The sequence below is a fragment of the Oncorhynchus masou genome, chromosome 32 (assembly GCF_036934945.1).
Source record: "Oncorhynchus masou masou isolate Uvic2021 chromosome 32, UVic_Omas_1.1, whole genome shotgun sequence".
NCBI lineage: Eukaryota > Metazoa > Chordata > Actinopteri > Salmoniformes > Salmonidae > Oncorhynchus > Oncorhynchus masou.
Genome location: NC_088243.1, coordinates 78,328,655 through 78,472,833, shown reverse-complemented (window position 1 = coordinate 78,472,833; position 144,179 = coordinate 78,328,655).

Here is a 144,179-nt window from a genome sequence, read left to right as displayed (position 1 = left end):
ATTATGAGGGAGATAGAGAGGAGACTCAATATTATGAGGGAGATAGAGAGGAGACTGAATATTATGAGCGAGATAGTGAAGACTGATCAGTTTGCCATAACATGTTTTACATAACATGTTAACATAACATAACATGTATTTGTGGAGTACTAAAGGTACTCCACAAATACATGCCCCAACCCTTCATCACCAGATCAATCATTCTCAACATCAACAAAAATCTATACAACTTCCAAGAATCTGGGCCTGTGTCCACAAAGAGTATCAGAACAGAGGAGCTGATTGAGGCAGTCTTCTCATGCTTCACCGCTTTCAAAAACATTTCTTCATTTTATATATTTGACTAGGCAAGTCAGTTAAGAACAAATTATTATTTACAATGACAGCCTACCGGGGAACAGTGGGTCAACTGCCTTGTTCAGGGGAAGAATGGTAGATTTTTACTTTGTAAGCTCGGGATTCAATTCAGCAACCTTTTGGTTACTGGCCCAATGCTCTAACCACTAGGCTACCTGCCACCCCTCATCAAGCTACACACAACACACCATAATGACAAGGCAAAAACAGGTTTTTAGAAATGCTTGCTAAATATCACATTAACGTAAGTCTTCAGACCCTTTACTCAATACTTTGGTGAAGCACCTTTGGCAGCAATTACAGCCATGAGTCGTCTTGGGTATGATGCTGCAACCCTGGAACACCTGTATTTGGGCTGTTTCTCCCATTCTTCTGTGCAGATCAACTCAAGCTCTATCAGGTTGGATGGGGAGCACCACCGCACAGCTATTTTCATGTCTCTCCAGAGATGCTCAATTTAGTTCAAGTCCAGGCTATGGCTGTGCCACTCAAGGACATTAAGAGACTTGTCCTGAAGCCACTCATGTGTTTTCTTGGCTGTATTCTTAGGGACGTTGTCTTGTTGGAAGGTGAACCTTCACCCCAGTCTGAGGTCCTGAGAGCTTTGGAGCAGGTTTTCATCAAATACCTCTCTGTACTTTTCTGCATTCATCTTTCCCTCGATCCTGACTAGTCTCCCAGTACCTGCCGCTGGAAAAGTCCTGACAGTATGATGCTGCCACCACCATGCTTCACTGTAGGGATGGTAACAGGTTTCCTCCAGACATGACGCTTGGCATTCAGGCCAAGAATCTTGCTTCTCATGGGAGTCCTTTAGGTGCCTGTTGGCAAACTCCTAGTGTGCTGTCATGTGCCTTTTACTGAGGAGTGGCTTCCGTCTGTTCACTCTACCATAAAGGCCTGATTGGTGGAGTGATGCAGAGATGGTTGTCCCTCTGGAAGGTTCTCCCATCTCCACTGAGGAACTCTGGAGCTCTGTCAGAGTCACCATCATGTTCTGGTCAGCTCCCTGACCCAAGCACTCCTCCCGAATTATTCAGTTTGGCTAGGCGGTCCACTCTCAGAAGAGTATTGGTGGTTCCAAACTTCTTCCATTTAAGAATAATATTGACCACTGTGTTCTTGGGGACCTTCAACGCTGCAGAATTGTTTTGATACCCTTTGCCAGATCTGTACCTTGACACAATCCTGTCTTGGAGTTCTGCATACAATTCCTTCGACCTCATGGCTTGGTTTCTGCTCTGACAAGCACTGTCAACTGTGGGACATTATATAGACAGGTGTGTCCCTTTCCAAATCATCTCCAATCAATTGAATTTACAAAAGTGGACTCCAATCAAGCTGTAGAAACATCTCAAGGATGATCAATGGAAACAGGGGGCGCCTGAGCTCAATTTTGAGTCTCATCGCAAAGGGTCTGAGTACTTATGTAAATAAGCTATTTATGTTGGAATTTTTTTATACATCTGCAAAAATCTCGAAAAAACAACTGTTTTCATTTAAATAAAAAAAATCTGTCATTATGTGTTATTGTGTATAGATGGAAGAGGAATAAACTTTCCGAAGGTAAATCAATGAATTTGAATGGGCACGAGAACAACCTACTAGAATCTGAAGTCAAATGCCTACTGTTTGCTGATGATCTGGTGTTTCTGTCCCATCCAAGGAGGGCCTACAGCAACACCTAGATAATCTGCAGAGATTCTGTCAGACCTGGGCGCTGACAGTGAATCTCAATAAGACAAAAATTATGGTGTTCTACATAGGTCCATTTGCCAGGACCACAAATACAAATTTCATCTCGACACCGTTGTCCTAGATCACACAAAAAGCTAAACACACCGCAGCCTAAACATCAGCGCCACAGTAAACTTCCACAAAGCTGTGAACGATCTGAGAGAAAAGGCAAGAAGAGCCTTCTATGTCATCAAAAAAAAACATCAAATTGGACATACCAATTAGGGTCTGGCTAAAAATACTAAAATCAGTTATAGAACCCATTGTTCTTTATGGTTTTGAGGTTTGGCATCAGCTCACCAACCAAGATTCACAAAATGGAACAAACATGAAATTGAGAATCTGCATGCAGAATTCTGAAAACATATCCTCAGTGTACAATGTAACACACCAAATAATGCATGCAGAGCATCATTATGCCGATACCCCAGTTAAATTCTACAACCACCTAAAAGGAATCAATTCTCAAGACTTCTATGACAAAGCAAACACCTACAGAGATATTAACCTGGAAAAGAGTCCCATAAGCAAGCTGGTCCTGGGGGATCTGTTCACAAACACAAACAGTGGGGTCAAACAGAGCCCCAGGACAGAAACAAAATGAGACCCAACCAAATCATGAGAAAACAAAAATATAATTACATGACACATTGGAAGTAATTAAGAAAAAAACTGAATCAAGAATGCTTTTCAGCACTAAACAGTGAGTACACAGTGGCAGAATACCTGACTACTGTGACTGACCCAAAATGACTATGTACAGACTTAGTGAGCATAGCCTTGCTATTGAGAAAGGCCACCGTAGGCAGATCTGGCTCTCAAGAGAAGACAGGCTTTGTGCTCACTGCCCACAAAATGAGATGGAAACTGAGATACACTTCCTAACCTCCTGCTAAATGTGTGACCATATTAGAGACACATACTTCCCTCAGATTAAACAGACCCACAAAGAATTTGAAAAACCAGTGGATGAAAAACCAGTGTGCAATCACAGCAACAAGATGTGTGACCTGTTGCCACAAGAAAAGGGGAACCAGTGAAGAACAAACACCACTGTAAATAAAACCAATATTTAAGTTAATTTATTTTCCCTTTTGTACTATATTCACCTCGTTACAACACTGTATATAGAAATAATATGACAATTGAAATGTATAAATTATTTTTTAACTTTTGTGAGTGTAATGTTTACTGTTCATTTTTTTATTGTTTATCATCTATTTCACTTGCTTTGGCAATTTCCCAAGCCACTAAAGCCCCTTAAATTTCAAAACTGAATTGAGAGTGAGAGAGAGAGAGAAAGAGCACATTATACTTACCAATAATTGGTCTTTCATTACTTTTAGGGTCCTTATGTACTTTGTAGGAATACATATAGAAAGATAAGTGCCAGAGAGAGAGAAGGAGAGAGAGAATGTGAGTTCAGAGAGAAAATGCACATTATTATCTCTCTATCCCTCGCTTTGCTCCTCAAACGTGCAGAAAACACAAACTGCTCCCCTTCTGAACGGCTAATTTACACTACAGATCAAAGACATGGCAAAAGAGGAAGAGCGAGAGGGATAGATGAAGGGAGATAAAATGAGAGAGAAAGAAAAGAGAGAAAAAGCACATTATACATTATGCCTTTGGAAAGTATTCAGACCCCTGGACTTTTACCACATTTTGTTAAAATCAACTAAATGCAGCAATACTACAAAAATGGAAGAAGAAAGTGGAAAGGGGAAAGTAAGGAACTTGTCTGTCAAAATCAAATCACATTTTATTGGTCAAATTAACATATTTAGCAGATGTTATTGCGGGTGTGCAAAATGCTTGTGTTCCTAGCTCCAACATTGCAGTAGTATCTAACGGTGCAGTAGTATCTAAAAACGATTCCCAAAAATATACACAAATCTAAAGGTAAAAGAACGGAATAGAGAAATATATAAATGTTAGAGTGAGCAATGTTGGAGTGGCATTGACTAAAATACAATAGAATACACCATATACATATGAGATGAGTAAAGCAGTATGTAAACATTATTTACACATTATTAAAGTGACAAGTGTTCCATTATTAAAGTGACCAGTGATTCCAAGTCTATGTACAGCATATAGGGCAGCAGCCTCTAAGGTGCAGGGTTGCATAACCGTGTGGAATCTGGCTAGTGATGGCTATTTAACGGTCTGATGGCGTTATGAAGATAGAAGCTGTTTTTCAGTCTCTCTGTTACGCAGAGTGGAACAGAGAAACGCAAGAGCAAACTCAGACAAGGAGACTGGGATAAAGTAACCAAGGTATGTATTGAAACACGGGGAAGATGGATCCAAGATGGGATAGCAGTCAGATGTGTGTTTGTTTTATCCCATCTTGTTCCATGTAAATAGTCAGTTTCATCGTTTTCAACTAACTAACCTAACTAAACACAGGTGTAACTAATAAACAGGTAAGCAGGGGGAGAAAAAGATCAGTGGCAGCTAGTAGGCCGGTGACGGCGACCACCGAGCGCCACCCAAACAGGAACGGAAGCCACCTTCAGTGGGAGTCGTGACAGTGCAATCCCCCCCCCGACACCGGCCTCTCTGGCGAACCGGAGGGCGAGGCACAGGGTGATCCGGATGGAGGCGAGGGAAATCCCTCAACATTGACGGATCCAAAATGTCCCCCACCGGTACCCAGCACCTCTCCTCCAGACCGTACCCCTCCCAGTCCACGAGGTACTGCAGGGCCCACACCCTGCGTCTCGAGTCCAGAATGGCCCATATTGTGTACGCCGGGGACCCCTCGATGTCCAGAGGCGGAGGAGGGACCTCCGGTACCTCACCGTCCTGCTACCACCGGCCTGAGGAGAGACAAATGAAATGAGGGGTTAATACGATAATAGGAAGGGAGTTGTAATCGATAACACACTTTGTTTATTCTCCTCAGGACTTTGAAGGGCCCTACACACTGCGGCCCCAGTTTCCGGCAGGGCAAGCGGAGGGGTAGGTTTTGGGTCGAGAACCAGACCCTGTCACCCGGTACAAACATGGGGTCTCACTGCGGTGGCGGTCAGCACTCCTCTTCTGCAGTCAACTGGCTTGTTTGAGGGATTCATCATTGTCAAACGCTCCCTGAAACACTTCAACAAGCAGGCCTTTCTAATCGACCTGGCCCGGGTATCCTAGAAGGATACTGACATCATCCCGTCAGTAGAGGATGCCTGGTTGCTTTTTAAAAGTGCTTTCCAACTTTCCTCTTAATAAATAAGCATGCCCCATTCAAAAAATGTAGAACAAGGAACAGATATGGCCCTTGGTTCACTCCAGACTTGACTGCCCTTGGCCAGCACAAAAACATCCTGTGGCGTATTGTATTACCATCGAATAGCCCATGCCATGTGCAACTTTTCTTGGAAGTCAGGAACCAATATACTCAGTCAGTTAGGAAAGCTAAGGCTAGCTTTTTCAAGAAGAAAATAGCATCTTGGAACCTACCCTGGCCAACAGCTCTGCACCCCCCCTCAGCAACTTGCCCAAGCCCCCCCTCCCCACGCTTCTCCTCCACCCAAATCCAGATAGCTGATGTTCTGAAAAAGCTGCACAATCTGGATCCCTACAGATCAGCTGGGCTAGATAATCTGGACCCACTTTTTCTAAGATTATCAGCAGAAATTGTTGCAACCCCTATTACTAGCCTATTTAACCTCTCTTTCTTATCTAAAGATTGGAAAGCTGCCACGGTCATCCCCCTCTTCAAAGGGGGAAACACTCTAGACCCATACTGTTACAGACCTATATAAATCCTGCCCTGCTTTTCAAATGTCTTCAAAAGCCAAGTTAACAAACAGATCACAGAACATTTAGACTCCATACCTTCTCCACTAAGCAATCTGGTTACCGAGCTGGTCATGGGTGCAACTCAGCCACGCTCAAGGTCCTAAATGATATTATAACCACCATAGATAAAAGACAGTACTGGGCAGCTGTTTTCATCGGCCTGGCCACCACATTCTTATCGGCAGACTCAATTGCCTTTGTTTCTCAAATGACTGCCTCCCCTGGTTCACCAACTACTTCTCAGATACAGTTCCGTGTGTCTAATCGGAGGGCCTATTGTCTGGACCTCTGGCAGTCTCTATGGGGGTGCCATAGGGTTCAATTCTCGGGCTGACTCTTTCCTCTATATATCAATGATGTCGCTCTTGCTGCTGGTGATTCTCTGATCCACCTCTACGCAGACAACACCATTCTGTATACATATGACTCTTCCTTGGACACTGTTAACAAACCTCCAAACCACCTTCAATGCCATACAACACTCCTTCCGTGTCCTCCAACTGCTCTTAAATGCTAGTAAAACTAAATGCATGCTCTTCAACCGATCGCTGCACACACCTGCCCGCCCGTCTATCATCACCACTCTGGACGGTTCTGACTTAGAATATGTGGACAGCTACAAATACCTAGGTGTCTGGTTAGACTGTAAACTCTTCATCCAGACTCATTTTAAGCATCTCCAATCCAAAATTAAATCTAGAATTGGCTTCCTATTTCACAGCAATGCATCCTTCACTCATGCTGCCAAACATACCCTCGTAAAACTGACTATCCTACCAATCCTTTACTTCGTCGATGTCATTTGCAAAATAGTTTCCATAACTCTACTCAGCAAATTGGATGTAGTCTATCACAGTGCCATCCGTTTTGTCATCAAAGCCCCATATACTACCCAGCACTGCGACCTGTATGCTCTCATTGGCTGGCCCTCGCTACATATTCGTCGCCAAACCCACTGGCTCCAGGTCATCTAGAAGTCTTTGCTAGGTAAAGCTCCACCTTATCTCAGCTCACTGGTCAACATAGCAACACCCACCGGTAGCACGCGCTCCAGCAGGTATATTTCACTGGTCATCCCCAAAGCCAACACCTCCTTTGGCCACCTTTCCTTCCAGTTCTCTGCTGCCAATGACTGGAACAAATTAGAAATTTCTTTCCTTCTTAATGCGTTTGAGAAAATCAGTTTTGTTGTGATAAGGTCAGCGTGGTATACAGAAGATAGCCTTATTTGGTAAAATACCAAGTCCATATTATGGCAAGAACAGTTCAAATAAGCAACACATTTTTTCAAGTGCAGTCACAAAAACCATCAAGCTCTATGATGAAACTGGCTCTCATGAGGACCGCCACAGGAAAGGGAAACCCAGAGTTACCTCTTCTGCAGAGGAGAAGTTCATTAGATTATCTGTACCTCAGATTGCAGCTCAAATAAATCAGATGCATGAGATGACCTGGCCTCCACAATCACACGACCTCAACACAACTGAAATGGTTTGGGGAGAGTTGGACTGCAGAGTGAAGGAAAAGCAGCCAACAAGTGCTCAGCATATGTGGGGACTCCTTTAAGAGTTTTGGAAACGCATTCCAGTTGATTATTGTGTTGTTTAAAATGAATATGAACTTGTTTTCTTTGCATAACTCGAGGTCTGAGGTTTTTGTTATTTTGACCAGTTGTCATTTTCTGCAAATAAATGCTCTAAATGACAATATTTTTCTTTGGAATTTGGGAGAAATGTTGTCAGTAGTTTATAGAATAAAACAAACATTTTCATTTTACCAAAACATAAATAGTAAAACCAGAGTAACTGATAATTTTGCAGTGGTCTCTTAGTTTTCTCCAGTGCTGTACATATATTTATGGGGGATTGGAAGTGAAGCAGGCAATTAAATTGATGGAAGCAACAGTCTATTACAATGTTGAAGCTGATCTACCCCCTAAAAAAATGAAAAATAAACTTTTCTAAAAACCTGTTTTTGTCATTATGGGGTATTGTGTGTAGATTGATGAGGGGAAAAAAAACAATATATTTTAAAATAAGGCTGCAATGTATCAAAATGTGGAAAAAAGTCAAGGGGTTGGAATACTTTCCAAAAGCACTGTACACCAATAGTTGGTCTTTGATAGCTTTTAGAGTCCTTACGTGCAAATATAAATACTTGTATGTATGGACTAAAGAGGGAAGTGTGGACTAAAGAGGGAAGCAGAAAGGGTGAGAGACATTTTTCAGACAATCTGATCCAGAGCAACATACGGTTTAAGTTCCTTGCTCAAGGGAACATTGAGACATTTTTCACATAGTCAGCTCATTGATTTGAACCAGTGACCGGCCTTATGCACTTAAGCACTAGGCTACCTGCAAGACTATAGAGAAGGAGAGAAAGATAAAGCCCTTAAATGTAACTTTAAATTGAGAGAGAGAGTAAGTTTTAGAGAGTGAGAGAGTGAGAGAGAGAGAGAGAGAGTGAGAGAGAGAAAGAGAGAGAGACTTAAGTAAGGGTGTAACAGAACAGAACAGCAGTAGAGGGACACTAAATTGCAGAAGCTTAAATGGAGGTACTCCATCTTAAAAGTCCTCCTTTACCCCACCATCTTGCCCTCATCCCTCCATACTCTCTCCTTTCATCACTCCATTCCGCTCTCAAATGACTCCACTTAGACCTCCCTGCTCACCTCCCTCCTTCCATCAATATCCCGCTCCCGCTCACACCTCCTACCTTCACCCCTTCTTCCTTCCATTATCCATCTTCTTTCTCAGCACTGCAAGTCTCTCCGTTTTTCTATATTCCCTCAACTACTTACCGCCCATTCCACCCCGTCCCCCACACTCGTACCCCTCGGCCGCTCACTCCCTCACCCTCTCTCCTCCCACCCCCTGCCCATGTGCTGCCTCCATAAATCAGGTCCTAGAGATAGTTTTAATGGGTTTTTAATGAGCCTAATGTTTTGTGTTTTAATGAACTTATTACATCAGCTTGAATCATTTTAGAGGAATGAAAAATTATGGAGAAATGGCCCACATTAATTTAATTTACTGCTCAATCTGCCTGCCCAGCTAGCCAGGGGTAGGGCAGAGGAGAGAGAGGAGAGAAAGGAGGAGAGAGAGAGGATAGAGATAGGAGGGAAGAAGAGAAAGGGTGGAGAAGAGAGGGGAAGGGAGATACGAATGAGGTGCAGGAGTAGAAGAAGGAGGCTGAAGAGAAGGATGAGAGATAAGAATAGATGGAAGAGGAGAAGAGAAGGAAACAAGTGAAGAGGGAGGAGGTGTGGAGGAGAAAAGAAAGAGAAGAGTAAACAAAGACGTCTCACAACCTGTTAGGAGGAGATGTCATTCTCTCTCTCCTGACTGGTAGGAGGAGACGTCATTCTCTCTCTCCTGACTGGTAGGAGGAGACGTCATTCTCTCTCTCCTGACTGGTAGGAGGAGACGTCATTCTCTCTCCTGACTGGTAGGAGGAGACGTCATTCTCTCTCTCCTGACTGGTAGGAGGAGACGTCATTCTCTCTCTCCTGACTGGTAGGAGGAGACGTCATTCTCTCTCTCCACACTGGTAGGAGGAGACGTCATTCTCTCTCTCCACACTGGTAGGTGGAGACGTCATTCTCTCTCTCCTGACTGGTAGGAGGAGACGTCATTCTCTCTCTCCACACTGGTAGGAGGAGACGTCATTCTCTCTCTCCACACTGGTAGGAGGAGACGTCATTCTCTCTCTCCTGACTGGTAGGAGGAGCCGTCATTCTCTCTCTCCTGACTGGTAGGAGGAGACGTCATTCTCTCTCTCCTGACTGGTAGGAGGAGACGTCATTCTCTCTCTCCTGACTGGTAGGAGGAGACGTCATTCTCTCTCTCCTGACTGGTAGGAGGAGACGTCATTCTCTCTCTCCTGACTGGTAGGAGGAGACGTCATTCTCTCTCTCCACACTGGTAGGAGGAGACGTCATTCTCTCTCTCCTGACTGGTAGGAGGAGACGTCATTCTCTCTCTCCTGACTGGTAGGAGGAGATGTCATTCTCTCTTACCTGACTGGTAGGAGGAGACGTCATTCTCTCTCTCCTGACTGGTAGGAGGAGACGTCATTCTCTCTCTCCTGACTGGTAGGAGGAGACGTCATTCTCTCTCTCCTGACTGGTAGGAGGAGACGTCATTCTCTCTCTCCTGACTGGTAGGAGGAGACGTCATTCTCTCTCTCCTGACTGGTAGGAGGAGACGTCATTCTCTCTCTCCTGACTGGTAGGAGGAGACGTCATTCTCTCTCTCCTGACTGGTAGGAGGAGACGTCATTCTCTATGTCCTGACTGGTAGGAGGAGACGTCATTCTCTCTCTCCTGACTGGTAGGAGGAGACGTCATTCTCTCTCTCCTGACTGGTAGGAGCTAAATGGTTGTAATTTACGAGGCTACGCTGCAGGGTTGTTGGTTAGTCTTGTCTCCAATTAGAGCTCTTTGTAAGGATCTCATGATGCTCTCACAAAGACACAGAGAAAGGTACACACACACACACAGAAAGGTACACACACACACGCTCACACACACTCACTTGGAGAAAGGTACACACACACAGAGAATGGTACACACACTCACACAGAGAAAGGTACACACAAACACACTCACACACACTCACACACACTCACACAGAGAAAGGTACACACACACACTCACACAGAGAAAGGTACACACACACACTCACACAGAGAAAGGTACACACACACACACACACACATGGAGAAAGGTGTACGCACACACACAGTCACAAGCAGAACTGTACACACACACGAACACAGAGAAAGGTACACACACATACATAGGCACATGCGTCAAATCAAATCAAATGTATTTTATATAGCCCTTCGTACATCAGCTGATATCTCAAAGTGCTGTACAGAAACCCAGCCTAAAACCCCAAACTGCAAGCAATGCAGGTGTAGAAGCACGGTGGATAGGAAAAACTCCCTAGAAAGGCCAAAACCTAGGAAGAAACCTAGAGAGGAACCAGGCTATGTGGGGCGGCCAGTCCTGTTCTGGCTGTGCCGGGTGGAGATTATAACAGAACATGGCCAAGATGTTCAAATGTTCATAAATGACCAGCATGGTCGAATAATAATAAGGCAGAACAGTTGAAACTGAAGCAGCAGTACAGCCAGGTGGACTGGGGACAGCAAGGTGTCATCATGTCAGGTAGTCCTGGGGCATGGTCCTAGGGCTCAGGTCCTCCGAGAGAGAGAAAGAAAGAGAGAAAGAGAGAATTAGAGAAAGCACACTTAAATTCACACAGGACACCAAATAGGACAGGAGAAGTACTCCAGATATAACAAACTAACCCTAGCTACCCGACACATAAACTACTGCAGCATAAATACTGGAGGCTGAGACAGGAGGGGTCAGGAAACACTGTGGCCCCATCCGAGGACACCCCCGGACAGGGCCAAACAGGAAGGATATAACCCCACACACTTTGCCAAGGCACAGCCCCCACACCACTAGAGGGATATCTTCAACCACCAACCTACCATCCTGAGACAAGGCCGAGTATAGCCCACAAAGATCTCAGCCATGGCACAACCCAAGGGGGGGCACCAACCCAGACAGGATGACCACATCAGTGAATAAACCCACTCAGGTGATGCACCCCTTCCAGGGACGGCATGAGAGAGCCCCAGTAAGCCAGTGACTCAGCCCCTGTAATAGGGTTAGAGGCAGAGAATCCCAGTGGAAAGAGGGGAACCGGCCATGCAGAGACAGCAAGGGAGGCGAATGCAGGCGAATGCACGCACACACATACACTGCCAAAGCAAGGGAAGTAGATAATAAACAAAAGTGAAATAAAAAATAAAAATTAAGAGTAAACATTACACTCATAAAAGTTCCAAAAGAATAAACACATTTCAAATGTCTTGTTATGTGCAAATAGTTAAGTACAAAAGTGAAAATATGGTTAAGTTTAGGCATCAACTCCGAATTCGAAAAGTTAGGCATTTACACTGAATGATTAAGGTAAGTGCTTAAAACCAAAATATGTTGCCCCTTGTGGCGGGTTTCCATGTCATCTCCCGACATCCTCTGACATGGATTGATGTCGAATATACTTGTTTTCTATTACTGTGTGTGTGTGTGTGTGTGTGTGTGTGTGTGTGTGTGTGTGTGTGTGTGTGTGTGTGTGTGTGTGTGTGTGTTTGTGTGTGTGTGTGTGTCACATTGGTTGCTGTATCTTCATTCACCTCAATCGACCATTCACCTTAAAAACGATCATTTAGTACGTACAGAGGGATCTGTCAGCAGAACAATATTTTTTTTAATCAAAAGGTAAACAAATGCATTAGCTTTAGATTACTTTCTGTGCAGTTTCACAGAAAGTGTCCTGCAATTCTACATATTTTGCCAATGGAGACATTTTTGTTGTTAATATGATTTTGAGTGTCTCTTGATGTGACGGATGCCCGTGTCCCTGGCGGAGATCTCAGCTGACCCGTGTCCGCCTTAACGCTAACTGGAAGAGGGAATTATGGGTAGGGGTGGGACGGCCACGCCCCTTACGGCTGACACGGCAGACAGTGACCGATCTGTCTCACGGACATTTACACCATTATACCACACACATACAAACACGCAGACACACACACACTTTCTCCATCTTCCTTCTTTCACGCTCTACTTTTCATTTTTTCCTCCTTTTCTTTCTCTGTCTTCCTCCTTTCCTTAATCTATTTTGTTTCTTTCACTCCCTCTTGTCTGCTTGTTTCTCTCTCATGTTCCCTTTCCCTCTTTTCCTTCCTTATTTGTTTCTCATTTGATATATCCTTTCATCCTGTCGTGCTATTTTTACAAATAATTGCATTTCCATCCTTCTCTCTTTCTCACTCTCTCTACCCATCTTCCACTCAACCTCTCTCTTTCTGTCGTGACTTGTCACAAACTCCAAACTTCGGGTGAGTCATCATATAACCCCAGACAAGACAGATCCACACTTCCATCACCATCTAACAACGACAGGTACAGTAAGTCTACATTTAGTTTGTTATATAATGACAGGATCAGTGAAGGTCTTGAGATATTTTCTGACATGTCACATCAGAGAGAGCGAAAGAGAGAGCGAGAGAGACGGAGAGATTGAAAGAGAGCTGGAGAGAGAGTGAGAGAGCAAAAGAGAGAGAGTGAGAGAGCAACAGAGAGAACAAAAGAGAGAGAGACGAAAGAGAGCGAGAGAGCGAGAGAGATGGTGAAATAGGTAGAGAGAGAGGAGGGCGACCAAAGCCACATAGCATACAGGTAATTATGGAAACCCTCTGCTACCTCCCTCCAGACCCTCCACTCTCCCAGTCAGCGGTCAGGTCCAGCCCAGGAGAGTGAGTCTGAGACAGGCCTGATTCCTAGACACCTCCCTCGAGGGTCTGGTAGTGTAATTGACCAGCTTTGGGGAGTGACAGCTTTGACAGGTTCCTAAATAAGACCAGGCAGTTCTCCCCAGCCTGCTCTCACAGGGCAAAGGTTGCTTAAAGGGGCAATCTGCAGTTCAAACAACAACAAAATGACTACCCCGCCACTGTTTTGGAAAAACAGTTGAGGGATGGAGAATTTAAACCACACTTAAATGCAAAGACGAGGCAATGGAAGCCTGAGTGACCATCAAACTGATAGTTTATGTTTTTGAGTCAATAGGGTCAAACAAGCTTATATTTAGCTTATATAGCTTATATCCAATTTGTAAGTCGCTCTGGATAAGAGCGTCTGCCAAATGACTTAAATGTAAATGTAAATATTTTGTGTTGACCAAAGCTCAATAAGCATTTATTAATTATATTTTTAAATAATCATTTGGTGTATCATTAATTTAAAAGTCCACAAATGGATCTACCAATTGCAGATCGCCCCTTTAACTTCACTCCCAGGGGAGAATGACATATACAGCACCCGACACACCTACTCATTTTTACTATTTTCTACATTGTAGAATAATAGTGAAGACATCAAACCTATGAAATAACACATATGGAATCATGTTGTAACCACAAAAGAATTAAACAAATCTAAATATATTTTATTTTTGAGAATCTTCATAGTAGCCAACCTTTGCCTTGATGACAGCTTTGCACACTCTTGGCATTCTCTCAACCAGCTTCACCTGGAATACTTTTCCAACAGTCTAGAAGGAGTTCGTACATATGCTGAGCCCTTGTTGGCTGCTTTTCCTTCACTCTGCGGTCCAACTCATCCCAAACCAATTAGGTTGAGGTTGGGTGATTGTGGAGTCCAGGTCATCTGATGCAGCACTCCATCACTCTCCTTGGTCAAATAGCCCTTACACAGCCTGGAGATGTGTTGGGTAATTGTCCTGTTGAAAACAAATGATAGTCCTGCTAAGCACAACCAGATAGGATGGAGTATCACTGCAGAATGCTGTGGTAGCCAAGCTGGTTAAGTGTGCCTTGAATTCTAATTAAATCACCAACATTGTCACCAGCAAAGCACCCCCACACCATCACACCTCCTCCATGCTTCACGGTGGGAACCACACATACAGAGATCCATTCACCTGCTCTGTGTCTCAAAAGACATGGCGGCTGGAACCAAAAATCTCACATTTGGACTCAAAGACAGATTTCCACCGGTCTAATGTCCATTGCTCATGTTTCTTGGCCCAAGCAAGTCTCTTCTTAATATTAGTGTCCTTTTGCAGTGGTTTCTTTGCAGCAATTTGACCATGAAGGCCTGATTCACGCAGTATGATCTGAACAGTTTATGTTGAAATGTGTCTGTTACTTGAACTCTGTGAATCATTTATTTGGGCTGCAATTTCTGAGGCTCGTAACTCTAATGAACTCTAGGTAACTATGGGTCTTCATTTCCTGTGGCGCTTCTCATGAGAGCCAGTTTCATCATAGCGCTTGATGGTTTTTGCGACTGCACTTGAAAAAAAACTCACCTCATCTTCTAAAGATTGATATATGCCAATTACGAATGAGGGGGATGATTAGGTGGCCATGATGGAATGGTACCCGGTTGGGAATTTGACGCGGGAATTTGACCCGGAATTTAACCCGATGACACCGGAGTTAACACCCCTACTCTTCCGATAAGTGCCATGATATTTTTAGTGACCACAGAGAGTGTGGACAGCCCTTTAACAACCCATTCTGAAGGACGGCACCCTGCAAAGGGCAATGTCCCCTTCACTGCCCTGGGATCTCCTTAGACCAGAGGGAATAGTGCACCCTACTGGCATTCCAACACCACTTCCATCAGCTTCTAGTCTCCCATCCAGGACCAACCCTGCATCCGGTAAAGCTTCAGAGGCAAGCAAGCAGTGGGATGCTGCTGGCAAATGTATTGCTGGAAATGATTGTAAATCAAGATTGTAAAGGTTCTGAATTAACCTGCAACAGCCTTAAATGCTTGCAAAAATGCCTCCCTCTCCTCTCTCCTCTCCCACACCCTCTCCCTCTGCTTCTCCCACACCCTCTCCCTCTCCTTCTCCCACACCCTCTCCCTCTCCTTCTCCCATTCTCTCGTCTTCCCCGCTACACAGACACTAGTAGATAGACGGGTCACAGTCAGTTTCACACCATTTATCTCCTCAAGGCTGCTGAAACCAAGGTGTGTGAGGGGGGTGAGAAAGAGAGAAAATAAGAAGAAGAAAGTGAAAAGCAAAAGGGAAGAAAATGAAGTAAAACCAGGCCTGTGCCTGCAGGTGTATGTGTATGTGTATGTGTATGTGTGTGTGTAGGTGTGTGTATGTGTATGTGTATGTGTATGTGTAGGTGTGTGTATGTGTATGTGTAGGTGTGTGTGTGTATGTGTATGTGTAGGTGTGTGTGTGTGTGTGTGTGTGTGTGTGTGTGTGTGTGTGTGTGTGTGTGTGTGTGTGTGTGTGTGTGTGTGTGTGTGTGTGTGTGAGGCTAAGTAAGGTAGCCAGTAAATGAAGGATTGTCTGCTGGACACGACTGACTGGTCAAATCTGATGCTACCTTGAGCCTCTCGCTCTGTAGCGTAACATTCTGGCTCTCTCTCTCTAATGGTGACTGAATACTGTCCTCTCCACAGCCAGGGCCCAGTCTAGTGTGTGTATGTGTGTGTGCGTCTGTGTGTGTGTGTCTGTCTGCGTGTGTGTGTTTGCACATGTGTGTGTGTGCGTATTTGCGTGTGTTTGCGTCTGTGTGTGTCTGTGTGTATATTCATGCTTGGCAAGATACTGCAGTATGCTACAGGGTGATACTGTGGCGTCCTTATCCCCAGTGTCTACATATGCTATCATATGCCAAATATGCATCATACGCCACCCACGATTCAGACTTACACACACGTGCTGCTCTCATACACACACATGCTGCTCTCATACACACACATGCACGCACACTCGCTCACACAGACCAATCTTTATTGAACAAGAATCCAATTACTTAACCCAGCTTCAGGTTCTCTCCCCTCCACCTTGACAAGCTGCTTTAATATCTGCTGACAGATTGGACCCAACACACATTCACATGTACACACACACACACACACACACTGCTGACCATAATAAGGGTCTGATTAAATACAAACTGTGATGCCCATCTCTTCTTCCCTGAGCCAATGAATACCAATGAGAGACACGATGCACAACTCACACTGTGTCTGCTATTGTGTGTGCAGCATTCTGTTTGTGTGTGTGTTTTAGAGTTGTATTTAAGTCACTCTACAATTACAGATGTATTTATTTTGATCACATTGTGGAACTCAAACAGAGTTTTGAGACAAGAAACTAAAAACAACCATGATCAAACATGGTACAGGCATCATCTATAATGTATCAAACATGGTACAGGGATCATATATAATGTATCAAACATGGTCCAGGCATCATATATAATGTATCAAACATGGTCCAGGCATCATCTATAATGTATCAAACATGGTACAGGCATCATATATAATGTATCAAACATGGTACAGGCATCATCTATAATGTATCAAACATGGTCCAGGCATCATCTATAATGTATCAAACATGGTCCAGGCATCATATATAATGTATCAAACATGGTCCAGGCATCATCTATAATGTATCAAACATGGTCCAGGCATCATATATAATGTATCAAACATGGTACAGGGATCATATATAATGTATCAAACATGGTCCAGGCATCATCTATAATGTATCAAACATGGTCCAGGCATCATCTATAATGTATCAAACATGGTCCAGGCATCATCTATAATGTATCAAACATGGTCCAGGCATCATCTATAATGTATCAAACATGGTACAGGCATCATCTATAATGTATCAAACATGGTACAGGCATCATATATAATGTATCAAACATGGTCCAGGCATCATCTATAATGTATCAAACATGGTACAGGGATCATATATAATGTATCAAACATGGTCCAGGCATCATCTATAATGTATCAAACATGGTCCAGGCATCATCTATAATGTATCAAACATGGTCCAGGCATCATCTATAATGTATCAAACACGGTACAGGGATCATATATAATGTATCAAACACGGTACAGGCATCATCTATAATGTATCAAACACGGTCCAGGCATCATCTATAATGTATCAAACACGGTCCAGGCATCATCTATAATGTATCAAACATGGTCCAGGCATCATCAAACATGGTCCAGGCATCATCTATAATGTATCAAACATGGTACAGGCATCATCTATAATGTATCAAACATGGTCCAGGCATCATCAAACATGGTCCAGGCATCATCTATAATGTATCAAACATGGTCCAGGCATCATCTATAATGTATCAAACATGGTCCAGGCATCATCTATAACGTATCAAACATGGTCCAGGCATCATCTATAATGTATCAAACATGGTCCAGGCATCATCTATAATGTATCAAACATGGTCCAGGCATCATCTATAATGTATCAAACATGGTCCAGGCATCATCTATAATGTATCAAACACGGTCCAGGCATCATCTATAATGTATCAAACACGGTCCAGGCATCATCTATAATGTATCAAACACGGTCCAGGCATCATCTATAATGTATCAAACACGGTCCAGGCATCATCTATAATGTATCAAACACGGTACAGGGATCATATATAATGTATCAAACACGGTACAGGCATCATCTATAATGTATCAAACACGGTCCAGGCATCATCTATAATGTATCAAACACGGTCCAGGCATCATCTATAATGTATCAAACACGGTCCAGGCATCATCTATAATGTATCAAACACGGTCCAGGCATCATCTATAATGTATCAAACATGGTCCAGGCATCATCAAACATGGTCCAGGCATCATCTATAATGTATCAAACATGGTACAGGCATCATCTATAATGTATCAAACATGGTACAGGCATCATCTATAATGTATCAAACATGGTCCAGGCATCATCAAACATGGTCCAGGCATCATCTATAATGTATCAAACATGGTCCAGGCATCATCTATAATGTATCAAACATGGTCCAGGCATCATCTATAATGTATCAAACATGGTCCAGGCATCATCTATAATGTATCAAACATGGTCCAGGCATCATCTATAATGTATCAAACATGGTCCAGGCATCATCTATAATGTATCAAACATGGTCCAGGCATCATCTATAATGTATCAAACATGGTCCAGGCATCATCTATAATGTATCAAACATGGTCCAGGCATCATCTATAATGTATCAAACATGGTCCAGGCATCATCTATAATGTATCAAACATGGTCCAGGCATCATATATAATGTATCAAACATGGTACAGGGATCATCTATAATGTATCAAACATGGTCCAGGCATCATCTATAATGTATCAAACATGGTCCAGGCATCATCTATAATGTATCAAACATGGTCCAGGCATCATCTATAATGTATCAAACATGGTCCAGGCATCATCTATAATGTATCAAACATGGTCCAGGCATCATCTATAATGTATCAAACATGGTCCAGGCATCATCTATAATGTATCAAACATGGTCCAGGCATCATCTATAATGTATCAAACATGGTCCAGGCATCATCTATAATGTATCAAACATGGTACAGGGATCATATATAATGTATCAAACATGGTCCAGGCATCATCTATAATGTATCAAACATGGTCCAGGCATCATCTATAATGTATCAAACATGGTCCAGGCATCATCTATAATGTATCAAACATGGTCCAGGCATCATCTATAATGCATCAAACATGGTCCAGGCATCATCTATAATGCATCAAACATGGTACAGGCATCATCTATAATGCATCAAACATGGTCCAGGCATCATCTATAATGCATCAAACATGGTCCAGGCATCATCTATAATGCATCAAACATGGTCCAGGCATCATCTATAATGTATCAAACATGGTCCAGGCATCATCTATAATGTATCAAACATGGTCCAGGCATCATATATAATGTATCAAACATGGTCCAGGCATCATCTATAATGTATCAAACATGGTCCAGGCATCATCTATAATGTATCAAACATGGTACAGGCATCATCTATAATGTATCAAACATGGTCCAGGCATCATCTATAATGTATCAAACATGGTCCAGGCATCATATATAATGTATCAAACATGGTCCAGGCATCATATATAATGTATCAAACATGATACAGGGATCATATATAATGTATCAAACATGGTCCAGGCATCATCTATAATGTATCAAACATGGTCCAGGCATCATCTATAATGTATCAAACATGGTCCAGGCATCATATATAATGTATCAAACATGATACAGGGATCATATATAATGTATCAAACATGGTCCAGGCATCATCTATAATGTATCAAACATGGTCCAGGCATCATCTATAATGTATCAAACATGGTCCAGGCATCATATATAATGTATCAAACATGGTACAGGGATCATATATAATGTATCAAACATGGTCCAGGCATCATATATAATGCATCACATCGTCTATACAAGAGCACAGTGCATTCGGAATGTATTCAGACCCCTTGACTTTTCCATTTTTTTTTTACATTACACCCATGTTCTGAAATTGATTAAATAAAACATTTTCCTCGTCAGTCTACACACAATACCCCATAATGACAAAGCGAAAACAAGATTTTAGAAATATTGAATACTTTCTGAATGACTGTATGTATAAAAAAAAGTACAATGGATAAAAGGACAATCAGGCACTTCTAAATAAAGGTCTCCATTGGAGGATAAGGTGGCAAGCTTTGGAACAGGCATTTACATTATTGTTACCTTATAAAATTGGACACAATTTATTCTGTTCATCAAGGCCTTAGGCCTTTAACATTTTCATTTTGTCTGGACAGCTGACAGCGAAGATCATCCCTGATGTCGTTGTATAACCCACAATAAAGCAAAGCAAGTGCATACAAGTTTATTTAACGGAGTGTTTGTGTACCGACCAGTCTCAATAGTGAGAGGGGCCACTCCTAGGGTTGTTGCGGTGACCGTATTACCGCCACACCATCGGTCACGAGTCATGAAGGCAGTCAAATTCCACATGACCGTTTACAACGCATCGCCGGGGGCAAACTACCTGCCCTCCAGGACACCTACACCACCCGATGTTACAGGAAGGCCATAAAGATCATCAAGGACATCAACCACCCGAGCTACTGCCTGTTCACCCCGCTATCATCCAGAAGGCGAGGTCAGTACAGGTGCATCAAAGCTGGGACCGAGAGACTGAAAAACAGCTTCTATCTCAAGGCCATCAGACTGTTAAACAGCCACCACTAACATTGAGTGGCTGCTGCCAACACACTGACACTGACTCAACTCCAGCGACTTTAATAATGGGAATTGATGGGAAATGATGTAAATATATCACTAGCCACTTTAAACAATGCTACCTTATATAATGTTACTTACCCTACATTATTCATCTCATATGCATACGTATATACTGTACTCTATATCATCGACTGCCTCCTTATGTAATACATGTATCACTAGCCACTTTAACTACACCACTTTGTTTACATACTCATCTCATATGTATATACTGTACTCGATACCATCTACTGTATCTTGCCTATGCTGCTCTGTACCATCACTCATCCATATATCCTTATGTACATATTTTTTATCCCCTTACACTGTGTATAAGACAGTAGTTTAGGAATTGTTAGTTAGATTACTTGTTGGTTATTACTGCATTGTCGGAACTAGAAGCACAAGCATTTCGCTACACTCGCATTAACATCTGCTAACCATGTGTATGTGACAAATAAAATTTGATTTGATTTGATTTAGTCACAGTAATTAGTCTTCTCTAAGCTCTGATGCTGCTGCTGGTCATTAGTAGCCTACCAACGTTGCTAACTGCCTGGTACTCAGCCCCCTATTTTCCCTCTAATCACTCTGACATCAATGCAAATGTATTCGAAAATATAATCTAATATAGGCTATGCAATTTCGCAAAGAAACAGAGCAGTGGCCGCTATCAAAAAGAGGAGGATCCCATCAGCCTTCTGAAGGCTAGGCCTACTATATTTCTCAACACTCCTCATATTAAGCACATTGCTTATATTTACAACAGGAGTATATCCTTCCTGGCTGGCATTAAAATAAACCACGGGAAAAGCATCCTCCATTCGCTTTTTAAGTAGATGATATTTTTCATATTTTTCCTGCTGACCCTGTTTCGATACAGGTGCATGATAATGATCAATTCTAAATCAAAACTAATGTCACATATATTTTTTTTGTATATGTAAAGACTAGATTAAATCAACAATAGTCTGATGGGTGACAATATTAGCTTATCACTTGTGAATGATGGCCAGTTTAAGGAAAGGAACAATGCCTTGTGACTTTTTCAAATCATAGTCCAACAGTCATTTCTTCAACACCTCATGTAGCCCAGCACATAGACCTATATGTTTTGATAAGGCTTGGATCACAACTAAAGTGGCCCATAAAAATCTTAAAAGGAAGCAGATTAGTCTGCTTTACAAGGGCTGTAGAGCATACCTGGGATACATAAGCAGTGCGAGTTTCAAGTTTGGGGAAAATACTTCCACCATAAAAATGTACCTTCATAGTAAAAGCATTACATGCATAATTGCATTTGCTGTCACTTTAGATAATGGTGTTTTCCGCGAATGGAACATTTCCTGCGCTTATATTGTGAAGAAATAGCTTCATAGTTTTTCAACATTTTAAGCTTAACGTTCTGATCTGTTGCCTCAGCCTCAATGCGTAAAAAATATTTTTTGATGCTCGTGGTTGTAATCATTTGGGATCTATCGCATCCCACAACTGTCCCAGACTATGTTTGGAGAATTTATTCCTCGCACAGAATAGGTCGACTTTTGTACTATGGGGGATAGTAGATTGACATAGTACGAACAGCAAAAATAACTAGCCTAAGTAAAAATAGTGTAAAGTACAACTTAAGTAGTTTTTAATTTACTATTTATATTTTTGACTACTTTTACTTTTACTCAATTACAATCCTAAAGAAAATAATATACCTTTTACTTCTTACATGTTCCCTGACATCCAAAAGTACTCGTTACATGCTTAGCAGGACAGGAAAATGGTTCAATTCATGCACTTATCAAGATAACTTCCCTGCTCATCACTACAAACTCTGATCTGGACTCACTAAACACAAATTCTTCATTTGTAAATTATGTCTGAGTGTTGAACTGTGCCCCTGGCTATCCATAAATGGGGGGAAAACAAGACTAATTGTGTCGTCTGGTTTGCTTAATATTAGACATTTTAAATTATTTATACTTTTACTTTTGGTTCTTAAGTACATTTAAAACCATACACCTTTAGACTTTTACTCAGGTAGAATTTTACTGTGTGACTTTCACTTTTACTTGAGTGATTTTCTTTTAAAACCTCTTGGAGATCGGGCTACTTTTTTCAACATTCTGTTAAAAATCGCGCAACATTTCAACGTCCTGCTACTCATGCCAGGAATATAGTATATGCATATGACTAGTATGTGTGCAAAGAAAACACTCTGAAGTTTCTAGAACTGGTTCAATGGTGTCTGTGACTATAACAGAACTAGTTCTGTGGTCAAAATCGCAAGAAACCTGATCACAAAATAGACTAAGAAAAAATCCATCCGCCAGTCTTTGTATTGTCTATGGCTTGCCATAAATGATGGAACTGTGCTTGCAATTCCTACAGCTTCCACACGATGTCGCCAGTGTTGTGATTTCCAGTTCCCTTTATCCTTGGTCATATCACTGAATAGCACATCCTGTCTTCAGGTGCGCACCCGGAAATAATGTCGGTGAAAAAAAATGGACTTCGTTTTGAAAACTTCTAGTTATTGAATACAGATCTCTCCGTGATCAATTTGATCGTTTATTAACGTTTACTAATACCTAAACTTGGATTACAGAAGTAGGTTGAAGTGTTTTGTCAAAGTTTATAGGCAACTTTATGAATTTTATAAAATGATGTTGCGGTCGGAAACGTGACTTTTTCCATGGATTTCTCGGTGTTCATAAATGGACATTTTGGGTATATATGGAACGATTTAATCGAAAAAAAGACCCAATTGTGATGTTCATGGGACATATAGGAGTGCCAACAAAGAAGCTCATCAAAGGTAATGTATGTTTTATATTTTAATTCTGCGTTTTGGGTAGCGCCGGCTACGCTAATTTCTTTGTTTTCGTCCCCTTTGTGTGTTTCTGGGGGCTGCATGCTATCAGATAATAGCTTCTCATGCTTTCGCCGAAAAGCATTTTACAAATCTGACATGTTGGCTATATTCACAACGAGTGTGGCTTTAATTGAGTACCTTGCATGTGAGTTTTAATGAAAGTTTGAGTTGTATCGAGTACAATTAGTTGGTGCTCTGGAATTTCCGCTGATTTGGTTCCTGTACAGGTGCAGCATCCGTAAGACGTTTTAAGGCATCTTTACTTTTAATAAAGTATGTCAATTGGGTACTTTTTACACCGCTGGACTCAAAATCTATCCAAGATGACGTAGCAGTCAGACGTCTTTGTCCTGTCGTGTCCCTTGTATATATCGTTTTACAGCTTTCTCGTCGCATATCCTTTAAAACATTTTGCTAAACCTCAACATCTAAATACTCTCCTGCAACCCGCCTCACCCAATGTGGCGTGGATCTGCTTTTTTTTCCTAAAGTATTTATATTTACTTCGGATCCTGTATCCCTCAACTCCAGCTAACTACCAGGTATCAGTCAGCAAACCATTGCCAGCAGTCATCAGCTAATCATCAGCTCGGGAAAGCTCTTGCCAGTTCGAACAACGTGACTCTAACCAGAGCATAACGGACATGTTATTTTTATCCCCGGAATCCTAACAAACTGAACATTTTCATCTGGATCTTCACAACTAGCTAAACGCAATCCCGGATGACTACTCCTGGCTAGCGTTTCCATCCCAGAGCAAGCACCAATTAGCTTGAAGCTAGCCCGGCCAGGGCTCCTGTGCGACCACCAAAATATACTCCTGAGCTACAATATTGGCCTGCTAGCTACCTAGAGCTACTTGGAACCCTACTAATTCCGCGACTGGTCTATCGACGTCACCACACGAAGAGGCAAAAACAGACTTACCCCCATCGCGACGTCCCCCCAAAGGCTAACTTTCTAGCCCCTGCTATCTGCTTGCCCCTAAGCTAGACTAGCCTACTTTAACAACAGCTAACTAACTAACCAAAAATACAGTGGGTGGTCCGCCCAGTTCTAACTAGTGTATTTAACAAAGTTCACCTACGGGTAGTGTATGCCCATGGGCGACTTGTCTTGGTTTCCCCCTTTTCCCACCAGCAACAAACAAACACCATAACCAAAAACAATACTCACAGGTGATGACAAAGTGCTATGAGGTGCTTAAACAAAAGAGAGGTTAAGACACAAAGCGAGAGTGAAAAACACAGAGACCTACAGACATGGCATTTACAGAGAGATTGAGCTCTAGAACAAACAAATGTTGGGGTTTTTAAACCATGGGGAAGGAACTGTGATAGGTTAGGAAATAGGAGGAGGTGTGTGTTCTGATTGATGATTGATTGTTGACTGATTGGGGAGTGATGTCTTTCACCTGTGAGGGGAGAAGGAGAGAAAAGAAACACACACACAGGATACACACACACACAGGATAACTATATCCGTAACACTTGCTAACCCGGTCTGCTAACTGCTAAATTGCCGTGCCCTGGTCTACTAACTGCTAGCTTGCCTGTCCGGTCTGTAACTGCTAGCCCATGCTAACTGCTTTCTTGCTAACCCGGCCTGCTAACTGCTAGCTTGCCATGGTCTACTAGCTGCTAGCTTGTTTAGCTCCGGCCTACTAACTGTTAGCGTGTTAGCCTGCTAACTGTCTGAATCGCCGTGTCCCCAGCCAGCCCAACCACTTACTGGACCCATATGTTCACTTGGCTACGCATGCCTCTCTCTAATATCAATATGCCTTGTCCATTACTGTCCTGGTTAGTGTCTTATTGCACTGTAGAGCCTCTAGCCCTGCTCAATATGCCTTGACACACCATGTTGTTCCACCTCTTACATATGCAATGACATCACCTGGTTTAAACATCTCTAGAGACTATATAGCTCTCTTCATTACTCAATGCCTAAATTTACCTCCAATGTACTCACATCCTATCTTACCTTTGTCTGTACACTATGCCTTGAATCTATGCTATCGTGCCCAGAAACCTGCTACTTTTACTCTCTGTTCTGAACGTGCTAGACGGCCAGTTCATATAGTCTTTAGCTGTACCCTCATCCTACTTCTCCTCTGTTTCTCTGGTGATGTGGAGGTTAATCCAGGTCCTGCCGTGCCTAGCTCCACTCCCACCCCCCAGGTGCTCTCATTTGTTGACTTCTGTAAACGTAAAAGCCTTGGTTTCATGCACGTTAACATATTACATAGATTTATTGTGAAGGTGTAGGCTATATTACATAGATTTATTGTGAAGGTGTAGGCTATATTACATAGATTTATTGTGAAGGTGTAGGCTATATTACATAGATTTATTGTGAAGGTGTAGGCTATATTACATAGATTTATTGGAATGTTTCAACTCTATCTGTTCCAAAGGTCTGCATCAGTGGCGTTAAGCCAGGAGATGCTAAATGTGTTTATGTAAATTAACGGTCAGTTACTGTGAGACCAACAGCTATTTGCTTGACAATCACAGACTGATGACATTTTGTGACCGCCACAGCCCTAGCCACTCCACATCAACATTTTGCAAAAGTGCTTATTTATTGCCCGGATAAAACAGTACGTACATTGGGTTCTGTCCCAAAAGTGCATTTAAAAAGGCAGTAGGTGCACAGTTTGTTACTTTCAGATTTGTTCATCAAGTGGTACCACTTTATTTCATCACACTCTATAAGTGCTGATTAAAAAACACCCTGGTCTTTTCTAGAAAACACTCCATACTGTATCAGTGAGCAGAGACATATGGATGGAGTTAAAAAAGGCTTTGACATGGTATAGAAAAAAACATTTGCAACCCATAAAAATACACGTTTATATAGATTTTTTATGCATTGCCACTGGTGATAGCATATAGTTTTCCAGCCCATACCACCTTGAATAGAATTTGGAGAGTATTTTGCCACAACGAGGTAACATCTCGAGGCACAGTTAAAATCTGCGTTAACAGTATAATTGATGTGCCCCCATACTGCTGCAGTTTAAATAATACTATGTAGCATTAATGAATCAAACAGTTTAGTGAAACATTTCAAAGTAGGCCCTCCATGACTTCATACTTTACAATCATGGCACCAAGGGCACAATTGACATGGTTAGCTTTAAGATTTGCAAAAATTGAGAAATTCAACAATCACTCAAATAGTTCAGAGTTGAGAAGCCGAACAAATAGAGTTGTCTCTCTCCTTTTATATAAACTACATCCTCTTATCTGTGTGACATTTAGCAGATGTGCAAAAACAGAGTTGTAAAAAGTAATTTAACTTACCTGTGTAGATCAAGATTGCTGATATCACCACTATTCTCTGCTCCTCCCTGCAATTCCCACATAGCTAAATTCCTGCCGATTGTAAACACAGGAGGTCACCTACTGCGGTCGCACTCAAACAGCTCATGAATCTGTACGCTCAGATCCAGGGCAGTGTCAGTAAGTTACAGAACGGCAGGCAGGGTCATGGGAGGCAAAATGGACAAAACCAGAATAACTAGAAAACAGGGACTACATAGAACAGGAGTACGGTATAAAACACGCTGGCAGGCTTGACGAGACAAGACAAACTGGCAAATGACAAACAGAAAACACAGGTATAAATGTACAGGGGCGACAACTGGAGTGGGGTGGAGACAAGCACAAAACTGGTGGAACATATCAGGATGTGACAATTTTATATTAAACTGTAGTATTATTTTATGTGGGTATTAGCTCATTTAAATGTAAAAACTTTACAAACATTTGCCATGAGACATACGTTTTGGACGTGGTGTGGAGACCATCCGGAGGGGTGTGTGTGTGTGTGTGTGTGTGTGTGTGTGTGTGTGTGTGTGTGTGTGTGTGTGTGTGTGTGTGTGTGTGTGTGTGTGTGTGTGTGCGTGCGTGCGTGCGTGCGTGCGTGTGTGCGTGCGTGCGTGCGTGCGTGTGCGTGTGAGAGAGAGTTCATTGCTCTGACTGTCATCTCCTATACTGTCCTTTGAAGTATAGAGCATCTCCTATTGGCCTGATCATATCCTATATTGTATCTGACCATTTCTCTGTTGTACCACAACCAGTTATTACTCTGAGTAATGAAGAGCTCATGTATGATTTCATGATTTAATTTGCGCCTGCAGGACCTTGGGGACATTTTCTTATTTCACTAAAACCGGGAGATTTTCCTTCAGAAAGGCCATAAGTCTGCTGCCATGACAGATATGGGGGTCACTGATGCTAAATGGTCCATTTATAGATTCACAATGAGAGGAGAATATTCAGTTGGATGGTTCCTGAACCTCTTTCTGAAGCCTTTTGACGCCATATATTTTCATTCATCTCCAGTGATCTATGTGATAGAAGTCAAAGAGGAGAAACCTCTGCAATAACTATATAATGTCCATATAATATTATATTTCATTATATAATATCCCTCCTGTCTTCTTCCTTACGGAGTGGTTTGAAACACCACTGTATCTCCATCGGAATATCTCTTATACTACATTTGTAATGTTTTTTTTAGTTAATTAGTAACAAGTTCTTATTTACAATGACGGCCTACACCGGCCAAACCCGGACGACACTGGGCGAATTGTGCACCACCCTATGGGACTCTCAATCCCGGCCGGTTGTGAAACAGCCTGGATTCAAACCAGGGTGTCTGTAGTGACGCCTCTAGCACTGAGATGCAGTGCATTAAACCACTGCGCCACTAAGGAGCCCATACATAAAATCAAGTGTATTTATATAGCCCTTCTTACATCAGCTGATATATCAAAGTGCTCTACAGAAACCCAGCCAAAAACCTCAAACAGCAAGCAATGCAGGTGTAGAAGCATGGTGGATAGGAAAAACTCGCATGAAAGGCCAAAACCTAGGAAGAAACCTAGAGAGGAACCATTCTATGAGGGGTGGCCAGTCGTCTTGTGGCTGTGGAGATTATAACAGAACATGGCCAAGAGGTTCAAATGTTCATAAATGACCAGCATGGTCAAATAATAGTATCACAGTGAACAGGTCAGGGTTCCATAGCCGCAGGCAGAACAGTTGAAACTGGAGCAGCAGTACGGCCAGGTGGACAGGAGACAACAAGGAGTCATCATGCCAGGTAGTCCTGAGGCATGGTCATAGGGCGCAGGTCCTCCGAGAGAGAGAAAGAAAGAAAAAGAGAAAAAGAGAATTAGAGAGAGCATACTTAAATTCACACAGGACACCGGATAAGACAGGAGAAATATTCCAGATATAACAGATTGACCCTAGCCCCCCGACACATAAACTACTGCAACATTAAATACTGGAGGCTGAGACAGGAGGGGTCAGGAGACAATGTGGCCCCGTCCGATGATGGGAAAAGCTGACCACGACTCCATTTTACTGATACCTGCCTACAGACAAAAGCTAAAAAAAGAAGCTCCCACGCTGAGGTCTGTCCAACGCTGGTCCGACCAAGCTGACTCCACACTCCAAGACTGCTTCCATCACGTGGACTGGGACATGTTTCGTATTGCATCAAATAACAACATTGACGAATACGCTGATTCGGTGTGCGAGTTCATTAGAACGTGCGTTGAAGATGTCGTTCCCATAGCAACGATTAAAACATTCCCTAACCAGAAACCTTGGATTGATGGCAGCATTCGTATGAAACTGAAAGCGCGAACCACTGCTTTCAATCAGGGCAAGGTGTCTGGTAACATGACTGAATACAAACAATGCAGCTATTCCCTCCGTAAGGCTATCAAACAAGCTAAGCGTCAGTACAGAGACAAAGTAGAATCCCAATTCAACGGCTCAGACACAAGAGGCATGTGGCAGGGTCTACAGTCAATCACGGACTACAGGAAGAAATCCAGCCCAGTCACGGACCAGGATGTCTTGCTCCCAGGCAGACTAAATAACTTTTTTGCCCGCTTTGAGGACAATACAGTGCCACTGACACTGCCTGCAACGGCAAAATGCGGTCTCTCCTTCACTGCAGCCGAGGTGAGTAAAACATTTAAACGTGTTAACCCTCGCAAGGCTGCAGGCCCAGACGGCATCCCCAGCCGTGCCCTCAGAGCATGCGCAGACCAGCTTGCTGGTGTGTTTACGGACATATTCAATCAATCCCTATACAGTCTGCTGTTCCCACATGCTTCAAGAGGGCCACCATCGTTCCTGTTCCCAAGAAAGCTAAGGTAACTGAGCTAAACGACTACCGCCCCGTAGCACTCACTTCCGTCATCATGAAGTGCTTTGAGAGACTAGTCAAGGACCATATCACCTCCACCCTACCTGACACTCTAGACCCACTCCAATTTGCTTACCGCTCAAATAGGTCCACAGACGATGCAATCTCAACCACACTGCACACTGCCCTAACCCATCTGGACAAGAGGAATACCTATGTGAGAATGCTGTTCATCGACTACAGCTCGGCATTCAACACCATAGTACCCTCCAAGCTCGTCATCAAGCTCGAGACCCTGGGTCTCGACCCCGCCCTGTGCAACTGGGTACTGGACTTCCTGACGGGCCGCCCCCAGGTGGTGAGGGTAGGTAACAACATCTCCTCCCCGCTGATCCTCAACACTGGGGCCCCACAAGGGTGCGTTCTGAGCCCTCTCCTGTACTCCCTGTTCACCCACGACTGCGTGGCCACGCACGCCTCCAACTCAATCATCAAGTTTGCGGACGACACAACAGTGGTAGGCTTGATTACCAACAACGACGAGACGGCCTACAGGGAGGAGGTGAGGGCCCTCGGAGTGTGGTGTCAGGAAAATAACCTCACACTCAAAGTCAACAAAACTAAGGAGATGATTGTGGACTTCAGGAAACAGCAGAGGGAACACCCCCCTATCCACATCGATGGAACAGTAGTGGAGAGAGTAGCAAGTTTTAAGATCCTCGGCATACACATCACAGACAAACTGAATTGGTCCACTCACACAGACAGCATCGTGAAGAAGGCGCAGCAGCGCCTCTTCAACCTCAGGAGGCTGAAGAAATTCGGCTTGTCACCAAAAGCACTCACAAACTTCTACAGATGCACAATCGAGAGCATCCTGGCGGGCTGTATCACCGCCTGGTACGGCAACTGCTCCGCCCTCAACCGTAAGGCTCTCCAGAGGGTAGTGAGGTCTGCACAACGCATCATCGGGGGCAAACTACCTGCCCTCCAGGACACCTACACCACCCGATGTTACAGGAAGGCCATAAAGATCATCAAGGGCATCTACCACCCGAGCCACTGCCTGTTCACCCCGCTATCATCCAGAAGGCGAGGTCAGTACAGGTGCATAAAGGCTGGGACCGAGAGACTGAAAAACAGCTTCTATCTCAAGGCCATCAGACTGTTAAACAGCCACCACTAACATTGAGTGGCTGCTGCCTACACACTGACACTGACTCAACTCCAGCCACTTTAATAATGGGAATTGATGGGAAATGATGTAAATATATCACTAGCCACTTTAAACAATGCTACCTTATATAATGTTACTTACCCTACATTATTCATCTCATATGCATACGTATATACTGTACTCTATATCATCGACTGCATCCTTATGTAATACATGTATCACTAGCCACTTTAACTATGCCACTTTGTACTTTGTACTCGATACCATCTACTGTATCTTGCCTATGCTGCTCTGTACCATCACTCATTCATATATCCTTATCCTTATGTACATATTCTTTATCCCCTTACACTGTGTATAAGACAGTAGATTAGGAATTGTTAGTTAGATTACTTGTTGGTTATTACTGCATTGTCAGAACTAGAAGCACAAGCATTTCGCTACACTCGCATTAACATCTGCTAACCATGTGTATGTGACAAATACAATTTGATTTGATTTGATTTGATTTAGTACTGTTCTAGTTACTCTCTGTGATCTGTACTGTCTGGAGGAACAGGTACTGTCCTAGTTACTCTCTGTGGTATGTACTGTCTGGAAGAGCTAGTACTGTTCCAGTTATTCTCTGTGGGCTGTATTGTCTGGAGGAACTAGTACTGTTATAGTTACTGTCTATGGGGGGCTGTAGTGTCTGGAGGAACTAGTACTGTCCTAGTTACTCTCTGTGGGATGTACTGTTTAGGAACTAGTACTGTTCTAGTTACTCTCTGTTGGCTATACTGTCTGGAGTAACTAGTATTGTCCTAGTATTGTCCTTGTTACTAGCTCCTTTTATTCTTTGTCCCCAATGCTCTAGGCGACCAGTTTTGATAGCCTTTAGCCGCACCCTCATCCTACTCCTCCTCTGTTCCGCGGGTGAGGTGGAGGTAAACCCAGGCCCTGCATGTCCCTAGGCACCCTCATTTGTTGACTCCTGTGATCGAAAAAGCCTTGGTTTCATGCATGTCAACATCAGAAGCCTCCTCCCTCAATTTGTTTTACTCACTGCTTTAGCACACCCTGCCAACCCGGATGTCCTTGTCGTGTCTCAATCATGGCTTAGGAAGGCCACCAAAAATTCTGAGATTTCGATATCCAACTATAACATTTTCCGTCAAGATAGAACTCCCAAAGGGGGAGGAGTTGCGGTCTACTGCAGAGATAGCCTGCAAAGTAATGTCATACTTTCCAGGTCCATACCCAAACAGTTCAAACTTCTAATTTAAAAAAATTATCTCTCCAGAAATAAGTCTCTCACTGTTGTCGCCTGCTACTGACCCACCTCAGCTCCCAGCTGTGCCCTGGACACCATTTATGAATTTATCGCCCCCCATCTAGCTTCAGAGTTTGTTCTGTTAGGTGACCTAAACTGGGATATGCTTAACACCCCTACAGTCCTACAATCTAAGCTAGATGCCCTCAATCTCACACAAATCATCAAGGACCCACCAGGTACAACCCTAAATTGTAAACAAGGGCACCCTCATAGACGTTATCCTGACCAACTGGCCATCAAAATACACCTCTGCTGTCTTCAATCAGGATCTCAGCGATCACTGCCTCAATGCCTGTATCCGCTACAGGTCTGTGGTCTAACGACCACTCCTCATCACTGTCAAACGCTCCCTAAAACACTTCTGAGAGCAGGCCTTTCTAATCGACCTGGCCAGGGTATCCCGAAAGGATATTGACCTCATCCTGTCAGCTGAGGATGCCTGGTCATTCTTTAAAAGTAACTTCCCCACCATCTTAGATAAGCATGCTCCGTTCAAAAAATGCAGAACTAAGAACAGATATAGCCCTTGGTTCACTCCAGACTTGACTGCCCTCGACCAGCACAAAAACATCCTGTGGCGGATTGCAATAGCATCAAATAGTCCCCGCGATATGCAACTTTTCAGGGAAGTCAGGAACCAATACACGCAGTCAGTCAGGAAAGCAAAGGCCAGCTTTTTCAAGCAGAAATTTGCATCCTGTAGCTCTAACTCCAAAAAGTTCTGGGACACTGTAAAGTCCATGGAGAACAAGAGCACCTCCTCCCAGCTGCCCACTGCACTGAGGCTAGGTAACACGCTCACCACCGATAAATCCATGATAATCGAAAACTTCAACAAGCATTTCTCAACGGCTGGCCATGCCTTCCTCCTGGCTACTCCAACCTCGGACAACAGCTCCGCCCCCCGCAGCTACTCGCCCAAGCCTTCCCAGCTTCTCCTTTACCCAAATCCAGGGAGCAGATGTTCTGAAAGAGCTGCAAAACCTGGACCCCTACAAATCAGCTGGGCTTAACAATCTGGACCCTCTATTTCTGAAACTACCTGCCGCCATTGTCGCAACCCCTATTACCAGCCTGTTCAACCTCTGTTTCATATCGTCTGAGATCCCCACGGAACAGGAAAGCTGCTGCAGTCATCCCCCTCTTCAAAGGGGGAGACACCCTGGACCCAAACTGTTACAGACATATATCCATCCTGCCCTGCCTATCTAAGGTCTTCAAAAGCCAAGTCAACAAACAGATCACTGACCATCTCGAATCCCACCGTACCTTCTCCGCTGTGCAATCTGGTTTCCGAGCCGGTCACGGGTGCACCTCAGCCACGCTCAAGGTACTAAACGATATCGTATCCGCCATCGACAAAAGACAGTACTGTGCAGCCGTCTTCATCGAGCTGGCCAAGGCTTTCGACTCTGTCAATCACCATATTCTTATCGGCAGACTCAGTAGCCTCGGTTTTTCTAATGACTGCCTTGCCTGGTTCACCAACTACTTTGCAGACAGAGTTCAGTGTGTCAAATTAGAGTGCATGTTGTCCGGTCCTCTGGCAGTCTCTATGGGGGTGCCACAGTGTTCAATTCTCGGGCTGACTCTTTTCTCTGTATATATCAATGATGTTGCTCTTGCTGCGGGCGATTACCTGATCCACCTCTACGCAGACGACACCATTCTGTATACTTCTGGCCCTTCCTTGGACACTGCTATCTAGACAGCTATCGAACTTCAATGCCATACAACACTCCTTCCGTGGCCTCCAACTGCTCTTAAACGCTAGTAAAACCAAATGCATGCTTTTCAACCATTCTCTGCCTGCACCCGCAAGCCCGACTAGCATCACCACCCTGGATGGTTCCGAACTAGAATATGTGGACATCTATAAGTACCTAGGTGTCTTGCTAGACTGTAAACTCTCCTTCCAGACTCATATCAAACAATTCCAATTTAAAATCAAATCTAGAGTCTGCTTTCTATTTCGCAACAAAGCCTCCTTCACTCAAACTTACCCTGGTAAAACTGACTATCCTACCGATCCTCGACTTCGGCAATGTCATCTACAAAATAGCTTCCAATACTCTACTCAGCAAACTGGATGCAGTTTATCACAGTGCCATCCGTTTTGTTACTAAAGCACCTTATACCACCCACCACTGCGACCTGTATGCTCTAGTCGGCTGGCCCTTGCTACATATTCGTCGCCAGACCCACTGGCTCCAGGTCGTCTACAAGTCTATGCTAGGTAAAGCTCCACCTTATCTGAGTTCACTGGTCACGATGGCAACACCCTCCCGTAGCACGCGCTCCATCAGGTGCATCTCACTGATCATCCCTAAAGCCAACTCCTCATTTGGCTGCCTTTCCTTCCAGTTCTCTGCTGCCTGTGACTGAAACGAATTGCAAAAATCACTGAAGTTGGAGACTTTTATCTCCCTCACCAACTTTAAACATCTGCTATCTGAGCAGCTAACCGATCGCTGCAGCTGTACATAGTCCCATCGTTAAATAGCCCACCTACTTTACCTACCTCATTCCCATACTGTTTTTATTTATTTACTTTTCTGCTCTTTTGCACAACAGTATCTCTACCTGCTCATGACCATCTGATCATTTATCACTCCAGTGTTAATCTGCTAAATTGTAATTATTCGCCTACCTCCTCATGCCTTTTGCACACAATGTATATAGACTCTTTCTTTTTTCTACTGTGTTATTGACTTGTTTATTGTTTACTCCGTGTGTAACTCTGTGTTGTCTGTTCACACTGCTATGCTTTATATTGGCCTGGTACCTGGTTAAATAAAGGTGAAATAAAAAAAATAAAAAAAATTCTATAAAATAATTTCTCCGTAATTAATATCACCTGGTTGAGCTAATCATGTAAATGTAATTAACTAGAGAGTCGGGCACCACAAAATAATATTCATAGAGCTGTTATCTTCCTGTAACGGCCGTTGTTGGAGGAAGAAGGTGAGGACCAAAGCGCAGCGTGGTAAGTGTTCATGATGTTAATATATAATGAATCAAACTGAACACTGAAATACAAAACAACAAAGTGAACGAACGAAACCGAAACAGTCCTGCACGGCAAATACACAAAACACAGAACAGAAAATAATCATCCACAAATCAAGGGTGAAAATAGGCTGCCTAAGTATGATTCTCAATCAGGGACAACGATTGACAGCTGCCTCTTATTGAGAACCATACCAGGCCAAACACAGAAATATCAACTCATAGAAAAACAAACATAGACAACCCACCCAACTCTCGCCCTGACTAACTAAAACAAAGACATAACAAAAGAACTAAGAACGTGACAAGATATTTATAAACACTTTACACATGAATAGCACATATTTCCTATGTTGCCTGTATTAAGAATTGCTTGTCATGTGCCAGTCACCATGAACGATAAAGTTATTTCAAATGGGATTTTATTGAATTTTTTGACATAGAGTTAGTAACTGGAGCCATATCTGGCGTTGAATATTAGCTGATGTTTTAGTTGTTGCGGTGTGGAAGTGGCTAAAGTGCTTAAGTGAGAACCATTTCCATATTTCTTATTCTGATAATGGAGCACCCTGCCATCACCAAATTACCCTAACACTTCTAAAACACAACCTGCCAATAACTGCCTCCAAACACACACACACACACACACACACACACACACACACTGCTAAAACACACCCTACCAACAAACTCGATTAGCTAATGTCCAAAACGGTGGTGTCTGCACGCCCACTGCATTTAACGGCTGTGTGTGTGTGTGTGTGTGTGTGTGTGTGTGTGTGTGTGTGTGTGTGTGTGTGTGTGTGTGTGTGTGTGTGTGTGTGTGTGTCTACCACAAAGCTTCACCTCTCTCTGAAGATACACAGCGTTTCACTGAACAAAAATATAAACTCAACTTGTGTTGAGTCCCATGTTTCATGAGCTGAAAAAAAAGATCCTACAAATTTTTCATACACACAAAAAGCGTTTTTCTTTCAAATTTTGTGCACACATTTGTTTACATCCCTGTTGTTGAGCATTTATCCATTTGCCAAGATATTTCATCCACCTGACAGGTGTGGCATATCAAGAAGCTGATTAAACAACATGAACATTACACAGGTGCACCTTGTGCTATGGACAATAAAAGGTCAATGTAAAATGTGCAGCTTTTGTCGCACAACACAATGCCACAGATGTCTCAAGTTTTGAGGGAGCTTGCAATTGGCGTACTGACTACATGAATGTCCACCAGAGCCGTTTCCAGATAATTGAATAATTGTTCATTTCTCCACCATAAGCCGCCTCCAACATCGTTTTAGAGTATTTGGTAGTACGTTCAACCAGCCTCACAACCGCAGACCATGTGCAAGCACGCCAGGCCAAGATCTGCATATCTGGCATCTCACCTGCGGGATATTCTGAGACCAGCCACCCGGACAGCTGATGAAACTGAGGAATATTTCTGTATATAATAAAGCCCTTTTGTGGGGGAAAACATATTCTGATTGACTGGGCCTGGCTCCCAAGTGGGGGGCCTATGCCCTCCCAGGCCCACCCATGGCTACACCTATGCCCAGTCATTTGAAATCCATAGATTATGGCCTAATCTATTTATTTCAATTGACTGATTTCCTTATATGAACTGTAACTCAGCAAAATAGTTTAAATTGTTGCATGTTGCATTTATATTTTTCTTCAGTGTATGTTCCCTCAAACTGCCTGTCTACACATTCCCGTCCCACCAATCAGAACACATTTCCTGCCCTGTCCCTCCAATCAGAATGTGCTTCCATGCCTGTCCCTCCAAACAGAACCTTGTGTTTTACCTGGCCTGTATTTTATGTAGGGAGCAGAGTGCTGTGGCTTCCATCAGTGCTTGGCCCTCAGGTGGCCTCAGCCCAATCTGTCTAAGGGGCTCTAACTGGCTCACTGTGAATTGTGCTTACTCTCATTCTCTCACTTAACCAGACAAGGCTATCTGTCTTCCGTCTGATCCCTGCTATGAGCCCTGCTTGACCTGCTCCAAAGATGTAATTCCATAAAAGCAGGCAATCAATAGGACAGAAAAGGTACTCTCATTTTTCATTTATGATAAAATGGTGAAAAGCAAATGGCCAAACGGGGAGGGAGCGGAGAAGTGTGTGTGTGCTATTTATGAAATTGATGACAGACTAATCATTCTGCGAACAAAAAGTGTGACAAAACAGCACACACACACACACACTCTTCTCTCTCTCACACACACACACACAGCTATGGACGTCTTGATAGACGACACACAGAGATCCCGACTCCACTTTGCATTGTACAAATCTGACCACTAGATGGCAATGTGTTAGAATGGTTTTTAAAAAAACAGCTGCAGCAATCAATTCTTGTGCGGTGTAGTGTGTCAAAAATGCGAAAATATTAATTTCATAGCTTCTGGAAACGTTTCCTGGAAGATATAAATACAATATCCACACTTACACACAAGGGGACACACTGAGCACACACACACACACACACACGCACACACACACACACACACACAAACACACACACTGTATAAAGATTCATTAATCTCCAATGTAACAGTACTCTCCCTCCGCCTGCGATAGGTATTACAGTAAATGCTGATGCTTATCTCAAAGCCAGACTGCCCTTGAAACGGCTGCAGTTCCATGCCCAGCTAATTCTATTCAGATTCAATCGTGGGCCTTATTTCTCACTGTTGTGTAAATGGCTCTCAAGCCTGAGTTTATGCTTTCAGCACATAAAAATACAAACAAAGAGATACTCTCTCTTCATCTTCCTCTCCCCCTCCCCTCCCTCCTCTGTTTTCCCTTCCCTACTTCATGTTTCTCTTTTAAAGAGAAATAAGCATGGTTTGACGTTCCTTGCAGCAAGGTTGTAGTAATAGCTTATTAGCAGCCAATACGCATCAGTCATTTTGCGTTAAACGAGCAGCTCTAAACTAATGCAAAATCCCTAGGACCAGCACATCACTGCGGCAGGGTAGCCTAGTGGTTAGAGGCAGGGTAGCCTAGTGGTTAGAGCGTTGGACTAGTAACCGGAAGGTTGGGAGTTCAAACCCCCGAGCTGACAAGGTACAAATCTGTCGTTCTGCCCCTGAACAGGCAGTTAACCCACTGTTCCCAGGCCGTCATTGGAAAATAAGAATGTGTTTTTAACTGACTTGCCTGGTTAAATAAAGGTAAAATTTAAAAAAATAAAAAATAACTGCACAACTCTGAGCTAAATAGCTGGAGCATCTCCCTCCCACGCACATCTGGTGTTGGGTTCAAATTCAAGATAAGTTGTGCACTTGGGATCAGGATATCAGGGCCTGCTCAGAGAAAACAATCGTACTGACAACTGATGTTAGTCAGTAGAGCAAAGTTTATTGAACTCAATGAAAATGTATTCATATTTTGGTGGATGCTGCTGGGTGTGATTGATGTGGGGAAATGAAAATGGAAATGCAAAACAAGATTATGAGAACAAGAGGAAACTCCATAAGAGAACCAGAGGAAACTCCATAAGGGAACCAGAAGAAACTCCATAAGGGAACCAGAAGAAACTCCATAAGGGAACCAGAGGAAACTCCATAAGGGAACCAGAAGAAACTCCATAAGGGAACCAGAAGAAACTCCATAAGAGAACCAGAGGAAACTCCATAAGGGAACCAGAGGAAACTCCATAAGGGAACCAGAAGAAACTCCATAAGGGAACCAGAAGAAACTCCATAAGGGAACCAGAGGAAACTCCATAAGGGAACCAGAGGAAACTCCATAAGGGAACCAGAGGAAACTCCATAAGGGAACCAGAAGAAACTCCATTTTTTATTTTTTTATTTTTTTTATTTCACCTTTAGTTAACCAGGTAGGCTAGTTGAGAACAAGTTCTCATTTACAACTGCGACCTGACCAAGATAAAGCAAAGCAGTGCGACAGAAACAACATCACAGAGTTACACATGGAATAAACAAACATACAGTCAATAACACAATAGAAAAAGAAGAAAGTATATATACAGTGTGTGCAAATGGCATGAGGTGGTAAGGCAATAAGTAGGCCATAGTAGCAAAGTAATTACGATTTAGCAGATTAACACTGGAGTGATAGATGAGCCGATGATGATGAGCAGATGATGGTGTGTAAGTAGTGATACTGGTGTGCAAAAGAGCAGCAAAGTAAATAAAAACAGTATGGGGATGAGGTAGGTAGATTGGGTGGGCTATTTACAGATGGACTATATACAGCTGCAGCGATCGGTTAGCTGCTCAGATAGCTGATGTTTAAAGTTAGTGAAGGAAATTTAAGTCTCCAGCTTCAGTTATTTTTGCAATTCGTTCCAGTCACAGGCAGCAGAGAACTGAAAGGAAAGGTGGCCAAAGAGGTGTTGGCTTTGGGGACGACCAGTGAGATATACCTGCTGGAGCGCGTGCTACGGGTGGGTGTTGTTATGGTGACCAGTGAGCTGAGATAAGGCGGAGCTTTACCTAGCATAGACTTGTAGATGACCTTGAGCCAGTGAGCCTGGCGACGAATATATAGCGAGGGCCAGCCGACTAGAGCATACAGGTCGCAGTGGTGGGTGGTATAAGGCGCTTTAGTAACAAAACGGATGGCACTGTGATAGACTGCATCCAATTTGCTGAGTAGAGTATAAGAAGCTATTTTGTAGATGACCTCCCCGAAGTAGAGGATCGGTAGGATAGTCAGTTTTACTAGGGTAAGTTTGGCGGTGTGAGTGAAGGAGGTTTTGTTGCGAAATAGAAAGCCGATTCTAGATTTGACTTGATTCATTTTAGGAATAAGTCCAAAAGACACACACTATACCTTATCTAACAGTTTATGGGTGGTATACTATAACAAGTTACACTATACCTTATCTAAACGTTTATGGATGGTAAACTGTAACAAGTTACACTATATCTTGACTAACCGTTTATGGGTGGTATACTGTAACAAGTTACACTATATCTTAGCTAACCGTTTATGGGTGGTAACTGTAACAAGTCACACTATATCTTAGCTAACTGTTTATGGGTGGTAAACTGTAACAAGTCACACTATATCTTATCTAAACGTTTATGGGTGGTAACTGTAACAAGTCACACTATATCTTATCTAAACGTTTATGGGTGGTATACTGTAACAAGTCACACTATATCTTAGCTAGCTGTTTATGGGTGGTAAACTGTAACAAGTCACACTATATCTTAGCTAACTGTTTATGGGTGGTAAACTGTAACAAGTTGCACTATCCCTTAGCTAACTGTTTATGGGTGGTAAACTGTAACAAGTTGCACTATCCCTTAGCTAACTGTTTATGGGTGGTAAACTGTAACAAGTTGCACTATCCCTTAGCTAACTGTTTATGGGTGGTAAACTGTAACAAGTTGCACTATCCCTTAGCTAACTGTTTATGGGTGGTAAACTGTAACAAGTTGCACTATCCCTTAGCTAACTGTTTATGTGTGGTAAACTGTAACAAGGTCCACTATCCCTTAGCTAACAGGGCAAATGTATGGTTAAGTTCATTATTATGTTGGTGAAGCCCATTTGATGATAATGATGACTCTTTTCTGAGTTGAAGGATTAAATTGAATCCTTAGTGGGGTGGAATCTCCATCTGGAGCACATTGTAATGAGCATGGGGTGAAAGACTTCAGAGAAGTCCCAATCTGACAATGACTCTGTTAAATTTACCGAACGGAATGGATTGATGGATCTCTAAAAAGTCCACATATGTAGGTAAAGTGAAGGATTCAATTGAAAATTTACCTGGAGGAAATGCCAACATTGTTGGAAACTCCAACACATTTGCTGAGGTGAAGGATTAAATTGAAGCCTTAGCAGGGAGGAAACTCCATCTGAAGCTCATTTATGAGCTGAGTGGTCCAGTTGATAGGGTGAAAACTGTGGTTGGAACCTTAGCTGGAGGAATTGTTGCATTTCCATTGTTGTTTTCGTTGCATTTCCATTCAGGAGGATCTATCAATCACGTTATTATTATGAACAGTACTGCCGTCAATTGGGAGAACCAAGGACATGGGTGGTACCTAATGTTATGAGATTCTCACTAGTGTTTACAGAACAACTGGTTCTGAGAGATTAGGATCAGGACCTGCAATCGTAACTGTAAGCAGCTGTAACAAAATGGACGACTGCAGTGTAGCTGTTGTTATCAGTACATGTTGAATGGGTTGCTATTGTGTAATAATATGAAAGTGTGTATTCTTATTTGAAATGTATGTAGTTCTCTACCTGCCTATTAATGCTATGTATTGTCTTATTTTATTTGTTTTTTTATATATGTAGTTCTGTACCTGTCTATTAATGTTCTGTATTATGTCATGTTTTACATTTTGTGTGAACCCAAGTGGCGCAGCGGTCTAAGGCACTGCATCTTAGTGCTAGAGGCGTCACTACAGACCCTGGTTCAGGGTCTGTAGTGCTCGGAAGTCCCGTAGGATGGCACAGCATCGTCCGGGTTAGGGGAGAGTTTGGCCGTCATTGTAAAATAAGAATTGGTTCTGAACTCAAATAAAAATGAATGAAGCAGCTTTGGCTAAAGGGCTGATAAAATACTAAACGTTAACGCTGATAAAATACTAAACGTTAACGCTGATAAAATACTAAACGTTAACGCTGATAAAATACTAAACGTTAACGCTGATAAAATACTAAACGTTAACGCTGATAAAATACTAAACGTTAACGCTGATAAAATACTAAACGTTAACCAAAGGCAGGGCTGAAAACCACCCGTGTTAATGGGGGCCTCTTCTGTGTCATGTTTTATCTATCTGCTAATAGAAAAGAGAAAATAAAGAAAATATGTCCACAGAACAAAATAACACCTCTATTTCATATTTACTTCAACACTTTATATTGTTTTCTGTTTCTTGACATCTTCATGGTCTTGCAATATACTTGATTTACATTGTTTCAATAAACTGAAGTTAAGTTGGAACACAGAAACGAACACATGACAGTATGACAGGGACTCTAAATAAACAAGGGGAAAATAGTGTTTTTATTTTGGAGACAGATTGGAGGGGAGAGAAAAATGTATGTTTTCCAAATGTCCCATCTTTGAACTGCACTTCTTTACCCTGTAAAGTGGAAGTGAAAATCTCTTCATCTCTACTTACCTCTTTTCTATTCTTCTTTCTTCTTTCTTACTGGTGACGAGCAGAGGGTGAGAGTCTTTAACGTTGCTGCAATTTTAAACAACAAAGAGAGGAACTGTGAAACAGCAACAATAGCGAAAATTGACGGAGAGATGGTGAAGAAAGTGTAGAAGAATACAATATAAGGGGTGGAAGGGGAGAATAGAGATACGAAGAAAGAAAAGTCAGAGAGAAAGATTAGAAAAGAGGAGACAATAGTGGCATGTTGATTATACACACTGAGTGAACAGAACCTTAGGAAAATCTACTCTTTCCATGACTTTGACTGACCAGGTGAATCCAGGTGAAAGCTATGATCCCTTATTGATGTCACCTGTTAAATACACTTTGATCAGTGTAAATGAAGGAGAGGAGACGGGTTAAAGAAGGATGGTTAAGCTTTGAGACAATTGAGACATGGATTGTGTATGTGTGCCATTCAGAAGGTGAATGGGCAAGACAAAATATTTAATTGCCTCTGAACAAGGCATGGTAATAGGTGCCAGGGGCACCAGTTTGAGTGTCAAGAACTGCAATGCTGCCGGGTTTTTCACACTCAACAGCTTCCAGTGTATACCACCCAAAGGACATCCAGCCCTGTGGGAAATATGGGCGTCAACACGGGCCGGCATCCTGTGGAATGCTTTGGACATCTTGTAGAGTCCAAGCCGCGATGAATTAAAGCTGTTCTGAAGGAGAAAGAAGGTGCAACACAATATTAGTAAAGGGTTCCTAATGTGTTATACACTCAGTGTATGTGGTTATCAGCTCGATTTCCATTCAATTAGCGACAGATTTTCATGCGAATGTTCTTAAATCCGCATAAAGAAAATAAGCAGATTTTCCCACCAGTGGTGTGTTTCTACCAAACAGACTTGTTGCAGATAAATACCACTGTGTGATGACCTCGTGCTCACAAAGTTCAATGTGATCCCATCGCATTTTCAACTCTAACAATCATTTTGTCACAAAAACAGTTGCGTTAAATAGAAAATGTGCCTACTCCGGTCTTTACATGTGCTCTCTAGCCCCAGCTTGCAGAAACAGTGCATGTAGTCTACATGATGCGATTATTATGGATAAGAGCAAGAATAGTTTAATTTGTCAAACAATAATCAAGCATGGATCATCATGTAACCAGAATAAGACCCTTGATATTTATCAGAAAGGAGCATCAAGATCACAGTACACTTTCACAACCCTGTGAAGTTCATCATAACATGTTTCATCTGTAGCCTAATAGACGGCTGGCTTACCCAAGTCGCAGTGGGAGGAGCACACACCATATCATCTTGTGACTCCAAGTTTACCTTGATATGATTGGTTATTATATCAATATTGGCGCATAAAGGCATTTCCACCATCATTTCTCGCATAATACATTTTACAGACACAAAAATGTCGAATGAACAAATGACCTGTCGGCATTTATAAAATTGTACCACAACTTCCTGTTTCCATCACAGCTGTTGTGATGGTTTTTTTTATACAGTATGACTTTACTCACTTGAAAACTCAAATGTCCAGAAATCTTCCAGAAATCTCAGCGCTCTATTCAGTCAGACCCATTTTTGCCGACATCAGAATAGAGGTTGTTTGAAGTGTCGGCGGTGGAACTGCGCTAGAGTTGTCAAATACACAAGTGACTCCAGGCATTATACTTAAAGAGGACATTGCCCTTGGCTGCACAGAGTCACATTAACAGAAATCTCATGCAGCCTTGATTACAAGTTGGAACACTGGAGTGTGAGATGTGATCTACACCTCGATTCGGATGATAGATCCTCATTATTTTGTTCAATGACTTGGTCTAGTAACCGGAAGGTTGCAAGTTTAAACCCCCCAGCTGACAATGAACAGGCAGTTAAAATAAGAATTTGTTCTTAACTGACTTGCCTAGTTAAATAATAATAATAAAAAAAATATGATTGAATATAGGCCTAAATTAGTATTTAAACTGCTTACAGTGAGCACAAACCACTATCAATGAGTGACAGTCAGTGCTTTGATGAACCAAAGGCAAACAGGAACACATCAAACTAAAGTTTCCGAAGTGGAATCAAACATGGTAAAATCAAACACAACAGAAAGATCTTATAATTGTCCCCTATTACCTGAAGGGCCGTTGTTACAACCCCCAGAAGGTAAAGGAAAAGAAGACAAGTAAACTGCAGCATATAACTCCAACATGACAGGATGTCATTTCCTGGTTAATACAATGCTAACTCCTCTGCGCTCCAGTGTGTGATGTTAAGGGGAAGTAACACTGTGACAAATATAAACCCACAGAAGGCTGCCAGGGTTTCTAATTTATTACATACAATAGATTGTTGTTCTGTCGCGGTGGCTGACACAATAATGGACCAGCTTGTGACATAGTCGACCGCATTGCTTCTTACTTTCAAATCATCACACATAATGGATGGTAATTACGGTAGTCGCTAGCCCGGCGACACACGCGGCAGCCGCAAAGATTTCCTCTGAAGAAAAGAGACAATGTGAACTTCAATTCAGCCCGACACAAATGGAATTAATTAATAATTGGCTTTTTTCTTCTCCACAGTGGATTACTTAATACATGTTGGCTTTTGTGTGTGTGTGTGTGTGTGTGTGTGTGTGTGTGTGTGTGTGTGTGTGTGTGTGTGTGTGTGTGTGTGTGTGTGTGTGTGTGTGTGTGTGTGTGTGTGTGTGTGTGTGTGTGTGTGTGTGTGTGTGTGTGTGTGTGTGTGTGTGTGTGTGTGTGTGTGTGGCGTACGTGCATGATTTGTGACCTGTGAAATGTATTTTTAATTGCGTCTCAAGTCAACATTGTTACATCCTGAGAGTGGTAGACAACAATAACCCCTCTTGTCTGGTCAGTCACCTGTAGTGTTAGGATTACCCCTCTTGTCTGGTCAGTCACCTGTAGTGTTAGGATAACCCCTCTAGTCTGGTCAGTCACCTGTAGTGTTAGGATAACCCCTCTAGTCTGGTCAGTCACCTGTAGTGTTAGGATTACCCCTCTAGTCTGTTCAGTCACCTGTAGTGTTAGGATAACCCCTCTAGTCTGGTCAGTCACCTGTAGTGTTAGGATTACCCCTCTTGTCTGGTCAGTCACCTGTAGTGTTAGGATAACCCCTCTAGTCTGTTCAGTCACCTGTAGTGTTAGGATTACCCCTCTTGTCTGGTCAGTCACCTGTAGTGTTAGGATTACCCCTCTTGTCTGGTCAGTCACCTGTAGTGTTAGGATAACCCCTCTAGTCTGGTCAGTCACCTGTAGTGTTAGGATTACCCCTCTTGTCTGGTCAGTCACCTGTAGTGTTAGGATAACCCCTCTAGTCTGGTCAGTCACCTGTAGTGTTAGGATAACCCCTCTAGTCTGGTCAGTCACCTGTAGTGTTAGGATAACCCCTCTAGTCTGGTCAGTCACCTGTAGTGTTAGGATTACCCCTCTAGTCTGGTCAGTCACCTGTAGTGTTAGGATAACCCCTCTAGTCTGGTCAGTCACCTGTAGTGTTAGGATAACCCCTCTAGTCTGGTCAGTCACCTGTAGTGTTAGGATAACCCCTCTAGTCTGGTCAGTCACCTGTAGTGTTAGGATAACCCCTCTAGTCTGGTCAGTCACCTGTAGTGTTAGGATAACCCCTCTAGTCTGGTCAGTCACCTGTAGTGTTAGGATAACCCCTCTAGTCTGGTCAGTCACCTGTAGTGTTAGGATTACCCCTCTAGTCTGGTCAGTCACCTGTAGTGTTAGGATAACCCCTCTAGTCTGGTCAGTCACCTGTAGTGTTAGGATTACCCCTCTAGTCTGGTCAGTCACCTGTAGTGTTAGGATAACCCCTCTAGTCTGGTCAGTCACCTGTAGTGTTAGGATTACCCCTCTAGTCTGGTCAGTCACCTGTAGTGTTAGGATAACCCCTCTAGTCTGGTCAGTCACCTGTAGTGTTAGGATTACCCCTCTAGTCTGGTCAGTCACCTGTAGTGTTAGGATTACCCCTCTAGTCTGGTCAGTCACCTGTAGTGTTAGGATTACCCCTCTAGTCTGGTCAGTCACCTGTAGTGTTAGGATTACCCCTCTAGTCTGGTCAGTCACCTGTAGTGTTAGGATTACCCCTCTAGTCTGGTCAGTCACCTGTAGTGTTAGGATTACCCCTCTTGTCTGGTCAGTCACCTGTAGTGTTAGGATTACCCCTCTAGTCTGGTCAGTCACCTGTAGTGTTAGGATAACCCCTCTAGTCTGGTCAGTCACCTGTAGTGTTAGGATAACCCCTCTTGTCTGGTCAGTCACCTGTAGTGTTAGGATAACCCCTCTTGTCTGGTCAGTCACCTGTAGTGTTAGGATTACCCCTCTAGTCTGGTCAGTGGAGGTTATTCTGTGGAGGTTCCATAGGTTCATGCCACGCTGTAATACTGTGATGCTAAAAATTAACAAGGCTGGATTGACTCCTGTTAGACCTGAAGCTAGGCTGGGTTGATCCCTGGATGGGAGACCTGAAGCTAGACTGGGTTGATCCCTGGATGGGAGACCTGAAGCTAGACTGGGTTGATCCCTGGATGGGAGACCTGAAGCTAGGCTGGGTTGATCCCTGGATGGGAGACCTGAAGCTAGGCTGGGTTGATCCCTGGATGGGAGACCTGAAGCTAGACTGGGTTGATCCCTGGATGGGAGACCTGAAGCTAGGCTGGGTTGATCCCTGGATGGGAGACCTGAAGCTAGGCTGGGTTGATCTCTGGATGGGAGACCTGAAGCTAGGCTGGGTTGATCCCTGGATGGGAGACCTGAAGCTAGGCTGGGTTGATCCCTGGATGGGAGACCTGAAGCTAGGCTGGGTTGATCTCTGGATGGGAGACCTGAAGCTAGGCTGGGTTGATCCCTGGATGGGAGACCTGAAGCTAGGCTGGGTTGATCCCTGGATGGGAGACCTGAAGCTAGGCTGGGTTGATGTCTGGATGGGAGACCTGAAGCTAGGCTGGGTTGATCCCTGGATGGGAGACCTGAAGCTAGGCTGGGTTGATGTCTGGATGGGAGACCTGAAGCTAGGCTGGGTTGATCCCTGGATGGGAGACCTGAAGCTAGGCTGGGTTGATCCCTGGATGGGAGACCTGAAGCTAGACTGGGTTGATCCCTGGATGGGAGACCTGAAGCTAGGCTGGGTTGATCCCTGGATGGGAGACCTGAAGCTAGGCTGGGTTGATCCCTGGATGGGAGACCTGAAGCTAGGCTGGGTTGATCCCTGGATGGGAGACCTGAAGCTAGGCTGGGTTGATCCCTGGATGGGAGACCTGAAGCTAGACTGGGTTGATCCCTGGATGGGAGACCTGAAGCTAGGCTGGGTTGATCCCTGGATGGGAGACCTGAAGCTAGACTGGATTGATCCCTGGATGGGAGACCTGAAGATAGGTTGGGTTTGTGTGTGAGAGAGAGAGAGAGAAAGGGAGAGAGAGAGACATCCATTTGTAACACAACAGAGATAGATAAGTCGAGGTCTGGAAGAGTTGCCATACTCAGCAGTTGACGTGGATGTAAGTTTGAAAGATCTCAAATGTCACACTGAGGAGGTTTTACAGATAGAAAACACTTGTTGTGTGTTATTGTACTGCTGTATATGTTTGACCGCAACCCTAGTGAACAGAATGATGGTTTAAACCGCTCAATCACTGAACACACACAGAGACACAATGATCAATATTGACCACAGAGATGTCGTCATAGTCTGGACATATCCTTTTGTCATCACGCTGTCCTCTTACAGGATGGGATTTAAGACCTTTTTTTGTGCTGCACTGGTGAAGTCCTAGTTGGTGCTAGAACGGGTGCTTTAAAAGTTCCGACGCTTTAGTAGAACCCAGCTGTGGTGCTTTAATCAGCATACAAAAGCTTTACTCTTACAGGATGGGATCTAAGGGCTGGTTACATTGCTCACTGCTCTGTCGTTGCTCTAGTTGTCTGTAGAGTGGATGGTGTAACAGTACTCAGCAGTAAACACAAATGGCTGTGGAAATGACAACACAAGAGAGAAGAGAGAGTAATCCATCATATAGAGATGGCATGGAGGGATTGAAGCTATAGTATATCCTTTCTCTCTCTTTCTTTCTCTCTCTTTCCGTTCTCTCTCTCTGTTTTCCCCCTTTGTCTCTCTCTCTGTTTCCCCTTTCTCTCTCTCCCTTTCTCGGACATCCACTCCACTCCCTCCCTCCATCTCTCTCTCTCTTTCCTTCTCTCTCTCCTCTCTTTTTCTGTCTCTGTTTCTGCCCCTTTCTCCATCTCCCTCTCTCGGACATCCATTCCACTCCCTCCATCTCTTTATGTAATTCTCTTCTGTTTTCCTCCTCTGTGACTTTTTCAACAATAACACACATCTATCTCTATCTGACAGTGGCGCTGCGCTGGAGCATGCTGATAAGGAGTGTGTGTATTTGTGTGCATTTATGCTTCTGTCTGTGTGTACGTGTGTGTGCATGAGTGCATGTTGGCGTGGTTCTGTAAATTAAATTATGTCCAAATGTGACAGTGATGAAGTGGTTTTCATTGCTGCAGTTATTGTCTCTATCAGCTCTCCTGTCCAGGGGCATTACAACAGCTAGGTCTGCTTTCTATACCAAATACCATGCGGGCCCCGGCTCACTGTGAGTCCCAAATGCCTATTGCCTATACAATGCACTATGGCCCCTGTTCAAAAGTAGCATACTAAAAAACATATAGGGTGCTATTTGTGACACGCCCTGAACCTGGGTCTCCATGGTACTTGGTGCAGGAGAAGGGAATAGGGTGCTATTTGTGACACGCCTTGAGCCTGGGTCTCCATGGTACTTGGTGCAGGAGAAGGGAATAGGGTGCAAGTCTCAACACAGTGTAATGGCAAGACTGTAAATCCAAAATCACACAGCCTCCCTGCCTTAATAGGCTATGAGCTTGAATGAGATGTGGGGTGGGGAGGAGAAAGAGATGAGGGGTGGTGAGGAGAAAGAGATGAGGGGTGGTGAGGAGAAAGAGATGAGGGGTGGAGAGGAGAAAGAGATGAGGGGTGGAGAGGAGATTAGAAAGAGATGTTCTGTGGAGAGGAGAAAGAGATGAGGGGTGGAGAGGAGAAAGAGATGAGGAGTGGAGAGTAGAGGAGAAAGAGATGAGCTGTGTAGAGGTGAAAGATATGAGGGGTGGAGAGGAGAAAGAGATGAGGGGTGGTGAGGAGAAAGAGATGAGGGGTGGAGAGGAGAAAGAGATGAGGGGTGGTGAGGAGAAAGAGATGAGGGGTGGTGAGGAGAAAGAGATGAGGGGTGGAGAGGAGATTAGAAAGAGATGTTCTGTGGAGAGGAGAAAGAGATGAGGGGTGGAGAGGAGAAAGAGATGAGGAGTGGAGAGGAGAAAGAGATGAGGAGTGGAGAGTAGAGGAGAAAGAGATGAGCTGTGTAGAGGTGAAAGATATGAGGGGTGGAGAGGAGAAAGATATGAGGAGTGGAGAGTAGAGGAGAAAGAGATGAGCTGTGGAGAGGAGAAAGAGATGAGGGGTGGAGAGGAGAAATATATGAGGAGTGGAGAGTAGAGGAGAAAGACATGAGAAAGAGATGAGCTGTGGAGAGGAGAAAGCGATGAGCTGTGGAGAGGAGAAAGAGATGAGGGATGGAGAGGAGAAAGAGATAAGGGGTAGAGAGGAGAAAGAGATGAGGGGTAGAGAGGAGAAAGAGATGAGGGGTAGAGAGGAGAAAGAGATGTGGTGGAGAGATGAGCTGTGGAGAGGAGAAAGCGATGAGCTGTGGAGAGGAGAAAGAGATGAGGGGTAGAGAGGAGAAAGAGATGAGGGTGGAGAGGAGAAAGAGATGAGGGGTAGAGAGGAGAAAGAGATGAGGGGTGGAGAGGAGAGGAGAAAGATATGTGGTGGAGAGGAGAAAGAGATGAGGGATGGAGAGGAGAAAGAGATAAGGGGTGGAGAGGAGAGAGAGATGAGGGATGCAGAGGAGAAAGAGATGAGGGGTGGAGAGGAGAAAGAGATGAGGGTGGAGAGGAGAAAGAGATGAGGGATGGAGAGGAGAAAGAGATGAGTTGTGGAGAGGAGAGGAGAAAGAGATTAGGGTGGAGAGGAGAAAGAGATGAGGGGTAGAGAGGAGAAAGAGATTAGGGGTAGAGAGGAGAAAGAGATGAGGGGTAGAGAGGAGAAAGAGATGAGGGGTAGAGAGGAGAAAGAGATGAGGGGTAGAGAGGAGAAAGAGATGAGGGGTAGAGAGGAGAAATAGATGTGGTGGAGAGGAGAAAGAGATGAGGGGTGGAGAGGAGAAAGAGATGAGGGTGGAGAGGAGAAAGAGATGAGGGGTAGAGAGGAGAAAGAGATGAGGGGTAGAGAGGAGAAAGAGATGAGGGGTAGAGAGGAGAAATAGATGTGGTGGAGAGGAGAAAGAGATGAGGAGAAAGAGATGAGGGTGGAGAGGAGAAAGAGATGTGGTGGAGAGGAGAAAGAGATGAGGGGTAGAGAGGAGAAAGAGATGTGGTGGAGAGGAGAAAGAGATGAGGGGTGGAGAGGAGAAAGAGATGAGGGTGGAGAGGAGAAAGAGATGAGGGTGGAGAGGAGAAAGAGATGAGGGTGGAGAGGAGAAAGAGATGAGGGGTAGAGAGGAGAAAGAGATGAGCTGTGGAGAGGAGAAAGAGATGTGGTGGAGAGGAGAAAGAGATGAGGGGTGGAGAGGAGAAAGAGATGAGGGTGGAGAGGAGAAAGAGATAAGGGGTAGAGAGGAGAGGAGAAAGAGATGAGCTGTGTAGAGGTGAAAGATATGAGGGGTGGAGAGGAGAAAGATATGAGGAGTGGAGAGTAGAGGAGAAAGAGATGAGCTGTGGAGAGGAGAAAGAGATGAGGGGTGGAGAGGAGAAATATATGAGGAGTGGAGAGTAGAGGAGAAAGACATGAGAAAGAGATGAGCTGTGGAGAGGAGAAAGCGATGAGCTGTGGAGAGGAGAAAGAGATGAGGGATGGAGAGGAGAAATAGATAAGGGGTAGAGAGGAGAAAGAGATGAGGGGTAGAGAGGAGAAAGAGATGAGGGGTAGAGAGGAGAAAGAGATGTGGTGGAGAGATGAGCTGTGGAGAGGAGAAAGCGATGAGCTGTGGAGAGGAGAAAGAGATGAGGGGTAGAGAGGAGAAAGAGATGAGGGTGGAGAGGAGAAAGAGATGAGGGGTAGAGAGGAGAAAGAGATGAGGGGTGAAGAGGAGAGGAGAAAGATATGTGGTGGAGAGGAGAAAGAGATGAGGGATGGAGAGGAGAAAGAGATAAGGGGTGGAGAGGAGAGAGAGATGAGGGATGGAAAGGAGAAAGAGATGAGCTGTGGAGAGGAGAAAGAGATGAGCTGTGGAGAGGAGAAAGAGATAAGGGGTGGAGAGGAGAAAGAGATGAGGGGTGGAGAGGAGAAATAGATGAGGGATGGAGAGAAGAAAGAGATAAGGGGTGGAGAGGAGAAAGAGATGAGGGTGGAGAGGAGAAAGAGATGAGGGATGGAGAGGAGAAAGAGATGAGGGGTGGAGAGGAGAAAGAGATGAGGGTGGAGAGGAGAGAGAGATGAGGGATGGAAAGGAGAAAGAGATGAGCTGTGGAGAGGAGAAAGAGATGAGCTGTGGAGAGGAGAAAGAGATAAGGGGTGGAGAGGAGAAAGAGATGAGGGGTGGAGAGGAGAAATAGATGAGGGATGGAGAGAAGAAAGAGATAAGGGGTGGAGAGGAGAAAGAGATGAGGGTGGAGAGGAGAAAGAGATGAGGGATGGAGAGGAGAAAGAGATGAGCTGTGGAGAGGAGAGGAGAAAGAGATTAGGGTGGAGAGGAGAAAGAGATGAGGGGTAGAGTGGAGAAAGAGATTAGGGGTAGAGAGGAGAAAGAGATGAGGGTGGAGAGGAGAAAGAGATGAGGGGTAGAGAGGAGAATGGGATGTGGTGGAGAGGAGAAAGAGATGAGGAGAAAGAGATGAGGGTGGAGAGGAGAAAGAGATGTGGTGGAGAGGAGAAAGAGATGAGGGGTAGAGAGGAGAAAGAGATGTGGTGGAGAGGAGAAAGAGATGAGGGGTGGAGAGGAGAAAGAGATGAGGGTGGAGAGGAGAAAGAGATGAGGGTGGAGAGGAGAAAGAGATGAGGGTGGAGAGGAGAAAGAGATGAGGGGTAGAGAGGAGAAAGAGATGAAGAGATGTACACATTATACCTGTATAACACATCATACCTGTATAACACATCATACCTGTATAAACACATCATACCTGTATAAACACATCATACCTTTATAAACACATCATACCTGTATAACACTTCATACCTTTATAAACACATCATACCTGTATAACACATCATACCTGTTTAACACTTCATAGCTTTATAAACACATCATACCTTTATAAACACATCATACCTGTATAAACACATCATACCTGTATAACACATCATACCTGTATAACACATCATACCTGTATAACACATCATACCTGTATAAACAGATCATACCTGTATAAACACATCATACCTTTATAACTCATCATACCTGTATAAACACATCATACCTGTATAACACATCATACCTGTATAACACATCATACCTTTATAACACATCATACCTGTATAAACACATCATACCTGTATAACACATCATACCTGTATAACTCATCATACCTGTATAACACATCATACCTTTATAACACATCATACCTGTATAAACACATCATACCTGTATAACACATCATACCTGTATAACTCATCATACCTGTATAAACACATCATACCTTTATAAACACATCATACTTTTATAAACGCTTCATACCTGTATAAACAGATCATACCTGTATAAACACATCATACCTTTATAATTCATCATACCTGTATAAACACATCATACCTGTATAACACATCATACCTGTATAACACATCATACCTTTATAACACATCATACCTGTATAAACACATCATACCTGTATAACACATCATACCTGTATAACTCATCATACCTGTATAAACACATCATACCTTTATAAACACATCATACTTTTATAAATGCTTCATACCTGTATAAACACTTCATAACTTTATAACACATAATGTGTAGCATTTATGTCCGTGGTAATATTACCTACCCAGGTACTGCGGTTGAACCGGCCCTTTTACTGAAACGTTGATTCATGTGCACTGTCTCTGTAAAAAATAAAATAAACTCAAACTACCACATCATACCTGTATGAACACATCATACCTGTACAACACATCATACCTTTATAAACACACACACTGTTTATTTGGCTATTTTTCCCCTCAGAAGTTCAGCTCTTCCTCAGGCTGTCTTGGAATACTAAAATAAAGTGCAGCAGATTGATCCTGACTCACAGTCACAAGCTTTTAGGAATATGTCAATAACTCTGAAATAGTTGTAATTTTCTTTGTTTGAGTGTTTCCAGGCTACCATAAACTGAGCCACTCTGGAGCTGAGGCGGTTGAAACACAGGGGAGAACTATGAAGGTGTGTGTTTACCTGTGGAGATGAAGGAAAGGTCAAGAGGAAAGGCAAGTAGGCAGGGGCCTCAGTGGTTTGTTGCAGAAAACAAACAAAAGGTGAAAGCTTTTCTGATGCACTCACCCTCTCACCCTCTCTCTCTCTCCCTCTCTCTCTCCCTGCCCCCTGCCCCCCCCCCCTCTCTCAGAATAGCATTTATGTCCATGGTGATGTCAGTGGGAACTTGGCCTGACCTCTCTGACGATCAGGAGGAAGTGAAAGAGCTGACATGTCCACCTGTGGTAAATTCAATTGATTGGACATGATTTGGAAAGGCACACACCTGTCTATATAAGGTCACACAGTTGACAGTGCATGTCAGAACAGGATTGTGTCGAGGCACAGATCTGAGGAAGAGCATAAAAAACATTCTGAAGCATTGAATGTCCCCAAGAACACAGTGGCCTCCATCATTCTTAAATGGAGAAGTTTTCAACCACCAAGCTTCTTCCTAGAGCTGGCCACCTGGCCAAACTGTGCAATTGGGGGAGAAGGGTCTTGGTCAGGGAGGTGACCAAGACCCCAATGGAGCCCACAAAGTTCCTCTGTGAAGATGGGAGACACTTCCAGAAGGACAAACATCTCTGCAGCGCTCCACCAATCAGGCCTTTATGGTAGAGTGGCCAGACAGAAACTTCTCCTCAGTAAAAGGCCCCATGACAGCCTGCTTGGAGTTTCCCGAAAGGCACCTAAAGGACCATGGGAAACATGATTCTCTGGTCTGATGTAACCAAGATTGAACGCTTTGGCCTGAATGCCAAACGTCACGTCTGAAGGAAACCTGGCACCTTCCCTACGGTGAAGCATGGTGGTGGTAGCATCACGCTGTGTGGATGTTTTTCAGCGGTAGGGACTGGGAGACTAGTCAGGATTGAGGTAAAGATGAAAGGAGCAAAGTAAAGAGAGCTCCTTGATGAAAACCTGCTCCAGAGTGCTCAGGGCCTCAGACTGGGGCGAAGGTTCACCATCCAACAAGACAATAACCCTAAGTATACAGCCAAGACAATGTAGGAGTGGCTTCGGGACAAGTCTCTGAATGTCCTTGAGTGGCCCAGTCAGAGCCCAGACTTGAACCTGATTGAACATCTGTGGAGAGACCTGAAAATAGCTGTGCAGCAGCCCTCCCCATCCAACCTGACAGAGCTTGAGCGGATCGGCAGAGAAGAATGGGAGAAGCTTCCCAAATACAGGTGGGCCAAGCTTGTAGCGTCATACCCAAGAAGACTTGAGCCTATAATCGCTGCCAAAGGTGCCTCAACAAAATACTGAGTAAAGGGTCTGAATACTTATGTAAACGTAAAATTTCAGTTTTTTATTTGTAATAAATTTGCAAACATTTCTAAAAACCTGTTTTTCCTTTGTCATTATGTCACATTATCGTGTGTAGACTGATGAGGGAAACATTTTTTAAAATCAATTTTAAAATAATGCTGTAACAAAATGCAGAAAAAGTAAATATCTTCCAAAGGCCCTGTACCTACACAAACATATACGCACACACCAGCCTCTCGTTCTTAAACATGAACCAGCTGGATCTGATGTGAATGTCGTATGTGACAGATTCCCTGTCAAACACATGTCAAACACATGTCAAACTGTCATGTCAAACTGTCATGTCAAACTGTCAAAATTCTCTGTCAAACACATATGGCGGCAGGGTAGCCTAGTTGTCACGTTTACATTACATTACATTTACATTTAAGTCATTTGGCAGACGCTCTTATCCAGAGCGACTTACAAATTGGTGAATTCACCTTATGACATCCAGTGGAACAGCCACTTTACAATAGTGCATCTAAATCATTTAAGGGGGGGGTGAGAAGGATTACTTTATCCTATCCTAGGTATTCCTTAAAGAGGTGGGGTTTCAGGTGTCTCCGGAAGGTGGTGATTGACTCCGCTGTCCTGGCGTCGTGAGGGAGTTTGTTCCACCATTGGGGGGCCAGAGCAGCGAACAGTTTTGACTGTGCTGAGCGGGAACTGTACTTCCTCAGTGGTAGGGAGGCGAGCAGGCCAGAGGTGGATGAACGCAGTGCCCTTGTTTGGGTGTAGGGCCTGATCAGAGCCTGGAGGTACTGCGGTGCCGTTCCCCTCACAGCTCCGTAGGCAAACACCATGGTCTTGTAGCGGATGCGAGCACGTCTAATCAAGGTGGGTGGAATCAGGCGCAGAGAGCAGATAGCGATATAAAGTTTTATTCTCCGGTGAACAAAATAAACAATGGTCAACCCAAATACACACAGGGTGAATTTATCCAACACAGGATAAAGACTAACCGGAGAATAAGAAACAATAAACACCGACAGACAAAACGAATGACAAAATAAACAATCCCGCACAAAACAAGGGCGGGACAACCTACATTAAATACAGACACTAATTAACTAAACAACACACAGGTGAAACCAATTAGACAAAAAGATACACGAAAAAGGGATCGGTAGTGGCTAATAGGACGGTGACGACGACCGCCGAGCACCGCCCAAGCGGGCAGGAGAGCCAACTTCGGCGGAAGTCGTGACACTAGTGGTTAGAGCGTTGGACTAGTCACTGAGCATGCTGGGTAATATGTGATGGCAACTTGTCACTGTAACACTCAACAACAACAAAATGTATTTGGATCTACGTACTTGATTCAATTTTGGAAAGTAATTACACCTTGGTGACAGGAGGGCAGTATTGAGTAGCTTGGATGAATAAGGTGCCCAGAGTAAACTGCCTGCTACTCTGTCCCAGATGCTAATATATGCATATTATTAGTAGTATTGGATAGAAAATACTCTGACGTTTCTAAAACTGCTTGAATGATGTCTGAGTATAACAGAACTCATATGGCAGGTGAAAACCTGAGAAAAATCCAACCAGCAAGAGGGAAATCTGAGGCTTGTAGTTTTTTTAACTCAGCCCCTATTGTAAATACAGCGGGATATTGGTTATGTTGCACTTACTAAGGCTTCCACTAGATGTCAACAGTGTTTAGAACTTTGTTTGAGGATTCTACTGTGAAGTGGGGGCTCATATGGGCTGTTTGAGCCAGGTGTCCGGCAGATTGCCACAGGCTCTGAGGCGCGGTCAAGAGAGAGTTAGCTCTCGTTCCATTGATTTTCTTCAGACAATGTAATTCTTCAGTTGGAACCTTACTGATGATTTATGTTAAAAACATCCTAAAGATTGATTCTATACTTAGTTTGACAAGTTTCTACGGGCTGTAACGGAACTTTTTTAACTTTTTGTCCAACTTTCGGCCGGACCTGAACGTGCTTTTGGATTTGTTTACCAAACGTCCTAACAAAAGAACCTATTTGGACATAAATTATCTACATTATCGAACCAAACAAACATTTATTGTGGAACTGTGATTCATGGGAGTGCATTCTGATGAAGATCATCAAAGGTAAGTGAATAAGGGCCTCCCGGGTGGTGCAGTGGTTAAGGGCGCTGTACTGCAGGGCCAGCTGTGCCCCGAGAGACTCTGGGTTCGCGCCCAGGCTCTGTCGCGTCCGGGAGGTCCGTGGGGTGACGCACAATTGGCCCAGTGTCGTCTGGGTCAGGGGGGGCTTGGCCGGTAGAGATATCATTCCGCACCAGCGACTCCTGTGGCAGGCCAGGTGCAGTGCACACTAACCAAGGTTGCACGGTGTTTCCTCCAACACATTGGTGCGGCTGGCTTCCAGGTTGGATGCGCGCTGTGTTGGGTTGTGTATCGGAGGATGCATGACATTCAACCTTCATCTCTCAAGGAGCCCGTATGGGAGTTGTAGCGATGAGACAAGATAGTAGCGACTAAACAATTGGATACCACAAAATTGGTGAGAAAAAGGGGTAAATGTTGACTACGCAATATGACGGATATCTTTTTGGCTGCTTTGTTGTCTGAAAGCTGTACTCAGATTATTGCATGGTTTGTTTTTTCCGTAAAGTTTTTTTGAAATCTGACACAACGGTTGCATTAACCTCTTTTGACTCCCCATCCCGCATGAGGGAGCGTAATCATCGACTGACACTAATTAGCATAACGCAACAGACATAAATATTCCTAGAAAATATTCCTATTCATGAAAATCACAAGTGAAATATATTGAGACACAGCTTAGCCTTTTGTTAATCACCCTGTCATCTCAGATTTTCAAAATATGCTTTACAGCCACAGCTAGATAAGCATTTGTGGAGGTTAATCGATAGCCTAGCATAGCATTTTGTCCAGCTAGCAATAGGTAACTTGGTCACGGAAATCAGAAAAGTAATAAAATTAAATTGTTTACCTTTGATGAGCTTCAGATGTTTTCACTCACGAGACTCCCAGTTAGATAGCCAATGTTCCTTCTTTCCAAAAATATTATTTTTGTAGGCGAAATAGCTTCGTTTGTTCTTCATGTTTGGCTGAGAAATCGCCCGGAAATTGCAGTCATGAAAACGCCAAAAAATATTCCAAATTAGCTCCATAATACCGACAGAAACATGGAAAACGTTGTTTATAATCAATCCTCAAGGTGTTTTTCAAATATGTATTCGATAATATATCCACCGGGACAATTCGTTTTTCAGTAGGACCAATTGGAATAATGGCTACCTATGTATTTTACGCGAGAATCTCTCTGGAAGCATCAGGTGACCACTTGCGCAATGTAGCCGCTTACGGGTATTCTTCAACATAAATGCGTAAAACTATGTCACAATGCTGTAGACCCCTTGGGGAATACGGAGAAAAGGTAATCTGGTTGATAGCCCATTCACTGCTCAATAGGGACGCATTGGAACGCAGCGCTTTCAAAACATGAGGCACTTCCTGATTGGATTTTTCTAAGGCTTTCACCTGCAACATCAGTTCTGTTATACTCACAGACAATATTTTTACAGTTTTGGAAACTTTAGAGTGTTTTCTATTCTAAGCTGTCAATATATGCATATTCTAGCATCTTGTCTTGACAAAATATCCCGTTTACTACGGGCACGTTATTTTTCCAAAAATTAAAATATTGCCCCCTAGTCACAAAAGGTCTTAAGGAGAAGTATATCTCTAATTCCATGTATAACAGTTATATTTTCATCAACATTTATAATGAGTATTTCTGTAAATAGATGTGGCTCTCTGCACAATCACCGCATGTTTTAGAACTACTGCGCCAATTTAAAATGAGATTTTGTTATATAAATATACACTTTATCGAACAAAACATACATGTATTGTGTAACATGAAGTCCTATGAGTGTCATCTGATGAAGATCATCAAAGGTTAGTGATTAATTTTACTAAACAGAATGAGTAGTGTAGTAAACAATCAAAGACTTCAAGAATAAATGTGTTAAAAGTAGTAGCCTACAATACGGAAAAAATCCAGGTGAAAATACACTTTATCTAGTCATTGGCCTATATCCTAATCTGACTTCGGTGCAGGACCAGGCCCGGGGGCCGTATTAACTCGGCAAGGGGTCAACAGAAATTACTAACAGGGCACAACTGTTTTCACTTGCTGATAACACAGAATGGATAATAATCGATAGTACAATTACACACAATGTATTTGCAGCAAGAATACAGGCTACCTCTTCGCTTTACAAACATGGAAAATTCTTAACCGAGAAATTGCAGGTTATGACAACTCTACATGCACAATAACCATCAATGCAATGCAAAACAGCTGTTAAAACTTGTTAATGGTACAGGTTCCCCAAGGGTACCCCCCCCCGCTCAACTGAAACCGTGGCGCACTGAAAGCAAAAATATTCTTAGAAATATTTAACCTCCACACATTAACAAGTCCAATAGCTCAAATGAAAGAGAAAACACCTTGTTCATCTACCCAGCGTATCAGATTTCTAAAATGTTTTACGGCGAAAACATGGCACATATTTGTATCAAACCACCACAAAGACACAGACGATATACAGCCATTTTGTCGAACAAAAGATGCAATCACAAACGCAGGATTAAAAGAAAAATACTTCACTAACCTTTTGAAAATCTTCATCAGATGACAATAATATGACATGTTACACAGTACATTTATGTTTTTTTCAATAATATGCTACTTATATCCATAAATCTCCGTTTACATTGACGCCATGTTCAGAAAATCCTCAAAAATGTCCGGAGAAATTATAGATAGCTCTGCCAGATAACAGCAATACACATCATAAACTTTGACTAAATATACATGTTCTACATATAGATAGAAATATACACTGCTTCTTAACTGTTGAAACTCCCCATCCCGGATCCGGGATCGTGACTAAAGCCTCAGGCTCATTAGCATAACGCAACGTTAACGATTTCTGAAAATCGCAAATAAAATGAAAATAATGCGCCTGCTCTCAAGCTTAGCCTTTTCTTAACAACACTGTCATCTCAGATTTTCAAAATATGCTTTTGAACCATAGCAATTGACTAATTTGTGTAAGAGTATGCTAAGCTAGCTTAGCATTTTGAGTAGCATTTAGCACGCAACATTTTCACAAAAACCAGATAACCAAATAAATAAAATCATTTACCTTTGAAGAGCTTCGGATGTCTTCAATGAGGAGACTCTCAGTTACCAAATGCGCAGTTTTTCCTGAAAGCGTCTGTGTGTAAGAGAAATCGTTCCGTTTTGTACATCACATTTGGCTACCGAAACGAACCGAAAATTCAGTCACCTACAATGTCAAACTTTTTCCGAATTAACTCCATAATATCGACCGAAACATGACAAACGTTGTTTGGAATCAATCCTCAAGGTGTTTTTTCACATATCTCTTCATTGATATATCGTTCGTGGAAGCCTGCATTCTCCTCTGAATTCTGTGGAAAAATACTTGCAGCTGACTTTTGCGCACCAATTTCGGCGCAGGACACCGGGCGGACACCTGGTAAATGTGGTCTCTTATGGTCAATCTTCCAATGATATGCCTACAAATACGTCACAATGCTGCAGACACCTTGGGGAAACGACAGAAAGGGCAGACTTACTCCTCTCACATTCACAGCCATATAAGGAGACAATGGAAAACAGAGCCTCAAAAATCCTGCTCATTTCCTGGATGCCGTCTCATCTTGGTTTTGCCTGAAGCTCACGTTCTAGGGCACGCACAGAAAATATCTTTGCAGTTCTGGACACGTCAGAGTGTTTTCTTACGAAAGCTATCAATTATATGCATAGTCGAGCATCTTTTTGTGACAAAATATCTTGTTTAAAACGGGAACGTTTTTCATCCAAAAATGAAATTGCGCCCCTAGAGTTTCAACAGGTTAATGCAACCGCTGTGTCACATTTATTTTTAACGTTACAGAATTCGTTCACTATGCAATAATCTGAGGCGGCGCTCAGACGTAAGCAATATTTCTCCGCTATGTTGGAGTCAACAGAAATACAAAATTACAACATAAATATTCCCTTACCTTTGATGGTCTTCGATCAGAATGTAGTGGAAGGAGTCATACTTACCCAATACATCGTTTTGTTTCAGTTCGTGTGTCTTTGTATTAGCATCTGCTACCACTTTCAGCTGAAATGCATCCAAAATGACCTCTGGTCCTGAAATCGAAACTTCAAAATTACATATTATATGTTGACTAAACTGGTCAAACTAAGTGCAGAATCAAGCTTTAGGATGTTATTAACGTACAAAACAATTGGCGATTCAACCGGACAAAAGCAATTCTTCTCAGGCAAGCTGGAACAGAGGAAGGTCTGTGTCCAATTCGCGCCCTAAGGCACATGTATTTTCTCGCGATACCCACTCTTTTGCCTCCCAAAGGGTCAAAGCTCGCGGAATTTGCACAATTAAACACTGTACTGAATGATGACATCTAGTGGAAGACAGAAAGTGTTTCCAGATCCATAGCTGGTTGGGAAGGGTGGGGGCGATGACGTCAAAGTTGCCCCAACTTTCAGGTTTCCAAAACTAGTTTGGGAGATTGGCTGCCCTGTGAGTTCTGCTATACTTACAGACATAATTCAAACGGTTTTAGAAGCTTTAGAGTGTTTTCTATCCTATAATTATTATTATATGCATATATTAGCAATTTTGGACAGATTTTTTTTCAGTTTACTATGGGCACGCAATTCATCCAAAGGGGGCAGTATTGTCCCTAGCCACTTCCCCATGCCAATGCAAAGCATTTCCAATTGCGGAAAGCAAACAATAATGTACAATGCACTACCACGACTTATCAGTACAATGCAGCTTGGACGCAGCTACCAAGCTGTCTTCCCACAAGAGTGCAATACTACGCTAGAAATATGTATTCCGTAGCAACGAGTGGTTTATGACACCTCTATAGCTACATCGTTAATCAACCATTGGTAAAGGTCTGCCCACCCTCATCAATGTAATGCAAAGCACCTCTTCTATCATATAAAACAACATTTCAAACAATCTGATTATTTTATAAACCAAACATATCCAACCCAATCACATCACAGAAATCAAGCAGTAGACTTGGCAGCAACGCCAAAAAAGAAAATCACGTCGATTCCTATTTCTGACATTTGCCAAGGCGTTTCCAAAAGCTAGCAAATAACAACATTATAAAAGCCCAGCCAGGCTGCCTGTTCTTACCCAGGTTCAAATGATTTGCAGCCGCCTTGATGCTGTTTTGAACCGCCTCAGCAGTCTCTCGTTCCACGCCCCACCGAATTTGCTTGTAAGATCCCTCACAAATACCAGTCTGTGCTTACTGAATGCATTTTTCAAAGTTGAAAAAGAGTTTTCACAAGTTGTCTTGGATGCTCCAAATGTTAATCCCAGCTTCAATGCCATCATCACAGTAGGCATAACTGTTAGAGGCCCAGAGTATCTACCCACAATGCTCTGCATAACGTTAGTCCATTTTTCTTCTCCAGATTGGACGATTTCTGTCTGTAGAAACTGGTTTGCAACAGGAAACTCAGCTTCCACAAAGTCTCTTGAGATTAAGTCCAGCAGTGGTTTCACATTTAACACATCCATAAAGATGTCTGGGTGCAAGGCACACAGGGCCTCAACAATTTGGCTGTTTCATTCGTTAAATCTTGTTGACATTTCTCCCAGTACAGCATCCTGAGTGCTCAAAACAGTCTTTTGCACTCCCTATCATTATCCTCTTCTTGCTGGCCATTGTTTTTTCAACCACATATTCTTTCAGATTACTACTCACTACTTCTTTTCTGTTTGCTTGGAATCTGGGTGTCCGTGTGCTTGTATTTCCTTGCAGGAATATTCTAGCCACTCTCTGCCATTAAACCACGCGCTACCATAGCCCGTCTTCTCCCATAATACAGGGTATCTTGGCGGCTGCAGGCCCCTCCTCAGGTTGATTACCTCCTATGTCACCAGGCTGCAAGATGGTTGTGCAGGTCTCAGGGGCCGTGGCAGTCTTCACCCCCTCCCTGCCGCTTTGATCCGATCCTGCCAAAGCCACTTTGTAATATCCAGCATGCTATCAGCTACCTACCTAACTGTTAACATTAGCTAAATTCCATCCCGCTGCATGGTGAAACGTTTCTTTTTGTAGTAGGTAACTTTGAAAGTAAACCTAAACGGTCAAATTGACCCCGCCTTTCTACTGTGAGTGTCAATCAAAAAAGAAATTCAACTGGTAAAATGTCTACGAAGTACATATGATGCCTGCAAGGGAGATGCATGAATGAAGCATACACAACAAATCGGTTGGGCATGATGGAGGGGGCAGATTGTGGGACAGAATAGGGATACAAAACTGAGGGGGAACAACATTCCAACCAAGGGGGCAATCCCCACTTTTGCACCCTCGTGGCACCGGGCCTGTGCAGGTCATGTTGTTCTTCACATTACCGTCTCTGGTAAACACACACTATATAAAATAAAATCTCAGTTCATTTGTCACATGCACGGGACACAGAAGGTGTAAACAGTACAGTGAAATCGTTACTTCCATATTCACATAGAATCAGTATCGGTATCGAATCGCCCCCCCACACATCTATCTAAGTGGACGGGTCACTATTGTCTAGACATGTTCATGAAATACAATAGATGACCGTCACTGGACTTTATGCAAACAGGAAACCTTGTGTTGGGGCGGCAGGGTAGCCTAGTGGTTAGAGCGTTGGACTAGTAACTGCAAGGTTGCAAGTTAAATCCCCCGAGCTGACAAGGTAGAAATCTGTCGTTCTGCCCCTGAACAGTGTTCCTAGGCCGTCATTGAAAATAAGAATTTGTTATGGCCTAGTTAAATAATGGTAAAATAAAAATATCCTGAGGCTGCATTTATTGTAGCAGCCTCCTTTTGGCAAATCGGACCATGACTTCATCTTGTTGCTCCCCTCCTATAGGAAGAAACTAAAACAGGAAGTGCCCATGCTTAGGTCTATCCAACGCTGGTCTGACCAATCGGATTCCACGCTTCAAGATTGCTTCGATCACGTGGACAGGGATATGTTTTGGGTAACCCCAGACAATAACATTGACATATACCCTGACTCGGTGAGCGACTTTAAAAGGAAGTGTATAGGAGATGTTGTACCCCTGTGACTATTAAATCCTTCCCTAACCAGGAACCATGGATTGATGGCAGCATTTGCACAAAACTGAAAGCATGTACCACGTAATTGTATGGTCCTGGAGGTCAAGTGCTTATATTATGTAGGCCTCCCTGTCTGAGTTCCTGTGCTAGAAAGATTTGATTTGGTTTCTCAAGGGGAGGCTATACAGTCTTGTCCTCTATCTGTGTCCATTCAGATAGGACAGGTTAAGCTATTAGGACAGATAGGACAGGTTAAGCCTGATACAGAGGCTATTCTATTTGGCAAATCTACTTGTATATTTTGAATGATATGGCACTTTCACCAATGGATCACCAAGACCTGTAAATACATCTACACTATGAGCACTGCCTTGCCTTCTGCTGATGTGATGACTTTATGGCTGCTACAAGTACCCTATTTTACAATGACATAGGCTAATCGAAGTGTGTTGTAGACAAAATAATGAAAAGAGATGACTGGTAGCCTCAATAAATAGACAAAGATTTTGTAGTTAAACAAGTTATTGCATGTACAGATTATTATTTTTTTGACTTCAAAACTTGTGAATCGACTTGACTTGCTCTTAGAATGCACGACTTGGTCTTGAACTGTTCTACCCGTGTCTCGACTTGAGACTCGGATCTTATGACTTGAGACTTTTGACTTGAATAACAGTGACTTGGTCCCACCTCTGGAGACCAGAGAGTCTTCACAGTTTTTAAACCCAATAGAGCACTTGTTCCAACTCTGATATCAGGGATCAGCAACCAAAGCACTTTGTGATGATGGTGTATCTGTTTGGTCAGTACAGTGATGTGTCACCAACACAGTAAGGGCGATCTAAAAACCCATTCTGAAACAACCTGTAAAAAAAACTCTGCTTATGTCAATAGCCTCTCTGCCACACAAGATACAGAATACACAGAGAGAGGGGGAGTGACCTTTTCAAACACACTGACAACCTGACAGTGTGTGTGTGTGTGTGTGTGTGTGTGTGTGTGTGTGTGTGTGTGTGTGTGTGTGTGTGTGTGTGTGTGTGTGTGTGTGTGTGTGTGTGTGTGTGTGTGTGTGTGTGTGTGTGTGTGTGTGTGTGTGTGTGCGTGTGTGCGTGCGTAAGTTTGTGTGTGTGTGCGTGTTTGTGTGTGTGTGCGTGTGCGTGTGTGCATGCGTAAGTTCGTGTGTGTGTGCGTGTTTGTGTGTGCGTAGTGGTCAGCTGTGATGTGTGTCAAGCTGAGGGCAGCTGAGTCATGTTGCCGTGGGTGACCTTTAGAATACCAGACCTGTCACAGTGGTTACATATCAATCTGAGAACAGCCATGGAGTCAGTCAGCCCAACACACACACACACACACACACAGTGCATTCGGAAAGTATTCAAACCCCTTGACTTTTTCCACATTTTGCTATGTTACAACCTTACTCTAGAATTGATTACGAAGTTGTTTTTCCTTATCAACCTACACACAATACCCCATAATGAGTGAAAACAGGTTTTTAGAAATGTTTGCAAATGTATAAAAATAAATGAAAATATACATTTACTTAAGTATTCAGACCCTTTACTCTGTTCTTTGTTGAATCACCTTTGGCAGCGATTACAGCCTCGACTCTTCTTGGGTATGACGCTAAAAGCTTGGCCCAAATACAATGCTCTTAGTTTTAGAGATGTTCAGGACCAGTTTATTACTTCTTGCCCTTTGTGCTGTTGTCTGTGCCCAATTGTGTTTGTATCGTGTTTTGTGCTACTGCCATGTTGTGCTGCTACCATGTTGTTGTCATGTTGTGTTGCAACTGTGCTGTGTTGTCATGTGTTGCTGCCATGCTATGTTGTTTTCTTAGGGTCTCTCTATATTTAGTGTTGTGTTGTCTCTCTTGTTTTGTCCTATATTTATAGATATATTTTTTAATACCAGCCCCCGTTCCCGCAGGAGGCCTTTTGACATTTGGTAGGCCGTCATTGTAAATAAGAATTTGTTCTTAATTAACTGACTTGCCTAGTTAAATAAAGGTTAAATAAAACAATTTTTTAAAACCCTACATAGTTACAATATCAGCTCAATAACAGATGATTAGAATTGTTAGAGCACCCTCAACAAGTGGTGTGCGGTACTGCAAGTCTTCAGCTCCACTGTTGGACCAAACAGAAACTCAGAGGAGATCACCCGCTCCAGAAGCTTTGTGTGAGTTTTGAGAGAGCTTTCTGTGATGCTTGAGATAAACACAGGTTTGGTCTCTGGTGTAGGCGTCAAAGTTGTGTGTGTGTGTTTGTGCGGTCTCTGGTGAAGCCAACACTACAAAGTAAAATAACTATCTCCACAACAAGCCTGCAACACTCTCTACCTCGAGGGGCTAGGGGAGGGAGGAAGAAAGAGAAAAATTATAAAGGGGAAGAAACTGCAAAACTTTTCCCGTCCAAATATACCATGTTCTCACTGCGGAAGGCAGTGGCTTTTATTAAAGGAAAAAATCCCTTGAGAGAACTTAGAGAAGAGACAGGATGAGAAGGAAGAGACTTCTAAAAGTTCAGATATAGCTCTCTGCCACAGGTCTTTCTACCACAGGTCTCTCTACAACAGGTCTCTCTCTACCACATGTTTATACCACAAGTATCTCTATCACTGTCACACTCTGATCTGTTTCACCTGTCTTTGTGATTTTCTCCACCCCCTCCAGGTGTCGCCCATCTTCCCCATTATCCCCTGTGTACTTATACATGTATTCTCTGTTTGTCTCTCTTTTTCTCACCCTCCTGGTTTTGACCCTTGCCTGTCCTGTCTCTGAGCCCATTTGCCTGACCACTCTGCCTGCCCCTGACCCTGTGCTTGCCTGCCGTCCTGTACCTTTTCCCCATCTTTGGATTACCGACCTCTGCCTGACCTGACCCTGAGCCTGCCTGCCGTCCTGTAACTTTGCCCCACTACTCTGGATTATAGACCCCTGCTCGCCTTGACCTGTCGTTTGCTTGCCCCTGTTGCTGTAATAAACATTGTTACACAGTCTGCAAATGAGTCTTAACTTCAAACCTGATAGTACGAACTGGCCGTGACTGACCCAGCAGACCCGGGCCAGCTGCGCGACGCCATCTCCACCCAAGGAACCACCATTGGTAGGCACAAGGAATTGCTTCATGGCCTTGTGGAAGGGTACAAACGTTGGCTGAATGCCATGACCCAGTTTGCTGAGTTTGCTGAAGCAATTCTGTGGGTTGTCTGGGAGGCAGCCTACCACGATGGTAAAGCCACAGCTCCTCAGTAACTCAGCTGCTACCAGCGCCATCTTATCGGTCACTCCATCTTCTCGGGAGCCCCGCTTACTTCTCCCGGAACGCTTTAATGGAGGGCCGAGCACCTATCGGACGTTTCTAACTCTAGTATACCCTCATCTTCGTTCTTCAGCCCTCCTCCTCCCACCCGGATTGCTCCAAGATAGCCTACCTCATCACGCTGATGTCCGGGAGTGATCTCACCTGGGCTACTGCAGTATGAGAACAACAGCCGGCCATATGTGTTAGTCTGGAGCGGTTCGTGGGAGAGGTGAAGAAGGCTTTTGATACACCATTCTCCGGGAGAGAAGCTGCCCGGAAGCTAATTTAGTTTTTGCAGGACTCCTGCAGTGTGGGAGACTATGAGGTGATTTCCACATGTTGGCAGCAGAGAGTGCTTGGAACCAGGGAAGCGCTGTTCAAAATGTTCCTGCACAGTGTCTCATAGGAGGTCAAGGACGAGCTCGCTGCTCAGGAGTTACCTACAGATCTCAATTCACTCATCGCATTGCCCATCTGCATCGATGGGCGATTATGGGAATGACTGAGGGAGAGGAAATTCGATTTCGCTCGCAAGTCCAGGGATTCCCCCTGGCCTCCGAGTCAGCACATACTGTAAGTTCCCGACGGTCCCGTTGCTGAGAGAACTCAAGGCTTCCTGACCTCACCCGAGAGTGGCCGAAGACAGTCGAGTCACTGTTTCCCGAGCCTATGCAACTAGGCTGAGCTGGGCTGTTGCCAGCGGAAAGGCAATACAGGATCAACACGAAGAGTTGTCTGTATTGTGGGAATCTTGGTCATGTTGTGTCCTCTTGTCCTTTAAAAAAAAACAGGCTCACCGGTTGGGGTGAGTACACTAGTAGGCAAAATGGATAACTTTCTGCTTCCCTTGCTCACACCCCTTTTCGTGCCATTCTGCTGTGGGAAAAACATTTTAAATCTCTCAGAGTCCTCATTGACTCTGGGACCAATGAGAGCTTTTTGGACACTTCCCTGGCCTCCGAGCTGAACAGCCCCACTCATCCCCTCTCCATTCCCATGGATGTTAGAGTGCTGGATGGGCGCTCTATTGGCCGGGTCACCCACAACACCACTCCCATCAACCTATGTGTGTCAGGGAACCTCAGAGAGGCTATCCAGTTCCTGCTTATTATGTCACCTCAGAATCCTTTTGAATTGGGATTCTCCTGGCGCCAGCGATGCAATCCACTCATTAACTGGTCTACTGGTGCCATCATGGGCTGTAGCCCATTCTGCCACGCCCATTGCCTGAAGTCAACACAACCTGCCCCGGAATGTCTTCCAGGGGGCTCAGAAGTCGCCCCGGACCTCTCTACCATTCCCACGGGGCACCAGGACCTCCGGGATGTGTTCAACAAGGCCCGGGTCACTTAGCTTCCGCTGCCAAGACCTTATGATTGTAGGATTGACCTTCTCCCTAGCACGACTCTGCCCCTGGAATGACTGTACGCTCTGTCGGGACCAGAGACCAAGGCGATGGAGACCTACATTGGGAACTCCCTAGCTGCAGGATTCATCCGTCCTTCTTGTCCCACTGGCGCAAGGTTCTTCTTTGTGGAGAAGAAGGACAAGACCATGCACCCGTGAATCGACTAAAAGGGGTCTCGATGACATAACAGTGAAGAACCGCTACCCACCACTCCTCGGCCTTCAAGCTGCTCCAGGGGCCACCGTGTTTTCCAAGCTGGATCTACAGAACACCTACCGCCTGGTGCGAATACGGGAAGAGGACGAGTTGAAGGCCACCTTAATCATTGCCAGCAGTCACTACGAGTATCTGGTCATGCCATTTGGCCTTACCAACGCCCCTGCTCTTTTCCAGACTCTGGTCAGTGATGTTCTACTGTGACATGTTAAACAGGTTCATCTTTGTCTACCTAGATGACATCCTCACCTTCTCCAACTCCACCAAAGAACATGTGCTACATGCCCGAAAGGTTCTCCAATGCCTCCAGGAGAACCAGCTGTTTGTAAAAGCGGAGAAGTGCGAGTTTCAACACTCCACCATCCCTTTTCTGGGTTTCATCATCGCTGCAGGAAGTGTACAATTGGATCATAGGTAGGTGAAAGTTGTGGTGGATTGGCACCAGCCTACTTCCAAGTTGCAGCTGCAGCGTTTCCTGGGGTTCGCTTACTTCTATCGCCGCTTTATCCGGGGTTACATTACCCTGGCTTCCCCCCTGTCAGCACTCACCTCCCTCAAGGATCCGTTCACATGGTCTCCAGCGGCTGACCTGGTGTTTCAGGACCTCAAACATTCACCATAGCTCCGATCTTGGTTCATCCTGACCATTTCCATCAGTTCATGGTGGAGGCCGATGCTTCGGATGTTGGAGTGGAGACTGTCCTGTCTCAGCATTCTGCTCTGGACCTCAAGCTACATCCCAGTGCCTTCTTCTCTCATCGCCTTAACGCCACAGAAAATAACTATGATGTGGGGAAACGTGACCTTCTCGCGGTGAAGATGGCGTTGGAGCAATGGCGGCACTGGCTGGAGGAGGCGGAATATCTGTTCATCATGTGGACCGACCACAAGAACCTGGAGTACCTCCGTTCCGCCAAGAGCCTCAACTCCATGAAAGCCAGATAGGCCCTGCCTCTCCCTCTCGAACCGGCCGGGATACAAGAATGTCAAGCCAGATGCACTGTCCCATCGCTATAGCCCCAAGGTTACCACCCCGGAGCCCGAGACCATCCTTCCCACCTTGTGCCTGTTAACGGCACTCAACTAGGGTACAGGGAAACAGGTCCGGAAGGTGCAGTGGTCCCAGACAAAACTTGGGGGGCCCAGATAACCGGATGTTTGTGCCTGATGCTGTCCGCTCTGCGGTCCTGGAGTGGGCCCATTCCTCCAGGCTTGCCTACCACCCGGGCTCCCATCGGCCCTGGCCTTAGTGCAACAATGCTTTTGGTGGCCTACTATGGTTTCGAATGTCACCGCGTTTGTCACCGCCTGCAAGGCCTGTGCCCAGAACATGACTACTCTGCAAGCTACGACTGATCTTCTGCAACCACTGCCTGTCCCTCACCTTCCCTGGTCCCACATATCCCTGGATTTTGTCACGGGTCTCCCCCCATCTGAGGGCAACACTGCCATCCTAACTGTGGTTGACCTGTTTTCCAGAGTCACCCACTTCATTCCTCTCCCCAAACGACCCTCGGGCCAAGGAGATGGTGCTCATGGTGCAGCACATTTTCTGGATCCATGGACTGCCCGTGGACATGGTCTCCGACTGGGGGCCTCAGTTCTTGTCCCGGTTCTGGAAGGCGTTGTGCGCCCTAATTGGGTCGTCAGCCATACTGTCCTCTGGGTTCCACCCCAATCCAATGGCCAGTTGGAGCGAGCCAACCAGGATCTAGAGACTAGTCTGCGCTGCCTGGTCTCCGCCAACCCCACATCCTGGAGCCAGCAGCTGGTGTGGGTTGAATACGCTTGCAACACCCTTCCCTGCTCTGCCACAGGCCTATCTCCTTTTTAGTGTTCCCTTGGGTGTCAGCCCCCGCTCTTCCCTGAACAGGAGGAAGAGGTCAGCACACCTTCTGCCCAGATGTTTGTCCGTCGATGAGAAACCAGATAACCACTGGTCTCTACCACAGGTTTCTACCACTGGTCTCTCAACGACAGGTCTCTAACACAGGTCTCTCTACCACAGGTCTCTCTACCACAAGTATCTCTACCACATGTCTCTCTACCACAAGTAGCTCTACCACATGTCTCTCTACCACATGTCTCTCTACCACATGTCTCTCTACCACATGGCTCTCTACCACATGTCTCTACCAGGTCATCATTGAGGTAAATCACAGCCTTCAAAACAGGTCTTTATAATAACACAAAACAATCTTACGACATCCATAGGCCTTGCACTTCATTTAAGTGTTTGAAATGTAATGAAAACTTCTTTATATCCATCCTTGTTGAGAGATGACATTATTTTATAGATTTTTATGTGCTGCAACATATTTACTAAGCTAAGTAGAGTTTGTTTTTACAGGTCTAGAAAAGTGTTTGTAGGGAAGTTTACATGAAAACAGGTGTGAATTGTATTACACATCTGAAAAGTCTGTTAAGATTAGAATTGAGCTGTTATGAAGGCATAGAGCTTATCGACACGTAACTGTCAATGATTCATCAAGATGAACCTATCTAACCGGAATATTGGAAAACCATCCCATCTCTCTCCCTCCCTACCCTTTCCTCTCTCACAGAAGCGCACACACAGATACAATTCATTGGCAGCAATTAAACCAATGGGATGGCTAAATCTATTTGAATAATGCACCTTATTATGATTATCCATTACTCTCCCTGTCCTCCCTCGTTCCTTAGATGAAGAAAAATACTTTAATGACAATTTGCATCGAAGGCCATGTCACAACTCTAGCCTGTGTCTGTAGCTGCTACTGATGAGCCAGTGTAAGTAGCTGCTAGTGATGGGCCAGTGTAAGTAGCTGTTATTAATGGGCCAGTATAAGTAGCTGCTAGTGATGGGCCAGTGTAAGTAGCTGCTATTAATGGGCCAGTGTCAGTATCTGATATTAATGGGCCAGTGTAAGTAGTTGCTAGTGATGGACCAGTGTAAGTAGCTGCTAGTGATGAGCCAGTGTACATAGATAATATTAATGGGCCAGTGTAAGTAGCTGCTAGTGATGGGCCAGTGAAAGCAGCAGCTATTAACGGGCCAGTGTAAGTAGCTGCTAGTGATGAGCCAGTGTAAGTAGCTGCTATTAACGGGCCAGTGTAAGTAGCTGCTAGTGATGAGCCAGTGTAAGTAGCAGCTAGTGATGAGCCAGTGTAAGTAGCTGCTATTAATGGGCCAGTGTAAGTAGCTGCTAGTGATGGGCCAGTGTAAGTAGCTGCTATTCATTGGCCAGTGTAAGTAGCTGCTAGTGATGAGCCAGCATAAGTATCTGCAAGTGATTGGCCAGTGTAAGTAGCTGCTTGTGATGAGCCAGTGTAAGTAGCTGCTAGTGATGGGCCAGTGAAAGTATCTGCCCTTAATGGGCCAGTGTAAGTAGCTGCTAGTGATGAGCCAGTGTAAGTAGCTGCTAGTGATGGGCCAGTGTACGTAGCTGATATTAATGGGCCAATGTAAGTAGCTGCTAGTGATGGGCCAGTGTAAGTAGCTGCTAGTGATGGGCCAGTGTAAGTAGCTGATATTAATGGGACAGTGTAAGTAGCTGCTAGTGATGGGCCAGTGTAAGTAGCTGCTAGTGATTGGCCAGTCTAAGTAGCTGCTATTAATTGGCCAGTGTAAGTAGATGATATTAACGGGCCAGTGTAAGTAGCTGCTAGTGATGGGCCAGTGTAAGTAGCTGCTAGTGATGAGCCAGTGTAAGTAGCTGCTATTAATGTGCCAGGGTAAGTAGCTGCTAGTGATTGGCCAGTGTACGTAGCTGCTATTAATTGGCCAGTGTATCTAGCTGCTATTAATGGGCCAGTGTAAGTTGCTGCTATTAATGGGCCAGTAAGTCGCTTTGGACAAAAGCGTCTGCTAAATGGGATATATATATATATAGTGTACATAGCTACTAGTGACGGGCCAGTGTAAGTAGCTGCTAATGATAGGTCAGTGTAAGTAGCTGATATTAATGGGCCAGTGTACGTATCTGCTAGTAATGGGCCAGTGTACCTAACTGCTATTAATGGGCCAGTGTAAGTAGCTGCTAATGATAGGTCAGTGTAAGTAGCTGATATTAATGGGCCAGTGTACATATCTGCTAGTAATGGGCCAGTCTACCTAACTGCTATTAATGGGCCAGTGTAAGTATCTGCTAGTGATGAGCCAGTGTAAGTAGGTGATATTAATGGGCCAGTGTAAGTAGCTGCTAGTGATGGGCCAGTGTAAGTAGCTGCTATTAATGGGCCAGTGTAAGTAGCTGCTATTAATGGGCCAGTGTAAGTAGCTGCAACTGATGGGCCATTGTAAGTAGCTGCTAGTGACGAGCCAGTGTAAGTAGCTGCTATTCATGGGCCAGTGTACGTAGCTGCTAGTGATGGGTCAGTGTAAGTAGTTGCTAGTGATGGGTCAGTGTAATTGCCGTTTTACTCAACACTGAACATAAAGTAACAAAATCACATCAGGGTAATGGATGGAGAGGAGTGTGTGTGTGTGGGGGGGGGGGTAGAGATGGTTTGTCCGTGGCGTGTGTGTGCGAGACAGAGAGAGGAAGAGAGAGAGAGTTATAGGTCGTAATACCACTCCAATAGGACAACCTAGTATTTCAAACAGAATTCATAATTTTCCAATTAATCCAACCATCTTTCAAAGACAAAGCAGCTCACAGGATCAAGGGGATGACATTTATTTTGTAGAGTACTTCACACAGGAGCTATCAGATAGACGCTCTCTCTTCCTCCCATATGGCCTTGAACTAAAGGCTACAGACTCCAAAGCTTTTAAGGGACCGTACATTCCTGTCAAATAAATTTGATTACCAAGGTCTCTTTCCTGTTTCGCAGGTATCAAAAGTAATATAAAAGTCAATGCCATCATAAAATGCCACATATACACACATACAGTACACCAAGGACTCTGTGTGTGTGTGTGTGTGTGTGTGTGTGTGTGTGTGTGTGTGTGTGTGTGTGTGTGTGTGTGTGTGTGTGTGTGTGTGTGTGTGTGTGTGTGTGTGTGTGTGTGTGTGTGTGTGTGTGTGTGTGTTCGAGTGTGTGTGTTTGAGTGTGTGTGTTCGAGTGTGTGTGTTCGAGTGTGTGTGTTCGAGTGTGTGTGTGTGCACGTGTGCGTGAGTATGTGTATCCAAGGGGAAACATAATATAAACGCGTGTGAAATGCTTAATAATGTATATAGTGTCAACAGAGAGGCATATTTTCTGGGTGATTTAAATATTGACTGGATATCATCAAGCTGCCCACTCAATAAAAAACTCCAAACTGTAACCAGTGTCTGCAACCTGGTTCAGGTTATCAGTCAACCTACCAGGGTAGTTACAAACAGCAGAGGAATGAAATCATCTACATTTATTGATCACATCTTTACTAATGCTTTGGTTTCTAGGAAAACCAAAGTTCCAAAGGCTTCACAGGCATGATACACTTAGGCAAACGCTGACACTACACATCCAAGTATATCTGACCAAATTATAAAAGACAAGCATTGTAATATTAAATTCCGCAAAGTGAGTGCGGAAGAGCAGAAAAAATTATTGTTGTCTATCAACAATGACAAGCCACCGGGGTCTGACAACTTGGATGGAAAATGACTGAGGATAAGAGTGGACGATATTGCTACTCCTATTTGCCATATCTTCAACCTAAGCCTACTTTGGAACTTTGGTTTCCGGTTCCGGGTTGGAGCGAGCGGTCGCATCTACACTTCGGTCCGCAGGTAGTATAACCTTTCATTACATTTCATTATAGTACAACGGTTTGATTTGTCTAATCTTAGCAATTTCTTCTTAGCTAGCTACATAGCCGTCTTTGTATCAAAGATAATTGCGTAATTATCGTATTTCGTCGTCCTAACGTAGTCTACACTGCTATCTGCCCAGCAGCTAGCAGCGGCACTAGCTAAGCAACTAGCTAACGTCTAAGACAATTGTGTAGTCTAGAGCAATTTTCTAGGTTAGCTAGCCAGCTATTGTCGTTCTTTTAACGTAACGTAACGCAATCAACACTGCTAGCTAGCCAGCTAGCCCCCGAATAGCAGCACTGTAGAAACTATTACAGTACAACGGTTTGATTTGTTTGATCGTAGCTAGCTAGCTACATAGCCGTCTTTGTATCTAAGACAATTGTGTAGTCTAGAGCGATTTTCTAGGTTAGCTAGCCAGCTATTGTCGTTCTTTTAACGTAACGTAACGCAATCATCACTGCTAGCTAGCCAGCTAGCCCCCGAATAGCAGCACTGTAGAAACTATTACAGTACAACGGTTTGATTTGTTTGATCGTAGCTAGCTAGCTACATAGCCGTCTTTGTATCTAAGACAATTGTGTAGTCTAGAGCGATTTTCTAGGTTAGCTAGCCAGCTATTGTCGTTCTTTTAACGTAACGTAACGCAATCAACACTGCTAGCTAGCTAGCTAGCCCCAAATAGCAGCACTGTAGAAACTATTACACTCGACGGAACGACTTGATTAGTGTAGTGTCAACATCGCAGCCACTGCCAGCTAGCCTACTCCAGCAGTACTGTATCATTTCAATCATTTTAGTCAATAAGATTCTTGCTACGTAAGCTTAACTTTCTGAACATTCGAGACGTGTAGTCCACTTGTCATTCCAATCTCCTTTGCATTAGCGTAGCCTCTTCTGTAGCCTGTCAACTATGTGTCTATCTATCCCTGTTCTCTCCTCTCTGCACAGACCATACAAACGCTCCACACCGCGTGGCCGCAGAGTTCATCTCAGCCTATGCCTCCCTCCAGTCCCTCGACTTCTTGGCTCTGACGGAAACATGGATCACCACAGATAACACTGCTACTCCTACTGCTCTCTCTTCGTCCGCCCACGTGTTCTCGCACACCCCGAGAGCTTCTGGTCAGCGGGGTGGTGGCACCGGGATCCTCATCTCTCCCAAGTGGTCATTCTCTCTTTCTCCCCTTACCCATCTGTCTATCGCCTCCTTTGAATTCCATGCTGTCACAGTTACCAGCCCTTTCAAGCTTAACATCCTTATCATTTATCGCCCTCCAGGTTCCTCGGAGAGTTCATCAATGAGCTTGATGCCTTGATAAGCTCCTTTCCTGAGGACGGCTCACCTCTCACAGTCCTGGGCGACTTTAACCTCCCCACGTCTACCTTTGACTCATTCCTCTCTGCCTCCTTTCCACTCCTCTCCTCTTTTGACCTCACCCTCTCACCTTCCCCCTACTCACAAGGCAGGCAATACGCTCGACCTCATCTTTACTAGATGCTGTTCTTCCACTAACCTCATTGCAACTCCCCTCCAAGTCTCCGACCACTACCTTGTATCCTTTTCCCTCTCGCTCTCATCCAACACTTCCCACACTGCCCCTACTCGGATGGTATCGCGCCGTCCCAACCTTCGCTCTCTCTCCCCCGCTACTCTCTCCTCTTCCATCCTATCATCTCTTCCCTCTGCTCATACCTTCTCCAACCTATCTCCTGATTCTGCCTCCTCAACCCTCCTCTCTTCCCTTTCTGCATCCTTTGACTCTCTATGTCCCCTATCCTCCAGGCCGGCTCGGTCCTCCCCTCCCGCTCCGTGGCTCGACGACTCATTGCGAGCTCACAGAACAGAGCTCCGGGCAGCCGAGCGGAAATGGAGGAAAACTCGCCTCCCTGCGGACCTGGCATCCTTTCACTCCCTCCTCTCTACATTTTCCTCCTCTGTCTCTGCTGCTAAAGCCACTTTCTACCACTCTAAATTCCAAGCATCTGCCTCTAACCCTAGGAAGCTCTTTGCCACCTTCTCCTCCCTCCTGAATCCTCCTACCCCCCCCTCCTCCCTCTCTGCAGATGACTCCATTTTGAAAAGAAGGTCGACGACATCCGATCCTCGTTTGCTAAGTCAAACGACACCGCTGGTTCTGCTCACACTGCCCTACCCTGTGCTCTGACCTCTTTCTCCCCTCTCTCTCCAGATGAAATCTCGCTTCTTGTGACGGCCGGCCGCCCAACAACCTGCCCGCTTGACCCTATCCCCTCCTCTCTTCTCCAGACCATTTCCGGAGACCTTCTCCCTTACCTCACCTCGCTCATCAACTCATCCCTGACCGCTGGCTACGTCCCTTCCGTCTTCAAGAGAGCGAGAGTTGCACCCCTTCTGAAAAAACCTACACTCGATCCCTCCGATGTCAACAACTACAGACCAGTATCCCTTCTTTCTTTTCTCTCCAAAACTCTTGAACGTGCCGTCCTTGGCCAGCTCTCCCGCTATCTCTCTCAGAATGACCTTCTTGATACAAATCAGTCAGGTTTCAAGACTAGTCATTCAACTGAGACTGCTCTTCTCTGTATCACGGAGGCGCTCCGCACTGCTAAAGCTAACTCTCTCTCCTCTGCTCTCATCCTTCTAGACCTATCAGCTGCCTTCGATACTGTGAACCATCATATCCTCCTCTCCACCCTCTCCGAGTTGGGCATCTCCGGCGCGGCCCACGCTTGGATTGCGTCCTACCTGACAGGTCGCTCCTACCAGGTGGCGTGGCGAGAATCTGTCTCCTCGCCACGCGCTCTCACCACTGGTGTCCCCCAGGGCTCTGTTCTAGGCCCTCTCCTATTCTCGCTATACACCAAGTCACTTGGCTCTGTCATAACCTCACATGGTCTCTCCTATCATTGCTATGCAGACGACACACAATTAATCTTCTCCTTTCCCCCTTCTGATGACCAGGTGGCGAATCGCATCTCTGCATGTCTGGCAGACATATCAGTGTGGATGACGGATCACCACCTCAAGCTGAACCTCGGCAAGACGGAGCTGCTCTTCCTCCCGGGGAAGGACTGCCCGTTCCATGATCTCGCCATCACGGTTGACAACTCCATTGTGTCCTCCTCCCAGAGCGCTAAGAACCTTGGCGTGATCCTGGACAACACCCTGTCGTTCTCAACTAACATCAAGGCGGTGGCCCGTTCCTGTAGGTTCATGCTCTACAACATCCGCAGAGTACGACCCTGCCTCACACAGGAAGCGGCGCAGGTCCTAATCCAGGCACTTGTCATCTCCCGTCTGGATTACTGCAACTCGCTGTTGGCTGGGCTCCCTGCCTGTGCCATTAAACCCCTACAACTCATCCAGAACGCCGCAGCCCGTCTGGTGTTCAACCTTCCCAAGTTCTCTCACGTCACCCCGCTCCTCCGCTCTCTCCACTGGCTTCCAGTTGAAGCTCGCATCCGCTACAAGACCATGGTGCTTGCCTACGGAGCTGTGAGGGGAACGGCACCGCAGTACCTCCAGGCTCTGATCAGGCCCTACACCCAAACAAGGGCACTGCGTTCATCCACCTCTGGCCTGCTCGCCTCCCTACCACTGAGGAAGTACAGTTCCCGCTCAGCCCAGTCAAAACTGTTCGCTGCTCTGGCCCCCCAATGGTGGAACAAACTCCCTCACGACGCCAGGACAGCAGAATCAATCACCACCTTCCGGAGACACCTGAAACCCCACCTCTTCAAGGAATACCTAGGATAGGATAAGTAATCCTTCTCACCCCCCCCCTTAAATGATTTAGATGCACTATTGTAAGTGGCTGTTCCACTGGATGTCAGAAGGTGAATTCACCAATTTGTAAGTCGCTCTGGATGAGAGCGTCTGCTAAATGACTTAAATGTAATGTAAATGTGTGTGCCCTCTGACCCGAAGAGAAGCAAAGGCATTCCGCTAAAAGAGAATAGTAAAGCCCCTTTTACTGGCTCAAATAGCTGACCAATCAGTCTGTTACCAACCCTTAGTATCCTTTTGGAAAATATTGTGTTTGACCAGATACAATGATTTTTTACAGTGAACAAATTGAGAACAGACTTCCAGGATGCTTATAGGTAAGGACATTCAATAAGCACGGCACTTACACAAATTACTGATGATTGACTGAGACAAATTGATAATAAAGATATTGTTTTGTTTGACTTTAGTGCAGCTTTTGACATTATCAATCATAGTCTGCTGATGGAAAAACGTGTTATGGCTTTATGGCATTACACCCCATGTTATTGTTGATAAATAGTTACCTGTCTAACAGAACACAGAGGGTGTTCTTTAAAACCTGTTAAGGCTCGGGACAATACTGCTACCTTTGGATGAATTGCGTGCCCATAGTAAACTGAAACAAAATCAGTCAAAAATTACTAATATATGCATATAATAATTATTATTGAATAGAAAACACTCTAAAGCTTCTAAAACCGTTTGAATTATGTCTGTAAGTATAGCAGAACTCACAGGGCAGCCAATCTCCCAAACTAGTTTTAGCATCCAGAAAGTTGGGGCAACTTTGACGTCATCGCCCCCACCCTTCCCAACCAGCTATGGATCTGGGAACAGTTTCTATGTCTTCCGCGAGATGTCCTCTATCAGTAGAGCGTTTAATTGAGCAAATCCCGCGAGCTTTGACCCTTTGGCAGGCAAAATAGAGAGTGTCGCGAGAAAATACATGCGCTTTCGGGCGCGCGTTGGGCACAGAGCTCCCTTTGTTCCAGCTTGCATGAGAAGAAGTCAGATTGTCCGGTTGAATTGAAAATTGTTTTGTAACGTTAAAAAGAAATGTGACAAAGCGATTGCATTAAGAAGCAGTGTATCTTTCTAACTATATGTAGAACATGTATATTTAGTCAAAGTTTATGATGTGTATTGCTGTTATCTGGCGTTATCTGGTGGAGCTATCTATAATTTCTCCTAATTTCTCTCCATTTTTTAGCATTTTCTGAACATGGCGTCAATGTAAACGGAGATTTATGGATATAAATTGCATATTATTGAAAAAAACATAAATGTACTGTGTAACATGTCCTATTACTGTCATCTGATGAAGATTTTCAAAAGGTTAGTGAATTATTTTTCTTTTAATCCTGAGTTTGTGATTGCATCTTTTGTTCGACAAAATGGCTACATATCGTCTGTGTCTTTGTGGTGGTTTGACATACATATGTGCTATGTTTTCGCTGTAAAACATTTTAGAAATCTGACTCGCTGGGTAGACGAGCAAGGTGTTTATCTTTCATTTGAGCTATTGGACTTGTTAATGTGTGGAGGTTAAATATTTCTACGAATATTTTTGCATTCTGTGCGCCACTTTTGAGTTGAGCGGGGGGGGGGGGGTGGTGCCCTTGGGGAACGTGTAGCGTGAACAAGTTTGGAATCGTCTCCAACATAATCCAGGTAGAATCAGGAATTCCCCAAGGGAACTGTCTAGGCTTCTTACTATAATGACATGCCAGTTGCTTTGCGTGTTGCAGATGACTCAACACTTTACACGTCAGCTACTACAGCACTTAATAATAAAGAGCTACAGGTAGTTTCAGAATGGGTGGCAAGGAATAAGTTCGTCCTAAATACTTCAAAAACTAAAAGCATTGTATTTGGGACAAATCATTCACTAAAGCCTAAACCTCAACTAATCATTGTAATAAATAATATGGAAATTGAACAAGTTGAGGTGACTAAACTGCTTGGAGTAACCCATAAGTCTGTCCATAATAAAGTGATGTTCTACCTTAACAGCACTTCAACAAGGCAGGTCCTACAGGCTCTAGTTTTGTTGCACCTGGACTATGGTTCAGCAGGTTGGTCAGGTGCCACAAAGAGGGGCCGCGGAATTTTACAATTGCCTCAGAACAGGGCAACACGGCTGGCCCTTAAATGTACACAGAGAGCTAAATGTAATAGTATGCATGTAAATCTCCCATGGCTCAAAGTGGAGGAGAGATTAACTTCATCACTAGTTTTTGTAAGAGGTGTTGACATGCTGAGTGCACCGAGGTGTCTGTTTAAACCTCTAGCACACAGCTCAGACACCCATGCTTACCCCACAAGACATGTCACCAGAGGTCTCTTCACAATCACCAAGTCAAGAACAGATTATTGGAGGTGCACAGTACTATATAGAGTCATGACTACATGGAACTCTATTCCAGATCAGGTAACTGATGCAAGCAGTAGAATCAGAATTAAAAAACAGATCAAATACACCTTATGGAACAGGGGGGCTATGAAGAGACACACACAGGCACAGACATACATGATAAGACACACACTCTACACACAGGTACACTTGTAGATATGTGGTAGGAGAGGTTTGGCCTGAGGGCACACACTTAATTTCTTGTGAAAAGTGCTATGAAATGTATTGACAGGCAGGAACAAATGGAGAACCATAATAAATCCCAGGAAGAGTTGCTGCTGCCTTGGCAGGAACAAATGGAGAACCATAATAAATCCCAGGAAGAGTTGCTGCTGCCTTGGCAGGAACAAATGGAGAACCATAATAAATCCCAGGAAGAGTTGCTGCTGCCTTGGCAGGAACAAATGGAGAACCATAATAAATCCCAGGAAGAGTAGCTGCTTGTTTATTTATTTTTTATTTCACCTTTATTTAACCAGGTAGGCTAGTTGAGAACAAGTTCTCATTTACAACTGCGACTTGGCCAAGATAAAGCAAAGCAGTGCGACACAAACAACAACACAGTGTTACACATGGAGTAAACAAGCGTACAGTCAACAATAGAAAAAAAAGTAAAGTCTATTAAGTCTATATACAGTGTGTGCAAATGGCGTGAGGAGGTAAGGCAATAAATTGGCCATAGTAGCAGGTATTTACAATTTACCAAATTAACACTGGAGTGATAGATATGCAGAGGATGATGTGCAAGTAGAAATTAAAAACAATATGGGGATGAGGTAGGTAGATTGAATGGGCTATATACAGATGGGCTATGTACAGCTGCAGCGATCGGTTAGATGCTCGGATAGCTGATGTTTAAAGTTAGTGAGGGAAATGTAAGTCTCCAGCTTCAGTGAATTTTGCAATTCGTTCCAGTCATTGGAAGCAGAGGACTGGAAGGAAAGGCAGCCAAAGGGGGTCTTGGCTTTGGGGATGACCAGTGAGATATACCTGCTGGAGTGCGTGTTGTTATCGTGACCAGTGAGCTGAGATAAGGCGGAGCTTTACCTAACAAATACTTTTAAGCATACAGGTCTCAGTGGTGGGTGGTATATGGGGCTTTGGTGACAAAACGGATGGCACTGTGATAGACTGCATCCAGTTTGTTGAGTAGAGTGTTGGAGGCTATTTTGTAAATGACATCGCCGAAGTCAAGGATTGGTAGAACAGTCAGTTTTAATAGGGTATGTTTGGCGGCGTGAGTGAAGGAGGCTTTGATGCGGATGTTTAATATGAGTCTGGAAGGAGAGTTTACAGTCTAACCAGACATCAAGGTATTTGTAGTTGTCCACATATTCTAAGACAGAACCGTCCAGAGGTCTGCTTCTACACCTGCATTGCTGTTTGGGGATTTAGGGTGGGTTTCTGTACAGCACTTTGAGATATTAGCTGATGTAAGAAGGGCTTTATAAATACATTTGATTTGATGATTTGATTTGATTTAGTGATGCTAGTTGGGCGGGCGGGTGCGGGCGGCGAACATTTGAAAAGCATGCATTTAGTTTTACTAGCATTTAAGAGCAGTTGGAGGCCACGAAAGGAGCGTTGTATGGCATTGAAGCTCATTTGGAGGTTTGTTAACACAGTGTCCAAAGAAGGGCCAGATGTATTCAGAATGGTGTCATCTGCGTAGAGGTAGATCAGGGAGTCACCCGCAACAGGAGCGACATCGTTGATATATACAGAGAAAAGAGTCGGCACGAGAATTGAACCCTGTGGTACCCCCATAGAGACTGCCAGAGGTCCGGACAACAGGCCTAATGGGGATCCATAACAAACCCCAGGAAGAGTAGCTGCTGCCTTGGCAGGAACTAACAGGGATCCATAATAAACCCCAGGAGCAGCAGCTACTAAAATAAATACAAAGACTAGTGAATGAAGTTACAGCAACCAATGTGACTCGCACGCGCACACACACACACACACACACACACACACACACACACACACACACACACACACACACACACACACACACACACACACACACACACTGGGGAACCTTGATAAATATAAATACAAATAATAACTTAGAGCTGATGCAACTCAATAGTGTTACACAGTAAAGTGCTATCCGCAGGCAGAGAGAGGAGTATTCCACATCCAGACGGGGAACCAATAGAAAGTGTTGGTTTTTACTAGGTGGGAAGAGACACATTCAGAGATAGAAAGCGAGAGACACTTTCAGAGCTGGTGAAAGAGATAGAAAGAGAGAGACACATTCAGAGCTGGTGAAAGAGATAGAAAGAGAGAGACACAATCAGAGATAGAAAGAGAGAGACACATTCAGAGATAGAAAGAGAGAGACACATTCAGAGCTGGTGAAAGAGATAGAAAGAGATAGACACATTCAGAGATAGACGTATTCAGAGCTGGTGAAAGAGATAGAAAGAGAGAGACACATTCAGAGCTGGTGAAAGGGACGGAAAGAGAGAGACACATTCAGAGCTGGTGAAAGATATAGAAAGAGAGAGACACATTCAGAGATAGAAAGAGAGACACATTCAGAGCTGGTGAAAGAGATAGAAAGAGAGAGACACATTCAGAGCTGGTGAAAGAGATCGAAAGAGAGAGACACATTCAGAGCTGGTGAAAGAGACGGAAAGAGAGAGACACATTCAGAGCTGGTGAAAGAGAGGGACACATTCAGAGCTGGTGAAAGAGACACATTCAGAGATAGAAAGAGAGAGACATTCAGAGATAGAAAGTGAGAGACAAATTCAGAGCTGGTGAAAGAGAGAGAGACATTCAGAGATAGAAAGCGAGAGACATTCAGAGCTGGTGAAAGAGAGGGAAAGAGAGAGACACATTCAGAGCTGGTGAAAGAGATAGACAGCACAATTAGACCCAACCAATTCATGAGAAAACAAAAAGATAATTACTTGACACATTGGAAAGAATTAACAAAAAAACAGAGCAAACGAGAATGCTATTTGGCCCTACACAGAGAGTACACAGCGGCAGAATACCTGACCACTGTGACTGACCCAAAATTAAGGAAAGCTTTAACTATGTACAGACTCAGTGAGCATAGCCTTGCTATTGAGAAAGGCCGCCGTAGGCAGACATGGCTCTCAAGAGAGGACAGGCTATGTGCTCACTGCCCACAAAATGAGGTGGAAACTGAGCTGCACTTCCTAACCTCCTGCCCAATGTATGACCATATTAGAGAGACATATTTCCCTCAGATTACACAGATCCACAAAGAATTCGAAAACAAATCCAATTTTGATAAACTATCTACTGGGTGAAATTCCACAGTGTGCCATCACAGCAGCAAGATTTGTGACCTGTTGCCACGAGAAAAGGGCAACCACTGAAGAAAACACACCATTGTAAATACAACCCATATTTATGCTTATTTACAGTGCCTTGCGAAAGTATTCGGCCCCCTTGAACTTTGCGTCCTTTTGCCACACAATCATGAAGTGGAACGACATTTATTGGATATTTCAAACTATTTTAACAAATCAAAAACTGAAAGATTGTGCGTGCAAAATGATTCAGCCCCTTTACTTTCAGTGCAGCAAACTCTCTCCAGAAGTTCAGTGAGGATCTCTGAATGATCCAATGTTGACCTAAATGACTAATGATGATAAATACAATCCACCTGTGTGTAATCAAGTCTCAGTATAAATGCACCTGCACTGTGATAGTCTCAGAGGTCCGTTAAAAGCGCAGAGAGCATCATGAAGAACAAGGAACACACCAGGCAGGTCCGAGATACTGTTGTGAAGAAGTTTAAAGCCAGATTTGGATACAAAAAGATTTCCCAAGCTTTAAACATCCCAAGGAGCACTGTGCAAGCGATAATATTGAAATGGAAGGAGTATCAGACCACTGCAAATCTACCAAGAACTGGCCATCCCTCTAAACTTTCAGCTCATACAAGGAGAAGACTGATCAGAGATGCAGCCAAGAGGCCCATGATCACTCTGGATGAACTGCAGAGATCTACAGCTGAGGTGGGAGACTCTGTCCATAGGACAACAATCAGTCGTATATTGCACAAATCTGGCCTTTATGGAAGAGTGGCAAGAAGAAACCCATTTCTTAAAGATATCCATAAAAAGTGTTGTTTAAAGTTTGCCACAAGCCACCTGGGAGACACACCAAACATGTGGAAGAAGGTGCTCTGGTCAGATGAAACCAAAATGGAACTTTTTGGCAACAATGCAAAACATTATGTTTGGCGTAAAAGCAACACAGCTCATCACCCTGACCACACCATCCCCACTGTCAAACATGGTGGTGGCAGCATCATGGTTTGGGCCTGCTTTTCTTCAGCAGGGACAGGGAAGATGGTTCAAATTGATGGGAAGATGGTTGGAGCCAAATACAGGACCATTCTGGAAGAAAACCTGATGGAGTCTGCAAAAGACCTGAGACTAGGACGGAGATTTGTCTTCCAACAAGACAATGATCCAAAACATAAAGCAAAATCTACAATGGAATGGTTCAAAAATAAACATATCCAGGTGTTAGAATGGCCAAGTCAAAGTCCAGACCTGAATCCAATCGAGAATCTGTGGAAAGAACTGAAAACTTCTGTTCACAAATGCTCTCCATCCAACCTCACTGAGCTCGAGCTGTTTTGCAAGGAGGAATGGGAAAAAATGTCAGTCTCTCGATGTGCAAAACTGATAGAGACATACCCCAAGCGACTTACAGCTGTAATCGCAGCAAAAGGTGGCACTACAAAGTATTAACTTAAGGGGGCTGAATAATTTTGCACGCCCAATTTTTCAGTTTTTGATTTGTTAAAAATGTTTGAAATATCCAATAAATGTCGTTCCACTTCATGATTGTGTCCCACTTGTTGATTCTTCACAAAAAAATAGTTTTATATCTTTATGTTTGAAGCCTGAAATGTGGCAAAAGGTCGCAAAGTTCAAGGGGGCCGAATACTTTCGCAAGGCACTGTATTTTATCTTGTGTCCTTTACCATTTGTACATTGTTAAAACACTGTATATATATAATATGACAATTGTAATGTCTTTATTGTTTTGAAACTTCTGTATGTGTAATGTCTACTGTTAATTTTTATTGTTTATTTCACTTTATATATTCACTTAATATATTATCTACCTCACTTGCTTTGGCAATGTTAACACATGTTTCCCATGCCAATAAAGCCCTTGAATTGAATTGAATTAATTGAAAGAGAGACACATTCAGAGATAGAAAGAGAGAGACACATTCAGAGCTGGTGAAAGAGATGGAAAGAGAGAGACACATTCAGAGCTGGTGAAAGAGATAGAAAGAGAGAGACACATTCAGAGCTGGTGAAAGAGATAGAAAGAGAGAGACACATTCAGAGCTGGTGAAAAAGATAGAAAGAGAGAGACACATTCAGAGCTGGTGAAAGAGATAGAAAGAGAGAGACACATTCAGAGCTGGTGAAAGAGAGGGACACATTCAGAGCTGGTGAAAGAGATAGAAAGAGAGAGATACATTCTGAGCTGGTGAAAGAGAGGGAAAGAGAGAGACACATTCAGAGATAGAAAGAGAGAGACACATTCAGAGATAGAAAGAGAGACACATTCAGAGCTGGTGAAAGAGATAGAAAGAGAGAGAGACGCATTCAGAGATAGAAAGAGAGAGACACATTCAGAGATAGACATATTCAGAGCTGGTGAAAGAGAGGGAAAGAGAGAGACACATTCAGAGCTGGTGAAAGAGAGAAAGAGAGAGACACATTCAGAGCTGGTGAAAGAGATAGAAAGAGAGAGACGCATTCAGAGATAGAAAGAGAGAGACACATTCAGAGATAGAAAGAGAGAGACACATTCAGAGATAAACATATTCAGAGCTGGTGAAAGAGAGGGAAAGAGAGAGACACATTCAGAGCTGGTGAAAGAGACGGAAAGAGAGAGACACATTCAGAGCTGGTGAAAGAGATAGAAAGAGAGAGACACATTCAGAGCTGGTGAAAGAGATAGAAAGAGAGAGACACATTCAGAGCTGGTGAAAAAGATAGAAAGAGAGAGACACATTCAGAGCTGGTGAAAGAGATAGAAAGAGAGAGACACATTCAGAGCTGGTGAAAGAGAGGGACACATTCTGAGCTGGTGAAAGAGAGAAAGAGAGAGATACATTCAGAGCTGGTGAAAGAGAGGGAAAGAGAGAGACACATTCAGAGATAGAAAGAGAGAGACACATTCAGAGATAGAAAGAGAGAGACACATTCAGAGCTGGTGAAAGAGATAGAAAGAGAGAGAGACACATTCAGAGATAGAAAGAGAGAGACACATTCAGAGATAGACATATTCAGAGCTGGTGAAAGAGAGGGAAAGAGAGAGACACATTCAGAGATAGAAAGAGAGAGACACATTCAGAGCTGGTGAACGAGATAGAAAGAGAGAGACACATTCAGAGCTGGTGAAAGAGAGGGACACATTCAGAGCTGGTGAAAGAGAGAAAGAGAGAGATACATTCAGAGCTGGTGAAAGAGAGGGAAAGAGAGAGACACATTCAGAGATAGAAAGAGAGAGACACATTCAGAGATAGAAAGAGAGAGACACATTCAGAGCTGGTGAAAGAGATAGAAAGAGAGAGAGACACATTCAGAGATAGAAAGAGAGAGACACATTCAGAGATAGACATATTCAGAGCTGGTGAAAGAGAGGGAAAGAGAGAGACACATTCAGAGCTGGCGAAAGAGAGGGAAAGAGAGAGACACATTCAGAGCTGGTGAAAGAGATAGAAAGAGAGAGACACATTCAGAGCTGGTGAAAGAGAGGGACACATTCAGAGCTTGTGAAAGAGAGGGACACATTCAGAGCTGGTGAAAAAGAGGGAAAGAGAGAGACACATTCAGAGATAGAAAGAGAGAGACACATTCAGAGCTGGTGAAAGAGAGGGAAAGAGAGAGACATTCAGAGATAGAAAGAGAGAGACACATTCAGAGATAGACACATTCAGAGCTGGTGAAAGAGAGAGACACATTCAGAGCTGGTGAAAGAGAGAGACACATTCAGAGCTGGTGAAAGAGAGGGAAAGAGAGAGACACATTCAGAGATAGAAAGAGAGAGACACATTCAGAGCTGGTGAAAGAGAGGGAAAGAGAGAGACACATTCAGAGCTGGTGAAAGAGATAGAAAGAGAGAGACACATTCAGAGCTGGTGAAAGAGAGGGAAATAGCAATAAAGAACCATAGAGATGATGAGAGAGAGCTATTGGTCTCACAAGGCCTGTAGCACCCATCCCATGTGGTCTGACTATACAGAACCATTAAACACACATACACACACATACATACATACACATTCACACACACACATACAAGCGCACAAATGCAACACAACCATATTTCTTCCAAAACAGCGATCCATGACCCCATAACACTCATAAGGACTTTGGATAGAACAGCAAAACAGAAAAACACATCATCTTCCCCTAGAGCCATTTTACCATCACTTTGGTTTAATGAAAAAGAATGAAGTTTCTCCCAAAGGTCTGAGACAGGTTAGTAGAGGGAGAGAGAGAGAGAGAGAGAGATCGTTCATCCTTAGCTCTGGCATCTTACCCAATATTTGGAACCAAGGACTGATCACCCTAATACACAAAAGTGGAGACAAGTTAGACCCCAATAACTATCATGGGATATGCGTCAACAGCAACCTTGGGAAAATCCTCTGCATTATCATTAATAGCAGACTCATACATTTCCTCAGTGAAAACAGTGTTCTGAGCAAATGTCAAATTGTCTTTTTATCAAATTACCATATGACAGACCACATATTCATCCTGCACACCCTAATTGACAAACAAACAAACCAAAAGAAATGCAAAGACTTCTCATGCTTTGTTGATTTAAAAAAGCCTGACTCAATTTGGCTTGAGGGTCTGTTATACAAATTGAATGAAAGTGGTGTTGGGGAAAAAACCTACCACGCTATAAAATACATGTGGTTAAAATTGGCAAACAACACACACATTTCTTCCTTCAGGGCCTGGGGTGAGACAGGGATACAGCGTAAGTCCCACCTTCTTCAACATATATATCAACGAATTGGCAAGGGCACTAGAAAAGTCTGCAGCACCCGGCCTCACCCTACTAGAATCTGAAGTCAAATGTCTACTGTTTGCTGATGATCTGGTGCATCTGTTCCCAACCAAGGAGGGCCTACAGCAGCACCTAGATCTTCGGCACAGATTCTGCCAGACCTGGGCCCTGACAGTGAATCTGATTAAGACCAAAATAATGGTGTTCTACAAAAGGTCCAGTCGCCAGGACCACAAATACAAATTCCATCTAGAAACCGTTGCCCTAGATCACACAAAAAACTATACACACCTCATTCTAAACATCAGTGCCACAGGTAATTTCCACAAAGCTGTGAACAAGCTGAGAGACAAGTCAAGAAGGGCCTTCTATGCCATCAAAAGGAACATAAAATTCCATCTAAAAATACATGAATCAGTTATTGAACCCATTGCCCTTTATGGTTGTGAGGTCTGGGGTGGGCTCACCAACCAAGAATTCACAAAATTGAACAAACAACAAATTGATACTCTGCATGCAGAATTCTGCAAAAAATATCCTCTGTGGACAACGTAGAACAACAAATAATGGATGCAGAGCAGAATTAGGCCGATAATTATCAATATCCCAAAAAAAGAGCTGTTAAATTCTACAACCACCGAAAAGGAAGCGATTCCCAAATCTCCCATAACAAAGCCATCACCCACAGAGAGATGAACCTGGAGAAGAGTCCCCTAAGCAAGAAGGTCCTGGGGCTCTGTTCACAAACAGACCCCACAGAGTCCCAGGACAGCAGCACAATTAGACCCAACCAAATCATGACAAAACAAAAAGAGAGAGAGGGGACTCTTTAGGTAGGTACACCCACAGCTCTATGGAACACTGGGTCTGTACATAGTCAATGGTAGGCTGAGAGGGGACTCTTTAGGTAGGTACACCTACAGCTCTGTGGAACACTGGGTCTGTACATAGTCAATGGTAGGCTGAGAGGGGACTCTTTAGGTAGGTACACCTACAGCTCTATGGAACACTGGGTCTGTACATAGTCAATGGTAGGCTGAGAGGGGACTCTTTAGGTAGGTACACCTACAGCTCTATGGAACACTGGGTCTGTACATAGTCAATGGTAGGCTGAGAGGGGACTCTTTAGGTAGGTACACCTACAGCTCTGTGGAACACTGGGTCTGTACATAGTCAATGGTAGGCTGAGAGGGGACTCTTTAGGTAGGTACACCTACAGCTCTGTGGAACACTGGGTCTGTACATAGTCAATGGTAGGCTGAGAGGGGACTCTTTAGGTAGATTACTTTGGATTACATGTTGGAAGAATTAACAAAAAAACTGAGCAATCTGTAATGCTATTTGGCCCTAAACATAGAGTACACAGTGGCAGAAAACCTGATTACTGTGACTGAACCAAACTTAAGGAAAACTTTGACAGACTCAGTGAGCATAGCAATTGAGAAGGGCCACCGTGGGCAGATCTGGCTCTCAAGAGAAGACAGGCTATGTGCACACTGCCCACAAAATGAGGTGGAAACTGAGCTGCACTTCCTCACCTCCTGCTAAATGTATGACCATATTAGAGACACAAAATTTTCCTCAGATTACACAGATCCCCAAAGAATTAAAAAACAAACCCAATTTTGATAAACTGCCATATCTACTGGGTGAAATACCACAGCGTGCCATCATAGCAGCAATATGTGTGACCTGTTGCCACAAGAAAAGGGCAACCAGTGAAGAACAAGCACCATTGTAAATATAACCTATATTTATGTTTATTTATTTTCCCTTTTGTACTTCAACTATTTGCACATCACTACAATACTGTATATAGACATAATATGACATTTGACATTTCTTCATGTTTTTTTTTACTTCTGTGAGTGTAATGTTAACTTTTCTTTTTTAATGTTTATTTCACTTTTGTTAATTATCTATTTCACTTGCTATGGCAATGTTAACATATGCATCCCATGCCAATAAAGCCCTTGAATTGAATTGAGCAGGAGAGGCAGAGAGCGAGAGAGAGGGAGAGAGAAAGAGAGAGAGTCATGCTCAACATGAGCTCCTGATATATTTCATATATCTTTGTTTTACAATGAGATAAACACTCTAATCAAAAAAGAATTCCAAGAAGGGATGAACAACAACTCTATTCATCCAGAAAATAAAAAAAGTAACTGCGCCTGAAGTGAAGAAGTGTTGACTCTAGCTAGCTACACAACAAGGACCTAGCCAGCAGACTAACAAGCTAGCCAGAAGAAACGAGCTCGAACAAACCTAGCAAGGGGAGTTAATACAACTACATCAAACGACCAAACTGAGTGAGTAAACCAAAAAGGAGCACGGACTAGAGCACGGACTAACTTTAAACATGTCTTCAGTTTTTTTTGTGTGAGGATTTGTCACTCCTTTTGCTGGTTTTTGAACTAAATTAGCACTAGCTATCAACAGCAGCAGACGAACAAACCGGTTGCCATGGCAACGGGACAGCAGAATAGCGCAGCAGCAGCAGTAGTAGTAGTAGAGTTCACAGGCACCATGTCCCCACTCCCCCTCAGTGCAGAATCCATTCTCTACCCTAAAGAGTCCACAGGCACCATGTCCCCACTCCCCCTCAGCGCAGAATCCATTTTCTACCCTAAAGAGTCCACAGGCACCATGTCCCCACTCCCCCTCAGTGCAGAATCCATTCTCTACCCTAAAGAGGCCACAGGCACCATGTCCCCACTCCCCCTCAGCGCAGAATCCATTTTCTACCCTAAAGAGTCCACAGGCACCATGTCCCCACTCCCCCTCAGTGCAGAATCCATTCTCTACCCTAAAGAGTCCACAGGCACCATGTCCCCACTCCCCCTCAGTGCAGAATCCATTCTCTACCCTAAAGAGTCCACAGGCACCATGTCCCCACTCCCCCTCAGCGCAGAATCCATTCTCTACCCTAAAGAGTCCACAGGCACCATGTCCCCACTCCCCCTCAGTGCAGAATCCATTCTCTACCCTAAAGAGTCCACAGGCACCATGTCCCCACTCCCCCTCAGTGCAGAATCCATTCTCTACCCTAAAGAGTCCACAGGCACCATGTCCCCACTCCCCCTCAGCGCAGAATCCATTCTCTACCCTAAAGAGTCCACAGGCACCATGTCCCCACTCCCCCTCAGTGCAGAATCCATTCTCTACCCTAAAGAGTCCACAGGCACCATGTCCCCACTCCCCCTCAGCGCAGAATCCATTCTCTACCCTAAAGAGTCCACAGGCACCATGTCCCCACTCCCCCTCAGCGCAGAATCCATTCTCTACCCTAAAGAGGCCAAAAATGACACAACGAGGAAAGCTTTTAAACAGAAACTACTAAAGGGGAGGCCAGAAACCCTTTTCATATGACCTTTACAAAAACGGTGACTTGAGTAACCTCATCTTCCTCATCCCACTGACAGCAGCACCGGCACAGACCAGCCACACCCCAGCTCCAACACCCTCCCTAGACACAAAACCAGAAAGGTGTGGTGCCCAACAATGCATTTTGCCATGGAGCTGCTCCCACACTTGGAGGAGCCACAGCCCAGCAGGCAGAGCTAAGCACAGGCCGTGGGAGGAGCAACTGGCCCAGCCCCCATCAACCAAATGACTGACATTAAACAAATGCCAAATCTACTATGCTCACATGTGATAGGCCGAGGGTCATGGATGCTCACATGTGATAGGCCGAGGGTAATGGATGCTCACATGTGATAGGCCGAGGATCATGGTAAGATGAGCACAAGAACTCCACCATCCTCACACTACACCCACCCAAGTGACATGACAGAAATTCTATCTTAAATGATAAACTAATCACATTTGCATAATAAGAGTTTACTTTAATTGAAAAATCCTATTTTAATAGTTCTTGTTAGATTGTGAGTGTTTGTCTCATTTTGAAGGTAAATAAGAAGAAAAAAGTTATGAAATATTTTTACGTTGCATGTTGGAATTTACAAGGTGGGTGTCCTCTGCTTTTGGACGAAAGAACAGAAACCCAGACTTCCTGAAAGAAATTGATGATGTTGATATTGTAGAACTACAGGAAACATGATGCAGATGTGATGTTTCCACTGGCTGTCTGTCTGCTAGGTTATAGGGAGATAATCACACCATCCACTAAATGAAAAATAATCAAACAGGGCAGAGACTCAGGGGGAATACTAATATGGTATAAATCTAAACTAATTAATTAAATCGACTTGATCAAACAGGAGAATTCTTTATATGGTTAAAAATCAACAAGGAGACTATCTTGACAGACAAAAACATCTTCCTCTGTGCCACATACATTCCCCCTCAGAGTCACCCTACTTCAATGAAGAGAGTTTCTCCATTCTAGAGGGGGAAATTAGTCACTTTCAGACCCAAGGCAACGTACTGGTCTGTGGAGACCTGAATGCTAGAACAGCAGAAGAACAAGATGCTATTAAACTATTAACAGTCATGGAGATAAACACCTACCAGGAAGCAACAAAAACAACAACGGAGTGCCGCTCGTGAAGCTCTATGGAACACTGGGTCTGTACATAGTCAATGGTAGGCTGAGAGGGGACTCTTTAGGTAGGTACACCTACAGCTCTGTGGAACACTGGGTCTGTACATAGTCAATGGTAGGCTGAGAGGGGACTCTTTAGGTAGGTACACCTACAGCTCTATGGAACACTGGGTCTGTACATAGTCAATGGCAGGCTGAGAGGGGACTCTTTAGGTAGGTACACCTACAGCTCTATGGAACACTGGGTCTGTACATAGTCAATGGTAGGCTGAGAGGGGACTCTTTAGGTAGGTACACCTACAGCTCTATGGAACACTGGGTCTGTACATAGTCAATGGTAGGCTGAGAGGGGACTCTTTAGGTAGGTACACCTACAGCTCTGTGGAACACTGGGTCTGTACATAGTCAATGGTAGGCTGAGAGGGGACTCTTTTGGTAGGTACACCTACAGCTCATCCCTTGGCAGCAGCACTGTAGACTACTTCCTCACCGACCTAAACCCAGAGTCTCTCAGAGCCTTCACAGTCAGGCCACTAACACCTCTCTCAGACCACAGTAAAACCACAGTGTATCCGAGAAGAGAGGAACACAACCATGAAGCATCACGGCCCAACAAATAACATGGTACAAAACAGGCCTATAGATGGAGTGCAAACAGTACAGAAATCTACCAAAAAGCAATTAGTAGCCAAAAAATACAATCTCTTCTGGACAACTTTTTAGCCTTAACATTCTCCTACAGCAATGAAGGTGAACATTTTGTCTTTTGGAACATAAACATTATATTTGACAAATGAGCCTCCTTGGCTAATCTAAAGAAACATAAGAGCAAACCAAAAATAATAGATAATGAAAAATGGTGTGATAATTATTGCAAAAAATCTAAGAAAGTAATTGAGAAATATATCTAATCAAAAACACAGAGAACCAGACAACAAAAATGTACACCTTCAATACGGGGAAACACTGAAGCAATACAAACACACCCTAAGAACAAAAAAGGAACAGCACATTAGAAAACAGCTGGATGTAATTGAGGAATCCATAGAATCAAACCATTTCTGGGAGAATTGGAATAAATTAAACACCTCATCAGGAGGAATTGGCTAACCAAAATGAGGATGTGGAGAAATTACTTTGCAAACCTCTACAGCAATATAACAAAAAGCCCAGAACAAAAAGATATTCAAGAAAAATTACAAATACTTGAATCAGCAGTCAAAGACTCAGAATCCTGTGGATACACCAATTACAGAAGAAGAATTATTGGAGAAACGATGCACTCTCCAACCCAAAAAGGCCTGTGGTGCTGATGGTATTTTAAATTAAATGATCATATACAGACCACAAATTCAAATTGGCTATACTCAAACTCTTCAACATTATCCTCACTGCAGGTATTTTCCCCGATATTTTGAACCAGGGATTGATCACACCAATCTATAAAAATGGAGACAAATATGGCCCAAATAATTAGAGGAATTTGCATTAACAGCAACGTGGGGAAAATTCTCTGCAGTATTATAAATAGCAGACTACATAATTTCCTTGATGAACACAATGTCCTGAGCAGAAGCCAGATTGGATTTCTAAAAAATGATCATACGACAGACCACATTTACACCCTCCACACTCTAATTGACAAACAAGTAAACCGAAACAAAGGAAAAATCTACTCGTGTTTTGTAGATTTCAAGAAAGCATTTGATTCAATTTGGCACAAAGGTCTTTTTTATAAACTAATAGAAAGTGGTATTGGAGGGAAAATGTGGTTAAAATTGGCAATAAGCAAACAGACTTATTCTCTCAAGGACGTGGCGTGAAACAGGGCTGCCCAATAAGTGCAACACTGTTTAACATCTACATTAATGAATTGGCAAAAGTATTAGAAGAATCAGAAGCACCTGGTATCACCCTACACAACATTGAAATCAAGTGTCTGCTGTATGCAGATGACCTGGTGCTGCTGTCTCCCACTAAAGAGGGGTTACAGCAGCATCTAGATCGTCTTCACAGGTTCTGTCAGAACTGGGCTCTGACCAATAACCTAAAAAAACAAATGTAGTGATATTCCAAAAAAGGTCCGGAAATCAGGATGACAAATATAAATTCTATTTGGACACACTTCTATCAGAACACACCAAAAACTACACATATCTAGGACTAAATATCAGCAACACAGGTAGCTTTCATGGCTGTGAATGAGCTGAGAGACAAAGCAAGAAGAGCATTCAATGCCATTAAAAGGAACATTAAAATCAAAATTCCAATTAGAATCTGGCTCAAAATTTTCCAATCGGTTATAGAACCAATTGCTCTATATGACAGTACGGGGTCCACTCTCTAATAATGAATTCACCAAATGGGACAAACATCCAATTGAAATACTGCATGCAGAGTTTTACAAGACCGTATTGCAAGTGCAAAGAAAAACTCAAAATTACGCATGTCGAGCAGATTTGGGTCAATACCCCCTTCTCATTCAAATAGAAAAAAGAGCCATCAAATTTTACAACCATCTAAAAACAAGTGACCCCAAAACATTCCATCACACAGCCCTACAATGTCAAGAGATGAAACCAGAGAAGAGTCCCCTCAGCCAGCTGTTTCTGAGGCTCAGTTTACAAACCCAAACCAACCCCATAGAGCCTCAGGACAGCACTTAGAAAATCTTGCCCAACCAAATCATCACAAAACAAAAATAAAAATACATCATCTATTGGAAAGACACCACAAAAAATTAAAGTAAACTTCAATGCTATTTAGCTCCAAACAAACAGTACTTGGTGACAGAGTATCTGAACACTGTGACTGATAGAAAACTGAGAAAAACATTGTCTAGGTACAGACTCAGTGAGCACAGTCTGGCTATAGAGACCTGGTCATCACAGACAAACCTGGCTGCCCAGAGAGAACAGGCTGTGCTCACTCTGCTCCAGGGGAGAGGTAGAGACAGAGCTGCATTTCCTATTACACTGTGACAAATACTCACCCCTAAGAGAATTTCCCAAAATTATAATTCAATACAAAGAATTTGAAACTATAAAATATGAAGAGAAAATCTAATATTTATTGGGTGAAAAGCCAAAACGTGCCATTTTGGCAGCCAAATAAGTGTCCTCCTGCCACAACCTGAGGGACAGCCAGTGAAAAGTGCAACCTGAGGGACAGCCAGTGAAAAGTGCAACCTGAGGGACAGCCAGTGAAAAGTGCAACCTGAGGGACAGCCAGTGAAAAGTGCAACCTGAGGGACAGCCAGTGAAAAGTGCAACCTGAGGGACAGCCAGTGAAAAGTGCAATGTGAGGGACAGCCAGTGAAAAGTGCAATGTGAGTGACAGCCAGTGAAAAGTGCAATGTGAGGGACAGCCAGTGAAAAGTGCAACCTGAGGGACAGCCAGTGAAAAGTGCAACCTGAGGGACAGCCAGTGAAAAGTGCAACCTGAGGGACAGCCAGTGAAAAGTGCAACCTGAGGGACAACCAGTGAAAAGTGCAATGTGAGGGACAGCCAGTGAAAAGTGCAATGTGAGGGACAGCCAGTGAAAAGTGCAACCTGAGGGACAGCCAGTGAAAAGTGCAACCTGAGGGACAGCCAGTGAAAAGTGCAATGTGAGGGACAGCCAGTGAAAAGTGCAATGTGAGGGACAGCCAGTGAAAAGTGCAATGTGAGGGACAGCCAGTGAAAAGTGCAACCTGAGGGACAGCCAGTGAAAAGTGCAACCTGAGGGACAGCCAGTGAAAAGTGCAACCTGAGGGACAGCCAGTGAAAAGTGCAACCTGAGGGACAGCCAGTGAAAAGTGCAACCTGAGGGACAGCCAGTGAAAAGTGCAACCTGAGGGACAGCCAGTGAAAAGTGCAATGTGAGGGACAGCCAGTGAAAAGTGCAATGTGAGGGACAGCCAGTGAAAAGTGCAACCTGAGGGACAGCCAGTGAAAAGTGCAACCTGAGGGACAGCCAGTGAAAAGTGCAATGTGAGGGACAGCCAGTGAAAAGTGCAATGTGAGGGACAGCCAGTGAAAAGTCCAACCTGAGGGACAGCCAGTGAAAAGTGCAACCTGAGGGACAGCCAGTGAAAAGTGCAATGTGAGGGACAGCCAGTGAAAAGTGCAACCTGAGGGACAGCCAGTGAAAAGTGCAATGTGAGGGACAGCCAGTGAAAAGTGCAATGTGAGGGACAGCCAGTGAAAAGTGCAACCTGAGGGACAGCCAGTGAAAAGTGCAATGTAATCCCATGTCCACTACTACTATTATTATTGCTGTTGGTCCCACTATTTATTTATGTATAAATATATATTTATTTTATATATATAAATATATATATATATATTTTTCCTGTATGTCTACTTCGACAATGTGAGTAATAATGAACATGCCATGTGAATAAAGTCATTTGAATTGAATTGAGAGAGAGGGGGAAGGACAATGAAGCAGAGAGAATAAGGAGAAAGAGGAAAGGCTTGAGAATGGAGGAAGAGGAGAAGAAAGGGAGAGAGGGATGGATGGAGAAGGGAGGGAAGAGAAGTAAGCTAATAGGACAGCAAGTCATCATCCTCACAGGGATCTAAGACAATATTTGAAAGTGTCCAGCCATTGTTTAACACAATATTTACCATTATGCAGATTCTATCTAATGTGATCTGGTCGTAGACACAAAACATGACTGACAGTTAAATACAGAGTACCCAGCACACAAACATGCACTTGTGCCATACATGCATGTAAACACACACACACACACACACACACACACACACACACACACACACACACACACACACACACACACACACACACACACACACACACACACTCACACTCACACTCACACTCACACACACTTCAGCACTCCGCTCCACGTCTTGTCTAAATTAAAGCTCCAGTGTAATCAAGTGATGACTAATTACTGTGTTTCAGCAGAAAGTATGCAATATGGTGTGTGTGTGTGTGTGTGTGTGTGTGTGTGTGTGTGTGTGTGTGTGTGTGTGTGCGTGTGTGTGTGTGTGTGTGTGTGTGCGTGCGTGCGTGCGTGTGTGTATGTATGTATGTATGTGCCTCGCTGTCTTCCTGTCTGCATACTCCTCAGGAAGATCATGTCTCCTAATAGTCGTCTGGGACTAAATTACTGTTTTAATTACACATGCTAATGTTTTCCCTGCAATTAAACATTTATGCATGGAGGCATCAATAGATCCTCAGTGCTGACTCTATAGGTCCCTGGGGGGGGGGGGGGGGGGGGGGGGCAGAAGTGGGAAAGTGCCACCGCTGCAGTTCCCATCTCCCTGCCCCTGCCGTACCACACTGTAAAACATTGCTTTAATGTTGTACTCTTTCTCTACTGGCTCTTTGGCAGGCAGCCTGCTGAATATAACTACTGAGCTTTTACCCAGCAGGGGTAAGGGACAAGGGTAGAAGGAAGAGACGGAGGACTGGAGAGAGAAAGAGAATTCAATTACAGAACGTGGGTAACTACTATAATGTTCTCCTGTACAGTATATGTCAATGAGAGAGTTAGGCCTCTGGAACTCCTGCTGCTCTGATCTGGATAAATCAATAACACCAGAGATTCAATTACTGTTCCCTCCTCTCTTACCCTACACTGTTATCACTGTTTCACTGACCCCTATCCTCTACAGCTGACTGTTTCACTGTCCCCTATCCTCTACAGCTCACTGTTATCACTGTCACCTATCCTCTACAGCTCACTGTTATCACAGTCCCCTATCCTCTACAGCTCACTGTTATCACTGTCCCTATCGTCTACAGCTCACTGTTATCACTGTCCCCTATCCTCTACAGCTCACTGTTATCACAGTCCCCTATCCTCTACAGCTCACTGTTATCACAGTCCCCTATCCTCTACAGCTCACTGTTATCACTGTCCCTATCCTCTACAGCTGACTGTTATCACAGTCCCCTATCCTCTACAGCTCACATTTATCACTGTCCCCTACCCTCTACAGCTGACTGTTATCACAGTCCCCTATCCTCTACAGCTCACTGTTATCACTGTCCCCTATCCTCTACAGCTGAATGTTATCACTGTCCCCTATCCTCTACAGCTGACTGTTTCACTGTCCCCATCCTCTACAGCTCACTGTTATCACTGTCCCCTATCATCTACAGCTCACTGTTATCACTGTCCCCTATCCTCTACAGCTGACTGTTATCACTGTCCCCTATCCTCTACAGCTGACTGTTTCACTGTCCCCATCCTCTACAGCTCACTGTTATCACTGTCCCTATCCTCTACAGCTGACTGTTTCACTGTCCCCATCCTCTACAGCTCACTGTTATCACTGTCCCCTATCCTCTACAGCTGACTGTTATCACAGTCCCCTATCCTCTACAGCTCACATTTATCACTGTCCCCTACCCTCTACAGCTGACTGTTATCACAGTCCCCTATCCTCTACAGCTCACTGTTATCACTGTCCCCTATCCTCTACAGCTGACTGTTATCACTGTCCCCTATCCTCTACAGCTGACTGTTTCACTGTCCCCATCCTCTACAGCTCACTGTTATCACTGTCCCCTATCATCTACAGATCACTGTTATCAATGTCCCCTATCCTCTACAGCTGACTGTTTCACTGTCCCCTATCCTCTACAGCTCACTGTTATCACTGTCCCCTATCCTCTACAACTCACTGATTCACTGTCCCCTATCCTCTACAACTCACTGTTTCACTGTCCCCTATCCTCTACAACTCACTGTTTCACTGTCCCCTATTCTCTCAACTCACTGTGTTACTGTCTCCTATCCTCTACAACTCAATGTTTCACTGTCCACTATCCTCTACAGCTGCCTGTTTCACTGTCCCCTATCCTCTACAACTCACTGTGTCACTGTCCCCATCCTCTACAACTCACTGTTTCACTGTCCCCATCCTCTACAACTCACTGTTTCACTGTCCCCTATCCTCTACAACACACTGTTTCACTGTCCCCTATCCTCTACAACTCACTGTTTCACTGTCCCCTATCCTCTACAACTCACTGTTTCACTGTCCCCTATCCTCTACAACTCACTGTTTCACTGTCCCCTATCCTCTACAACTCAATGTGTTACTGTCTCCTATCCTCTACAACTCACTGTTTCACTGTCCACTATCCTCTACAGCTGCCTGTTTCACTGTCCCCTATCCTCTACAACTCACTGTTTCACTGTCCCCATCCTCTACAACTCACTGTTTCACTGTCCCCATCCTCTACAACTCACTGTTTCACTGTCCCCTATCCTCTACAGCTCACTGTTTCACTGTTTCACTGTCCCCATCCTCTACAACTCACTGTTTCACTGTCCCCATCCTCTACAACTCACTGTTTCACTGTCCCCTATCATCTACAACTCACTGTTTCACTGTCCCCATCCTCTACAACTCACTGTTTCACTGTCCCCTATCCTCTACAACTCACTGTTTCACTGTCCCCTATCATCTACAACACACTGTTTCACTGTCCCCTATCCTCTACAACTCACTGTTTCACTGTCCCCTATCCTCTACAACTCACGGTTTCACTGTCCCCTATCCTCTACAACTCACTGTTTCACTGTCCCCTATCCTCTACAACTCAATGTGTTACTGTCTCCTATCCTCTACAACTCACTGTTTCACTGTCCACTATCCTCTACAGCTGCCTGTTTCACTGTCCCCTATCCTCTACAACTCACTGTTTCACTGTCCCCATCCTCTACAACTCACTGTTTCACTGTCCCCATCCTCTACAACTCACTGTTTCACTGTCCCCTATCCTCTACAACTCACTGTTTCACTGTCCCCTATCCTCTACAGCTCACTGTTTCACTGTTTCACTGTCCCCATCCTCTACAACTCACTGTTTCACTGTCCCCATCCTCTACAACTCACTGTTTCACTGTCCCCTATCATCTACAACTCACTGTTTCACTGTCCCCTATCCTCTAAACTCACTGTGTTACTGTCTCCTATCCTCTACAACTCACTGTTTCACTGTCCCCTATCCTCTACAACTCACTGTTTCACTGTCCCCTATCCTCTACAACTCACTGTTTCACTGTCCCCTATCCTCTACAGCTCACTGTTTCACTGTTTCACTGTCCCCATCCTCTACAACAACTCACTATTTCACTTTCCCCATCCTCTACAGCTCACTGTTTCACTGTCCCCTATCCTCTACAACTCACTGTTTCACTGTCCCCTATCCTCTACAACTCACTGTTTCACTGTCCCCTATCCTCTACAACTCACTGTGTTACTGTCTCCTATCCTCTACAACTCACTGTTTCACTGTCCCCTATCCTCTACAGCTGACTGTTATCACAGTCCCCTATCCTCTACAGCTCACATTTATCACTGTCCCCTACCCTCTACAGCTGACTGTTATCACAGTCCCCTATCCTCTACAGCTCACTGTTATCACTGTCCCCTATCCTCTACAGCTGACTGTTATCACTGTCCCCTATCCTCTACAGCTGACTGTTTCACTGTCCCCATCCTCTACAGCTCACTGTTATCACTGTCCCCTATCATCTACAGATCACTGTTATCAATGTCCCCTATCCTCTACAGCTGACTGTTTCACTGTCCCCTATCCTCTACAGCTCACTGTTATCACTGTCCCCTATCCTCTACAACTCACTGATTCACTGTCCCCTATCCTCTACAACTCACTGTTTCACTGTCCCCTATCCTCTACAACTCACTGTTTCACTGTCCCCTATTCTCTCAACTCACTGTGTTACTGTCTCCTATCCTCTACAACTCAATGTTTCACTGTCCACTATCCTCTACAGCTGCCTGTTTCACTGTCCCCTATCCTCTACAACTCACTGTGTCACTGTCCCCATCCTCTACAACTCACTGTTTCACTGTCCCCATCCTCTACAACTCACTGTTTCACTGTCCCCTATCCTCTACAACACACTGTTTCACTGTCCCCTATCCTCTACAACTCACTGTTTCACTGTCCCCTATCCTCTACAACTCACTGTTTCACTGTCCCCTATCCTCTACAACTCACTGTTTCACTGTCCCCTATCCTCTACAACTCAATGTGTTACTGTCTCCTATCCTCTACAACTCACTGTTTCACTGTCCACTATCCTCTACAGCTGCCTGTTTCACTGTCCCCTATCCTCTACAACTCACTGTTTCACTGTCCCCATCCTCTACAACTCACTGTTTCACTGTCCCCATCCTCTACAACTCACTGTTTCACTGTCCCCTATCCTCTACAGCTCACTGTTTCACTGTTTCACTGTCCCCATCCTCTACAACTCACTGTTTCACTGTCCCCATCCTCTACAACTCACTGTTTCACTGTCCCCTATCATCTACAACTCACTGTTTCACTGTCCCCATCCTCTACAACTCACTGTTTCACTGTCCCCTATCCTCTACAACTCACTGTTTCACTGTCCCCTATCATCTACAACACACTGTTTCACTGTCCCCTATCCTCTACAACTCACTGTTTCACTGTCCCCTATCCTCTACAACTCACGGTTTCACTGTCCCCTATCCTCTACAACTCACTGTTTCACTGTCCCCTATCCTCTACAACTCAATGTGTTACTGTCTCCTATCCTCTACAACTCACTGTTTCACTGTCCACTATCCTCTACAGCTGCCTGTTTCACTGTCCCCTATCCTCTACAACTCACTGTTTCACTGTCCCCATCCTCTACAACTCACTGTTTCACTGTCCCCATCCTCTACAACTCACTGTTTCACTGTCCCCTATCCTCTACAACTCACTGTTTCACTGTCCCCTATCCTCTACAGCTCACTGTTTCACTGTTTCACTGTCCCCATCCTCTACAACTCACTGTTTCACTGTCCCCATCCTCTACAACTCACTGTTTCACTGTCCCCTATCATCTACAACTCACTGTTTCACTGTCCCCTATCCTCTAAACTCACTGTGTTACTGTCTCCTATCCTCTACAACTCACTGTTTCACTGTCCCCTATCCTCTACAACTCACTGTTTCACTGTCCCCTATCCTCTACAACTCACTGTTTCACTGTCCCCTATCCTCTACAGCTCACTGTTTCACTGTTTCACTGTCCCCATCCTCTACAACAACTCACTATTTCACTTTCCCCATCCTCTACAGCTCACTGTTTCACTGTCCCCTATCCTCTACAACTCACTGTTTCACTGTCCCCTATCCTCTACAACTCACTGTTTCACTGTCCCCTATCCTCTACAACTCACTGTGTTACTGTCTCCTATCCTCTACAACTCACTGTTTCACTGTCCACTATCCTCTACAGCTGCCTGTTTCACTGTCCCCTATCCTCTACAACTCACTGTTTCACTGTCCCCTATCCTCTACAACTCACTGTTTCACTGTCCCCTATCCTCTACAACTCACTGTGTTACTGTCTCCTATCCTCTACAACTCACTGTTTCACTGTCCACTATCCTCTACAGCTGCCTGTTTCACTGTCCCCTATCCTCTACAACTCACTGTTTCACTGTCCCCTATCCTCTACAACTCACTGTTTCACTGTCCCCTATCCTCTACAACTCACTGTGTTACTGTCTCCTATCCTCTACAACTCACTGTTTCACTGTCCACTATCCTCTACAGCTGCCTGTTTCACTGTCCCCTATCCTCTACAACTCACTGTTTCACTGTCCCCATCCTCTACAACTCACTGTTTCACTGTCCCCATCCTCTACAACTCACTGTTACACTGTCCCCTATCCTCTACAACTCACTGTTTCACTGTCCCCTATCCTCTACAACTCACTGTTTCACTGTCCCCTATCCTCTACAACTCAATGTGTTACTGTCTCCTATCCTCTACAACTCACTGTTTCACTGTCCACTATCCTCTACAGCTGCCTGTTTCACTGTCCCCTATCCTCTACAACTCACTGTTTCACTGTCCCAATCCTCTACAACTCACTGTTTCACTGTCCCCATCCTCTACAACTCACTGTTTCACTGTCCCCTATCCTCTACAACTCACTGTTTCACTGTCCCCTATCCTCTACAGCTCACTGTTTCACTGTTTCACTGTCCCCTATCCTCTACAACTCACTGTTTCACTGTCCCCTATCCTCTACAACTCAATGTGTTACTGTCTCCTATCCTCTACAACTCACTGTTTCACTGTCCACTATCCTCTACAGCTGCCTGTTTCACTGTCCCCTATCCTCTACAACTCACTCTTTCACTGTCCCCATCCTCTACAACTCACTCTTTCACTGTCCCCATCCTCTACAACTCACTGTTTCACTGTCCCCTATCATCTACAACTCACTGTTTCACTGTCCCCTATCCTCTAAACTCACTTTGTTCCTGTCTCCTATCCTCTACAACTCACTGTTTCACTGTCCCCTATCCTCTACAACTCACTGTTTCACTGTCCCCTATCCTCTACAACTCACTGTTTCACTGTCCCCTATCCTCTACAGCTCACTGTTTCACTGTTTCACTGTCCCCATCCTCTACAACAACTCACTATTTCACTTTCCCCATCCTCTACAGCTCACTGTTTCACTGTCCCCTATCCTCTACAACTCACTGTGTTACTGTCTCACTGTCCCCTATCCTCTACAACTCACTGTGTTACTGTTTCCTATCCTCTACAACTCACTGTTTTACTGTTTCACTGTCCCCTATCCTCTACAGCTCACTGTTATCACTGTTTCACTGTCCCCTATCCTCTACAGCTCACTGTTACCACTATTTCACTGTCACCATCCTCTACAGCTCACTGTTATCACTGTCCCCTATCCTCTACAACTCACTGTTTTACTGTCCCCTATCCTCTACAACTCACTGTTTTACTGTTTCACTGTCCCCTATCCTCTACAGCTCACTGTTATCACTGTTTCACTGTTCCCATCCTCTACAACTCACTATTTCACTGTCCCCATCCTCTACAGCTCACTGTTATCACTGTTTCACTGTCCCCATCCTCTACAGCTGACTGTTTCGCTGTCCCCTATCCTCTACAGCCGACTGTTTCACTGTCCCCATCATCTAAGGTTATATCCTTCCTGTTTTGCCCTGTCCGGGGGTGTCATCGGATGGGGCCACAGTGTCTCCTGACCCCTCCTGTCTCAGCCTCCAGCAGTATTTACACTGCAGTAATTTATGTGTCGGGGAGCTAGGGTCAGTTTGTTATATCTGGAGTACTTCTCCTGTCCTATTCGGTGTCCTGTGTGAATTTAAGTGTCCTCTCTCTAATTCTCCCTTTCTTTCTCTGTCTTGGAGGACCTGAGCCCTAGGACCATGGCGCAGGACTACCTGACATGATGACTCCTTGCTGTCCCCAGTCCACCTGGCCGTGCTGCTGCTCCAGTTTCAACTGTTCTTCCTGTGATTATTATTATTTGACCATGCTGGTCATTTGTGAACATTTGAACATCTTGGCCATGTTCTGTTATAATCTCCACCCGGCACAGCCAGAAGAGGACTGGCCACCCCACATAGCCTGGTTCCTTTCTGGGTTTCTTACTAGGTTTTGGCCTTTCTAGGGAGTTTTTCCTAGCCACCGTGCTTCTACACCTGCATTGCTTGCTGTTTGGGGTTTTAGGCTGGGTTTCTATAGAGCACTTTGAGATATCAGCTGATGTACGAAGGGCTATATAAATACATTTGATTTGATCTACAGCTGACTGTTTCACTGTCCACTATCGTCTACAGCTCTTTGCAGAGGCAGCAGTCCCTCAGTTACCCCCTAGATGCAGATGAGTATTGTGTTTTACCCACAAATTCTGGTTAATTAGATTAGGGTTGTCTTCTACTAGGGATAGGTTTAGGTTTAAGATGATTTTTGTTTATGCTGGTATCAAACCTTTGGTTCCACTGGCCTATTGCAACTTACTGCCCTGTTTCTATATTGTACATCTGACAGGTCTGGAGAGGGTGGGAGAACATGAAAGGCTGAGAGCTCAGAAGGTTCACCCACAACAGTTCAACAACAGGAGGAAGACAATAATTGATAAAGTGCGTAGGGTTAAAAAAGTTTAATGTTGAAACAAATGTTATACATTAAAATCATAATAAAACATGCAAACTGGATCAGCTAAATAAATAGATAAATATTTCATTAAGTGCATAATTGGAAATCCCCACAAGGGATGACAGTATTAATTGCTACAACGATAAGTGCTATGCTAAAGTGCTTGATATATTAAAATTAAATATAAAATATTAAAAAAGACAATACCAGGTTGAGCAAATAAATACATCATTTTTTATTGAACTTCCCCCTCGTGTCAGTGGCCCCTCCCTCCCTCTTAATAAGGCCCTCACTATCTCCCACAGTCAATGCTTATCCTACTCTTCACCATTCATACCAAGTGGAGCCAAGGTTTAAGTTTTGCTATCCATGATTACGGTTAGGGTTGAGACAAGGGGTGGGGTTAAGGTTAGTGCTTTTTGAGGTTAATGATTACCTCCTTTGTGTTGTGTACATTTCTCTCTCGTGCAGTCTGTGAGGTCTGTGTGTATCTAACCTAAAGTAGCAGTCGTAACAGTGTATCCAGCTCTGTCCGAGCCTGAAATTACCGACGCAATGGATTATGGTCATTGCAGTTAATTGTTTCTGCGCTGAACTAGGTTGAATATTTGCTTCGTGAAAACAGCTCCCTTCAGCACAACATCCCATATAGTTATTGACTTGATTTCTCTCCTGAATGATTGGATTTCTCTCTAGAGAAACGGCGAGTTGGACTCTCAGAAAAACGACGTCGGTCCCCCTCCCTAAAAAAACAACATTTTGGTTAATTGCTCAGCACTACTAGTTAGGGTTGAGGCTAGGGTTAAGGTTAGTGTTGAGGCTATGGGTAAGGTTAAGGTTAGGGTTAGGTAAACGTCCCGGCTAAGGTCCCCAAGCCTGTCTCGTAGAAGAAGCACTTAAAACTTCCAAGAACCTTCCTGCTAATATAAAGGTTAGACAAACAGTAGTACTCATCACAGGAGACAAAACGGAAATTGAAAATCCACTGAATGTCTGTTGTGAGTCTCCAGGGACAGAGTTTAAGACGTACGAGACATTGGTAGAATCCCTGTGGTAATCTAAAATGGAATAGTCCTCTCTTCTCTCTGTCTCACAGCTCGTGTGTTCTAAAAGCAGACAAAAGGTGTCTGAGTATTTGATTCCACAGACACATTAGGAATGCTGTCTTCATGACCATGTTCCTGCCACCTCACCAGTTGTTATATAAATGTGCTCAGCACACACAGAGCAACTCAACATAACTATGTGTGTAGCCCAACCGTTGGTCCCTGTAAGATTGACCTCATGTTCACAAGCACAATCACGTTCTCTATACGCACCGTCATAGCCACACACGTACAGTGTACAGAACTAATTCAGACAAGCATGTACAGACATACATCTCCTCTGTCTCGGTAGGCATTTTGCATAATGAGGGAAACTTTCTCAGAAGTCTTCTAAGCTGCTGAGCATGCAGAATGGCACTGAGCCGCTCATACACACACTCCCTCTCTCTGACACACACACGTTCCACTGGCGTCGTACCTGTGCCCATCGCTGAACAGAGCTCTGGGAGAGTCCAGAGTATCCCAGCTCAGCTTAGCTCGGCTCAATTCCTGTCTGTATGTCTCTGTCGCTCTGGACTGAGCTCAGTATCGGCATGGCACACTTTCTCCCAATGTTTAGTGTGTGTTGTGTGTCTCACGTCACTTCTCTTCTCGGAAAACAATTCATCAGCTACCGTAGAATTTGTGTCTCAGTGTCTGTGACTGTCTGTGAGTCTGGACAGAGGCAGTTTGTAGGTGAAGAAGAGAATAGAGGCCGAAGTAGAATAAATGCAATGCTTGAGCAGAAAACAGAGGGAGAAATATCAAGTGAAAGAGAGGAGGAGGAGCGGGGAAAAGAGATTCAGAGACTTAATACTGTGACAAGGATGCAGGGCCCACCTCCCTCCCCCCTCTCTCTTCACTCCACCTCCTTCATTTCATCTCTCCATTTTCCTCATTTGATTAAATCACTCTTATCTCCCTGAGTCATTTTTTTACTTGTATTAACCCTTCCACCATCCCCCTCTTTAGAGAACACCTGCTCTTTCCATGACATAGACTGACCAGGTGAATCAGGGTGAAAGCTATGATCCCTTATTGTTGTGACTTGTTAAATCCACTTCAATCAGTATAGACGAAAGGGTAGAGACAGGTTAAAGAAGGATTTTAAAGCCTTGAGACATTTGAGACATGGGGGGTGAATGGGCAAGACAAAATATTTAACTGCCTTTGAACGTTGTATGGTAGTAGGTGCCAGGCGCACCGGTTTGAGTGTGTCAAGAACTGTAAAGCTGCTGGGTTTTTCACTCTCAACAATTTCCTGTGTGTATCAAGAATGGTCCACCATCCAAAGGATGTCCAGACAACTTGACACAACTGTGGGAAGCAATGGAGTCAAAATGGGCCAGCCTCCCTGTGGAACACTTTCGTCATCAACACACAAACCAGACAAAAGTCCCGACTGGGCTGATTAAGCATTGATGGTCTAACTGTCATGAAGGTAATGTGTGTGACCCTTTGTGTGAGGGCAGATAACCCTCCTCTCCAACTTTCACTTGGTAAAGAAGGACACACAAAAACACTTGTTCCTCAGCGTGTGTGTGTTAAACCCTGAGCCTGTGTGTTTGTTAACTGTGAGAGTTTTGCCAACTCGGCTGCTAGCTGCTTCTCTCTCTGTTCTGCTGAGGATGCTCTTCCTGCTCTGGGATGTAGGAGACCACAAGATGACAGCTCACACACAACGCCAACCCAGCACACACACACACACACAGATATTGTGCAGTGGTTCATGCAACTTTTAAAATCTCCTCAGCAACATGTATCTCTGTTTATATCCAGTGATAAAACAGGGAGTGTCCAGACAGACAGTGGGACAGCATCACGGTAATATGAAGCCATGAAAACTGAACGTTCAGCTCTGCTTTCAACGGCCCCCAAAAGAGAAGAGTTGAGGTGCTGCGCTGAGCACCAAAGATATATTAAACTTGTTAAACTGCTTTCCCCAAAGGCAGCCTCTCTCAGCCAGGCTACGTATGCAGAGTGCACGCAGATGGATGCGTCCCAAAATGACACAGTGTTCCATATATAGTGCATTACTTGTGCCCTGGTCAAAAGTAGTGCACTGTACAGGTAATATGGTTCTATTTGGGACTCACTCACTTATGGATCCTAGAGCTGTTAAACACTGGGAAGTCTTTGTTGACTCATCAGAACTTATAGAATGCTATTTCCAGAGGATATTTTGTTAAATGAAAAACTCTAATACACATACAAGCATGTTTAGTAGCTGGAATGGATTGATTATAAACTGCCTTTAATGGACAGCTGAAGATTAATACTAGATTCTAGATCTGTGCCTAGAGGAATCCTAATGGTTGAGATTAGGATAGGGGAAGGTGAACTGATTCTAGATCTGTAACTAGAGGAATCCTAATCGTTGAGGTTAGGATAGGGGAAGGTGAACTGATCCTAGATCTGTGCCTAGAGGAATCTTAATGGTTGAGGTTAGGATAGGGGAAGGTGAACTGATTCTAGATCTGTAACTAGAGGAATCTTAATGGTTGAGGTTAGGATAGGGGAAGGTGAACTGATCCTAGATCTGTAACTAGAGGAATCTTAATGGTTGAGGTTAGGATAGGGGAAGGTGAACTGATTCTAGATCTGTGCCTAGAGGAATCTTAATGGTTGAGGTTAGGATAGGGGAAGGTGAACTGATTCTAGATCTGTGCCTAGAGGAAACTTTTCCCCGGATCACAGAAGAGTTCGTTTATATCAGCCCTGCCAACCAGGAAATGTCAAATCATACACCCAGAGAGACCATACGAATCTGTAACCCGCAGGTGTGCCATAATAAAGCTGTTTGAGGTTGTGTGTGTGTGTATCGTAAAGTAGTTCTTGCTGAGCATGACTTGTTTAGAAGCCTCATATCTCTGCTTGTTTCAATGAAGGGCACGCACACACACACACATCCACCACAATAACAGACATCTCGTCATGACAAGAATGACAAAAGAGTAACACATCAGCTTCTTTCTATTTCCATCAGTGCTGTGCCATCTCAACTCATCATGAAACAGACAGACAACATGAACAACACTCTGTCTATTTCCATCAGTGCTGTGCCATCTCAACTCATCATGAAACAGACAGACAACATGAACAACACTCTGTCTATTTCCATCAGTGCTGTGCCATCTCAACTCATCATGAAACAGACAGACAACATGAACAACACTGTCTATTTCCATCAGTGCTGTACCATCTCAACTCATCATGAAACAGACAGACAGACAACATGAACAACACTCTGTCTATTTCCATCAGTGCTGTACCATCTCAACTCATCATGAAACAGACAGACAGACAACATGAACAACACTCTGTCTATTTCCATCAGTGCTGTGCCATCTCAACTCATCATGAAACAGACAGACAACATGAACAACACTCTGTCTATTTCCATCAGTGCTGTGCCATCTCAACTCATGATGAAACAGACAGACAGACAACATGAACAACACTCTGTCTATTTCCATCAGTGCTGTACCATCTCAACGCATCATGAAACAGACAGACAGACAACATGAACAACACTCTGTCTATTTCCATCAGTGCTGTGCAATCTCAACTCATGGTAAAACAGACAGACAACATGAACAACACTCTGTCTATTTCCATCAGTGCTGTTCCATCTCAACTCATCATGAAACAGACAGACAGACAGACATGAACAACAGTCTGTCTATTTCCATCAGTGCTGTACCATCTCAATGCATCATGAAACAGACAGACAGACAGACAGACAACATGAACAACACTCTGTCTATTTCCATCAGTGCTGTGCCATCTCAACTCATCATGAAACAGACAGACAGACAACATGAACAACAGTCTGTCTATTTCCATCAGTGCTGTACCATCTCAATGCATCATGAAAGACAGACAGACAGACAGACAGACAGACAGACAGACAGACAGACAGACAGACAGACAGACAGACAGACAGACAGACAGACAACATTAACAGTCTGACTGTCTACGATGTGTACGATGTCTTTATAGAGCTGTATCAATAGACTCATATACATAAAAACTCAAACTGAACCTTTAATATGTGGTCGCCACTGTAGTACCCCATCCCCATCTAACTAGTGAGGGAATAAGAAGGGAAAGAAGAGAGAGGGATGAGAGAGAGGACAGGTTTACAACGAGTCTGACTTGTTGTGTTTATGGTGACATCATGACATCATCATGTTTGTTTAGCTCACTTCAACATTGTCCCTCAGGGTAATAGGAGGACGGAATTAAACGTGACACCACACTGTCCCTCGGGGTAATAGGAGGACGGAATTAAACGTGACACCACACTGTCCCTTGGGGTAATAGGAGGACGGAATTAAACGTGACACCACACTGTCCCTTGGGGTAATAGGAGGACGGAATTAAACGTGACACCACACGGTCCCTCAGGGTAATAGGAGGACAGAATTAAACGTGACACCACACTGTCCCTCAGGGTAATAGGAGGATGGAATTAAACGTGACACCACACTGTCCCTCAGGGTAAAAGGAGGACAGAATTACACGTGACACCACACTGTCCCTCGGGGTAATAGGAGGATGGAATTAAATGTGATACCACACGGTCCCTCAGGGTAATAGGAGGACAGAATTAAACGTGACACCACGTTGTGAGCCTCCCCAGTCCGGAAAGTCCTGTGCCAGTTCCCTGCACTCGCCCTGAAGTGTGTGTCAACAGTCCGGTGCCACCTGTGCTGGCTCCATGCACCAGGCCTCCAGTGCGCCTCCCCAGTCCGGAACGTCCTGTGCCAGATCCCTGCACTCGCCCTGAAGTGTGTGTCAACAGTCCGGTGCCACCTGTGCTGGCTCCATGCACCAGGCCTCCAGTGCGCCTCCCCAGTCCGGAACGTCCTGTGCCAGATCCCTGCACTCGCCCTGAAGTGTGTGTCAACAGTCCGGTGCCACCTGTGCTGGCTCCATGCACCAGGCCTCCAGTGCGCCTCCCCAGTCCGGAACGTCCTGTGCCAGATCCCTGCACTCGCCCTGAAGTGTGTGTCAACAGTCCGGTGCCACCTGTGCTGGCTCCATGCACCAGGCCTCCAGTGCGCCTCCCCAGTCCCACTCCTAGGCCGGAGTCTTCCTCTGCGCCGGTGCCCAGTCCAGGCACGGTGTCCAGTCCAGCTCCAAGGCCGGAGCCTGGGGTGGGTACGGTCACGCCATGACCATAGACAGCCCTCTGTTCTCTATGGTATTAAGGTCAGAGTGTGGCTAGGGGGGTTGTTCTAGTCATTGATTTTTTTATGCGGTTGGGTTGTATGGTTCCCAATTAGAGGTAGCTGGTAATCGTTGCCTCTAATTGGGGATCATATTTAGGAAGCCCTTTAACCCACCTGCTTTGTGGGATATTGTTTTGAGTGAGTGCAAGTAGCACTACAGTACTTCACGTCGTTTGTTTCTTGGTTTGTTCAAGTTTATACTAAAATAAAGATGTGGAACTCCAATCACGCTGCGCCTTGGTCCGTCTCTCCTCACAACCGTGACAGTAATAGGAGGACGGAATTAAACATGACATCACACTGTCCATCATGGTAATAGGACGAAATTAAATGTGACACCACACTGTCTCTCAGGGTAATAGGAATACGGAATTAAACGTGACACCACATTGTCCCTCAGGGTAATAGGAATACGGAATTAAACGTGACACCACACTGTCCCTCAGGGTAATAGGAGGACGGAATTAAACGTGACACCACACTGTCCCTCAGGGTAATAGGAATACGGAATTAAACGTGACACCACACTGTCCCTCAGGGTAATAGGAGGACGGAATTAAACATGACACCACACTGTCCCTTGGGGTAATAGGAATACGGAATTAAACGTGACACCACATTGTCCCTCAGGGTAATAGGAGGACGGAATTAAACGTGACACCACACTGTCACTCAGGTGGGAGTGAGAGATAGAAATCGAGAGAGCAAGAGGACAGGATAGTGAGTATGGCTTGCAGGGAGAGAGGGAGTAAGAGAGGGAGAGGACAGGAAAGTGAGTATGGCTTGCAGGGAGAGAGGGAGTAAGAGAGCGAGAGGACAGGATAGTGAGTATGGCTTGCAGGGAGAGAGGGAGTAAGAGAGCGAGAGGACAGGATAGTGAGTATGGCTTGCAGGGAGAGAGGGAGTAAGAGAGGGAGAGGACAGGATAGTGAGTATGGCTTGCAGGGAGAGAGGGAGTAAGAGAGCGAGAGGACAGGATAGTGAGTATGGCTTGCAGGGAGAGAGGGAGTAAGAGAGGGAGAGGACAGGATAGTGAGTATGGCTTGCAGGGAGAGAGGGAGTAAGAGAGGGAGAGGACAGGATAGTGAGTATGGCTTGCAGGGAGAGAGGGAGTAAGAGAGCGAGAGGACAGGATAGTGAGTATGGCTTGCAGGGAGAGAGGGAGTAAGAGAGCGAGAGGACAGGATAGTGAGTATGGCTTGCAGGGAGAGAGGGAGTAAGAGAGCGAGAGGACAGGATAGTGAGTATGGCTTGCAGGGAGAGAGGGAGTAAGAGAGGGAGAGGACAGGATAGTGAGTATGGCTTGCAGGGAGAGAGGGAGTAAGAGAGCGAGAGGACAGGATAGTGAGTATGGCTTACAGGGAGAGAAGGAGTAAGAGAGCGAGAGGACAGGATAGTGAGTATGGCTTGCAGGGAGAGAGGGAGTAAGAGAGCGAGAGGACAGGATAGTGAGTATGGCTTGCAGGGAGAGAGGGAGTAAGAGAGCGAGAGGACAGGATAGTGAGTATGGCTTGCAGGGAGAGAGGGAGTAAGAGAGCGAGAGGACAGGATAGTGAGTATGGCTTGCAGGGAGAGAGGGAGTAAGAGAGTGAGAGGACAGGATAGTGAGTATGGCTTGCAGGGAGAGAGGGAGTAAGAGAGCGAGAGGACAGGATAGTGAGTATGGCTTGCAGGGAGAGAGGGAGTAAGAGAGCGAGAGGACAGGATAGTGAGTATGGCTTGCAGGGAGAGAGGGAGTAAGAGAGCGAGAGGACAGGATAGTGAGTATGGCTTGCAGGGAGAGAGGGAGTAAGAGAGGGAGAGGACAGGATAGTGAGTATGGCTTGCAGGGGAGAGGGAGTAAGAGAGCGAGAGGACAGGATAGTGAGTATGGCTTGCAGGGAGAGAGGGAGTAAGAGAGGGAGAGGACAGGATAGTGAGTATGGCTTTTAGGGAGAGAGGGAGTAAGAGAGTGAGAGGACAGGATAGTGAGTATGGCTTGCAGGGAGAGAGGGAGTAAGAGAGCGAGAGGACAGGATAGTGAGTATGGCTTGCAGGGAGAGAGGGAGTAAGAGAGTGAGAGGACAGGATAGTGAGTATGGCTTGCAGGGAGAGAGGGAGTAAGAGAGCGAGAGGACAGGATAGTGAGTATGGCTTGCAGGGAGAGAGGGAGTAAGAGAGCGAGAGGACAGGATAGTGAGTATGGCTTGCAGGGAGAGAAGGAGTAAGAGAGCGAGAGGACAGGATAGTGAGTATGGCTTGCAGGGAGAGAGGGAGTAAGAGAGCGAGAGGACAGGATAGTGAGTATGGCTTGCAGGGAGAGAGGGAGTAAGAGAGGGAGAGGACAGGATAGTGAGTATGGCTTGCAGGGAGAGAGGGAGTAAGAGAGTGAGAGGACAGGATAGTGAGTATGGCTTGCAGGGAGAGAGGGAGTAAGAGAGGGAGAGGACAGGATAGTGAGTATGGCTTGCAGGGAGAGAGGGAGTAAGAGAGGGAGAGGACAGGATAGTGAGTATGGCTTGCAGGGAGAGAGGGAGTAAGAGAGCGAGAGGACAGGATAGTGAGTATGGCTTGCAGGGAGAGAGGGAGTAAGAGAGCGAGAGGACAGGATAGTGAGTATGGCTTGCAGGGAGAGAGGGAGTAAAAGAGCGAGAGGACAGGATAGTGAGTATGGCTTGCAGGGAGAGAGGGAGTAAGAGAGCGAGAGGACAGGATAGTGAGTATGGCTTGCAGGGAGAGAGGGAGTAAGAGAGCGAGAGGACAGGATAGTGAGTATGGCTTGCAGGGAGAGAGGGAGTAAGAGAGCGAGAGGACAGGATAGTGAGTATGGCTTGCAGGGAGAGAGGGAGTAAGAGAGCGAGAGGACAGGATAGTGAGTATGGCTTGCAGGGAGAGGGAGTAAGAGAGCGAGAGGACAGGATAGTGAGTATGGCTTGCAGGGAGAGAGGGAGTAAGAGAGCGAGAGGACAGGATAGTGAGTATGGCTTGCAGGGAGAGAGGGAGTAAGAGAGCGAGAGGACAGGATAGTGAGTATGGCTTGCAGGGAGAGAGGGAGTAAGAGAGGGAGAGGACAGGATAGTGAGTATGGCTTGCAGGGAGAGAGGGAGTAAGAGAGCGAGAGGACAGGATAGTGAGTATGGCTTGCAGGGAGAGAGGGAGTAAAAGAGCGAGAGGACAGGATAGTGAGTATGGCTTGCAGGGAGAGAGGGAGTAAGAGAGCGAGAGGACAGGATAGTGAGTATGGCTTGCAGGGAGAGAGGGAGTAAGAGAGGGAGAGGACAGGATAGTGAGTATGGCTTGCAGGGAGAGAGGGAGTAAGAGAGCGAGAGGACAGGATAGTGAGTATGGCTTGCAGGGAGAGAGGGAGTAAGAGAGCGAGAGGACAGGATAGTGAGTATGGCTTGCAGGGAGAGAGGGAGTAAGAGAGCGAGAGGACAGGATAGTGAGTATGGCTTGCAGGGAGAGAGGGAGTAAGAGAGCGAGAGGACAGGATAGTGAGTATGGCTTGCAGGGAGAGAGGGAGTAAGAGAGCGAGAGGACAGGATAGTGAGTATGGCTTGCAGGGAGAGAAAGTTTTGTGAGGATTTTTCTTAGACTGGGATGAGTTTGATTTGTTTTAGATGTGTTATAGATAATACAAAATATACACACAAAAAAGTATTCTAGTCTCTAGGAAACATGGTAAGACTTGATATGCCGAAAAGGAAACCAGGGCTCGGTAGCGTTGTGCCTACCTGTGTACATTTTGATCCGTGGCATATAGCCTAGGCAGTCAACAGCTGGAGAACTCCAGGAACTCCCATTTCAACCCAGAATACTGTTATGTAGAAAGAACAAGACTTGCTCTTTATAAACTGGACATACTTCGGCACGCCGGTGAGGCCGTTGGCGCCGTCACTCCGTGTGATTTAGAGAACAGAAGTACGGCGTCAGATGCTTCTCTGCCCTTCCACATCCCAAAATATACACAGAAGATCATCGCTAAACACAGAATCAAGAGGTTTATCTGTCTCTGTGACCGCCGATGACATCAGAACAAAGTTGCTTACAAATAGCCTACAAAGTTGCCAATGTCTGTGCAATTGTTACAAACAAGATAAATACATTATAGTCGATATAGGAATATATATTTCAATCACATTGTTTTTTGTTGTTGATTTAATTGAATTATTTAATTGAACTCTAGGCTATTTTCTGTACTTCTTGATGTAGTGATGTCATGATGTGTAACAACATGTGGGAAATTATATGCCAAATCTTGATTTAGTGCATAATTATTGAGTAAAGCATTTAGAATTACACCGCCTCAATATTTGCAGCCATAAGTGGTAATATCTCTCTAGGAGCTGATCTGTCATCAGTATTGTATAATAACTCCAATTGTTAAGTAAGAGTTGAATTGAGATAGCTGATCAGAGAGCAGTGCTGATTTCTTTCGATTGTATCAGTATGGACAGATGGTCTAACGATGCACTTAGTGATTGTTCTCTCGGCATGCTTGTATGGGAAACACTCTTAAAATGTTGGCTGGTACATAACCATGCATCTGGTACAGTCATTGTAATGCTTAAGTGGCATTGCAACTGGGAAATGAGGCCCAGAAAGGGAACTCATTCTGTCGATGATACTGTATATACTTAGATGTACAAGTCTCTGACACAGTCTTGTAGTTTCAAGATTATTTAAAGATGAATATGTCCTTGGTTCACTCTAATTTCCAGATCTCTGCTATTCAAATTGTCCAATTTACCAAACATTAACATTTTAATGTCTCCCTTTGGTGTCAAAAAATACATATGTCACGCCTTGGTCTTAGTATTTTGTGTTTTAGTTAATTAGTTGGTCAGGCCAGGGTGTGACATGGGTTGATGTTATTGTGTTGTCGTATTGGGGTTTTTGTAGGCATTGGGATTGTGGTTGATTAGGGGTGTGTTTAGTTTAGGTTTGGCTGCCTGAGGCGGTTCTCAATCAGAGTCAGGTGATTCTTGTTGTCTCTGATGGGGAACCGTATTTAGGTAGCCTGGGTTTCACTGTGTATTTCGTGGGTGATTGTTCCTGTCTCTGTGTAGTTTCACCAGATAGGCTGTAATTAGGTTTCACGTTCCGTTTTGTTGTTTTTGTATTTTGTATCAGTTATTTCATGTACCGCGATTCATTCATTAAAGACATGAGTAACCACCATGCTGCATTTCGGTCCGACTCTCTTCCAACAAACGAAGAACGCCGTTACAGAATCACCCACCACACACGGACCGAGCGGCGTGGTAACAGGCAGCGACAGCAGGAGCAGCGAAGGGAGGTCGTTATAGACAGCAGAAGCATGGAGTATACGACGTGGGATGAAATAGACAGGTGGGCGGTCGACCCAGAGAGAGTGCCGGAGCCCACCTGGGATTCGCTGGAGCAGTGCGAAGAGGGCTATAGGAGAATGGAGTTGGAGAGGCAATCACGACGGCGCAGAGGGAAGCCCGGGAATCAGCCCCAAAAATTTCTTGGGGGGGCTTACAGGGAGTATGGCTACGCCAGGTAGGAGACCTGCGCAAACTCCCTGTGCTTACCGGGGGGCTAGAGAGACCGGGCAGGCACCGTGTTATGCAGTGGTGCGCACGGTGTCCCCAGTGCGGGTGCATAGCCCGGTGCGGTATATTTCAGCTCCGCGTATCGGCCGGGCTAGATTGAGCGTCGAGCCAAATGCCATGAAGCCGGCTCTACGCATCCTTGGGCCGGCTTACATGGCACCAGCCTTGCACTCGGTGTCTCCGGTTCGCCTACATAGCCCAGTGCGGGCTATTCCACCTCGCCGCACTGGCAGGGCAACCGAGAGTATTCAACCGGGTAAGGTTGGGCAGGCTCAGTGCTCAAGAGCTCCAGTGCGCCTGCACGGTCCGGTCTATCCAGTACCACCTCCACACCCCAGCCCTCCGGTAGCAGCTCCCCGCACCAGGCTTCCTGTGCGTGTCCTCGGCCCAATACCACCAGTGCCAGCACCACGCATCAGGCCTACAGTGCGCCTTGCCTCTCTTGCGCTTTCGGAGCCTTTCTCCTCTACAGCGCTGCCGGAGCCTCCTGCCTGTTCGGAGCAGCCTGAGCTGCCAGTCTGCATGGAGCAGCCAGAGCTACCAGTCTGCATGGAGCAGCCAGAGCTGCCAGTCTGCATGTAGCAGCCAGAGCTGCCAGTCTGCTTGGAGCAGCCAGAGCTGCCAGTCTGGATGGAGCTGCCAGTCTGCATGGAGCTGCCAGTCTGCAAGGAGCTGCCAGTCTGCAAGGAGCTGCCAGTCTGCAAGGAGCTGCCAGTCTGCAAGAAGCTGCCAGTCTGCAAGGAGCTGCAGGTCTGCAAGGAGCTGCCAGTCTGCAAGGAGCTGCCAGTCTGCAAGGAGCTGCCAGTCTGCAAGGAGCTGCCAGTCTGCAAGAAGCCGCCAGAGCTGTCAATCTGCATGGAGCAGCCAGAGCAGCCAGTCAGCATGGAGCAGCCAGAGACGTCAGTCAGCATGAAGCAGCCAGAGCCGTCAGTCTGCCAGGATCTGCCAGTTATTCAGACTCTTCCAGATCTGCCAGTCAGCCAGGCTCTTCCAGATCTGCCAGTCATTCAGACTCTTCCAGATCTGCCAGTCAGCCAGACTCCTCCAGATCTGTCAGTCAGCCAGACTCTTCCAGATCTGTCAGTCAGCCAGACTCTTCCAGATCTGCCAGTCAGCCAGACTCTTCCAGATCTGCCAGTCAGCCAGACTCTTCCAGATCTGCCAGTCAACCAGACTCTTCCAGATCTGCTAGTCAACCAGACTCTTCCAGATCTGCTAGTCAACCAGACTCTTCCAGATCTGCCAGTCAACCAGACCCTTCCAGATCTGCCAGTCAACCAGACTTTTCCAGATCTGCGAATCGACCAGACTCTTCCAGATCCGCCAGTCAGCCAGGATCTGCCAGAACTGCCAGCCAGCCAGGATCTGCCGGATTCAACTGCCTGGTTGGGCTTCCTCTCAGTGCTGGGCTTCCTTTCAGTGCTGGGCTTCCTCTCAGTGCTGGGCTTCCTCTCAGTGCTGGGCTTCCTCTGTTCCAAGCTGCCCCTCTGTCCCGAGCTGCCCCTCTGTCTCGAGCTGCCCCTCAGTCCAGTGGGGTTCTGGGTGAGGACTACTAGGCCATGGTCGGCGGCGAGGGTGGACTATCCCAGGACGCGTAGGGGAGGAACTATGACATTAATGGAGTGGGGTCCACGTCCCGAGCCGGAACCGCCACCATGGACAGACGCCCACCCGGACCCACCCTATGGTTTTGAGGTGCGTCCGGGAGTCCGCACCTTCGGGGGGGGGGGTTCTGTCACGCCTTGGTCTTAGTATTTTGTGTTTTAGTTAATTAGTTGGTCAGGCCAGGGTGTGACATGGGTTGATGTTATTGTGTTGTCGTATTGGGGTTTTTGTAGGCATTGGGATTGTGGTTGATTAGGGGTGTGTTTAGTTTAGGTTTGGCTGCCTGAGGCGGTTCTCAATCAGAGTCAGGTGATTCTTGTTGTCTCTGATGGGGAACCGTATTTAGGTAGCCTGGGTTTCACTGTGTATTTCGTGGGTGATTGTTCCTGTCTCTGTGTAGTTTCACCAGATAGGCTGTAATCAGGTTTCACGTTCCGTTTTGTTGTTTTTGTATTTTGTATCAGTTATTTCATGTACCGCAATTCATTCATTAAAGACATGAGTAACCACCACGCTGCATTTCGATCCGACTCTCTTCCAACAAACGAAAACGCCGTTACATATATGTCTTTCTGCTTATGCAGGAGTATATTTCTCCATCTCCAGAATAGAAAGTGCATCAACATTTTTTATTATTTTCTCAGGGGTAAATCAAATCAAATCAAATCAAATCAAATTTATTTATATAGCCCTTCGTACATCAGCTGATATCTCAAAGTGCTGTACAGAAACCCAGCCTAAAACCCCAAACAGCAAGCAATGCAGGTGTAGAAGCACGGTGGCTAGGAAAAACTCCCTAGAAATTTATGTGGGACATAAATAGCCAGAGGTAATGTAATGAACAATGTTCAGTATGCACCAGTATAATAATGTAATAAATAATGTTCAGTATGCACCAGTATAATAATGTAATAAATAATGTTCAGTATGCACCAGTATAATAGTGTATTAAATCATTGTCACGGTTGTCCTCCTCTTCATCTGAAGAGGAGAGGTGAGAAGGATTGGAGGACCAAAATGCGGCGTGGTATGTCTTCATGATGAATATTTAATAAAAGAAAGCACTGAACACTGAATACAAACTATACAAAAACAATAAACAAATAACGACCGTGAAGCTATAAATGAGACCTGTGCTGACACAAGCAACTAACATAGACAATCACCCACAAACAAACAGTGAAACCCAGGCTACCTAAGTATGATTCTCATTCAGAGACAACTAATAACACCTGCCTCTGATTGAGAACCATACTAGGCCGAAACATACAAATCCCCAAATCATAGAAAAAACAAACATAGACTGCCCACCCCAACTCACGCCCTGACCATACTAAATAATGACAAAACAAAGGAAATAAAGGTCAGAACGTGACAATCATGTTCAGTATTTACCAGTATAATAATGTAATGTATAATGTTCAGTATGCCAAAGGGCAGCAGGTAGCCTAGTGTTTAGAGCATTGGGCCAGTAACCAAAAGGTTGCTAGATTGAACCCCAGAGCAGACAAAGTAAAAATGTGTTGTTCTGCCCCTGAACGAGGCAGTTAACCCCTGTTCCTAGGCCATCATTGTAAATAAGAATTTGTTTTTAAATGACTTGCCTAGTTAAATAAAGGTTAAGTATAAAAAATTAAATAAACAATGTTCAGTATGCAACAGTGCCCCAGCAAGACAGATGCAGAGAGAAATTAAGAACAACTATTAGTTCAAAAACATTGGGACTATTAGTAATATCAGTTGTTCAAGTCTAGTATAGAAAATGTCCCATATTGCACCTGGCAATGAGTCCATTTAAATATGGAAAATTAAATCATAAAGAAAGAGCATCATAAGTCAAATCTTCTTCAAATATGAGTGTTTAGTTACATACAGTACCAGTCAAGAGTTTGGACACACCTACTCATTCAAGGATCTTTCTTTATTTTTCTACATTGAAGAATAATAGTGAAGACATCAAAACTCTGAAATAACACATATGGAATCATGTAGCAACCAAAAAAGTTTTAAACAAATCAAAATATATTTTATATTTGAGAATCTTCAAAGTAGCCAACCTTTGCATTGATGACAGTTTTGCACACTCTTGGCATTCTCTCAGCTAGCTTCACCTGGAATGCTTTTCCAACAATCTTGAAGGAGTTCCCACACCTGCTGAGCACTTGTTGGCTGCTTTTTCTTCTATCGACAGTCCATCTCATCCCAAATCATCACAATTGGGTTGACGTCTAGTAATTGTGGAGGCCAGGTTATTTGATGCAGCACGTCAGCATTCTCCTTCTTGATCAAATAGCACTTACACAGCCTGGAGGTGTGTTGGGTCATTGTCCAAAAAACAAATGATAGTCCCACTAAGCGCAAACCAGATGGGATGGCGTATCACTGCAGAATGTTGTGGTAGCCATGAAGGTTAAGTGTGCCTTGAATCCTAAATAAATCACAGACAGTGTCACCAAAAAAGCAGCCCCACACCATCACACCTTCTCCTCCATGCTTCATGGTGGGAACCAAACATGCGTAGATCATCCGTTCACCTACTTTGCATCTCACAAAGACACGGCGGTAGGAACCAAAAATCTCAAATTTAGACTCATCAGACCAAATGACAGATTTTCACTGGTCTAATGTCCATTGCTCGTGTTTCTTGGCCCAAGCAAGTCTCTTCTTATTATTGGTGTCCTTTAGTAGTGGTTTCTTAACAGCAATTTGGCAAGTATCATCATAGAGCTTGATGTTTTTTGTGACTGCAATTGAAGAAACTTTCAAAGTTATTGAAATTTTCTGGATTGATTGACCTTCATCTCATAAAGTAATGATGGACTGTCATTTCTCTTTGCTTATTTGAGCTGTTCTTGACATAATATGGACTTGGTATTTTACCAAATAGGGCTATCTTCTGTATATCACCCCTACCTTGTCACAACACAACTGATTGGCTCAAATGCATTAAGAAGGAAAGAAATTCCACAAATGTACTTTTAGCAAGGCACACCTATTAATTGAAATGCATTCCAGTTGACTACCTCATGAAGCTGGTTGAGAGAATGCATAGGGTATGCAAAGCTATCATCAAGGCAAAGGGTGGCTACTTTGAAGAACCTCAATATAAAATATATTTAGATGTGTTATTTCATAGTTTTGAGGTCTTCACTATTATTTTACAATGTATAAAATAGTAAAAATAAAGAAACACCCTTGAATGAGTAGGTGTGTCTAAACTTTGACTGGTACTGTAGTTACAATAGCAGTGCGTGAACATATTCTCTCTTCCAGCCTCTCTTTGGTCATTCAGCTCTTTCACACTGTTCCACTGATCTGATCTGCCAGGTACCACCATCTGTATTGCTCTACATCACATACATACACACAAGCACACTCATGTGCACACAACACACACATACACACACACAGAATTGCTAAATTGCATCCCTCTCATCCATCCTGAAAATGCCATCTGTCCCCTCCTGTTCTACCAATCCCTCCACATGGCTCCTGTTTTCCTCCTTAGTCCCTCTCTCGCCACCCTCACTACTTTAGGCAATTTCTCTCCTCCTCCTACTCCTCCTCCTCTTCCTCCCTCTCCAATCTGTATTTTAGGCTTCTCCTTCAATCTTCTCCCAGCCCTAAATTGCCAGGTCTGAATCGTCCCGTTAACAGCATGGTGTGGACAGACCAGCAGGAGGTATATGTGTGTGTGTATGTGTATGTGTATGTGTGTGTGTGTGTGTGTGTCCTTCTCTGTGTTATCATTTTCCTCCCAGAGTGGTGCTGCCAGGAGCCAAACCTCATATCAGTCTCCTTCCACCCCCAACAGAGCATAGCGGAGCACCAACAACACAACAGACAGAACATGTTAGAAAAGAATCAAACGAATAAAGCTACAAAAACAGGGTAGACAAAATGGACACTTCCCTGTCCAATGTGAAACTTTTTAGTGAAGATAAAGTCTCCAACTGTTCTCTCCCACCCAGGGCTCAAAGGGATAAGGTGTGATTTGAGAATTGTGTGTTGAGGCTCTTTCTTCTCTAAATTGTTCAGGTTTGTGGCTTTCTGGGTGGAGAGGTAATGGCACTACACAGACATCTCCCTCCCCACCCACGGCGGCCTCACATCTTCCATTTTACATAAGATTGTACCGCAAGTCTGGTATGAAAAACGTTTTGAATTTTTAGAACACACTCTGCCTCACTCCAGGTGGTTGTCCCTGGATACCGCACACACACACATGCACACGTGCACATATATATACACACACACACACACACACACACACACACACACACACACACACACACACACTCCACCATATCAGGCCAGGGGACAATGGCAGTCGTAATGGACTATCGATAGTAAATCGAAACACAGCAACATGTTACCTCACGTTGAAAGATGAGTAAGTCACTGTATCTCTCTCTCTGGGGCACGGCAGCAGCCATTAATTACAAGGTGAGAGATCTAATGTTGCATTGTATTCTACTGATGGCAGATTGTAAAGAATGTAAGTCAAGTAGATGACACAGCTGTCAAGGTTTGGTCTAAGAGTTGTGTATACTTAATTGCTCCCACCATAAGTAACTTTCATTATGTGAAACAGTGGCGTAACGAAACAGTGGTGAAACAGTAATGAAACAGTGGTGAAACAGTAATGAAACAGTGGTCAAACTGTAATGAAACAGTGGTGAAACAGTAATGAAACAGTGGTGAAACAGTGGTGAAACAGTAAGGAAACAGTGGTCAAACTGTAATGAAACAGTGGTGAAACAGTAAGGAAACAGTGGTGAAACAGTAATGAAACAGTGGAGAAACAGTAATGAACCAGTGGTGAAACAGTAATGAAACAGTGGTCAAACTGTAATGAAACAGTGGTGAAACAGTGGTGAAACAGTAAGGAAACAGTGGTGAAACAGTAATGAAACAGTGGAGAAACAGTGGTGAAAAAGTAATAAAACAGTGGTGAAACTAATGAAACAGTGGTGAAACAGTAATGAAACAGTGGTCAAACTGTAATGAACCAGTGGTGAAACAGTAATGAACCAGTGGTGAAACAGTAATGAAACAGTGGTCAAACTGTAATGAAACAGTGGTGAAACAGTGGTGAAACAGTAATGAAACAGTGGTGAAACAGTAGTGAAAAAGTGGTGAAACAGTAATGAAACAGTGGTGAAACAGTAATGAAACAGTAACAAAACTTTGGCGAAACAGTGGTGAAACTGTAATGAAAACGAAACAGTCGTGAAACTGTAACGAAACAGTGGTGAAACTGTAACGAAACAGTGGTGAAACAGTGGTGAAACAGTAATTAAACAGTGGTGAAACAGTAATGAAACAGTGGTGAAACAGTGGTGAAACAGTAATTAAACAGTGGTGAAACAGTAATGAAACAGTGGTGAAACAGTGGTGAAACAGTAATTAAACAGTGGTGAAACAGCTAAACAAATGAGGCATGCTTTATGGAAGCTAATGGATAGGCAGACGTACACACAAAGAATCTATGCACAATTGAAAATAGCCAAATGTATATATATTTTTTTACTGTTTTATTTCTTTTACTTACCTATTGTTCACCTAATACATTTTTGCACTATTGGTTAGAGCCTGTAAGTAAGCATTTCACTGTTGTATTCGGCAAATGTGACAAATACACTATGATTTTATTTGATTTGGTATAGGACAATAGAGGGTGTAGGATAATAGAGGGTATAGGATAATAGAGGGTATAGGATAATACAGGGTATAGGATAATAGAGGGTATAGGATAATAGAGGTTGTAGGATAATAGAGGGTATAGGATAATACATACAGGGTATAGGATAATACAGGGTATAGGATAATACAGGGTATAGGATAATAGAGGGTATAGGATAATAGAGGGTATAGGATAATAGAGGGTGTAGGATAATAGAGGGTGTAGGATAATAGAGGGTATAGGATAATAGAGGGTATAGGATAATAGAGGGTATAGGATAATACAGGGTATAGGATAATACAGGGTATAGGATAATAGAGGGTATAGGATAATAGAGGGTATAGGATAATAGAGGGTATAGGATAATAGAGGGTATAGGATAATAGAGGGTATAGGATAATACAGGGTATAGGATAATAGAGGGTATAGGATAATAGAGGGTATAGGATAATAGAGGGTATAGGATAATAGAGGGTATAGGATAATAGAGGGTATAGGATAATAGAGGGTATAGGATAATAGAGGGTATAGGATAATAGAGGTTGTAGGATAATAGAGGGTATAGGATAATAGAGGGTATAGGATAATAGAGGGTATAGGATAATAGAGGGTATAGGATAATACAGGGTATAGGATAATAGAGGGTATAGGATAATAGAGGGTATAGGATAATAGAGGGTATAGGATAATAGAGGGTATAGGATAATAGAGGTTGTAGGATAATAGAGGGTATAGGATAATAGAGGGTATAGGATAATAGAGGGTATAGGATAATAGAGGGTATAGGATAATAGAGGGTATAGGATAATACAGGGTATAGGATAATAGAGGGTATAGGATAATAGAGGGTATAGGATAATAGAGGGTATAGGATAATACAGGGTATAGGATAATAGAGGGTATAGGATAATAGAGGGTATAGGACAATAGAGGGTGTAGGACAATAGAGGGTATAGGATAATAGAGGGTATAGGATAATTACAGGGTATAGGATAATACAGGGTATAGGATAATACAGGGTATAGGATAATAGAGGGTATAGGATAATAGAGGGTATAGGATAATAGAGGGTATAGGATAATACAGGGTATAGGATAATAGAGGGTATAGGATAATACAGGGTATAGGATAATAGAGGGTATAGGATAATAGAGGGTATAGGATAATAGAGGGTAGAGGATAATAGAGGGTATAGGATAATAGAGGGTATAGGATAATAGAGGGTATAGGATAATAGAGGGTATAGGATAATGGAGGGTATAGGACAATAGAGGGTGTAGGATAATAGAGGGTATAGGATAATAGAGGGTATAGGATAATACAGGGTATAGGATAATACAGGGTATAGGATAATACAGGGTATAGGATAATAGAGGGTATAGGTAAATAGAGGGTATAGGATAATACAGGGTATAGGATAATAGAGGGTATAGGATAATAGAGGGTATAGGATAATAGAGGGTCTAGGATAATAGAGGGTATTGGATAATAGAGGTTGTAGGATAATAGAGGGTATAGGATAATAGAGGGTATAGGATAATAGAGGGTATAGGATAATAGAGGGTATAGGATAATACAGGGTATAGGATAATAGAGGGTATAGGATAATAGAGGGTATAGGATAATAGAGGGTATAGGATAATACAGGGTATAGGATAATAGAGGGTATAGGATAATAGAGGGTATAGGACAATAGAGGGTGTAGGATAATAGAGGGTATAGGATAATAGAGGGTATAGGATAATTACAGGGTATAGGATAATACAGGGTATAGGATAATACAGGGTATAGGATAATAGAGGGTATAGGATAATAGAGGGTATAGGATAATAGAGGGTATAGGATAATACAGGGTATAGGATAATAGAGGGTATAGGATAATAGAGGGTATAGGATAATGGAGGGTATAGGACAATAGAGGGTGTAGGATAATAGAGGGTATAGGATAATAGAGGGTATAGGATAATACAGGGTATAGGATAATACAGGGTATAGGATAATACAGGGTATAGGATAATAGAGGGTATAGGTAAATAGAGGGTATAGGATAATACAGGGTATAGGATAATAGAGGGTATAGGATAATAGAGGGTATAGGATAATAGAGGGTATAGGATAATAGAGGGTATAGGATAATAGAGGTTGTAGGATAATAGAGGGTATAGGATAATAGAGGGTATAGGATAATAGAGGGTATAGGATAATAGAGGGTATAGGATAATACAGGGTATAGGATAATAGAGGGTATAGGATAATAGAGGGTATAGGATAATAGAGGGTATAGGATAATACAGGGTATAGGATAATAGAGGGTATAGGATAATAGAGGGTATAGGACAATAGAGGGTGTAGGATAATAGAGGGTATAGGATAATAGAGGGTATAGGATAATTACAGGGTATAGGATAATACAGGGTATAGGATAATACAGGGTATAGGATAATAGAGGGTATAGGATAATAGAGGGTATAGGATAATAGAGGGTATAGGATAATACAGGGTATAGGATAATACAGGGTATAGGATAATAGAGGGTATAGGATAATAGAGGGTAGAGGATAATACAGGGTATAGGATAATAGAGGGTATAGGATAATAGAGGGTATAGGATAATAGAGGGTATAGGATAATAGAGGGTATAGGATAATAGAGGGTATAGGATAATAGAGGGTATAGGATAATAGAGGGTATAGGATAATAGAGGGTATAGGATAATACAGGGTATAGGATAATACAGGGTATAGGATAATAGAGGGTATAGGATAATAGAGGTTGTAGGATAATAGAGGGTATAGGATAATACAGGGTATAGGATAATACAGGGTATAGGATAATAGAGGGTATAGGATAATAGAGGGTATAGGATAATAGAGGGTATAGGATAATAGAGGGTATAGGACAATAGAGGGTGTAGGATAATAGAGGGTATAGGATAATACAGGGTATAGGATAATAGAGGGTATAGGATAATAGAGGTTGTAGGATAATAGAGGGTATAGGATAATACAGTGTATAGGATAATACAGGGTATAGGATAATAGAGGGTATAGGATAATAGAGGGTATAGGATAATAGAGGGTATAGGATAATAGAGGGTATAGGATAATAGAGGGTATAGGACAATAGAGGGTGTAGGATAATAGAGGGTATAGGATAATAGAGGGTATAGGATAATACAGGGTATAGGATAATACAGGGTATAGGATAATACAGGGTATAGGATAATAGAGGGTATAGGATAATAGAGGGTATAGGATAATAGAGGGTATAGGATAATACAGGGTATAGGATAATAGAGGGTATAGGATAATACAGGGTATAGGATAATAGAGGGTATAGGATAATAGAGGGTATAGGATAATAGAGGGTATAGGATAATAGAGGGTATAGGATAATAGAGGGTATAGGATAATAGAGGGTATAGGATAATAGAGGGTATAGGATAATAGAGGGTATAGGATAATAGAGGTTATAGGATAATAGAGGGTATAGGATAATAGAGGGTATAGGATAATACAGGGTATAGGATAATAGAGGGTATAGGATAATAGAGGGTATAGGATAATAGAGGGTATAGGATAATAGAGGGTATAGGATAATAGAGGTTGTAGGATAATAGAGGGTATAGGATAATAGAGGGTATAGGATAATAGAGGGTATAGGATAATACAGGGTATAGGATAATAGAGGGTATAGGATAATAGAGGGTATAGGATAATACAAGGTATAGGATAATAGAGGGTATAGGATAATACAGGGTGTAGGATAATACAGGGTATAGGATAATACAGGGTATAGGATAATAGAGGGTATAGGATAATAGAGGGTATAGGATAATACAGGGTATAGGATAATAGAGGGTATAGGATAATAGAGGGTATAGGATAATACAGGGTGTAGGATAATACAGGGTATAGGATAATACAGGGTATAGGATAATACAGGGTATAGGATATTACAGGGTATAGGATAATAGAGGGTATAGGATAATAGAGGGTATAGGATAATACAGGGTATAGGATAATAGAGGGTATAGGATAATACAGGGTATAGGATAATAGAGGGTATAGGATAATAGAGGGTATAGGATAATAGAGGGTATAGGATAATAGAGGGTATAGGATAATACAGGGTATAGAATAATAGAGGGTATAGGATAATAGAGGGTATAGGATAATGGAGGGTATAGGATAATAGAGGGTATAGGATAATACAGGGTGTAGGATAATAGAGGGTATAGGATAATACAGGGTATAGGATAATAGAGGGTATAGGATAATAGAGGGTATAGGATAATAGAGGGTATAGGATAATACAGGGTGTAGGATAATAGAGGGTATAGGATAATACAGGGTATAGGATAATACAGGGTATAGGATAATAGAGGGTATAGGATAATAGAGGGTATAGGATAATACAGGGTATAGGATAATAGAGGGTATAGGATAATACAGGGTATAGGATAATAGAGGGTATAGGATAATAGAGGGTATAGGATAATACAGGGTGTAGGACAATAGAGGGTATAGGATAATAGAGGGTGTAGGATAATAGAGGGTATAGGATAATACAGGGTATAGGATAATAGAGGGTATAGGATAATAGAGGTTGTAGGATAATAGAGGGTATAGGATAATACAGTGTATAGGATAATACAGGGTATAGGATAATAGAGGGTATAGGATAATAGAGGGTATAGGATAATAGAGGGTATAGGATAATAGAGGGTATAGGATAATAGAGGGTATAGGACAATAGAGGGTGTAGGATAATACAGGGTATAGGATAATACAGGGTATAGGATAATACAGGGTATAGGATAATAGAGGGTATAGGATAATAGAGGGTATAGGATAATAGAGGGTATAGGATAATAGAGGGTATAGGATAATAGAGGGTATAGGATAATAGAGGGTATAGGATAATACAGGGTATAGGATAATACAGGGTATAGGATAATAGAGGGTATAGGATAATAGAGGTTGTAGGATAATAGAGGGTATAGGATAATACAGGGTATAGGATAATACAGGGTATAGGATAATAGAGGGTATAGGATAATAGAGGGTATAGGATAATAGAGGGTATAGGACAATAGAGGGTATAGGACAATAGAGGGTGTAGGATAATAGAGGGTATAGGATAATACAGGGTATAGGATAATAGAGGGTATAGGATAATAGAGGTTGTAGGATAATAGAGGGTATAGGATAATACAGTGTATAGGATAATACAGGGTATAGGATAATAGAGGGTATAGGATAATAGAGGGTATAGGATAATAGAGGGTATAGGATAATAGAGGGTATAGGATAATAGAGGGTATAGGACAATAGAGGGTGTAGGATAATAGAGGGTATAGGATAATAGAGGGTATAGGATAATACAGGGTATAGGATAATACAGGGTATAGGATAATACAGGGTATAGGATAATAGAGGGTATAGGATAATAGAGGGTATAGGATAATAGAGGGTATAGGATAATACAGGGTATAGGATAATAGAGGGTATAGGATAATACAGGGTATAGGATAATAGAGGGTATAGGATAATAGAGGGTATAGGATAATAGAGGGTATAGGATAATAGAGGGTATAGGATAATAGAGGGTATAGGATAATAGAGGGTATAGGATAATAGAGGGTATAGGATAATAGAGGGTATAGGATAATAGAGGTTATAGGATAATAGAGGGTATAGGATAATAGAGGGTATAGGATAATACAGGGTATAGGATAATAGAGGGTATAGGATAATAGAGGGTATAGGATAATAGAGGGTATAGGATAATAGAGGTTGTAGGATAATAGAGGGTATAGGATAATAGAGGGTATAGGATAATAGAGGGTATAGGATAATACAGGGTATAGGATAATAGAGGGTATAGGATAATAGAGGGTATAGGATAATACAAGGTATAGGATAATAGAGGGTATAGGATAATACAGGGTGTAGGATAATACAGGGTATAGGATAATACAGGGTATAGGATAATAGAGGGTATAGGATAATAGAGGGTATAGGATAATACAGGGTATAGGATAATAGAGGGTATAGGATAATAGAGGGTATAGGATAATACAGGGTGTAGGATAATACAGGGTATAGGATAATACAGGGTATAGGATAATACAGGGTATAGGATATTACAGGGTATAGGATAATAGAGGGTATAGGATAATAGAGGGTATAGGATAATACAGGGTATAGGATAATAGAGGGTATAGGATAATACAGGGTATAGGATAATAGAGGGTATAGGATAATAGAGGGTATAGGATAATAGAGGGTATAGGATAATAGAGGGTATAGGATAATACAGGGTATAGAATAATAGAGGGTATAGGATAATAGAGGGTATAGGATAATGGAGGGTATAGGATAATAGAGGGTATAGGATAATACAGGGTGTAGGATAATAGAGGGTATAGGATAATACAGGGTATAGGATAATAGAGGGTATAGGATAATAGAGGGTATAGGATAATAGAGGGTATAGGATAATACAGGGTGTAGGATAATAGAGGGTATAGGATAATACAGGGTATAGGATAATACAGGGTATAGGATAATAGAGGGTATAGGATAATAGAGGGTATAGGATAATACAGGGTATAGGATAATAGAGGGTATAGGATAATACAGGGTATAGGATAATAGAGGGTATAGGATAATAGAGGGTATAGGATAATACAGGGTGTAGGATAATAGAGGGTATAGGATAATACAGGGTATAGGATAATACAGGGTATAGGATAATAGAGGGTATAGGATAATACAGGGTATAGGATAATACAGGGTATAGGATAATAGAGGGTATAGGATAATAGAGGGTATAGGATAATACAGGGTGTAGGATAATAGAGGGTATAGGATAATAGAGGGTATTGGATAATAGAGGGTATAGGATAATAGAGGGTATAGGATAATAGAGGGTATAGGATAATAGAGGGTATAGGATAATACAGGGTGTAGGATAATAGAGGGTATAGGATAATAGAGGGTATAGGATAATACAGGGTATAGGATAATAGAGGGTATAGGATAATAGAGGGTATAGGATAATACAGGGTGTAGGATAATAGAGGGTATAGGATAATACAGGGTATAGGACAATAGAGGGTATAGGATAATAGAGGGTATAGGATAATAGAGGGTATAGGATAATAGAGGGTATAGGATAATACAGGGTATAGGATAATAGAGGGTATAGGATAATAGAGGGTATAGGATAATACAGGGTGTAGGATAATAGAGGGTATAGGATAATACAGGGTATAGGATAATACAGGGTATAGGATAATAGAGGGTATAGGATAATACAGGGTATAGGATAATAGAGGGTATAGGATAATACAGGGTATAGGATAATACAGGGTATAGGATAATAGAGGGTATAGGATAATTGTCACGTATTATCAAGGTGGGTGGAATCAGGCGCAGAGAGCAGATTAGTGATACCAGTTTATTCTCCGGCGCACAAAAAACACGGTCAACCCAACACACAGGGTGAACAATCTAACACAGGATCAAAGACAGACCGGAGAATAAAACACAAACACTACACCAACTGACATGAATACAAATAACAATCCCGCACAAAACAAGGGCAGGACAACCTACTACATACAGTGCCTTGCGAAAGTATTCGGCCGCCTTGAACTTTGCGACCTTTTGCCACATTTCAGGCTTCAAACATAAAGATATAAAACTGTATTTTTTTTGTGAAGAATCAACAACAAGTGGGACACAATCATGAAGTGGAACGACATTTATTGGATATTTCAAACTTTTTTAACAAATCAAAAACTGAAAAATTGGGCGTGCAAAATTATTCACAACATCTCAAAAATAACTTTCTATTCCTGGTTTCAAACTTGCAACCTTTGGAGCCAGATGCTTTTGTCCATCTGCCATTCCTGACCACAATGCCGTAGCAAAATCGAAAGCGCTCACTGTTGCCCCTAGTGGCCGGTCTCCACATCATCTCCCAACGTCCTCAGACATGGATCGACTTCAAATACTGACTTTTATCCCGGGTGACCTGGCTGCACTATTCGGCTTTCTATTCCCTTACATTAAGTCCTGAAGAGTACTTCTGGAGAACGGACTACGCTGCTCAGTGTGTTTTAAAATGCTTGAATCAAATGATGCCTAGGGTGTATTTACCTGATACACCTCTCCTCTCCTCTCCCCTCCTCTAAAGTGTGTCTCATGTACCTCCACGATCAATACTCCTAACGAGGCTAAGTGAGCCACCTTGATGAATCGGTGTGTGTGTGGTTTGTTTGTGTGTTGTTCTGTTAATCTGTGTGTGCGTGTGATCTGTGTGCGCGTGCATGTTTGTGTGTCATCCTAATAAATCGGTGTGTGTGTTTCGTTAACGCCACTCCTTCAGGAGTAATGAGCAGGTTGCCCCTGGTGTAACCCCCGCAGAGTGAGTTAGGGAGATGGATGGATGGATGGATGGATGGATGGATGGATGGATGGATGGATGGGGAGAGAGAGAGAGAGAGAGAGAGAGAGAGAGAGAGAGAGAGAGAGAGAGAGAGAGCGTGTGTGTGCTTGTGTGTGTGTTTTATAAGACAAGGTGTGAAAGTCTAAAGCAGATCGACTCTCATGTACAGCCCGCTATTTAGAAAACATAATTTGTCCACAGAGGAGCCGCACTGCGCTGTAACAAACAACACAGTTGTTCATAGAGAGAAATTGGATGAAGAGAGCCGTTATGCTAATGAGGAGAGTCATAAGACTTGTTTCTCTCTTCCCCTTTCTTTCTCTGTCTTAGTCTCTCTCACATACTCTCTATTGTTCTCCTTCTCTCTGTCTTAGTCTCTCTCCCATACTCTCTATGGTTCTCCTTCTCTCTGTCTTAGTCTCTCTCCCATACTCTCTATTGTTCTCCTTCTCTCTGTCTTAGTCTCTCTCACGTACTCTCTATTGTTCTCCTTCTCTCTATCTTAGTCTCTCTCCCATACTCTCTATTGTTCTCCTTCTCTCTGTCTTAGTCTCTCTCATGTACTCTCTATTGTTCTCCTTCTCTCTGTCTTAGTCTCTCTCCCGTACTCTCTATTGTTCTCCTTCTCTCTGTCTTAGTCTCTCTCCCGTACTCTCTATTGTTCTCCTTCTCTCTGTCTTAGTCTCTCTCATGTACTCTCTATTGTTCTCCTTCTCTCTGTCTTAGTCTCTCTCACGTACTCTCTATTGTTCTCCTTCTCTCTGTCTTAGTCTCTCTCATGTACTCTCTATTGTTCTCCTTCTCTCTGTCTTAGAGAGTACATGAGAGAGACTAAGACAGAGAGAAGGAGAACAATAGAGAGTATGGGAGAGAGACTAAGATAGAGAGAAGGAGAACAATAGAGAGTATGGGAGAGATTAAGACAGAGAGAAGGAGAACAATAGAGAGTACGTGAGAGAGACTAAGACAGAGAGAAGGAGAACAATAGAGAATACGTGAGAGAGACTAAGATAGAGAGAAGGAGAACAATAGAGAGTATGGGAGAGATTAAGACATAGAGAAGGAGAACAATAGAGAGTACATGAGAGAGACTATTGTTCTCCTTCTCTCTGTCTTAGTCTCTCTCACGTATTCTCTATTGTTCTCCTTCTCTCTGTCTCTAATCTCATTCTGTTTTCTTTCTATTTCTCCATCTCTCTCTTTATCCGTCTCTCGCTTTCTCTCTTTCCCTCTATTTCTACTTCTAGATTGTTTTTATTTGACACTCTCTATAATTTTCTCTATTTCTACTGATTTACTCTGTGTCCACAATCGGTCACGTCTGTGCTCTCTATTGCTCGCACTGTAATGAACTGATGCGAATCCTCTCCGCTCCTTGCTTCCTGACCCGGTAATAGTGTGAACCATGGTGGATATCGGTCATTATCTGACAGAACTATCATGGTTTAGAAAGCGTTTACACTTTCCAATTTCTTGTTTGGCACTATCTTACAGGGGGCAGGGGGTCAGCTAGCAGAGTGTAGGGTGTTTGTGAATGTATGTACTGTAAGTGTGTTTGTGTGAAATTCATTAATGTCATTGACACAAATACGTCTGTGTGGTTTGAATGAGCCAGCCTTCATAATTCAGGTAGAGACAACATTGCAACGCACACACACACTTTGTGACAGCATTATTACCATACTGAGCAATGTTAACTCATACCCCTGTGAATACAAAATGTCTGTTTACCTTCAGAGGAGGATCAGGGACAAAATCGATATGACAAATATTTACCCAGGATCCATCAATATGAGTTGGAGAATAACTTAGTTTGATTTAAGTACAGTCAGTGTTCCACTTACTCAGCCGAAAACACAGAACAGTCAAGGTTAATCACAGATACTTTCTTGGCCATCACAATGCACACAATCGTGAACTCGTGCACATGCATGCACGCACGCACACACACACGCAAGGACGCACACTTACTCACAAAGGCACTTCCACATGCACATGTCCGCCGGACAGACACACTCACACACATCCACATGGCCATCCACTGAATCAGTCAAGGATGAATGACCCTAAGGTTTATTTGATTTTTTGATTTCACCTTTATTTAACCAGGTAGGCCAGTTGAGAACAAGTTCTCATTTACAACTGCGACCTGGCCAAGATAAAGCAAAGCAGTGCGACACAAACAACAACAGAGTTAGACATGGAATAAACAAACGTATAGTCAATAACACAATAGAAAAGTCTATGTACAGTGTCTGCAAATGAAGTAAGATTAGGGAGGTAAGGCAATGAATAGACCGTAGTGGCAAAATAATTACAATTTAGCAAATAAATACTGGAGTGATAGATGTGCAGAAGATGAATGTGCAAGTAGGGATACTGGGGTGCAAAGGAGCAAAAAATATGTAAATAAAGTAAATAACAATAAATGGGTGAGGTAGTTGGATGGGCTATTTACAGATGGGCTATGTACAGGTGCAATGATCTGTAAGCTGCTCTGATAGATGATGCTTAAAGCTGGTGAGGAAGATATGAGTCTCCCGCTTCAGTGATTTTTGCAATTCATTCCAGTCATTGGCAGCAGAGAACTGGAAGGAAAGGCGACCAAAGAGGAATTGGCTTTGGGGACGACCAGTGAAATATACCTGCTGGAGCGCGTGCTGCGGGTGGGTGCTGCTATGGTGACAAGTGAGCTGAGATAAGGCGGGGCTTTACTTAGCAAAGACTTATAGATGACCTGGAGCCAGACGGGTGGGCAAGTGCGGGCAGCGATCGGTTGAAGTGCATGCATTTGGTTTAGCTTGCATTTAAGAGCAGATGGAGGCCACGGAAGGAGAATTGTATGGCATTGAAGCTTGTCTGGAGGTTAGTTAACACAGTGTCCAAAGAAGGGCCAGATGTATACAGAATGGTGTCGCCTGCATAGAAGTGAATCAGAGAATCACCAGCAGCAAGAGCGACATCATTGACGTATACAGAGAAAAGAGTTGACCCGAGAATGAGGTGTAGATGAGGTTTCTATAGAAACAGGATCAGTTGCTGGTATTATCTTGGACTGGGACTGGAATTGTGGCTGGTATTGTGGATGTTATCGGGGCTGGTATTGTGGATGTTATCGGGGCTGATATTGTGGTTGGTATCGGGGCTGGTATTGTGGATGGTATCGGGGCTGATATTGTGGTTGGCATCGGGGTGGTAATGTGGATGGTATCGGGGCTGATATTGTGGTTGGCATCAGGTTGGTATTGGGGCTGGTATTGTGGATGGTATTGAGGCTGGTATTGTGGATGGCATCGGGGCTGGTATTGTGGATTGTATTGGGGCTGGAATTGGGGCTGGTATTGAGGCTGGTATTGGGGCTGGTACTGGAGCTGGTGTTGAGGATGGTATCGGGATGGTATTGGGGCTGGTATTGTGGATGGTATTGGGGCTATATTGTGGATGGTATTGGGGCTGGTGTTGGGGATGGTATTGGGGCTATATTGTGGATGGTATTGGGGCTGGTTTTGTGGATGGTATCGGGGATGGTATTGTGGATGGTATTGGGGCTATATTGTGGGTGGTATTGGGGCTGGTATTGGGGCTGGGATTGGGGATGGTATTGTGGATTGTATTGGGGCTGGTATTGTGAATTGTATTGGGGCTGGTATTGTGGATTGTTTTGGGGCTGGTATTTGGGCTGGTATTGTGAATTGTATTGGTGCTGGTATTGTGAATTGTATTGGGGCTGGTATTTGGGCTGGTATTGTGAATTGTATTGGTGCTGGTATTGTGAATTGTATTGGGGCTGGTATTTAGGCTGGTATTGTGGATTGTATTGGGACTGGTATTGGGCCTGGTATTGGGGATGGTATTGTGGATTGTATTGGGGCTGGTATTGGGGCTGGTATTGGGGCTGGTATTGTGGATTGTATTGGGGCTGGTATTGGGGCTGGTATTGGGGCTGGTATTGGGGCTGGTATTGTGGATTGTATTGGGGCTGGTATTGGGGCTGGTATTGTGGATTGTATTGGGGCTGGTATTTGAGCTGGTATTGGGGCTGGCATTGTGGATTGTATTGGGGCTGGTATTGGGGCTGGTATTGTGGATGGTATTGGGGCTGGTATTGGGGCTGGTATTGTGGATTGTATTGGTGCTGGTATTGGGGCTGGGATTGCGGATTGTATTGGGGCTGGTATTTGAGCTGGTATTGTGGATTGTATTGGGGCTGGTATTGTGAATTGTATCGGGGCTGGTATTTGAGCTGGTATTGGGGCTGGTATTGTGGATTGTATTGGGGCTGGTATTGGGGCTGGTATTGTGGATTGTATTGGGGCTGGTATTGTGGATTTTATTCTGGCTGGTATTGTGGATTGTTTTGGGGCTGGTATTTGAGCTGGTATTGGGGCTGGTATTGTGGATTGTATTGGGGCTGGTATTGTGGATTTTATTGGGGCTCGTATTGGGGCTGGTATTATGGATTGTATTGGGGCTGGTATTGTGGATTGTATTGGGGCTGTTATTGGGGTTGGTATTGGGGCTGGTATTGTGGATTATATTGGGGCTGGTATTGGTGCTGGTATTGGGGCTGGTATTGGGGCTGGTATCGGGGCTGGTATCGGGGCTGGTATCGGGGCTGGTGTTGGGGTTGGCATTTTGGGTAATATTGGGGCTGGTATTGTGGATTGTATTGATGCTGGTATTGGGGCTGGTATTGTGGATTGTATCGGGGCTGGTATTGGGGCTGGTATTGGGGTTGGTATTGTGGATTTTATAAGGGCTGGTATTGTGGTTGGTATTTGGGTTGGTATTGTGGATTATATTGGGGCTGGTATTGGGGTTGGTATTGGGGCTGGTATTGGGGCAGGTATTTTGGATTGTATTGGGGCTGGTATTGGGGTTGGTGTTGGGGCAGGTATAATGGATTGTATTTGGGTGGTGTTGGGGCTGGTTTTGTGGATGGTACTGTGGATGGTGTATTGGGGCTCGTATCGGGGCTGGTGTTGGGGCTGGTATTGTGGATTGTATTGGTGCTGGTATCGGGGCTGGTGTTGGGGCTGGTATTGTGGATTGTATTGGGGCTGTATAGGGGCTGATGTAGGGCTGGTATCGGGGCTGGTGTTGGGGCTTTTATTGTGGACGGTATTGGGGCTGGTATCGGGGCTGGTGTGGGCTGGTATTGTGGATTGTATTAGGGCTGGTATTGGGGTTGGTGTTGGGGCTGGTATTGTGGATTGTATTGGGGCTGGTATTGGGGTTGGTGTTGGGGCTGGTATTGTGGATTGTATTTGGGTTGGTGTTGGGGCTGTTTTTGTGGATGGTTTTGGGGCTGGTATCGGAGCTGGTGTTGGTGCTGGTATTGTGGATTGTATTGGGGCTGGTATCGGGGCTGGTGTTGGGGCTGGTATTGTGGATGGTATTGGGGCTCGTATCGGGGCTGGTGTTGGGGCTGGTATTGTGGCTTGTATTGGTGCTGGTATCGGGGCTGGTGTTGGGGCTGGTATTGTGGATTGTATTGGAGCTGTATCGGGTCTGATGTTGGGGCTGGTATTGTGGATTGTATTGGGGCTGGTGTTGGGGCTGGTATTGTGGATTGTATTGGGGCTGGTATTGTGGTTGGTGTTTTGTTGCTGGTATTGTGGATTGTATTGGGGCTGGTATTGGGGTTGGTGTTGGGGCTGGTATTGTGGATTGTATTTGGGTTGGTGTTGGGGCTGTTTTTGTGGATGGTTTTGGGGCTGGTATCGGAGCTGGTGTTGGTGCTGGTATTGTGGATTGTATTGGGGCTGGTATCGGGGCTGGTGTTGGGGCTGGTATTGTGGATTGTATTGGAGCTGTATCGGGGCTGATGTTGGGGCTGGTATTGTGGACAGTTTTGGGGCTGGTATCGGGGCTGGTGTGGGCTGGTATTGTGGATTGTATAGGGCTGGTATCGGGGCTGGTGTTGGGGCTGGTATCGTGGATTGTATTGGGGCTGGTATCGGGGCTGGTGTTGGGGCTGGTATTGTGGATTGTATTGGGGCTGGTATCGGGGTTGGTGTTGGGGCTGGTATTGTGGATTGTATTGGGGCTGGTGTTGGGGCTGGTATTGTGGATTGTATTGGGGCTGGTATCGGGGCTGGTGTTGGGGCTGGTATTGTGGATTGTATTGGGGCTGGTATCGGGGCTGGTATTGTGGCTGGTATTGGGGCTGGTACTGGAGCTGGTGTTGTGGATGGTATCGGGATGGTATTGGGGCTGGTATTGTGGATGGTATTGGGGCTATATTGTGGATGGTATTGGGGCTGGTGTTGGGGATGGTATTGGGGCTATATTGTGGATGGTATTGGGGCTGGTTTTGTGGATGGTATCGGGGATGGTATTGTGGATGGTATTGGGGCTATATTGTGGGTGGTATTGGGGCTGGTATTGGGGCTGGTGTTGGGGCTGGTATTGTGGATTGTATTGGGGCTGTATCGGGGCTGATGTTGGGGCTGGTATCGGGGATGGTGTTGGGGCTGGTATTGTGGATTGTATTCGGGCTGTATCGGGGCTGATGTTGGGGCTGGTATCGGGGATGGTATTGTGGATGGTATTGGGGCAATATTGTGGGTGGTATTGTGGATGGTATTGGGGCTATATTTTGGGTGGTATTGGGGCTGGTATATTGGACGGTATTGGTGCTGGTATCGGGGCTGGTATTGTGGATTGTATTAATGCTGGTATTGGGGTTGGTGTTGGGGCTGGTTTTGTGGATGGTATTGGGGCTGGTATCGGAGCTGGTGTTGCTGCTGGTATTGTGGATTGTATTGGGGCTGGTATCGGGGCTGGTGTTGGGGCTGGTATTGTGGATTGTATTGGTGCTGGTATCGGGGCTGGTGTTGGTGCTGGTATCGGGGCTGGTGTTGGGGCTGGTATTGTGGATTGTATTGGGGCTGTATCGGGCCTGATGTTGGGGCTGGTATCGGGGCTGGTATCGGGGCTGGTGTGGGCTGGTATTGTGGATTGTATTAGGGCTGGTATCGGGGCTGGTGTTGGGGCTGGTATCGTGGATTGTATTGGGGCTGGTATCGGGGTTGGTGTTGGGGCTGGTATTGTGGATTGTATTGGGGCTGGTGTTGGGGCTGGTATTTTGGATTGTATTGGGGCTGGTATCGGGGCTGGTATTGTGGATGGTATTGGGGCTGGTACTGGAGCTGGTGTTGTGCATGGTATCGGGATGGTATTGGGGCTGGTATTGTGGATGGTATTGGGGTATATTGTGGATGGTATTGGGGCTGGTGTTGGGGATGGTATTGGGGCTGGTTTTGTGGATGGTATCGGGGATGGTTTTGTGGATGGTATTGGGGCTATATTGTGGGTGGTATTGGGGCTGGTATTGGGGCTGGTATTGGGGCTGGGATTAGGGATGGTATTGTGGATTGTATTGGGGCTGGTATTGTGAATTGTATTGGGGCTGGTATAGTGGATTGTATTGGGGCTGGTATTGTGGATTGTATTTGGGACGGTATTGGGGCTGGTATTGGGGCTGGTATTGGGGCTGGGATTAGGGATGGTATTGTGGATTGTATTGGGGCTGGTATTGTGAATTGTATTGGGGCTGGTATTGTGGATTGTATTTGGGACGGTATTGGGGCTGGTATTGTGGATGGTATTGGGGCTGGTATTGGGGCTGGTATTGTGAATTGTATTGGGGCTGGTATTGTGGATTGTTTTGGGGCTGGTATTGTGGATTGTATTGTGAATTGTATTGGGGCTGGTATTGTGAATTGTATTGGGGCTGGTATTGGGGCTGGTATTGTGAATTGTATTGGGGCTGGTATTGTGGATTGTATTGGGGCTGGTATTGTGGATTGTATTTGGGACGGTATTGGGGCTGGTATTGTGGATGGTATTGGGGCTGGTATTGGGGCTGGTATTGTGGCTGGGATTAGGGATGGTTTTGTGTATTGTATTGGGGCTGGTATTGTGAATTGTATTGGGGCTGGTATTGTGGATTGTATTTGGGACGGTATTGGGGCTGGTATTGTGGATTGTATTGGGGCTGGTATTGTGAATTGTATTGGGGCTGGTATTGTGGATTGTATTTGGGATGGTATTGGGGCTGGTATTGTGGATGGTATTGGGGCTGGTATTGTGAATTGTATTGGGGCTGGTATTGTGGATTGTTTTGGGGCTGGTATTGTGGATTGTATTGTGAATTGTATTGGGGCTGGTATTGTGAATTGTATTGGGGCTGGTATTGGGGCTGGTATTGCGAATTGTATTGGGGCTGGTTTTGTGGATTGTATTGTGAATTGTATTGGGGCTGGTATTGTGAATTGTATTGGGGCTGGTATTGTGGATTGTATTGGGACTGGTATTGGGGCTGGTATTGTGGATTGTATTTTGGACGGTATTGGGGCTGGTATTGTGGATGGTATTGGGGCTGGTATTGGGGCTGGGATTAGGGATGGTATTGTGGATTGTATTGGGGCTGGTATTGTGAATTGTATTGGGGCTGGTATTGTGGATTGTATTTGGGACGGTATTGGGGCTGGTATTGTGGATGGTATTGGGGCTGGTATTGGGGCTGGTATTGTGAATTGTATTGGGGCTGGTATTGTGGATTGTTTTGGGGCTGGCATTGTGGATTGTTTTGTGAATTGTATTGGGGCTGGTATTGTGAATTGTATTGGGGCTGGTATTGGGGCTGGTATTGTGAATTGTATTGGGGCTGGTTTTGTGGATTGTATTGTGAATTGTATTGGGGCTGGTATTGTGAATTGTATTGGGGCTGGTATTGGGGCTGGTATTGTGGATTGTATTGGGACTGGTATTGGTGCTGGTATTGGGGATGGTATTGTGGATTGTATTGGGGCTTGAATTGGGGCTGGTATTGGGGCTGGTATTGTGGATTGTATTGGGGCTGGTATTGGGGCTGGTATTGTGGATTGTATTGGGGCTGGTATTGTGGATGGTATTGGGGCTGGTATTGGGGCTGGTATTGTGGATTGTATTGGTGCTGGTATTGGGGCTGGTATTGTGGATTGTATTGGTGCTGGTATCGGGTCTTGTATCGGGGCTGGTATCGGGGCTGGTATCGGGCCTGGTATCGGGGCTGGTAGTTTTTATTTTATTCATGTATTTTAATTTTATTCCCTTTTTCTCCCCAATTTCATGATGTCCAATAGGTTGTTAGTGTTGTCCCATCGTTGCAACTCCCGTACTCGGTAGAGCCAAAGGTCGAGAGCTGTGTGTTCTCCGTATCACAACCCCACCGAGCCACACTGCATCTTGACACAACGCTCTCTTAACCCGGAAGCCAGCTGCACACACCAATGTGTCGGAGGAAACACTGTACAACTGGCAACTGTGTCAACATGCATAGCGCCCGCCACAGGAGTCGTTAGAGTGCGATGGGACAAGGACAACCCGGTAGGCCAAACCCTCCCCTAATCCGGACGACGATGGGCCAATTATGCACTGCCTCATGGGTCTCGCGGTCGCAGCCGGCTCCCGACACAGCCTGGGATCGAACCAGGATCTGTAGTGACACAGCTAGAACTGCAATGCAGTGCCTTTAGACCGCTGCACCACTCCAGAGGCGCGCGGCTGGCCTTGTTTTGTAATCATTACCAATCGTCTCTTAACAAGGGGCTAGGCAGCATATTAATACTCATCTCTTGGCAATCAAACAATGGATAAACGCACACACACACATTTCCTATTGGCCCCTATTCCTGGCAGTGTCCCTGCTGTCCTCATTTGTCTTATCCAGGGGACGTTATTGCCAAAAACATTCTTTGTAATGGAGGCAGTGTGTTCGATAATGATGATTTACACCACCGAGGGAAAGTGTGTTCGCGTGTGTATGTGCCCTCTGGACTCTCCCTTATTAGCTAGGTAACGAGCCCTAACAATAATTCTGCTCAGATCACGACCTTGCTGACCCCATACATACAGCAGCCCCTCTATACCAACCAGCTCTCAC